Source organism: Ranitomeya imitator, chromosome 8 (genome assembly GCF_032444005.1).
Source record: "Ranitomeya imitator isolate aRanImi1 chromosome 8, aRanImi1.pri, whole genome shotgun sequence".
Classification (NCBI taxonomy): Eukaryota; Metazoa; Chordata; class Amphibia; order Anura; family Dendrobatidae; genus Ranitomeya; species Ranitomeya imitator.
This window is the reverse complement of record NC_091289.1, coordinates 80,329,128-80,473,306: the sequence shown is the minus strand read 5'-3', so window position 1 is coordinate 80,473,306 and position 144,179 is coordinate 80,329,128.

Sequence of the window (144,179 nt, the reverse complement as noted above, 5' to 3'; positions counted from 1 at the left end):
TATCATGTGCATGGAGGTTGTGGAGACAGATGAATAGTAAGGTGCAGATTCAGAATAATATTTGGAAGGAGGAAACAGGGTAAAGTTAGTTTACTGAGTAGTTGATGTTGTAGGCTTGTTTGAAGAGATGGGTTTTTAAAGCGCGATTGAATAGGTCGGGGCTAGGTATCAGTCTGATCGTCTGGGGAAGTGCATTCCAGAGAGCTGGCGCAGCACGAGTGAAGTCTTGGAGACGGAAATGCGAAGTTCGGATTACAGGGGATGTTAGTCTTAGGTCATTTGTAGAACGGAGGGCACACGTAGGGCGATAGACAGAGATGAGAGAGGAGATATAAGGCGGTGCAGTACTGTGGAGAGCTTTGTGGGTGAGAGAGATGAGTTTATACTAGACCCTGTAGCGAATGGGTAGCCAGTGTAATGACTGGCACAAGATGGAGGCATCAGTGAAGCGGCTGGACAGAAATATGACCCTGGCTGCCGCATTCAAGATGGATTGGAGAGGAGAAAGTTTGGTAAGAGGGGGACCGATCAGAAGAGAGTTGCAGTAGTCCAGACGAGAATGAATAAGAGCGACAGTAAGAGTCTTAGCAGTTTCAAAGGTGAGAAAAGGTCAGATTCTGGAGATGTTTTTAAGATGCAGGTGACAGGAGCGAGTGAGTGATCGGATATAGGGAGTAAAGGAAAGTTCGGTGTCGGATATGACCCCAAGACAGCGGGCATGCTGCTTGGGAGTTATGGTTGAACCCTCCAGGGTAATTTCGATGTTGGGCAGAGTGAGGTTAGCAGAAGGGAGAAACACAAGTAGTTCAGTTTTGGAGAGATTTAGTTTCAGATAGAGGGAGAACATGATGTTAGAGACAGCAGACAGACAATTCTTGGTATTTTGAATTAGGGTAGGGGTGATGTCAGGGGAAGAAGTGTATAATTGGGTGTCATCAGCAAAGAGATGATACTGGAACCCAAATCTGCTGATTGTTTGTCCAATATGGGCAGTCTATAGAGAGAAAAGGAGGGGGCCTAAGACTGAGCCCTGCAGAACCCCGATAGTAAGGGGACGAAAAGAGGAAGAAGAGCCAGCAAAAGATACAGTGAAGGAGCAGTCAGAGAGGTAGGAGGAGAACCAGGAGAGGGCTGTGTCCTTGAGGCCTATGGAGCGGAGCATAGTGAGAAGGAGCTGGTGATCCACAGTGTCAAATGCGGCAGATAGATCCAGGAGAATCAGCAGAGAGCAATGACCTTTGGATTTAGCTGTTATTAGATCATTAGAGACTTTAGTGAAGGCAGTTTCAGTGGAGTGTAAAGAGGGGAAACCAGATTGTAAGGGGTCGAGAAGAGAGTTATCCAAGAGATAGCGGATTAGACGGGAGTGGACCAAGCGTTCCAGGAGTTTAGAGATGAACGAAAGGTTAGAGACAGGTCTGTAGTTAGCAGTGCAGTTCTGGTCCAGGGATTGCTTTTGAAGTAAAGGGGTTACGATGGCATGTTTAAATGAGGAGGGAAAGATACCTGAAGAAAGAGAGAGGTTAAATATTTTAGTCAGGTGAGTGGTGGTGACCACTGGTGACAGAGACTGCAGGAGAAGTGAAGGAATGGGGTCACTGTTGCAGGTTGTAGGCCGAGCAGAAGTGAGGAGCTTGGAAACTTCTTCTGAAACAGGCTCAAAGATGTCTAGTGAGCTTGAGGTGCGGCAAGAAAGGGGATCCAGGCACTGAGGATATTGGGCTGAGATATCCTGATGGATGTGGTTGATTTTTTCTAGGAAATAAGTGGCCAGATCCTCATCACTGAGATTGGTGATGGGGGCCTGTACTTTAGGTTTCAGGGGGGAGTTTAAGGTTTCAAAAAGTCACTTTGGGTTGTTGGATAGTGAGGTGATGAGGGTGGTGAAGTAGGATTGTTTGGCCAGAGAAAAGGCAGAGTTATAGGTTTTGAGCATGAACTTATAGTGGATGAAGTCTTCTGCTAAGAGAGATTTTCTCCACTGCCGCTCTGCACACCTTGAGCAACGCTGAAGAAAGCGTGTTTGCATAGTGTGCCAGGGCTGCCGTTGTCTGTGTCAGGTCTTTCTGCATGTAGAAGGTGCTGCTTCATCTAGGGCATTCTTCAGTGTAATATTGAAGTGTGACAATGCTAAATCTGGACAGGAGAGGGAGGAGATGGGGGCTAAAGATGTATGGAGGTTGTCCATAAGCTGCTGGGTATTAATGGTACTTGTATTCCGATAAGTGTGGTAAGTGGGGGTGTCCTGGGTGAGGAGACAATTCTTGACAGAGGAGAAAAGAAGGTTGTGGTCCGAGAGCGGGAGAGGGGAGTTAGTAAATTCGTGCAGCGATCCGGGACGGGAGAAAACCAGGTCCAGAGTATTCCCGTCCTCATGCGTAGGAGAATTAGTGAACTGTGAGAGGCCAAATAAAGAAGTTAGAGAAAGAAGATGAGAGGCAGATTGGGAGAGGGGATCATTGATGGGGATGTTAAAATCTCCCATGATGAGGGTGGGGATGTCACAGGATAGAAAGTGAATAAGCCAGGTGGCAAAGTGGTCTAGAAACAGGCGGGAGGAGCCTGGAGGGCGATAAACAACCGCCACCCGCAAGGAGAAGGACTTAAAGAGTTTGACGGCGTGGATTTGAAAGGAAGGAAATGTAAGTGAGGGAACCGGGGGGATGACCTGGAAAGCACATTGTGAGGAAAGGAGCAAACCAACATCTCCACCATGTCTGTTCTCAGGTCTGGTGGTATGTGAAAATTTCAGCCCACCAAACGAGAGCGGCAGCGGCAGTGGTGTCTGCGTGCTGGATCCAGGTTTCTGTAATAGCCAGAAGGTAAAGCATATTAGAGTACCCCCATAGGTAGACTATATAGTATATTACATTCCATTTCCATAGGTAGACTCTATCTAGTATAATGCACCCCTTAGGGAGACTCTATATAGTATAAGGCACCCCATAGGCAATCTCTATATAGTATGATGCACCCCCATAGGGAGACTCTAAATATTATAATGCACCCCCTAGGCAGACTCTATATAATATAATGCACTCCCATAGGTAGACTCTATATAATATAAAGCACCCCCCATAGGCAGACTCTATTGTATAATGCACCTTACATAGGCAGACTCTATATAATACAAAGCACCCCCATAAAAAATAAATAAATCCAATTCTCACTGCTCCTCCTGGTTCCTCCTCTGCTCCTAGCTCCCGCACATCTCTGGACAGCGGGTGCCTAGTAGTGACATCATCATGACCCCTGTCAGTGTCTGCATCAGGGTCATGAGATGCTGAGAGGGGGATGATGGGAGAGGGTGTGTGACGCTCCCACTTTCATCAATGAGGTTAGCTTTATCAGCTTCCAGCCAGTAGAAATGAACTTACGACGGGTGGGGGCCCACTGCTGGCATCGGCCCCCTGCCTGCTCAGGGGCCCTATAGTGGCCGGGTGGCAGAGCAGAGAGATCGAGTGTTATGAGGCAGAAATGGGAAAACAGGAGATGAGGAATCTGGGCCCCTGAACTGCCCCTCAGGCTAGGGGAAGACCTGTCTTTCCTTAACTTGGGTGTACCCTTGAAGGTAGGGAGGCCCAAGTCACCGACATGTCCCTGTCTCCTGTTAAACCCTGAACTAAACCCCCAACCCCCACCCCAGGAGGTGAACAGTGTAAACAGCACCACAAAGCAAATAAACAGGAATAAACAATATGAGAGTGAGGGGAACACGATACCAAAAGGTGAATGCACAAACTACAAAGGGACAAAGAAACAATAACAACACGCTTAGCTTTTCTCTGCTGCAATGCACCGCACAGCAGAGTAAGGCACGAGGAATAAGTATTAAGCTGTAGAACAACAGCACTCAGCAAGCTCCTATTCCAGCAAGGTTGGTATCCAAAAGACCTGTATAACCAACAGTCAGCTGAAGCACCAGGTGACCTTATAAAGGATGGTGGGAGTGGTCACAAACATCAACTGACCCAGCCGCAATGCAATGCAATAACACCAGCGGCCACCGGGGGGAAAAAACTGCATTAACCCCCAATGACCAGAAAGGAAAAAAGGTTTAAATCTGAGGGAAACCAGATCTGCCACAGATCCAAACATGGATCGTGACATCGAGTCTATCTGCTTTGCTGCAGAACGTAACTGTATAGGTGTGCTGTGCATACCGATACATTTACAGTAGCGCAGCTCCAAGGTGAGCCTCCTCAGAGCGCGGGGCCTGGGACGACCACCCCCTCTGCCCCCCCAGTAGCTACTCTACTGACTGGTGGTATTGGTCCTGGGAGGTCATGGCTGTTGAATTTAAGTAAAGTGTAAATAATGTGGCATCAAAATGTAGGGAGGTATTGAAAGGCAAACAAGAAATATAGATGATTGTGACAGTTGTAGGTAATATACCATAGGCTGTAAAAATGTAGGTGGTAATGATGACACTGGCTAGTTCGTTCTTTCAACAAGATCTGACATCTAAGTAAAACTGGTGAAGCATACCGTCATGGCCAAACTGGAATTTTGGACCACTCTTCTTTTGCAAACTGCTCCAGGTCTCTCATGTTTGAAAGTACCTTCTCCCAACAGCAATTTTAACCCTGCTGTGGAACCATGAAAAAAATCTCTGCTTTGGTACCATGGGGTCTATATGACCCCAGGCTCAAAATCGTCATATTTCATTAAAATGAACATGCTGGCCGTTCAGAATAATCAAGTTTTATACTGTCATCATTTCAGAACACAGTTATGAAATCAAACATAACTTTGAAGTGATTTTCATCAAATACAAACTGAAATTTATACCAAAATGCTTTACTAATACCCAAAAGTATTACAATTCAATAAAAAAATGCACAATAACTGCAACTGTGACTGCCATGTTCTTCACAAATGAACTTCTTGCAGTCATTGCAAACAAATCTCGTCTTTTTGTCCTTCGATCGAGGACAAACATAGCACCATTTGAGCTCTCATGTAACTCTGCTGGTGTCACTTGGAACATCAGATGATGCCTGCAAAATTCTACAGCTGTGGATGATTTGCTTGACATCCTTTGGCCAGTGTCAGACAGTATAGCACTTTGTTCGCTGTCTGAATCCGATGTGGCATCGAGGTCTGCGTCACTTTCTACCCAGCTCAAATTATCTTCCAAATTACCTTCATTATCAGTATCGACATCACTAGAAGCATCCAAACCTGCCAATATTTCATCAGGAGTCATCAAAGTTTGTCTTGCCATTGTAGATAAGAACAGAAAATGCGGCAGCACTCACCCATCTGTGGTCCAATTCTTTATTCAAAACATGAAAAAATACAGCCTTGCGGTCCGAGGGAGTGCAGATGGACGGGAGGTGAGCAGGTGAACGACGACGGCCGTTTCGCGCTGATCCAAGCGCTTCTACGGGTGCAGCTCACTTTTTTCTTTTTTTTTCTTTCGTCTTGCCATTGTTTACAATTACATTACAAAACCTGTGAATAAACAGAAAATATATATATATAAAAAAATATCAGACAATAAAGGTACTATGGGGTCAGGAGAGTCCCAAACGCAGAAAATTGAAAATAACTTTGAAACAAAATTGAAAAACAAATTATAATCAATATAATCAGAAATATGTTACTTGAAAATACATAGAAAGGTCAATGTCTGATCCATATGTAAGAAACGGCCGTCGTCCCTGTTCTCCCCTGCTCACACGAGCTTCGGCTCCGTCGTTCCTGGCCATGAATTTTACCTGGATTTGTTGCCAATAAAAGTTTGAATTTCTTGAAGACCGGTGAGTGCCCTCATCTTTTCTTACATATGGATTGTACAGCTGGTCACCCTCTTGTTTTCTGAGGAGTACCCGAGGTCGGAAATGCTATGGCTGTTTAAACCGCTGCTGAGCAACTAGTTATGAGGTACCAGTCTGGATATAACCTCTGTGTAAGAGACTGTGCCGCCCTGCTTGCATTTTCTTTTTGGTGGACTTTAGGTCAATGTCTGAGATTGACCAGTTTTAAAAATATTTCAATTTATTCAGCGCTGGGGTCTATATGACCCCATGGTTCCACAGCAGGGTTAATATCACTCCAGAGGTGTTCGGTGGGATTTAGATCCAGACTCATTGCTGGCCACTTCAAAACTCTCCAGTACTTTGTTTCCATCCATTTCTGGGTGCTTCTTGAAGTATGTTTGGGGTCATTGTCCTGCTGGAAGACCCATGACCTAGGTCGCAAATCCAGCTATCTGACAGTGAGAGAACTACATTGCAGCCCAAAATCCTTTGGTAATCTTCAGATTTCATGATTTCTTGCACAAAGTCAAGGCACCAAGTGCCAGAGACAGCAAATCAACTCCAAAACATCTTTGAACCTTCACCATATTTGACTGTTGGTAATGTATTCCTTTTTGTAGGCCTCATTGCATTTTCTGTAAACAGTAGAATGATGTGCTTTGCTACAAAGCTCTATCTTGATTAAGTAACAACCACAAGTACACCAATCACTAAATGCCAATGAATAATAATATCAAAATACAAAATAAAATGTATATATTGATGTCAGTGGCTAGTGTCCTATGGGAAAAGAAGTGTAAGAAAACACCAACGTACCAGACGAGAACAACCATAACTGATATGGAATAATCCAAGAAAAGTCACCAGACAGGGATAAGATACAAGAATGTCTTTATTATATCTGATTGGCAACAATAATCATAAAAATCAAAAAATAGTGCGTGCAAAGGGACAATATCTTTGAACCTTCACCATATTTGACTGTTGGTAATGTATTCCTTTTTGTAGGCCTCATTGCATTTTCTGTAAACAGTAGAATGATGTGCTTTGCTACAAAGCTCTATCTTGGTCTCATCTGTCCTCAAGATGCTTGCCAAGAATTATTTTGGCCTACTCACGTATGTTTTGGCAAACTAGTCTAACTTTTTTTAGTCTAACTTTTTTTACGCCTCTGTCAGCAATGATGTCCTCCTGGGTCTCCTGCCATAGCGTTTCATTTAACTCACATGTCGACAGATAGTACCCTGGACAGAATTTCGGTGGAACTTGATTGGGGCTGCTTATCGACCATCCGGACTATCCTGCGTTGCAACCTTTCATCAATTTTTCTTGGCAGTCCACGTTCAGGGAGATTAGTTGCAGTGCCATGGGTTGTAAACTACTTGATTATGTTGTGCACCGTGGATAAATTAACATCAAGATATGTGGGATGGACTTGTAAGCTTGAGATTGTTGATATTGTTCAATAGTTTTGGTTTTCAAGTCCTCAGACATTTCTTTTTTACTCTTTCTGTTCTCCATGCTTAGTGTGGCACACACAGACACACTATGCAAAGACTGAGTGAACTTTTCCCCTTTTTTTCTGGTTTCAGGCGTGATTTTCATATGGCCCACACCTGTTACTTGCCACAGGTAAGTTTGAACGAGCATCGCATGCTTGAAACAAATTTGTTTACCCACAATCCTGGAAAGATGCCAAACATTTTGGCTAGCCGATTTTTGGGGCTCTGAGTGAAATAATGTCCAATTTGTTTTTTTTTCTCTGTTTTTTTTTGTGTTGTTCCAATGTACACTAAGGAAATAAACGTGTATAACAAAATATGTGTAATTGCAATAATTTTGTTGGAGAAACACTTCATTTTCTGGAACAATTTAAAGGGTGCCAACACAGGCGTAGCTAGAGCTTTTGCCGCCCGGGGCTGTTCCCGAGTTTGGCGCCCCCCCCCCCCCCCGGCTCAATACACACAAAGGTTACCAAAAACGGTTTTCCTGTTTTGTAGAACTTAAACTGGGCCTAATGTTGTCACCCCCACATGCCACACCTGTGACTTAATACCACCACACCATGACCAGGCCACATAGTGACCGAATAATACTACATACAAGGGACAAATACCACAACACCATTTCCAGACCACATATTACCACCACATAGTGACTGAATACTACAATACTGATCAGTAATAAAAAAAAACCCACAATACTATCACCATAAGTGCCAGTATTCACAGGAGATCCGTAATTAGTATGCAGTGTTTGTGTAGAGGTAATACAGAGATCACTGGTGACATTATACACAGGACCTCTATATAGTATACAGTGTATAGTGTCAGTGTATAGGTAACACTGACTCACCAGTGACGTCTCTAGGTGAAGTCCTTCATCTTTCATCCAGCACAGACCGCCATCAGTCCTTCCAGCCAGGACTCGTTTCTGCAGGAAATAACACAGTTATCTCGAGCTCCGCTTGCAGAACACATTACTTAATTTTTCACAACTTCTACATTACATCACATGAAGAAAAAAAGGTGATATAGTGTCACTCTGCACAGTAACAGGACCGCCCCCCCATTTAAAACAGTATACTCAAAAAATAAAATAAATACATCACTGCAGTAATAATATCCCTTAATTAGCCCCTATGGTAATAATATTCCCCACCCTGGCCCCGTTTCTCATTCCTGGCTCCAGCCATATGTTCTCGCATCCTGCCCTCATGAGTATCCATTCTACCCCATATGATCTCCCCATCCTGCCCCACCAGCCTCCATCGTATCCGTCCTGCCCCATGATCCAATCCTGCCCCGTGTCTCCAATCATGCCCCGTATCTACATTCTGCCCATGCCTCAAGTCCTGCCCCCAGTGTGTCCAGCATATTACCCCCATGTTGTCCAGCAATCTGCCCCAGTGTGTTCAGCATATTACCCCCATGTTGTCCAGCAATCTGCCCCAGTGTGTCCAGCATATTACCCCCAGTGTGTCCAGCAATCTGCCCCAGTATGTCCAGCACTGCCCCCAGTGTGTCCAGCAATCTGCCCCAGTGTCCAGCCTTTCCCCAGTGTGTCCAGCAGTCTGCCCCAGTGTGTCCAGCATATTACCCCTAGTGTGTCCAGCAATCTGCCCCAGTGTCCAGCATTGTCCCAGTGTGTCCAGAAGTCTGCCCCAGGGTCTCCAGCATTGCCTCAATGTGTCCAGAAATCTGCCCCAGGGTCTCCAGTATTGCCCCAGTGTGTCCAGCAATCTGCCCCATGGTCTCCTGTATTGCCCCAGTGTGTCCAGCATTCTGCCCCATGGTCTCCAGTATTGCCCCGGTGTGTCCAGCAATCTGCCCCATGGTCTCCTGTATTGCCCCAGTATGTCCAGAAGTCTGCCCAGGGTCTCCAGCATTGCCTCAATGTGTCCTGAAATCTGCCCCATGGTCTCCAGTATTCAGTGTGTCCAGCAATCTGCCCCATAGTCTCCAGTATTTCCCCAGTGTGTCCAGCATTCTGCCCCATGGTCTCCAGTATTGCCCCAGTGTGTCCAGCAATCTGCCCCATGGTCTCCTGTATTGCCCCAGTGTGTCCAGCATTCTGCCCCATGGTCTCCTGTATTGCCCCAGTGTGTCCAGCATTCTGCCCCATGGTCTCCAGTATTGCCCCAGTGTGTCCAGCAATCTGCCCCATGGTCTCCTGTATTGCCCCAGTGTGTCCAGCAATCTGCCCCATGGTCTCCTGTATTGCCCCAGTGTGTCCAGCATTCTGCCACATGGTCTCCTGTATTGTCCCAGTGTGTCCAGCAATCTGCCCCATGGTCTCCTGTATTGCCCCAGTGTGTCCAGCATTCTGCCACATGATCTCCTGTATTGCCCCAGTGTGTCCAGCATTCTGCCCCATGGTCTCCTGTATTGCCCCAGTGTGTCCAGCAATCTGCCCCATGGTCTCCTGTATTGCCCCAGTGTGTCCAGCAATCTGCCCCATGGTCTCCTGTATTGCCCCAGTGTGTCCAGCATTCTGCCACATGGTCTCCTGTATTGCCCCAGTGTGTCCAGCAATCTGCCCCATGGTCTCCAGTATTGCCCCAGTGTGTCCAGCAATCTGCCCCATAGTCTCCTGTATTGCCCCAGTGTGTCCAGCAATCTGCCCCATGGTCTCATGTATTGCCCCAGTGTGTCCAGCAATCTGCCCCATGGTCTCATGTATTGCCCCAGTGTGTCCAGCATTCTGCCCCATGGTCTCCAGTATTGCCCCGGTGTGTCCAGCAATCTGCCCCATGGTCTCCAGTATTGCCCCAGTGTGTCCAGCAATCTGCCCCATGGTCTCCAGTATTGCCCCAGTGTGTCCAGCATTGCCCCAGCCCCAGACAGTCAGACATAAAGAAAAAAAGTAAAATCCTCACCTCTCCCGTTCCTAGCGCAGGTCCGGTGCAGTCAGCGCCTCTCCGGCTCTGCGACGCTCAGGACAGAGAGGCAGAGCGGCGCGCACAGTAGTGACGTCATCGCGCCCTCTGCTCTGAGACGTCGCAGAGTCAGAGGACGCTGCAGCTGCCGGCGCCGCAGGAACCAGGAGAGGTGAGTATAGAGCGGGGGGCGGGGTCCGATGGTGGGGGGAGTTGGCCCTGGTCGTGGCGGCGGACGGCGCCGCCCGAAGATTTAAAGGGGCGTCTTTTTTTTTTTTTTTTCTTCTCCTGCAGCGCCGGCCGCCCCCCGCATTGTGCCGCCCAGGGCGGGCCGCCCCCCACGCACCCCCCGCACCCCCCTTCCTACGCCACTGGGTGCCAACACTTTTGACTATAAGACGAAAACACCTATCAGAATGTATAAGAATATATGACGTACACCAGCATGTGCAGTGATCTCCAGCACCTGCTTACTGCCAGAAGTTTCCTTCTTTTTATCCATTTTACAGCTGCTTACTTCTCCAGCTGCCCCTGCTGCCGCCTCCCACTGTCTGGTTCTCCGTGCCACAATTTTGCATTTTCTTGCCTTTTTGCTGTATTTTTTAAAATAAATTAATTAATTCTTGAATTTTTTAAGGACTTTTAGTCCTCTGTTTGTGGCTTTGCTACTAAGTTTAGTGTTAAGACTTGCAAGTGTGAGGACTAGTGATAAGCGAATATACTCGTTAGTCGAGATTTCCCGAGGACGCTTGGGTGTCCTCCGAGTATTTTTTAGTGCTTTAGCAACAAGGCAACCCCCCATATGTACATATGCTGGCTAACAAAGGTAAATCATTCAGCTGCGGCAAAAAAAACTACATTTCCGAGCACTAAAAAATAATCGGATGACACCCGATCGTGCTCGGGAAATCTCGAGTAACGAGTATATTCGCTCATCACTAGTGAGGACCCTTGACGCTGGTTGCGACCTTGCATATCTTGGACAAAATATTGACCAATACCTCACATATTTATATGTATTTTTTGCACTTTATTTTTCAGGGTGCAGCCTGGCCCAGCACATTAGGTCTTGTATACTGGGGTGTCCACATGGGATACATTTAGATGCTGGGGAGGCCGCCTGATCGAATAGTATGGGCGTGACCAGTAGGCTGTAAACCAGACACTGTGCATCACTACCTATATGTGAACAGCACCATATGCAGGCCTCTATTGTGCAATCATATACTGAGCAATCACCCCTCCATGGATTGGTAGGTTGTGAGTGGTTGTCTTATCAGTATTTTGCACCTGTGTTGCCACCATCTTTAGTACATGGGTTTACTGCATCCTGATAGTAACTAAACAAAAACACGACTGAAGTCAGCATAGTAAAAATTCCCTACGGACGATTAAAGGGATGGAAAGAATTATAACTTTGCTGATAGAAGTAGGGACTAAATATATGAACTGGTCGCTAATACACATTTAAGAAAGAGGAGTGGGTCAGAAGACCCAGAAAGACGACCCAAAATTCAAAAATAACAATATATAAATAATCTTTATTAATAGAATAGTAACAAACAGGTAGGGGCAAAGTGCCGCATTGCGTACAAGAACACCGCACAGTCGTGTATTAACCCCTTTACCCCCAAGGGTGGTTTGCACGTTAATGACCGGGCCAATTTTTACAATTCTGACCACTGTCCCTTTATGAGGTTATAACTCTGGAACGCTTCAACGGATCCCAGTGATTCTGACATTGTTTTCTCGGGACGTATTGCACTTCATGATAGTGGTTAAAATTCTTTGATAGTACCTGCGTTTGTGAAAAAAATGGAAATTTGGCAAAAATTATGAAAATTTCGCAATTTTCCAACTTTGAATTTTTATGCAATTAAATCACAGAGATATGTCACACAAAATAACAAATGGTACAAATGTTACAAATAAGTAACATTTCCCACATGTTTACTTTACATCAGCACAATTTTGGAACCAAAATTTTTTTTGGTTAGGGAGTTATAAGGGTTAAAAGTTGACCAGCAATTTCTCATTTTTACAACACCATTTTTTTTTAGGGACCACATCTCATTTGAAGTCATTTTGAGGGGTCTATATGATAGAAAATACCCAAGTGTGACACCATTCTAAAAAGTGCACCCCTCAAGGTGCTCAAAACCATATTAAAGAAGTTTATTAACTCTTCTGGTGCTTCACAGGAATTTTTGGAATGTTTAAATAAAAATGAACATTTAACTTTTTTTCACAAAAAATTTACTTCAGCTCCAATTTGTTTTATTTTACCAAGGTTAGCAGGAGAAAATGGACACCAAAATTTGTTGTACAATTTTTCCTGAGTACACCGATACCCCATATGTGGGGGTAAACCACTGTTTGGGCGCATGACAGAGCTCGGAAGCGAAGGAGCGCCGTTTGACTTTTCAATGCAAAATTGACAGGAATTGAGATGGGACACCATGTTGCGTTTGGAGAGCCACTGATGTGCCTAAACATTGAAACCCTCCACAAGTGACACCATTTTGGAAAGTAGACCCCCTAAGGAACTTATCTAGAGGTGTGGTGAGCACTTTGTCCCACCAAGTGCTTCACAGAAGTTTATAACGTAGAACCGTAAAAATAAAAAATCATATTTTTTCACAAAAATTATATTTTCGCCCCCAATTTTTTATTTTCCCAAGGATAAGAGAAGAAATTGGACCCCAAAAGTTGTTGTACAATTTGTCCTGAGTACGCTGATACCCCATATGTGGGGGTAAACCACTGTTTGGGCGAATGGGAGAGCTCGGAAGGGAAGGCGCGCTGTTTGACTTTTCAATGCAAAATTGACAGGAATTGAGATGGGACACCATGTTGCGTTTGGAGAGCCACTGATGTGCCTAAACATTGAAACCCCCCACAAGTGACACCATTTTGGAAAGTAGACCCCCTAAGGAACTTATCTAGAGGTGTGGTGAGCACTTTGACCCACCAAGTGCTTCACAGAAGTTTATAATGCAGAACCGTAAAAATAAAAAATCATATTTTTTCACAAAAATTATATTTTCGCCCCCAATTTTTTATTTTCCCAAGGGTAAGAGAAGAAATTGGACCCCAAAAGTTGTTGTACAATTTGTCCTGAGTACGCTGATACCCGATATGTGGGGGTAAACCACTGTTTTGGCGCATGGGAGAGCTCGGAAGGGAAGGAGCGCCGTTTGACTTTTCAATGCAAAATTGACAGGAATTTATCTAGATGTGTTTTGAGCGCTTTGACTCACCAAGGGCTTCACAGACGTTTATAATGCAGAGCCGTAAAAATAAAACAAAAATTTTTTCCCACAAAAATTATTTTTTAGCCCCCAGTTTTGTATTTTCCCGAGGGTAACAGGAGAAATTGGACCCCAAAATTTGTTGTACAATTTGTCCTGAGTGCGCTGATACCCCATATGTGGGGGGAACCACTGTTCAGCCGCATGGGAGGGCTCGGAAGGGAAGGCGCGCCATTTGGAATGCAGACTTAGATGGAATGGTCTGCAGGTGTCACATTACGTTTGCAGAGCCCCTAATGTACCTAAACAGTAGAAACCCCCCACAAGTGACCCCATATTGGACACTAGACCCCCCAGGGAACTCATCTAGATGTGTTGTGAGAACTTTGAACCCCTAAGCGTTTCACTACAGTTTATAACGCAGAGCCATGAAAATAAAAAATCTTTTTTTTCCCACAAAAATTATTTTTTAGCCACCAGTTTTGTATTGTCCTGAGTACGCTGATACCCCATATGTTGGGGTAAACCCCTGTTTGGGCACACGAGAGAGTTCGGAAGGGAAGGAGCACTGTTTTACTTTTTCAACGCAGAATTGGCTGGAATTGAGATCGTGTTTGGAGAGCCCCTGATGTGCCTAAACAGTGGAAACCCCTCAATTATAACTGAAACCCTAATCCAAACACACCCCTAACCCTAATCCCAACAGTAACCCTAACCACATCTTTAACCCTGACACACCCCTAACCCTAATCCCAACCCTATTCCCAACTGTAAATGTAATCTAAACCCTAACCGTAACTTTAGCCCCAACCCTAACCCTAACTTTAGCCCCAACCCTAACCCTAACCCTAGCCCTAACCCTAACCCTAGCCCTAACCCTAGCCCTAGCCCTAACCCCAACCCTAGCCCTAACCCTAGCCCTAACCCTAGCCCTAGCCCTAACCCTAGCCCTAACCCTAACCCTAGCCCTAATGGGAAAATGGAAATAAATACATTTTTTTTATTTTTCCCTAACTAAGGGGGTGATGAAGGGGGGGTTTGATTTACTTTTATAGCGGGTTTTTTAGCGGATTTTTATTTTATAGTCACTCCTTTCCCGTTTATAATCTGGGTTCTGATACAGATTCTTGTCAGAGCTGGCATTTGCTGTATGGCTAATGGAATTAGAGGAGTTCATATGAGGAGAGTTGGAGGAGTTATCAGTGACTGTTGCTTGGTTTGTATGTGTGGTAATTCCCTATCCTTCTCTGTTTTGGTTTATTCCCCTACCTCTACACCCCGGTGCATTCCTCTGTTATATGTGAGTGAATATTTTGTATGCTTGGAGTTTTCTGTTAACCCTTGTTTATGTTGCCTTGTTTGTCGGGTTGGTGTACTACGGTGCACAGTAGCGCCCTTCTTCCCTGGGTGGGAGGGAAGAGAACAGACGGAGGGCTAACTCAGGAGATAGAAAGTGCGGAGGCCCCATCATCTTCACCTTCAGAAGTATCCCGGGGAGTAGAGTGAGATAGGGTGCCCACTGGTGTTAGGGACAGGGAAGGAACCCCTGGCTCCAGGTTAGGCTACGTTCACATTTGCGTTGTGCGGGGCTGCGTCGGCGACGCACTGCACAACGCAAACAAAAACGCAACAAAACGCACGCTGAAACGCTGCGTTTTGCGACGCATGCATCCTTTTTTGCCGAAAAATGGACGCAAAAAAAATGCAACTTGCTGCGTCCTCTGCGCCCTACGCTTGCGGCCAAAAAAACGCATGCGTCGCAAAATGCAGCACAACGCATGTCCATGCGCCCCCCATGTTAATATAGGGGCGTATGACGCATGCGTCGCCACGGGTGCGCCCGACGCAACCGCGCAAAACACTAATGTGAACGTAGCCTTACCCGACAGCTGTGTCGTGACACAGCTCCTGGGACACATTGGAGAAATGGTCGTACCTCTGGTTCCACGATTGATCTATTCTATACTGCAAGTGAAACACATCAAACTGTATCCACACAAACCATCGGAAGGCATTTGCATGACATCAGACTAAATAGTATTGATTAAAAATATTCTAACGTTAAGTGAATAAGACCTCATAATCATTTTATTTTGAGATCCTATAAATTTAGGGACCTCGCAGATCCTTAAAAATTATTTATGCTACAGCTATTACATAACTGTTATAGGAATGGTTCCCTTTAGTAGCAGAGATAATGTTACTAATAAGGATGCTAACCGTGATCTCTATTTTCCAACTGCTGCACTGTGAAAATGTAGACATATTTCTGCATTACTTGTATGTGATGTTACACCGATGCCTCTACCCTGTGCCAGTCATTACACTGGCTACCCATCCACTCCAGAATCCAGTACAAAACTACTACCCTTATCCACAAAGCACTCCATGGCTCAGCACCACCCTACATCTCCTCCCTGGTATCAGTCTACCACCCTACCCGTGCCCTCCGCTCCGCTAATGACCTCAGATTAGCATCCTCAATAATCAGAACCTCCCACTCCCGTCTCCAAGACTTTACACGTGCTGCGCCGATTCTTTGGAATTCACTACCTAGGTTAATACGATTAATCCCCAATCCCCACAGTTTTAAGCGTACCCTAAAAACTCATTTGTTCAGACTGGCCTACCGCCTCAATGCATTAACCTAACGATCCCTGTGTGGCCTATTTAAAAAAAAAAAAAAAAAGGTTCCTCGCATCATGTTCTCATACACTTTATGCAGTATTAGCCCTCTGTGTCTGTACTGCTACATACTTAGGCAGTTAACTGGTTCATGCAGCTTTACATGAACACCTGAGCCTTACACTATGGCCGGTCTGAATAATTATAGCAATTGTTACCATCCACCTCTCGTGTCTTCCCTTTTCCCCATAGTTTGTAAGCTTGCGAGCAGGGCCCTCACTCCTCCTGGTATCTGTATTGAACTATATTTCTGTTATGCTGTAATGTCTATTGTCTGTACAATTCCCGTCTATAATTTGTAAAGCGCTGCGGAATATGTTGGCGCTATATAAATAAAAATTATTATTATTATTATATTATTATTATGTGATGCAAGGAACATATTCTTGATATTGAAGGAATAAATGATCATCAGGCAGACAGAAGAGTAGTGTGGCTAGTTTTTACTGATTGATCAAGTATATGACATGCAGTACTTGAGATAAAGAACATGTACTTTAGCTGACGGAATATTGGGAATGTCTCAGCAGGCAGTACATGGTACATGTAAGTTACGCAGAATCCAGGAAGCTTCTCAGAACATAGTGTATTCCCATAGCTACGCTCTTCTACCTCTGTAAACAGGCACAGAACAGAAGGCCTTCCGGCCAATGACATGCCGAGCTCATTGTGGCCATATAAGGACAGAGTCTTTTCTTTCGTCAGCAGTGACCTGCCCACTGCCAACGTCAGCAAAATCTGTCTCCATCTTCTCTCCAAAACATGTGATGTACACAGCCGGGGTGGGGGCTCGCAGGATGTTAGCCAAACAGCTGCCTGAGTGCGTGCTGTTGACCTTGTGGTGCTCAGTGCTGTGTCTTCTACTTCTCGTAAATATGCTAATTGTCTCTTCAGAGAAGAAGAGGGCTAGAACTCTAGCGCCATCTATTGGAAGCAGCGAGCTAAAAGTTACTAGCGATCCCTTAAAGGGACTCTGTCACATGAATTTGGAGGGAACAATCTTCAGTCATATGGGCGGGGTTTTCAGGTGTTTGATTCACCCTTTCCTTACCCACTGGCTGCATGCTGGCTGCAATATTGGATTAAAGTTCATTCTCTTTCCTCCATAGGCAATCTTGCCTTGTGCAGGCATGTACTACGGAGAACCAGGGCCGCCATCAGGGCACTACAGCCGTGACTGGCGTATGGGGCAAGGTGAGCAGAGGGGGCCCGCATCGGGCCCCTCTTACCTGCTCACCGGGCCCCTACCGGCAGCCGCAGGCTGAATCGGGCCCTTAGCGGCGGCCGGCGCTAAAGCTGTACGCGCCCGCACGTCAATAGTTAACAGCCGCCAGCCGCAGCGTGCAGGTCGCCGGCGTCTGACGTCATTGTCAGTCGCCGGCGAGTGCACGGTGCAGCTGCGTGGAGAGAGGAGCGCGGCAGGTAAGTAGAGCTTTTTTGTTTTTTTGAGAGCGGCGATGCGGGGGGGGGGGGGGGGGGCAGGGCAGTAAAGCTGGACACAGGGTGGGGGCCCAGGGCAGTAAAGCTGGACACAGGGTGGGGGCCGGGGGGCAGTAAAGCTGGACACGGGGGGGGCAGAGTGCTGGGCAGAGTGCTGGACAGAGATGGGGCAGAGTGCTGGACAGAGATGGGGCAGAGTGCTGAACAGAGATGGGGCAGAGTGCTGAACAGAGATGGGGCAGAGTGCTGGACAGAGATGGGGCAGAGTGCTGGACAGAGATGGGGCAGAGTGCTGGACAGAGATGGGGCAGAGTGCTGGACAGAGATGGGGCAGAGTGCTGGACAGAGATGGGGCAGAGTGCTGAACAGAGATGGGGCAGAGTGCTGAACAGAGATGGGGCAGAGTGCTGGACAGAGATGGGGCAGAGTGCTGGACACTGATGGGGCAGAGTGCTGGACACTGATGGGGCAGAGTGCTGGACACTGATGGGGCAGAGTGCTGGACAGAGATGGGGCAGAGCAGGGCCGCCATCAGGGCACTACAGCCGTGACTGGCGTATGGGGCCCGGTGAGCAGAGGGGGCCCGCATCGGGCCCCCTCTTACCTGCTCACCAGGCCCCTACCGGCAGCCGCAGGCTGAACCGGGCCCTTAGCGGCGGCCGGCGCTACAGCTGTACGCTATTGACGTGCGGGCCCGCGCCCGCACGTCAATAGTTAACAGCCGCAGCGTGCAGGTCGCCGGCGTCTGACGTCATTGTCAGTCGCCGGCGAGTGCACGGTGCAGCTGCGTGGAGAGAGGAGCGCGGCAGGTAAGTAGAACTTTTTTGTTTTTTTGAGAGCGGCGATGCGGGGGGGGGGGGGGGGGAGGGGGGGGCCCAGGGCAGTAAAGCTGGACACAGGGTGGGGGCCCAGGGCAGTAAAGCTGGACACAGGGTGGGGGCCCAGGGCAGTAAAGCTGGACACAGGGTGGGGGCCCAGGGCAGTAAAGCTGGACACAGGGTGGGGGCCCAGGGCAGTAAAGCTGGACACAGGGTGGGGGCCGGGGGGCAGTAAAGCTGGACACAGGGTGGGGGCCGGGGGGCAGTAAAGATGGACACAGGGTGGGGGCCGGGGGGCAGTAAAGCTGGACACGGGGGGGCAGAGTGCTGGGCAGAGTGCTGGACAGAGATGGGGCAGAGTGCTGGACAGAGATGGGGCAGAGTGCTGAACAGAGATGGGGCAGAGTGCTGAACAGAGATGGGGCAGAGTGCTGAACAGAGATGGGGCAGAGTGCTGGACAGAGATGGGGCAGAGTGCTGGACAGAGATGGGGCAGAGTGCTGGACAGAGATGGGGCAGAGTGCTGGACAGAGATGGGGCAGAGTGCTGAACAGAGATGGGGCAGAGTGCTGAACAGAGATGGGGCAGAGTGCTGAACAGAGATGGGGCAGAGTGCTGGACAGAGATGGGGCAGAGTGCTGGAGAGAGATGGGGCAGAGTGCTGGACAGAGATGGGGCAGAGTGCTGGACACTGATGGGGCAGAGTGCTGGACACTGATGGGGCAGAGTGCTGGACACTGATGGGGCAGAGTGCTGGACACTGATGGGGCAGAGTGCTGGACAGAGATGGGGCAGAGTGCTGGACAGAGATGGGGCAGAGTGCTGGACAGAGATGGGGCAGAGTGCTGGACAGAGATGGGGCAGAGTGCTGGACAGAGATGGGGCAGAGTGCTGGACAGAGATGGGGCAGAGTGCTGGACAGAGATGGGGCAGAGTGCTGGACAGAGATGGGGCAGAGTGCTGAACAGAGATGGGGCAGAGTGCTGGACAGAGATGGGGCAGAGTGCTGGACAGAGATGGGGCAGAGTGCTGGACAGAGATGGGGCAGAGTGCTGGACACTGATGGGGCAGAGTGCTGGACACTGATGGGGCAGAGTGCTGGACACTGATGGGGCAGAGTGCTGGACAGAGATGGGGCAGAGTGCTGGACAGAGATGGGGCAGAGTGCTGGACAGAGATGGGGCAGAGTGCTGGACAGAGATGGGGCAGAGTGCTGGACAGAGATGGGGCAGAGTGCTGGACAGAGATGTGGCAGAGTGCTGGACAGAGATGGGGCAGAGTGCTGGACAGAGATGGGGCAGAGTGCTGGACAGAGATGGGGCAGAGTGCTGGACGGAGATGGGGCAGAGTGCTGGACGGAGATGGGGCAGAGTGCAGGACAGAGATGGGGCAGAGTGCAGGACAGAGATGGGGCAGAGTGCAGGACAGAGATGGGGCAGAGTGCAGGATAGAGATGGGGCAGAGTGCTGGACAGAGATGGGGCAGAGTGCTGGACAGAGATGGGGCAGAGTGCTGGACAGAGATGGGGAAGAGTGCTGGACAGAGATGGGGCAGAGTGCTGGACAGAGATGGGGCAGAGTGCTGGACAGAGATGGGGCAGAGTGCTGGACAGAGATGGGGCAGAGTGCTGGACAGAGATGAGGCAGGATTGGAAACAGATGGGGCAGAGTGCTGGACACAGATGGGGCAGGATTGCACACAGACTGGGCAGAGTGCTGGACACAGATGGGGCAGGATTGGACACAGATGGGGCAAGATTGGACACAGATGGGGCAGGATTGGAAACAGATGGGGCAGAATGGAGACAGATGGGGCAAGATTGGAGACAGATGGGGCAGGATGGATACGATGGAGACAGATGGGGCAGGATGGGGAGATCATATGGGGCAGAATGGATACCCATGAGGGCAGGATGGGAGAACATATGGCTGGAGCCTGGAATGAGACACACGGGGGCTAGGATGGCGAATATTACCATAGGGGCTAATTAAGGGATATTATTATTGCAGTGATGTATTTATTTTATTTTTTGAGTATACTGTTTTAAATGGGGGGGAGGTCCTGTTACTGTGTAGAGTGATACTATGTTGCCTTCTTCATGTGGTGTAATGTAGAAGTTGGGAAAATGAAGTAATGTGTTCTACAAGCGGAACTCGAGATAACTGTTTTATTTCCTGCAGAGACGAGTCCTGGCTGGATGAAGTGATGGCGGTCTGTGCTGGATGAAAGATGAAGGACTTCACCTAGAGACGTCACTGGTGAGTCAGTGTTACCTATACACTGACACTATACACTGTATACTATATACAGAGGTCCTGTGTACAATGTCACCAGTGATCACTGTATTACCTATACATTATATACAGAGCTCCTGTGTATAATGTCACTGGTGATCACTGTATTTACCTGTACACAGACACTGCTTACTAATTACAGATCTCCTGTGTATAATGGCACTGATGGTGATAGTATTGTGGGTTTTTTTTTATTACTGATCAGTATTGTAGTATTCAGTCATTTGTGGTTATATGCGGTCTGGTCATGGTGTAGCGGTATTTGTTCCTTGTATTTTATATTATTTGATCACTGTGGTGGTAATATGTCATCTGGTCATAGTGCGGTGGTATTTGTTCCTTGTATGTAGTATTATAGGTCATTTTAAAAAATAAATAAAAATATACCTAAATTGTATTGCATATTTTAACAAATATTTAGTAGGTTACAGTAGAGTAGGGCCCGGCCAAAAGTGTCTACCGTGTTATGGTGGCGGCTTAAAAAATCTTTTGGCCAAAACAAAAGCTGCCGGCTATATGTGTGATCTGGTGATGGGAACTGTCAATGTGTGATAGGTGAGAAGTGGAGATTTTCCAAGAGAGAGCGGTGGGACTGTGGACAGTTCGTGGGGTGGAGCCTGGAGGCGGGGCTGGGGTGGAGCCTGGGCGGAGTTTCAAGGGGGCCCCGAAAATTTTGCCAGTATGGGGCCCCGAAATTTCTAGTGGCAGCCCGGCGGAGGACAGAGAATGAACTTCAATCCTATATTGCAGCCAGCATGCAGCCAGCGGGTAAGGAAAGGGTGAATCAAACACCAGAAAACCCCGCCCCTATGGCTGAAAATTGTTCCCTCCAAATTCAGGTGACAGTGTCTCTTTAATGAGTCTTGCCATATGACTTAGGATAAAAGCCAAACCAGAATCTCAATTTGCAGACACGGTGTTTTGGGGTGTTGCCCCTCGTCAGTGCAAAGATCTGATTTGGCTGTATGAGAGGCTCTGGACTTTGTGACATTGTGCTAAAGGTTTATTTAACCTACCGACTGCAGCCATTAATCAACCAACAATCCTCTACTTACAGGGTGATTGGTGGTCATTTAATGGCGAGTTTAGACATGCCAACCAGAATTCTGTGTGCACAGAATGATTATTTTTACAATCATTCTACATGGCTAAATTATAATATATCATTATTGGCAGAACATATCCTGTTTATATAGCATGATTTGCTGCTGATAATGATTATAATGCTGGCATGAATGAACAAATCACCCAACAAATGAGCATTTTATTCTTTTATGGTGATAGCCGTCATATTTACACAGGCCAACTGTCGTCGGACCTAATCAGCTGTGTCTTTACACTCTCTCCCTGCAAAATAACTTAGCCTTGCATGGAAATAACTGTGTCAGCTGCAAGACCGCACTGCTTGAAAACAGGATAACAGCTTCATGTGAACAGTGCCCTAGTCAGGTTCTGGACATTGATATATAGAGGGTCACCTGACAGCTAACTATCACTGTTCCTTAATTTAAAGGTGCAATTACACTGTCTGACTATTAGAATGAGTGTTCCTAGTAATGCTCATTTCAATCTATATATAAGAGGCATCGTGATTACTCGCTAATCCCGCCCCCTGCACAGAAGCTCCACCTCCCACCACATCACCACACACAATCCCGCCCCCACCACATCACCGCACATAATCCCGCCCCCCACCACATCACCACACACAATCCCGCCCCCCACCACATCACCACACATAATCCCGCCCCCACCCCATTACCACACACAATCCCGCCCCCCACAGCATCACCACACGCAATCCCCCACCCCATTACCACACACAATCCGGCCCCCATAACATCACCACACATAATCCCGCCCACAACACATCACCACACATAATCCCGCCCCCACCCAAATACCACACATAATCCCGCCCCCACCACATCAACACACATAATCCCGCCCCTCACCCCATTACCACACATAATCCCACCCCATTACCACACACAATCCCGCCGCCCACCCCATCACCACCCATAATATCACCACCCATAATCTCGCCCCCTCACCCCATCACCACCCATAATCCCGCCCCCTCACCCCATCACCACCCATAATCCCACCCCCTCACCCCATCACCACCCATAATCCCACCCTGTCGCTACCCATAATCCCACCCCCCACCCCATCACTACCCATAATCACACCCCCCACCTCATCACTACCCATAATCCCGCCCCCACCCCATCACCACCCATAAAAATCACCACCCATAATCCCGCCCTCCCACCCCATCACCACCCATAATCCTGCCCTTCCACCCCATCACCACCCATAATACCGCCCTCCCACCCCATCACCACCCATAATCCCGCCCCCCACCCCATCACCACCCATAATCCCACCCTCCTACCCCATCATCACCCATAATCCCGCCCTCCTACCCCATCACCACCCATAATCGCGCCCTTCCACCCCATCACCACCCATAATCATGCCCCCCACCCCATTACCACACATAATCCCAACCCCCACCCCATCACCACCCATAACCCCACCCCCACCGCATCACCACCCATAATCCTGCCTCCCCACCCCATCACCACCCATAATCCTGCACTCTACCCCATCATCACCCATAATCCCGCCCCCAACCCCATTACCACCCATAATCCAGCCCCCACCACATCACCTCCCATAAATAATCTCGCCCTCCCACCACATCACCATGCATAATCCTGCCCCCACCACATTACCAAAGATAATTCCGCCCCCCCACCTCATTACCACACAATCCCGCCCCCTACCACATTATCACACATAATCCCACCCCCCCACCACATTACCACAGATAATCCCGCCCCCCACCATATTACCACACATAATCCCGCCCCCCACCATATTACCACACATAATCCCGACCCCCCCACCTCATTATCACAGATAATCCCACCCCCCACCACATTACCACACAATCCCACCCCCCCACACCTTAACAAAGATAATCCCTCCCCCGACAAAACATTACATACACATAATCCTGCCCCCCCACATCACCACACATAATCCCGCCCCCCACATCACACTCGCTAATCCCACCCCCTGCACAGTATCTCTGCCCCCACCACATCACCATATAATCCCGCGCCCAACACATCACCATAATTCCGCCCCCCACCCCATCATCACACACAATCCCACCCCAACCGATCACCACACATAATCCTGCCCCCCACCCCATTATCACGCATAAACCCACCCTCCACCACATCACCACACATAATCCCACCCCCCATCACATTACCGCATATAGTCCCGCCCCCCACATCACCACACATAATCACACACACTTTACCACACATAATCCCACCACCACTACATTACCACACATAATCCTGTCACCACCACATCACCACCCATAATCCCGCCCCCCACCCCATCACCACCCATAATCCTGCCCCCCCGCCCCATTACCACACATAATCCCGCCCCCTGGCCCCATTACCACACATAATCCTGCCCCCTGGCCCCATTACCACATAATCCCGCCCCCACCACATTACCACACATAATCCCGGCCCCCCACCCCATCACCTCCCATTATCCCCGCCACCCCATCACCACCCATTATAACGCCCCCCCACCCCATCACCTCCCATTATCCCCCCACCCCATCACCACCCATATTCCCACCCCTGCCACATTACCACACATATTCCCCCCACCCCACCACATTACCACCCATAATCCCGCCCCTCCACCCCATCACAACCCATAATCCCGCCCCCCCACCCCCATCACCATTCATAATCCCTCCCCCGACCTTATTACTCACATAATCCCGCCCCCACCACATTACTACACATAATCCTGCCCCCACCCCATCACCACACACAATCCCACCCCGCACCCCATCACCACGCACCCCCAACACATCACCATGCATAATCCCGCCCCCCACCACATCAACACAAATAATCTCGCCCCCCCACAACATCACCATGCATAATCCTGCCCCCACCACATTACCAAAAATAATTCCGCCCCCCCACCTCATTACCACACAATCCCGCCCCCTACCACATTACCACACATAATCCCACCCCCCACCACATTACCACAGATAATCCCGCCCCCACCATATTACCACACATAATCCTGCCCCCCCACCATATTACCACACATAATCCCAACCCCCCCACCCCATTATCACAGATAATCCCACCCCCCACCACATTACCACACAATCCCACCCCCCCACACCTTAACACAGATAATCCCTCCCCCCACACCACATTACACACACATAATCCCGCCCCCCCACATCACCACACATAATCCCGCCCCCCACATCACACTCGCTAATCCCACCCCCTGCACAGTGTTAAATAAACAGGGCAGCACACTGCAGCGCCAAAACATGCAAACCTGAAAACACGAAATTTAAACTGCATTACTGCACTAGAAATATGAAAAATGAGAGCTTTTAGCGCATAAAAATGGCCAATTTTATGTGTACCTCGTAGCCACTTTACGGCATCTCTCTTATACGAGGTCCTACTCTAAACCTACCTCGCTGAGAATAAACGTCTCCATCTGAATGGGTACATGTAAAACCTCTCCTTGGACTCAAATTCTCTCTCACTGTGGAGGGGTATTGGACCTACTATAATTAAAACACCTGAAGCTAGGAGGCGGGGAGTGCACGATCAGAAGGCTAGAGAATACATTTCAAAAAACCTGATCTGCACATCCAAACATAGACTGAGTGTGAACAGGTGCTGAACCCAGAGTCGCCAACTCGCACATAGTTAAATAAACAGGGCAGCACACTGCAGCGCCAAAACATGCAAACCTGAAAACACGAAATTTAAACTGCATTACTGCACTAGAAATATGAAAAATGAGAGCTTTTAGCGCATAAAAATGGCCAATTTTATGTGTACCTCGTAGCCACTTTACGGCATCTCTCTTATACGAGGTCCTACTCTAAACCTACCTCGCTGAGAATAAACGTCTCCATCTGAATGGGTACATGTAAAACCTCTCCTTGGACTCAAATTCTCTCTCACTGTGGAGGGGTATTGGACCTACTGTAATTAAAACACCTGAAGCTAGGAGGCGGGGAGTGCACGATCAGAAGGCTAGAGAATACATTTCAAAAAACCTGATCTGCACATCCAAACATAGACTGAGTGTGAACAGGTGCTGAACCCAGAGTCGCCAACTCGCACATAGTTAAATAAACAGGGCAGCACACAGTGAGAGAGAATTTGAGTCCAAGGAGAGGTTTTACATGTACCCATTCAGATGGAGACGTTTATTCTCAGCGAGGTAGGTTTAGAGTAGGACCTCGTATAAGAGAGATGCCGTAAAGTGGCTACGAGGTACACATAAAATTGGCCATTTTTATGCGCTAAAAGCTCTCATTTTTCATATTTCTAGTGCAGTAATGCAGTTTAAATTTCGTGTTTTCAGGTTTGCATGTTTTGGCGCTGCAGTGTGCTGCCCTGTTTATTTAACTATGTGCGAGTTGGCGACTCTGGGTTCAGCACCTGTTCACACTCAGTCTATGTTTGGATGTGCAGATCAGGTTTTTTGAAATGTATTCTCTAGCCTTCTGATCGTGCACTCCCCGCCTCCTAGCTTCAGGTGTTTTAATTATAGTAGGTCCAATACCCCTCCACAGTGAGAGAGAATTTGAGTCCAAGGAGAGGTTTTACATGTACCCATTCAGATGGAGACGTTTATTCTCAGCGAGGTAGGTTTAGAGTAGGACCTCGTATAAGAGAGATGCCGTAAAGTGGCTACGAGGTACACATAAAATTGGCCATTTTTATGCGCTAAAAGCTCTCATTTTTCATATTTCTAGTGCAGTAATGCAGTTTAAATTTCGTGTTTTCAGGTTTGCATGTTTTGGCGCTGCAGTGTGCTGCCCTGTTTATTTAACTATGTGCGAGTTGGCGACTCTGGGTTCAGCACCTGTTCACACTCAGTCTATGTTTGGATGTGCAGATCAGGTTTTTTGAAATGTATTCTCTAGCCTTCTGATCGTGCACTCCCCGCCTCCTAGCTTCAGGTGTTTTAATTATAGTAGGTCCAATACCCCTCCACAGTGAGAGAGAATTTGAGTCCAAGGAGAGGTTTTACATGTACCCATTCAGATGGAGACGTTTATTCTCAGCGAGGTAGGTTTAGAGTAGGACCTCGTATAAGAGAGATGCCGTAAAGTGGCTACGAGGTACACATAAAATTGGCCATTTTTATGCGCTAAAAGCTCTCATTTTTCATATTTCTAGTGCAGTAATGCAGTTTAAATTTCGTGTTTTCAGGTTTGCATGTTTTGGCGCTGCAGTGTGCTGCCCTGTTTATTTAACTATGTGCGAGTTGGCGACTCTGGGTTCAGCACCTGTTCACACTCAGTCTATGTTTGGATGTGCAGATCAGGTTTTTTGAAATGTATTCTCTAGCCTTCTGATCGTGCACTCCCCGCCTCCTAGCTTCAGGTGTTTTAATTATAGTAGGTCCAATACCCCTCCACAGTGAGAGAGAATTTGAGTCCAAGGAGAGGTTTTACATGTACCCATTCAGATGGAGACGTTTATTCTCAGCGAGGTAGGTTTAGAGTAGGACCTCGTATAAGAGAGATGCCGTAAAGTGGCTACGAGGTACACATAAAATTGGCCATTTTTATGCGCTAAAAGCTCTCATTTTTCATATTTCTAGTGCAGTAATGCAGTTTAAATTTCGTGTTTTCAGGTTTGCATGTTTTGGCGCTGCAGTGTGCTGCCCTGTTTATTTAACTATGTGCGAGTTGGCGACTCTGGGTTCAGCACCTGTTCACACTCAGTCTATGTTTGGATGTGCAGATCAGGTTTTTTGAAATGTATTCTCTAGCCTTCTGATCGTGCACTCCCCGCCTCCTAGCTTCAGGTGTTTTAATTATAGTAGGTCCAATACCCCTCCACAGTGAGAGAGAATTTGAGTCCAAGGAGAGGTTTTACATGTACCCATTCACATGGAGACGTTTATTCTCAGCGAGGTAGGTTTAGAGTAGGACCTCGTATAAGAGAGATGCCGTAAAGTGGCTACGAGGTACACATAAAATTGGCCATTTTTATGCGCTAAAAGCTCTCATTTTTCATATTTCTAGTGCAGTAATGCAGTTTAAATTTCGTGTTTTCAGGTTTGCATGTTTTGGCGCTGCAGTGTGCTGCCCTGTTTATTTAACTATGTGCGAGTTGGCGACTCTGGGTTCAGCACCTGTTCACACTCAGTCTATGTTTGGATGTGCAGATCAGGTTTTTTGAAATGTATTCTCTAGCCTTCTGATCGTGCACTCCCCTCCTCCTAGCTTCAGGTGTTTTAATTATAGTAGGTCCAATACCCCTCCACAGTGAGAGAGAATTTGAGTCCAAGGAGAGGTTTTACATGTACCCATTCAGATGGAGACGTTTATTCTCAGCGAGGTAGGTTTAGAGTAGGACCTCGTATAAGAGAGATGCCGTAAAGTGGCTACGAGGTACACATAAAATTGGCCATTTTTATGCGCTAAAAGCTCTCATTTTTCATATTTCTAGTGCAGTAATGCAGTTTAAATTTCGTGTTTTCAGGTTTGCATGTTTTGGCGCTGCAGTGTGCTGCCCTGTTTATTTAACTATGTGCGAGTTGGCGACTCTGGGTTCAGCACCTGTTCACACTCAGTCTATGTTTGGATGTGCAGATCAGGTTTTTTGAAATGTATTCTCTAGCCTTCTGATCGTGCACTCCCCGCCTCCTAGCTTCAGGTGTTTTAATTATAGTAGGTCCAATACCCCTCCACAGTGAGAGAGAATTTGAGTCCAAGGAGAGGTTTTACATGTACCCATTCAGATGGAGACGTTTATTCTCAGCGAGGTAGGTTTAGAGTAGGACCTCGTATAGGAGAGATGCCGTAAAGTGGCTACGAGGTACACATAAAATTGGCCATTTTTATGCGCTAAAAGCTCTCATTTTTCATATTTCTAGTGCAGTAATGCAGTTTAAATTTCGTGTTTTCAGGTTTGCATGTTTTGGCGCTGCAGTGTGCTGCCCTGTTTATTTAACTATGTGCGAGTTGGCGACTCTGGGTTCAGCACCTGTTCACACTCAGTCTATGTTTGGATGTGCAGATCAGGTTTTTTGAAATGTATTCTCTAGCCTTCTGATCGTGCACTCCCCGCCTCCTAGCTTCAGGTGTTTTAATTATAGTAGGTCCAATACCCCTCCACAGTGAGAGAGAATTTGAGTCCAAGGAGAGGTTTTACATGTACCCATTCAGATGGAGACGTTTATTCTCAGCGAGGTAGGTTTAGAGTAGGACCTCGTATAAGAGAGATGCCGTAAAGTGGCTACGAGGTACACATAAAATTGGCCATTTTTATGCGCTAAAAGCTCTCATTTTTCATATTTCTAGTGCAGTAATGCAGTTTAAATTTCGTGTTTTCAGGTTTGCATGTTTTGGCGCTGCAGTGTGCTGCCCTGTTTATTTAACTATGTGCGAGTTGGCGACTCTGGGTTCAGCACCTGTTCACACTCAGTCTATGTTTGGATGTGCAGATCAGGTTTTTTGAAATGTATTCTCTAGCCTTCTGATCGTGCACTCCCCGCCTCCTAGCTTCAGGTGTTTTAATTATAGTAGGTCCAATACCCCTCCACAGTGAGAGAGAATTTGAGTCCAAGGAGAGGTTTTACATGTACCCATTCAGATGGAGACGTTTATTCTCAGCGAGGTAGGTTTAGAGTAGGACCTCGTATAAGAGAGATGCCGTAAAGTGGCTACGAGGTACACATAAAATTGGCCATTTTTATGCGCTAAAAGCTCTCATTTTTCATATTTCTAGTGCAGTAATGCAGTTTAAATTTCGTGTTTTCAGGTTTGCATGTTTTGGCGCTGCAGTGTGCTTCCCTGTTTATTTAACTATGTGCGAGTTGGCGACTCTGGGTTCAGCACCTGTTCACACTCAGTCTATGTTTGGATGTGCAGATCAGGTTTTTTGAAATGTATTCTCTAGCCTTCTGATCGTGCACTCCCCGCCTCCTAGCTTCAGGTGTTTTAATTATAGTAGGTCCAATACCCCTCCACAGTGAGAGAGAATTTGAGTCCAAGGAGAGGTTTTACATGTACCCATTCAGATGGAGACGTTTATTCTCAGCGAGGTAGGTTTAGAGTAGGACCTCGTATAGGAGAGATGCCGTAAAGTGGCTACGAGGTACACATAAAATTGGCCATTTTTATGCGCTAAAAGCTCTCATTTTTCATATTTCTAGTGCAGTAATGCAGTTTAAATTTCGTGTTTTCAGGTTTGCATGTTTTGGCGCTGCAGTGTGCTGCCCTGTTTATTTAACTATGTGCGAGTTGGCGACTCTGGGTTCAGCACCTGTTCACACTCAGTCTATGTTTGGATGTGCAGATCAGGTTTTTTGAAATGTATTATCTAGCCTTCTGATCGTGCACTCCCCGCCTCCTAGCTTCAGGTGTTTTAATTATAGTAGGTCCAATACCCCTCCACAGTGAGAGAGAATTTGAGTCCAAGGAGAGGTTTTACATGTACCCATTCAGATGGAGACGTTTATTCTCAGCGAGGTAGGTTTAGAGTAGGACCTCGTATAAGAGAGATGCCGTAAAGTGGCTACGAGGTACACATAAAATTGGCCATTTTTATGCGCTAAAAGCTCTCATTTTTCATATTTCTAGTGCAGTAATGCAGTTTAAATTTCGTGTTTTCAGGTTTGCATGTTTTGGCGCTGCAGTGTGCTGCCCTGTTTATTTAACTATGTGCGAGTTGGCGACTCTGGGTTCAGCACCTGTTCACACTCAGTCTATGTTTGGATGTGCAGATCAGGTTTTTTGAAATGTATTCTCTAGCCTTCTGATCGTGCACTCCCCGCCTCCTAGCTTCAGGTGTTTTAATTATAGTAGGTCCAATACCCCTCCACAGTGAGAGAGAATTTGAGTCCAAGGAGAGGTTTTACATGTACCCATTCAGATGGAGACGTTTATTCTCAGCGAGGTAGGTTTAGAGTAGGACCTCGTATAAGAGAGATGCCGTAAAGTGGCTACGAGGTACACATAAAATTGGCCATTTTTATGCGCTAAAAGCTCTCATTTTTCATATTTCTAGTGCAGTAATGCAGTTTAAATTTCGTGTTTTCAGGTTTGCATGTTTTGGCGCTGCAGTGTGCTGCCCTGTTTATTTAACTATGTGCGAGTTGGCGACTCTGGGTTCAGGACCTGTTCACACTCAGTCTATGTTTGGATGTGCAGATCAGGTTTTTTGAAATGTACCCCCTGCACAGTATCTCTGCCCCCACCACATCACCACATAATCCCGCGCCCAACACATCACCATAATTCCGCCCCCCACCCCATCATCACACACAATCCCACCCCAACCGATCACCACACATAATCCTGCCCCCCACCCCATTACCACAGATAATCCCGCCCCCTCACACCATTACCACACATAATCCCGCCCCCACCACAACATCATGCATAATCCCGCCCTCCACCACATCACCACGCATAATCCCGCCCCCCATCACATTACCGCATATAGTCCCGCCCCCACATCACCACACATAATCACACACACTTTACCACACATAATCCCACTCCCCACTACATTACCACACATAATCCTGTCCCCCACCACATCACCACACATAATCCCGTCCCCCACCACATTACCACACATAATCCCGCCCCCCCACCACATTACCACACATAATCCCGCCTCCCACCACATTACTACACATAATCCTACCCCACCACATTACCACACATAATCCCACCCCCCTACCACATTACCACACATAATCCCACCCCCCACCACCATACCACACATAATCCTGCCCCCCACCACATTACCACACACAATTTTGTCCCCACACATTAAATTGTACCTGGTAGAAGTCAAGGAAAGATCTTTGAAAATGACGAAAATTACTATACATTTAATTGTGTTTACAGAGAAATTTTAACTTAATTTATTTTTCATTATGAAATTTGTTTAGATGCTGGAATGAATAAAAAATGCACATCTTACTGAATCCAGTTTGTTTTTGATTTTACACTGTGAATAAAATGTATTATTAGTATTGTTCAGATTTGTAATGATTATTATTGTTATTATTAACTTAATTTTAAGGTAATTTACCACCTGCGTAAGCGCTATTGAATGTTGTCATTATTTACTTTAGTTTAATCACCAGCAGCGTTAATTAGATAGCAATGAGCGTGCCAAGCGTTAGCTGGCTGGAAACAGCTAGTATAATCATACAGCATAAACAGAATAAATTAGCAAATTGCTTGTTTGTCAGGAGAAATTCATTTTTTAAGCGTGTATAAAAATAATTTTTCTCTATGGCAAATCATTTTGTGTAAACAGGACCTTTGTTGCCAAATACAAAGGCAACATATGCAAACTGTCTATCTTTCTGTGCGCATCATTTGGCCCTCTACACAGGCTATTAAACAACCTCAGATCATCAAGCATATAGTCCATGGGGGTCATTTTTGACTGTAGATAATGTAGTCTAAATATACTGTTAGTATTCAATGTTGTTAACACTTAACGAATATTCTGCGGTCATCAAGGGGTTAACATGAGCTTTTTACACAGCAATTTTCTAAAGTCATTTATACATTGTTTTCAATATTCTTCAAAACACAAACTTACATAGATATATATATAGATAAATAGATGATAGATAGATAGATAAACAGATAGATAGATAGATAGATAGATAGATAGATAGATAGATAGATAGATAGATACAATAAAAGCCAGCAATTCATGTGCGGCGTAAAGTAAAATCAGTGTCACAGATTAGAATAGAATAGATATACAGTACAGACCAAAAGTTTGGACACACCTTCTCATTTAAAGATTTTTCTGTATTTTCATGACTATGAAAATTGTACATTCACACTGAAGGCATCAAAACTATGAATTAACACATGTGGAATTATATACGTAACAAAAAAGTGTGAAACAACTGAAATTATCTACTATATAATTGTCTAAGGGACACTTCCGTCTGTCTGTCTGTCTTTCTGTCTGTCTGTCACGGATATTCATTGGTCGCGGCCTCTCTCTGTCATGGAAATCCAAGTCGCTGATTGGTCATGGCAAAACAGCCACGACCAATCAGCAATGGGCACAGTCCAGTGGCAAAATGGCCGCACCTTCCTCCCCGCAGTCAGTGCCTGCTCCATAATCCCCTCCAGTCAGCGCTCACACAGGGTTAATGGCAGCATTGACCGCGGTGTAAAGCACTTGGTTAACGCTGCTATTAACCCTGTGTGACCAACTTTTTACTATTCATGCTGCCTATGCAGCATCAATAGTAAAAAGATCTAATGTTAAAAAAAAAAAAATAGTTATATACTCATCGTCCGTCAGCCCCCGGATCAGGAACAGGCCTTTCCCGCTCCTCGTGATGCCCCGGTGACTGCTCCGTGCATTGCGGTCTCAAGAGATGATGATGTAGTGGTTTCGCGAGGAGCGTCCGTAACCGCTTCGATCCGGGGGCCAACGGAGGCTGAGTAACTATTTTTTATTGTAATTCTTTTTTTAACAGGGATATGGTGCCCACATATCTATAGACTGCGTGGGCTGGGCAATATACTACGTGGGCTGTGCAATACACTGCGGGGGCTGTGCTATATACTACGTGGGCTGTGCTATATACTACATGGGCTGTGCAATGTACTGCGCGGGCTGTGCAATGTACTGCGCGGGCTGTGCAATGTACTCCGCGAGCTATGCAATATACTGCGCGGGCTGTGCAATATAGTACACGGGCTATGCAATATAGTACGCGGGCTGTGCAATGTATTATGCGGGCTGTGCAATGTACTATGCAGGCTGTGCAATATACTACGTGTGCTGTGCTATACACTACGTGGCCTGTGTTATACACTACGTGGCCTGTGTTATACACTATGTGGCTTGTGTTATATACTGCGTGCTTGGTACTGCGTGGACTGTGCAATATATACGCGGGCTGTGCAATATACTACGCGGGCTGTGCGATATACTACGTGGGCTGTGCAATATACTACGTGGGCTGTGCAACATACTACGTGGGCTGTGCAATATACTGCGTGGGCTGTGCTATGTACTCCGTGGGCTGTGCTATATAATCCGTGGGCTGTGCTATATACCACGTGGCTCTGCTATATACTACATTGCTGTGCTATATACTACGTGGCTGTGCAATATACTATGGCTGTGCTATTTACTACATGGGCTGTTATATACTATGTGGCTGTGTCATATACTACATGACCGGCTGAGAAAAATCAGCGACAGGCGCAGTCCGGCCGCGAATTGGCGCGGGATTTGAACCACGCTTCGCTAATTGGTCGCGGCTGGCCGAATCCTGTGTATTCAATGTATTATTCTTAAATCTTCATAAATAAACTACATACATAATCTAGAATACCGAATGTGTTAGAATCGGGCTACCATCTAGTGTCTTATATTCTATGTTCTTCAAAGCACACTCTTGGCATTCTCTTGATGAGCTTCAAGAGGTAGTCACCAGAATGGTTTTCAATTCACAGGTGTGCCCTCTCATGTTTAATAAGTGGGATTTCTTGCCTTATAAATGGGGTTGGGACCATCAGTTGTGTTGTGCAGAAGTCTGGTGGATACACAGCTGATAGTCCTACTGAATAGACTGTTAGAATTTGTATTATGGCAAGAAAGAAACAGCTAAGTAAAGAAAACGAGAAACGAGTGGCCATCATTACTTTAAGAAATAAAGGTTAGTCAGTCTGAAAAATTGGGAAAACTTTGAAAGTGTCCCCAAGTGCAGAAACAAAAACCATCAAGCGCTACAAAGAAACTGGCTCACATGAGGACCGCCCCAGGAAAGGAAGACCAAGAATCACCTCTGCTTCTGAGGATAAGTTTATCCGAGTCACCAGCCTCAGAAATCGCATGTTAACAGCAACTCAGATTAGAGACCATGTCAATGCCACATAGAGTTCTAGCAGCAGACACATCTTTACAACAACTGTTAAGAGGAGACTTTGTGCAGCAGGCCTTCATGGTAAAATAGATGCTAGGAAACCACTGCTAAGGACAGGCAACAAGCAGAAGAGACTTAATTGGACTAAAGAACACAAGGAATGGACATTAGACCAGTGGAAATCTGTGCTTTGGTCTGATGAGTCCAAATTTGAGATCTTTGGTTCCAACCACCATGTCTTTGTGCGATGCAGAAAAGGTGAACGGATAGACTCTACATGCCTGGTTTCCACCGTGAAGTATGGAGGAGGAGGTGTGATGGTGTGGGGGTGCTTTGCTGGTGACACTGATGGGGATTTATTCAAAATTAAGGGCATACTGAACCAGCATGGCTACCAGAGTGTAACAACTCTGCTGGCATCACGGCATGGCCTCTCATCTCTCACACTATCTTACCCACTGCTTCAGGTCATGTTGTGGTTTCTGTTTCTTGCCAGCTCCATATTCTGTGCCTCTGCTCTCTGCATGCTTCCTGGCTGTGTGTATAGGGGGCGGCGCATGAACTCTCTGGTTCTTATAGGAATCAGGTGCACCTGTCTAATCTGTTCCTGACCAATTACCAAGAGGCCTCTAGTATTTAGTGCAGCTCCACCCAGTGGACTGGGCCTGTGTAATGTGTTAACTCAGTTTGTGTTTTGCTTCGGAGCTGCCAGGCCTTGCTTTGTGTCTTGCCTTCTCTGAAGGCTGTTCTTGCTTTGCCTTGTATATAGTTTGTCTGCCCTCCAGGAGGCAGAATATCCTGGTCCCTGTGTCTTTGTTCTTGTACCTTGTCTTGTTCTATTACCTTGTCTGAAATTTGTCCTATCTCTGTCTCCTTGTCTGTAGTTTCTTTCCCTGCAGTGCCTCTCTGCTCTGCTCTTGGCTCTGCACTCTGTGACCTTGCTTTGCTCTTGTCTCTGCACTCTGTGCCTTTGCTTTGCACTTGGCTCTTGGTTCTGCACTCTGTGCCTTCACTCTGCTTTTGGCTCTGTACTCTGTGTTTTTCCTCTGCTCTTGGCTCTGCACTCTGTGCCTTCACTCTGCTCTTGGCTCTGCACTTTCTGGTTCTACCCTTGTCTCTCTTGCAGCTTTACCTCTGCTCCGCACTCCTGCGGTTCTGCTCCTTTCTACTCTGCTCCGCATCTGTTGCTGCAGTAATCTCTTTCTGCAGCTCCTTTCCACATTCCTTGTGGTTCCGCTCTGCTTAGCTTCAGTTGCTGCTTTAACTCTTGCTGCTCTACCGCTCCTATCCGCAGCCTTGTGGTTCTCTTCCTGTATGAACAGGTCCCAACCTGTTCCTTCATACTCTTTTCCTTCCTGCTTGTTTCCTTACCTTCACCTCCTGTGTGAACAGGTCCCTACCTGTTCCTTCATACACCACACCAACCTGCCCTGTGTCTCTGCCGTACCTGCCAGCCCTGTGTCTCTGCCGTACCTGCCAGCCCTGTGTCTCTGCTGTACCTGCCAGCCCTGTGTCTCTGCAGTGCCTGCCAGCCCTGTGTCTCTACCTTACCTGCGAGCCCTGTGTCTCTGCCATGCCTGCCAGCCCTGTGTCTCAGCCGTTCCTGCCAGTCCTATTTCTCTGCCAGCTCTGTGTTTCAGCCGTGCCAGCCTACTCATTTGAGTTTCATCCGTGCTCATCTGCTAGTCCTGCCTGATGTGCGCACCAATCCTTGTGTTCCTATTTCCCAAGTGGGATCAGCAGCCACAGCCAGACACCACCCTGGAGTAGCATCTGGCAGCTGCCTGCCGCACAAGCCTGACCTCACCATCAGAGGCTCCAGTGAAGACCAAGGCACTGTCATAGTCACGCCCCTTCCAGGGTAGTCTGGTTCGTGGCACAGTGGGGCCACAAACCCCCCGAGCTCACGCCCACCAGTCAGGGCGTGAGCGTGACACACAGCATCTTGCAGCGGCATGCCATTCCTTCCGGTTTGCGTTTAGTTGTACCGTCATTTATTTTTCAACAATGACAAGGACAATGACCCCAAACACACCTTCAGGCTGTGTAAGGGCTATTTGACCAAGAAGGAGAGTGATGGGGTGCTACGCCAGATGACCTGGCCTCCACTGTCACCAGACCTGAACCCAATCGAGATGGTTTGGGGTGAGCTGGACCGCAGAGTGAAGACAAAAGTGTCAAGTGTTAAGCATCTCTGGGAACTCCTTCAAGATTGTTGGAAGACCATTCCCGGTGACTACCTCTTGAAGCTCATCAAGAGAATGCCAAGAGGTGGCTACTTTGAAGAACCTAGAATATAAGACATGTTTTCAGTTGTTTCACACTTTTTTGTTAAGTATATAATTCTACATGTGTTAATTCATAGTTTTGATGCCTTCGGTGTGAATGTACAATTTTCAAAGTCATGAAAATACGGAAAAATCTTCAAATGAGGTGTGTTCAAACCTTTGGTCTGTACTGTATGCACATAGAATACATAGATTTATAGATGTCAGTGACACACATATGTATATGTATATACAGTGGGTATAGAAAGTATTCAGTGTTAGTCATCGAGATTAAGCTCAGAGCATCTCATTAGTTTCTGTGTGCGAGTGACACAGCTCAGTTGCAGAGCGTCTTTCATTTCTGTGTGCAAGTGACACAGCTCAGTAGCAGAACATCTCTTTCGTTTCTGTGTGTGAGTGACACAGCTCAGTTGCAGAGCATCTTTTTCATTTTTGTGTTCAAGTGACATCTCAGTTGCAGAGCATCTCTTTTGTTTCTGTGTGCGAGTGATACAGCTCTGTTATGAAGCAGCTTTTTTGTTTATGTGTGCAAGTGACACAGCTCAGTTGCTGAGCAGCTTTTTCATTTCTGTGTGTTCAAGTAATCGCTCGCTGTGTGTTCCGTCATTGCTCAATAGCAGCAGTTCAACATCTCTGCACAGTGGACTCCAGGTTGCGTTTACACTTTATTATTTATTTTATTTAGTGCATTCCACCTACTCTAACATTCAGACCCCTTTACATTTTTCACTCTTTGTTTCATTGCAGCCATTTGTTAAATTCAAAAAAGTTCATTTTTTTCACATGAATGTTCACTCTGTACCCCATCTTGACTGAAAAAACAGAAATGTAGAAATTTTTGAGAATTTAATAAAAAAGAAAAACTGAAATATCACATGGTCATAAGTATTCAGACCCTTTGCTCAGACACTTATATTTAAGTCCATTTGCTGTCCATTTCCTTGTGATTCTCCTTGAAATGGTTCTACTCCTTCATTGGAGTCCAGCTGTGTTTAATTAAACTAATAGGACATGATTGGGAAAGGCACACACCTGTCTATATAAGACCTCACAGCTCACAGTGCATGTCAGACCAAATGAGAATTGTGAGGTCAAAGGAACTGGCCAAGGAGCTCAGAAACAGAATTCTGGCAAGACAAAAATCTGCTCCAGTTTATAACAGAATTTCTGCAGTACTAAAGGTTTAAAAGTGCACAGTGGCTTCCTTAAGCTCTAAATGGAATAAGTCTGAGACCACCAGACGTCTTCCTAGACCTGGACATCCAGCCAAACCGAGCAATCGTGGGAGAAGAGCCTTGGTGAAAGAGGTAAAGAAGAACCCCAAGATCTCTGTGGCTGAGCTCCAGAGATGCAGTAGGGAGATGGGAGAAAGTTCCACAAAGTTAACTGTCACTGCAGCCCTCCACCAGTCGGGTCTTTATGGTAGAGTGGCCCGACGGAAGTCTCTCCACAGTGCAAGACATATGAAAGCCAGCATAGAGTTTGCTAAAAAAAGGATGAAGGACTCCCAGACTATAATATTCTCTGGTCCGATGAGACAAAGGTAGACCTTTTTGGTGATAATTCTAAGTGGTATGTGTGGCGAAAACCAGGCACTGCTCATCACCTGCCCAATACAATCCCAACAGTGGTGGTGGTGCATCATGCTATGGGGGTGTTTTTCAGCTGCAGGGACAGGACTACTGGTTGTCATTGAAGGAAACAAGTACAGATATATCCTGGATGAAAACCTCTTCCAGAGTGCTCTAGGCCTCAGATTCTGTTCACATCTAGGGAGGTTAGCCACAGTGCCATGGGCTTTAAACTTCTTGATGACACTGCGCACGGTAGACACAGGAAAATTCAGGTCTTTGGAGATGGACTTGTAGCCTTGAGATTGCTTATGCTTCCTCAGAATTTGGTTTCTCAAGTCCTCAGACAGTTCCTTGGTCTTCTTTCTTTTCTCCATGCTCAATGTGGTACACACAAGGAAACAGGACAGAGGTTGAGTCAATTTTAATCCATGTCAACTGGCTGCAAGTGTGATTTAGTTATTGCCAACACCTGTTAGGTGCCACAGGTAAGTTACAAGTGCTGTTAATTACACAAACTAGAGAAGCATCACATGATTTTTCGAACAGTGCCAATACTTTTGTCCACCCCCTTTTTATGTTTGGTGTGGAATTATATCCAATTTGGCTTTAGTACAATTCTTTTAGTGTTTTTTCATTTAAGACAAAATAAATGAAGATAATAATAACCAAAAATTTGTGTTTGCAATCATTTTCAGGAAGAAACTGAGTATTATCTGACAGAATTGCAGGGGTGTCAATACCTTTGGCCACAACTGTACATATATACATGTGTGTGTTACTGACATCTTTATATCTATCCATTCTATGTGTATACTGTATATCTATTCTATCTATTCTATTGTAACCTATTCTATCTATTCTATTGCTTTTCAATGGACACCGCTGCATAAAAATCGGTCAGCACTCACATGGTCTGATCGCTGTGCGTTTTCTTTTCCTCGTACCCATAGGCTTGCATTAGCAAGTCCGAGATATGAGGACAATCACAGCATGCTGCAATTTTTTTTCTCAGTCCGATATTAGCTGAGAAATCGCAGGACAAGATGTAACCAATTGAATAACATTGATCAGAGTGCAATCCCATATTTTTATCGGATTGCACTTGTCCGTTTTTCTCACAAAAGAATATGAGTCCTTAGTTTGTTGACACATAATTTTTTTATGTATCGCGACACTTTTTTCCTTCAGGTACAAGGTACCGCTATGGGGGCGTCCTGTGCGCCCTCTTATGCGAACCTTTTTTTAGGTCTTTGGGAGCGCGAGATTTTTCAGACCTGTCCACACCAGTTGAGCACTCGAGTTGTCTCCTGGTGGAGGTATATTGATGATGTGCTTATGATCTGGCAAGGTACTCGGGAGGAGCTTGACTCATTTTTTGTGGTTCTTAATGACAACTCTAAGAACATTAAACTAACATACAAATGCAGTACTAGCTCTATTGAGTTTTTGGACATTTCCATCTTTGCAGACGAGAGGGGTTTTTTACAGACCGACCTTTACCGTAAGAGTACGTCAGTCAATTCTTTATTACATGCCTCCTCACAGCATCCTCAACATCTTATTCATAATATTCCAACAGGACAATATTTACGTGCCAGAAGGATTTGCTCAAATAATTCCCTTTTTGAGAATCAGGCATTGGATCTCTCCAAGCGGTTCAAAGAAAGAGGGTATGGAAAAAGGACCATCTGTCGTTCATATCAACGTGCCTTTCGGAGTCAGAGGACTGAATTACTACAACCCAAGAGGCCCATGGAACAACAGGACCAGCTACGCTGTATTTTGGATTATAATTCCAGGAGTGGAGACATTAAGGACATCATTGCCAAACATTGGCATATTCTCCAATTGGATGATGTTATTTCTAAATTCATCACCAATACTCCAGCAGTTACATTTAGGAGATCTCAAAACCTTAAAGATCAACTGGTTCACAGTTACCACAGTGGCCCACGGCGTAAATATATTTTTGGTTCTAAAGGCCCAAAGTGGGGTTGCACTCGCTGCGGCAAATGCGTAGCTTGTAAAAATATTTGTGAATCCACTGAATTCTCCAATTCCACTCATGACAAAACCTTTGTTATTACCCACACTATTACGTGTACCACGAAAGCGGTCGTTTATCATGCCACGTGCCCTTGTGGCCTTATTTATGTGGGCATGACCACACGGGAATTCCGCCGTAGAGTGCGGGAACATGTCTTGGACATTGAAAACGCAGCCACCGAAGACGATCCTCGTAAATTAAAGCCAATACCTCGACATTTTAAGTCTCTACACCACTGTGATCCTACAGGTCTGTCAGTAGTGGGCATTGATCATGTTTTCATTGGCCCCCGTGGTGGTAATTGGAAGAGACTTTTAGCTCAAAGGGAGACGAGGTGGATACATCGTCTGAATACAATTGTACCATATGGCCTCAATGACCACAATAGCTTTGTTCCCTTTTTACCTACCTAATTATTGTGCTCGATTGTTATTGATTTTTTATTACAGGCTGTTTTCTGTAGGTTGTTTTTATCTGGCTTCTTTTATTATTTTACATGTTGTGTGTGTTTGATTTTTTATGTCATTGTATTGATAGGGGTTATTATATTACCATTTGGCCATTCTTCATCTATTCTCCATATCCGGACGTTTTGCTTGGATTCGTTTTCTACTTTGGGATCGTCTATTCAGTGAATCTTGGTGCAGCTATGTGGACATATCTGGAAACTCGTCAATCAAGTTGTTTGTGTGTTTTTTGTCACTACACACCTATTTGTCACTTGTTGTTTTGTATTTGCGGTAGGCTGCGTCTTACCTATTCACTTGATATCTACATATTATGTTCATTCTAACACTATTACTTTTACACATAGTTTTTATTAGTAGTATTATTCACATAATATTCTCAGGTGGTTATTATTATCATGGCCTGTACACCACTGCCATCTTTTGCCTAGTGTCCTTAGTGGCCACGTCGCTATGTATTTATTATTTCACACTGTTTTGATTTATGTCTCACGTTTCATTTTTAGGTTTATTCATTTTTTATTTTTATTTATTTTTTTATTTATTATTGTTTTTATTTATTTATTTATTTTATTTATTTTTTTTATTATTTTATTTTTTATTTCATTATTACTTTATTTTTATTCATCAATTGTCTAGCTATTGAGGATACGGATGTTTCCGGCCACTATTATGGTTATCTTTGCTGTTCCGGTACCTGTTAGTTCCTTGGATCCCTTATGTTTAAGTTTATTTATTTTTTGTATTTTTATTTCATGCATTCCACCTGCTGTATTTTCTAGTCCTGTCATTTTGTTATATGTTTTATTTATTTCTATTTCATGTCTTTTTGATTTATGGTCGCTTGTATATGTCTCCTTAATTGTTCCGCTTTATCTGCGGTGTTCTGCACTTTATTGGTTACCGGTATTCTTTCTCTCTATATGCGGTATTGGTATATCACCCGTAGTGTGATGCACATTTCACTTCGGGTGCCTTTTGTCCTGTTGCCAGTCTGTGGTTTAGTTGTCAGTAACCACGGTTAGCGTGTCGGTATGCTTGCGCATTCGCGGGCATGTTTGTCGATCTTGTGCCCCTGCGTTGCCACAGTTTGCTCATCAGCTGCGTATATTCCTGGCAGTGTTAAGTCGTAATCTGCGCATGCGCCCTGTAGTATTTCTTCCAGCTACGGTCCATTTTTTGCCACTATTGGCTCCTGGTGTTGTTGTGGCAACAGTTGCCAGCTACCTACGTTGCGCTGACCTGATGCGGTCACTTCCGGTTCTGGGTATTTACTTTCGTTTCGGTGTTCTGATAGTGTATCGTACGTTACTTCGTTACTTTTGTTACGCAGCATCAGGACGCCCTCCTATCGGTATCCAGCTTACACAGGTGTTAGTAATTTTAACATTATCTTCATCTTTGTTTCTATTGGTCATGACCGTATTATAACCCCTATCTGGCCAGTACCCAACCACCCCTGGACGAAGCATTTCATTGCGAAACGCGTGTCGGGTGTGGTGAGTCCCCGGGGTCTTCCTCATGGTAACTATACCTTTATTAGTACTATGCTCATATATATGGTTTCCTAGCTGGCTATTTTTAGTATATATATTTATTTCTATACGTGTATAGTGTGGTTCACTTGGACTACTTATTATTAATATATTGATCACTCTGTTTATTGTTATTGATCTTATATCATATTGTATGTATCACATATATCCTTTTATTGGATGCAAAGCTAGGCACCTGAGTAACTGTTACTGTTTTACTTGCTATGTACGTTTATGAGGTAGTCCCTGTGGGAGTCCCACCTTCGCTGCTGCACTGGTGGCTACTGCCCTGTTTTTATCCTGTATGTGTATTTGTTTAATAAAATATATTTTCTACATATCCTTGGTTTATTTTCTTTGGGTCTGCCATGTGAAGGTTTGTTGTTGGTATTGTAGAATTGCAGGGGTGTCAATACCTTTGGCCACAACTGTACATATATACATGTGTGTGTTACTGACATCTTTATATCTATCTATTCTATGTGTATACTATATATCTATTCTATCTATTCTATTGTAACCTATTCTATCTATTCTATTGCTTTTCAATGGACGCCGCTGCATAAAAATCGGTCAGCACTCACATGGTCTGATCGCTGTGCGTTTTCTTTTCCTCGTACCCATAGGCTTGCATTAGCAAGTCCGAGATATGAGGACAATCACAGCATGCTGCAATTTTTTTTCTCAGTCCGATATTAGCTGAGAAATCGCAGGACAAGATGTAACCAATTGAATAACATTGATCAGAGTGCAATCCCATATTTTTATCGGATTGCACTTGTCCGTTTTTCTCACAAAAGAATATGAGTCCTTAGTTTGTGTATCCTACAACAAATGGAAATTCTATCTTAACATATATCTTATTTATCTTTAGAAGAATTACAAAGCTGTAAGAGTTTACAGTATTATATGTATACATATCATACCCATTTCGTGAAGGTATTTTTTCCACGTATTTCATTCTCAACAAATTTTTGAGTTGGAGTTTTTGCAACAAAATTTTTTACGACTTAAATTGTCATTTTATTTTACCTATCACTGCCAGCTCCAACAAAATTTGTGGAGCATGGTTAGTGTGGTAAGTGGTTGACCTAAAAATATACTTCAGTCGCTGACTGCAGAAGCATTGCTGGCGATGACGCACACCAATTGTAAGATGTGCTTAATTCATTAGTTAAATTAATGCATGGGTCTCTTAATAAATTATGCACATTTCACACCACTGATCCATTAACCCCTTTACCCGAAGGTGGTTTGCAAGTTAATGACCAGGGCAATTTTAACAATTCTGACCACTTTCACTTTATGAGGTCATAACCCTGGAACACTTCATTGGATCCCACTGATTCTGAGAATGTTTTTTGTGACATATTTTACTTCATGAGAGTGGTAAAATTTCTTCGGTATGGCTTGCGTTTATTTGTGAAAAATAAATAAATTTGGCAAAAATTTTGAAAATTTCGCAATTTTCAAATTTGTAATTTTTGTGCCCTTAAATCACAGACAGATGTCACACAAAATAGTTAATAAGTAACATTTCCCACATGACTACTTTACATCAACACAATTTTGGAACCAACATTTTTTTTTGTTAGGAAGTTATAAGGGTTAAAAATTGACCAGCGATTTTTTTATTTTTCCAACAAAATTTGCAAAACCATTTTTTTAGGGACCACATCACATTTGAAGTCACTTTGAGGGGTCTATATGATAGAAGATGCTCAAAAGTGACACCATTCTAAAAACTTCTCCCCCGCAAGGTGCTCAAAACCACATTCAAGAAGTTTATTAAAGCTTCAGGTGCTTCACAGGAATTTTTGGAATATGGAAAAAAATCAACATTTAACTTTTTTTCACAAAAAGTCTTCAGATCCAAATTTTTTCACATTTTTTTTATTTTGACAAGTGTAACAGGAAAAAATGGCCTCCAAAATTTGGAATGCAAAATTTGCTGGAACAATTGGCAGACAACATGTCACGTTTGGAGAGTCTCTGATGTGTCCAAACAGTGAATATCCCCCACAAGTGACACCTTTTTGGAAACTAGACCCTCCAGGCAACTGGTCTAGATGTGTGGTGAGCATATGTCAAGGGTGTGTCAGAGGCTGCATACATTCGCACTGCATCTAGCTGCAGAAGGTCTCAGCGGTTTGCTTTGCAGACTCCTTCCTATTCCTTTTAACTTTAGGACCCAGTGGCAACCTCCCACAGCTCTAGTTGACACACCTGGACTGGGGTGTTATGATCCGGTGACCTTGGAGCAGCATGAAAACTTTCACTGGAGTAGGTGGTAACTATACTGACTGCAAATCCTGATCTTAACACCGCAACTAGAAGTAGCCGTGGGGTGTACCTAACAAAACCTAGACACCTCGTCACAGCCGGAGGACTAAATACCCCTATAGATGGAAATAGGAATACTATCTTGCCACGCTAGCTAAAATAGGAAAGAATAGGACAGAGTTCTGTGCGGCCAGTATTAAAACCCTTCCAAAAATATCCACAGCAGATTATACAAAAAATTCCTCCATCTAACTAAAGACGTGGAACGTACATCTGCAACTTCAGAGACTCCTACACTCAGAGCAGGAATACAATCAAAAAACAAGCACACAGCTTGTGTGCCATAGAAAAAGAAACAGACACTTATCTTTGCTGAATTGGCAGCTAAGCAGGAGAAGCCAGACAGAGATCTAACACATCCCAAGAAACATTGACAACTGGCAAGGACTAAAGAGTCCTGCAAACCTAAATACCCCAGTCAGAATTGCAATTAGCAGATACACCTGTCCAGGACTGCAGCCCAGGGACAACTGCATTACCACCTACAACCACCGGAGGGAGCCCAAAAGCAGAATTCACAACAGTACCCCCCCCCCTTGAGGAGGGGTCACCGAACCCTCACCAGAGCCCCCAGGCCGATCAGGATGAGCCAGATGAAAGGCACAAACCAAATCAGCAGCATGGACATCAGAGGCAAAAACCCAAGAATTATCCTCCTGGCCATAACCCTTCTATTTGACAAGGTACTGAAGCTTCCGCCTCGAAAAACGGGAATCCAAAATCTTCTCAACAACATATTCCAACTCCCCATCAACCAACACAGGGGCTGGAGGATCAACAGAGGGAACAACGGGCTCAACATATTTCCGCAATAAAGATCTATGGAAGACATTATGGATAGCAAAAGAGGCCGGAAGCGCCAGTCGAAAAGACACCGGATTAATAATCTCAGAAATTCTATAAGGACCAATAAACCGAGGCTTAAACTTAGGAGAAGAAACCTTCATGAGAACATGACGGGAAGACAACCAGACCAGATCCCCAACCCGAAGCCGGGAACCAACACACCGACGACGGTTAGCAAAACGTTGAGCCTCCTCCTGAGACAACACCAAATTGTCCACCACATGAGCCCAAATCTGCTGCAACCTGTCAACCACAGAATCCACACCAGGACAGTCAGAAGGCTCAACCTGCCCAGAAGAAAAACGAGGATGAAAACCAAAATTACAAAATAAAAGTGAAACCAAAGTAGCCGAACTAGCCCGATTATTAAGGGCAAACTCGGCCAATGGCAAGAAAGCCACCCAATCATCCTGATTAGCAGACACAAAGCATCTCAAATAAGTCTCCAAAGTCTGATTAGTTTGCTCGGTCTGACCATTTGTCTGAGGATGAAACGCAGAAGAAAAAGACAAATCAATGCCCAGCCTAGCACAAAAGGTCCGCCAAAACCTAGAAACAAACTGGGAACCTCTGTCGGACACAATATTCTCCGGAATACCATGCAAACGGACCACATGCTGAAAAAACAACGGAACCAATCCGAAGAGGAAGGCAATTTAGGCAAAGGCACCAAATGATCCATCTTAGAGAACCGGTCACAAACAACCCAGATAACCGACATCCTCTGGGAAACCGGAAGATCGGAAATAAAATCCATAGAAATATGCGTCCAGGGCCTCTCAGGGACTGGCAATGGCAAAAGCAACCCACTAGCACGGGAACAACAAGGCTTGGCCCGCGCACAAGTCCCACAGGACTGCACAAAAGAATGCACATCACGCGACAAAGAAGGCCTCCAAAAGGACCTACCAACCAAGTCTCTGGTACCAAAAATGCCAGGATGACCAGCCAACACGGAACAGTGAACCTCAGAAATCACTCTACTAGTCCATCTGTCAGGAACAAACAGTTTCCCCACAGGACAGTGGTCAGGTTTGTCAGCCTGAAATTCCTGAAGAACCCGTCGTAAATCAGGGGAAATGGCAGAAAGGACCACCCCTTCTTTCAGAATACCGACTGGTTCTAAGACCTCAGGAGAATCAGGCAAAAAACTCCTAGAGAGGGCATCAGCCTTAATGTTCTCAGAACCCGAAAGGTACGAGACCACGAAATCAAAACGGGAAAAAAACAAGGACCATCGAGCCTGTCTAGGATTCAGCCGTTTGGCAGACTCAAGGTAAATCAAATTCTTATGATCAGTCAAGACCACAATACGGTGCTTAGCTCCCTCAAGCCAATGTCGCCACTCCTCAAACGCCCACTTCATAGCCAACAACTCCCGATTGCCGACATCATAATTGCGTTCAGCAGGTGAAAAGTTACGGGAAAAGAAGGCACACGATTTCATTAAGGAACCAACAGGATCCCTCTGAGACAAAACGGCCCCTGCCCCAATCTCAGAAGCGTCAACCTCAACCTGAAATGGAAGAGAAACATCCGGTTGGCGCAACACCGGAGCAGAAGTAAATCGACGTTTAAGCTCCTGAAAGGCAGAGACAGCCGCAGAGGACCAATTCGCCACATCAGCGCCTTTCTTCGTCAAATCGGTCAAGGGTTTAACCACGCTGGAAAAATTAGCAATGAAACGGCGATAAAAATTTGCAAAACCCAAAAATTTCTGAAGGCTCTTCACAGATGTGGGCTGAATCCAATCATGAATGGCCTGAACCTTAACCGGATCCATCTCTATAGACGAGGGAGAAAACATGAAGCCCAAAAAAGAGACCTTCTGCACCCCAAAGAGACACTTAGACCCTTTCACAAACAGGGCATTGTCACGAAGGATCTGAAATACCATCCTGACCTGTTCCACATGAGACTCCCAATCATCGGAAAAAATCTAAATATCATCCAAATATATAATCAAGAACTTATCAATATAAGTCCGGAAAATTTCATGCATGAAGGACTGAAAAACAGATGGAGCATTAGTGAGCCCGAATGGCATCACAAGGTATTCAAAATGGCCTTCGGGCGTGTTAAAAGCAGTTTTCCATTCATCACCCTGATTAATACGAACAAGATTATATGCCCCCCGAAGGTCAATCTTCGTAAGCCAACTAGCTCCCTTAATCCTAGCAAACAAATCGGTAAGCAAAGGTAAAGGGTATTGAAACTTGACCGTGATTTTATTCAAGAGGCGATAATCAATACAGGGTCACAAGGAACCATCTTTTTTAGCAACAAAAAGGAACCCCGCTCCCAACGGTGAAGAAGATGGCTGAATATGCCCTTTCTCCAAAGACTCCTTAATATAGCTCCGCATGGCTGTATGTTCAGGCACAGACAGGTTGAAAAGTCGACCCTTAGGAAACTTACAGCCTGGAATCAAGTCAATAGCACAATCGCAGTCCCTGTGCGGTGGAAGGGAACTGGACTTGGGCTCATCGAATACATCCTGAAAATCAGACAAAAACTCTGGAATTTCAGAAGAGGAAGAAGAGGAGATTGACATCAAAGGAACATCATTATGAACCCCCTGACAACCCCAACTAGTCACAGACATGGACTTCCAATCCAACACAGGATTATGTACCTGCAACCACGGAAAACCCAGCACGATAGCATCATGCAAATTATGCAACACCAGAAATCGACAATCTTCCTGATGGGCTGGCGCCATGCGCATGGTCACCTGTGTCCAAAACTGGGGCTTATTTTTAGCCAAGGTGTAGCATCAATGCCCCTTAAAGGAATAGGGTTCTGCAAAGGCTGCAAGGGAAAACCAAAATGCCTGGCAAACTCAAAGTCCATTAAGTTCAAGGCGGCGCCTGAATCCACAAACGCCATGACAGAAAATGATGACAATGAGCAGATCAAGGACACAGATAACAGAAATTTAGGTTGTACAGTACTGATGGTAAATGAACTAGCGATCCTCTTTGTCCGCATAGGGCAGACTGAAATGACATGAGAAGCGTTGCCACAATAATAACACAACTTATTCTGACGTCTGAATCCTTGTTGTTCCGATCTAGACAGAATCCTATCACAATGCATTGGTTCAGGAATCTGCTCTGAGGACAACGCCACAGCGCGCACAGTTCTGCGCTCCCGCAAGCGCCGGTCAATCTGAATGGCCAGAGACATAGAATCACTCAGACCGGAAGGCGTGGGAAACACCACCATAACATCTTTAACGGATTCAGAAAGACCCTTTCTGAAAATTGCCGCCAAAGCATCATTATTCCATTTAGTGAACACAGACCATTTTCTGAATTTCTGACAATACAATTCTGCCGCCTCTTGACCCTGAGACAGGGCCAACAAGGTCTTCTCAGCTTGATCCACAGAATTAGGTTCATCATATAATAATCCTAAAGCCTGTAAAAAGGAGTCTACATTAGGCAAAGCTGGATTCCCAGATTCCAGGGAAAACGCCCAATCCTGCGGGTCGCCACGCAGCAGGGAGATGACGATTTTTACCTGCTGAATGGAATCACCGGAGTATCGAGGTCTCAAAGCAAAAAACAGTTTACAGTTGTTTTTAAAACTCAAAAATGTGGACCTGTCACCAAAAAACAAATCAGGAGTAGGAATCTTCGGTTCTAAAGCAGGAGTCTGAACAATATAATCCGAAATACCCTGTACCCTAGCAGCAAGCTGGTCTACACGAGAAGCTATTTCCTGAACATTCATGCTAGCACAATGCTCCTCAGCCACCCAGAGATAAAGAGGGAAGAGAATATTAAGCAGACTAAAGAAAAAAAATGGCTCAACACCTTTCTTCCCTTCTTCTGAGATGCATTTAACTCATTAGTGGCCAGTTGTACTGTTATGATCCGGTGACCTTGGAGCAGCATGAAAACTTTCACTGGAGTAGGTGGTAACTATACTGACCGCAAATCCTGATCTTAACACCGCAACTAGAAGTAGCCGTGGGGTGTACCTAACAAAACCTAGACACCTCGTCACAGCCGGAGGACTAAATACCCCTATAGATGTAAATAGGAATACTATCTTGCCTCAGAGCAGAGTAGGAGAAGAAAGACACACACAGGCAGAAAAGAGGCCACACTAGCTAAAATAGGAAAGGATAGGACAGAGTTCTGTGCGGTAAGTATTAAAACCCTTCCAAAAATATCCACAGCAGATTATACAAAAAATTCCTCCATCTAACTAAAGACGTGGAACGTATATCTGCAACTCCAGAGACTCCTACGCTCAGAGCAGGAATACAATCAAAAAACAAGCACACAGCTTGTGTGCCATAGAAAAAGAAACAGACACTTATCTTTGCTGAATTGGCAGCTAAGCAGGAGAAGCCAGACAGAGATCCAACACATCCCAAGAAACATTGACAACTGGCAAGGACTAAACAGTCCTGCAAACCTAAATACCCCAGTCAGAATTGCAATTAGCAGTTACACCTGTCCAGGACTGCAGCCCAGGGACAACTGCATTACCACCTACAACCACCGGAGGGAGCCCAAAAGCAGAATTCACAACACTGGGGTGTTTATAACTCCCAGCAGCAAGCTGCCAGTGATATTTCCCTGTTGAGGCTTGGAGCAATAGCAGTCGGCTATCTTCCTCTTTGGTGTTTGGAGGATGTCTGTGTTTATCTCTGAGTCTACACAAGCTAAGTGTTCCAGTTCTTTGTGTATTAAGTCTGTCTATAGTGGAAGTGGTGGTTGACTAGTGCGTATCCTGTCCTTCCCTAAGCAGTGCTTATCACCAGGGTCAGGCAGGAGTTAGTTATCCTGCCCAGCAATAGGTGCGGAACCTATATAGGGATGCTTAGGGCAGACATTAGATGTGCCTAGTGGTCTCCACTAATAAAAACAAATTTCTTATCAAAAATGTTGTTTCAGCCCCAAATTTGGCATTTTCATGAGGGTAACAGGAGAAATTGCACCATACAATTTGCTGTGCAATTTCTCCTGGGTACGCCATATTTTGGGGAATACTACTTGTGAGGCACAATGCAAAGCTCAGAAGGGAAGAGGCACCATATTGAAGTTCTGATTTTGCTGGAATGGTTTGAGGGTGCCATGTCACAACAGAAACCCCCTATATATGAACTCATTTTAAAAACTACACTGTGTTAGGGACTGGCGGAACGCACCAAGTATAGATGATATGAAACTAGGTGCATTCACAGTCCGAGGTCCACCGTGCAGGTATAAACCCTGCTGCTAGTAAGACGGACTATATGGCGGTACTATAAGTATACACGCACGGGTTAACTTCACCCTGTGTGAAGGAAGCAATCCTGTTGCATCACAGGACCGCGGTACCGCACATAGAGCGCGAGCAAGAAGTCAGCGAACACAACCCCAACTCAGGATTGAAGTCCGATTAGACCACTTGCTGGCACAATACCGCAACTGGGTGTGTAAGGAAACTATTAAATAGTGTATAGAGGCACGAGAGTGCATGCGGTGCCGCACTGACGGACGCCACTAACCACCCAGGCTTGGGTAAGGAAAGCGCAGAGGAAGCGCACGGCGCCGTACTGGCAGACACAGCAACTGGACGCTGTGATGTGTGTTACGTGCAGATGGCTAGTCGGGCGCTAGATAGCTACCATCATCCGCGAGCAGTCAACAACACTAGAGAGGGATACTTAGGAGCTTTCATCCATCGACATACATCCATCTACACACACACATTATAACAAGACAATACTAGGCATGCTCAGTGTGTGCAAATAAGGACTTAGTCCCAGAGAAGCCCGCTCACCGCAGATCAGTGCAGGGTACAACTGGAGAGCCAGAAAAGGCAGCAGTAACCCCCTGCACAGAATCAGTCCCAGCAAGACGCTGGGAGCGACGCCTCCGCTGATCAGAGCCCACTGCAGCCGAAGCAGAATGGGAGACCGCAGCAGACACGGATCGAGATTCCCCTTGTGCAGCAGAGGAAACTCGACTCCTAACACACTGCTCAATGAATTTATCTAAGGGTGCACTAATCATATTAACACCACATGTCACGGAATTTTATACCATTAAGCGGTGAAAAAATAATAAAATACATTTTTTCCACTAAAATTTTTTATCCCCAAGTTTTTAATCTTTCTAAGGGATAATAGGACATTTCATTTACAACAAACTGAGGTCCATTTTTTCCTCAGTGCGCCAATACCCTACATGTAATCGGGAAATATTTTTCAGGCAAATGTCAAAGCTCAGAAGCCAAGGAGCGCCAGATTATACTGTTATGGTTTGCAAGTGCCATGACCCATTGGGAGAGCCCATGAGGTGCCAGAACAGCAAAGCCCTCCATATGTGACCCCAATTTAGAAATTACACATCTCAATGAATTCATCTAGGGGTACAGTGATCATATTGACACCACGGGTGTGTCACAGAATTTTATACCATTGGGCAGTGAAGAAAAAAATAACTACATTTTTACACCAATTTTTTTAAATCCCAGATTTTGCATTTTCACATGAAGTGGGTAAAATGTCACCATACTTTGTCCTACAATTTCTACTGAATGTGGTAATACCACATATGTGACTTTACAGTACTACTTAGCCATACGGAGAAACTCGGGAGGAACGGAGCGCTATTTGCCTTCTGGAGTGAATATTTTCCAAAAAGAGTTTGAGGACTCCATATACAAAGCCCCTAATTGCTAGAAGAGCAGAATCCCCCCTCCAGTTATTCCATTTTGGAAATTATACCCTTTTGGGAATTTATCTACAGGTGTAGTGACGATTTTGACTCCATGGGTATTTTCCAGAAACAAGCAGCAATAAATATTGCCAAGTGAAAATTGTAAACTGCCGTTTTTACCAGTATGCTGCAGTCACCGGTACATTATGCCCAGCCCGTGCTTCTGGAGGCATGCACTCGTAAGTTAGACGGGCTCTCATCGCTTCAGAAATGCCAAACGTGAATGCTATATGTAGTTTAGGTACAATGGGGCTCAGATGGGAGGCGGGCATTTGGATTTGGGAGCACAGAATTTGCTGAATTTCTTTTGAGAGTTATGGAGCCATTTTGCTTTTCTAGAGCCTTTATGCTATTAGTATCGTGAAAACCAACTATATTTCCATTGTTGACAGACCTAAGTGGGGACATGCTTTTTTTGTGGATTGAGCTTAAGCTTTTCTTGTGAACATTTTACATAATGTTTGGGATCACATTTATCCAGCGCTCTTCACTGACCAGTTACTTTGGGGTTTCCATCTAAATCTCTGAGTGACGTGGTTCCTGAGCGATCTATTCACTATTATGAGGCAGCAGAGTTACTATGGACTCCATCTGGCATCTGTTCAGCGGTGTCCTTTTTTTTTAGAAGTGCACAAAACTGTGGCTGACTACACTGACCAGTTACTTTGGGGTTTCCATCTAAATCTCTGAGTGACATGATTCAAATGAAACCCCTGAGCGATCTATTCACTATAATGAGGCAGCAGAGTTACTATGGACTCCATCTGGCATCTGTTCAGCGGGGTCCTTTTTTTGAGAAGTGCACAAAACTGTGACCGACAGCACTTTTATGCAATCCTAAAAAGACGGACACCGCCAGATCACAGGTCACACGGCGTCCACAGTGCCTCCATCTGTCTCATTATAGGGAATCTTCCATCAGAAGTTCAGTCTGAATCACATATTTCAGACATTTACATAGAAGCCCTGGTGCCAGCGCTTAATGCAGAGCGCAGGATAAATGTGCACCGAGCCTTACTGCGATCTTTGGGAGGAAGAATGAAAAAATCAACAGCAGGTGAAGAATTGGTTTTATTTAATTTTTACGCCGTTCAAACACTAAAAAATACTATTTATTGCAAAAAATAGTTTTTGCATGACCTTATTTTGAGAGCTATCATTTTTCCATTTTTTGGCCCACAGAGTTTCTGTATGTGAGGGCTTATTTTTTGCAGGACAAGTTGATGTTTTTATTGGTACAATTTTCCAACACAAGACATTGTTTGATCCCTTTCTGTTCTGATTTTTGTGAGGCAGAATGAACAAAAAACAGCAATTCAGGATTTTTTTTGGGGGGGGGATTTATGAAATTTGGTGTCTGGTAAAATTTGATGAGGAAGTTTTATTGTTTGGTTCAGTACGATTACAGCAATACCTCATTTATATATTTTTTATGTTTTGGCGCTTTTGCACAATAAAAACTATTTTATAGAAAAAATAATTAGTTTTGCATCGCTTTATTCTGAGAAGTATACCTTTTTTTTATACTGATGTAGCTGTATTGCAGCTTATTTTTTGCAGGACAAAATTACATCTTCAGTTGTACCATGATTATTTATATCTGTCTCCTTGATTGCATTTTATTCTACTTTTTGTTGGGCGGCATGATGAAAAAGCATTGTTTTTTGCTTTGTTTTTTTTTATTTACTTTTTCTTGGTGTTCACTAAATGGGTTAACTAGTGGGACAGTTAACAGCATTTGATCGCAGCATTCAAGGGGTTAAAGTGCTGGGAGTAGTACGTGACCACTCCTGGCACTTAAATGGACACTGTCACCTGAATTTGGAGGGAACAATCTTCAGCCATGGAGGAGGCGGGGTTTTCGGTTGTTTGATTCACCCTTTCCTTACCTGCTGGCTGCATGCTGGCTGCAATATTGGATTGAAGTTCATTCTCTGTCCTCCGTAGTACATGCCTGCACAAGGTGCAATCTTGCCTTGCGCAGGCGTGTACTATGGAGGACAGAGAATGAACTTCAATCCAATATTGCAGCCAGCATGCAGCCAGCGGGTAAGGAAAGGGTGAATCAAACACCCGAAAACCCCGCCTCCATGGCTGAAGATTGTTCCCTCCAAATTCAGGTGACAGTGTCCCTTTAATGCTGGGTATCAGCTGTCAGAATCAGCTGAAACCCTGCTGCAATTGTGCGTGGGCGATCGTGATGACATAATAATCCGTCCCTGGTCAAATAGGCCCAGAGCACAGGGATGTATTATTACATCAGATGTCAGAAAGGGGTTAAGGCTGACATGCATAACACCAGTTTTACTCATTCTCGACCTTGGGATTTTTCATTTTCATTTTTTGAGCACCTTCTTCCCAAAGCCATGACCTTTTTTTTATTTTTCTGTTAATATAGTCGTATGAAGGCTCGCTTTTTGCAGGATGAGTTGTAGTTGTGAAAGCCACTAGGGATGATCAAATAGCTTTGGATAACTCCATATCCGAATAGCTACTGTTAGCATTTACAGAATAGCTGCAACGGGAACCTGGATACCTGGAGCGCTCCAGATAATCAGCTGTTCTACACAGCAGCTGCATGTGTCGCAGCTGTGTAACAGTCACAACAAGTGTTGAGCGATACCTTCCGATATCCAGAAGTATTGGTATCAGATTGGATTGGCCGATATTCAAAAAATATCGGATATCGCCGATACCGATACCCGATACCAATGCCAGTCAATGGGACAAAAATATCGGAATTAAAATAAACCCTTTCTTTCCTTGTAGGTTCAACATTCAACATGAAGGAAAACAACTAAGAATAATGTAGGATGTATTGGGGGAGGTGGAGGAGACATTAAAGGCATAGAGGTTTAGGCCAATCAAATGGAATAGCAGGAATTACATTTTTTTTAAGACGTTCGGAGTTACAAAGATATTGACTATGTTAAGATTTTTTATATTTTGTCAGATATTTATGTTTCATTACTTCCATGCTCTTCACCTTCTTTTTTACTTCTCCCACACTTTCTTCTTCATCATCCTCAGCAGCAGCATCTTTTTCATCAACTTCTCCTTCACCTTATTCATCTTCTTCTTCACCTTCTTCCTATTATTGCATTCTTCATATTTTTTTTATTCAACTATTATTCTTCTTCATATTCAACTTCTTCATCTTCTTCATATTCTTCTTCTTCATCATATTCTTATTTGTGACAGACCTTCCTGTAGTTGTTATCTATAAAAGTTTTAAGATTACACCTTCGGTTTTGTCTATCACAAAAGATTTACAACATGATTTGTCGGTGTTCAGTTTGGCCTGCAGCAGCAGGTTTTTTCCAGGGGCACCACGAGGAGGAACGGACTCACCCCCATACACTGCTTAGTCTTCTTCTGCTTTTAATTTAGATAATATCTTTTGCTCTGATTTTTAGTCTTATTCTTAATGTTCTTCTGCTTTTTGTTCTGCAACTTCTTGTTCTTCTACTTCTCGGTCTTCAGGGTCGTCGTTTCTAGGGTCGTTGTCTCCAGGGCCATCGTCTTCTTCGGGGTCGTCTTCAGGGTCGTCGTCTCTAGGGTTGTTATCTCTGGGGTCGTCATCTTCGGGGTCGTCATCGTCTTCGGGGTGGTCTTCAGGGTCATCGTCTTTAGGGTCTTGAACTTGGAAATGTAGCAGAAGGTACAAGAAGGCTGAGGAACTGCCGAGAACCAGCTGACGGTACTGGAATCCAGATGGATAGCCAAAGATATAAGAGCCAATGGAACTACCGAGGACCAGCTGACGGTACTGGAACCCGGTTACTAAGCAGGAGGTACCCATGCCAGAAAGCACTACCAAGGACCACCAGATGTTGGTGGAACTTGGATACCCAGAAGAAGGCACCTAAGCCAAAGGCTCTGCCTGGAACCAGCTGACGGTACTGGAACCAAGATGGGGAGCAGAAGGTACAAGAAGGTACAAGAGCAAAAGACACTGCCGAGAACCAGCTGACGGTACTGGAACCTGGATGGATACCCGAAGGTACAAGAGCCAATGGAACTACCGGGGACCAGCTGACGATATTGGAACCCGGTTACTAAGCAGGAGGTACCCGTGCCAGAAAGCACTACCAAAGACCAGCAGATGTTGGTGGAACTCGGATACCCAGAAGAAGGCACCTAAGCCAAAGGCTCTGCCTGGAACCAGTTGACGGTACTGAAACCAGGATGGGGAGCAGAAGGTGCAAGAGCCAATGGAACTACCGAGGACCAGCAGACGGTACTGGAACCCGGTTACCAAGCAGGAGGTACCCGTTCCAGAAAGCACTACCAAGGACCACCAGTGGGACCTATTCAAGATTGTCTTCCTAAGAACCAGCTAATGGTGCTGGAACTCAGATAGACAGCAGAAGGTCCACAGGAAAAAAAAATTGCTAGGCCGCAAGCCAGTCGTAATTACTGAAAACCCACAGTCCTACAGGGGGAGCTTGTCCTATTGGCACTATGGAACCAGCCTTGATTGCCAGTTCCCGCAGCCCGCATAGGAAGCACCTAAACTGCAGGCACCATAGAGTCGGCTAACCCGACCGCAACACGACAGGACAACGTATTGGAGGCAAAGTGACCTTGACACTACCTGGAAACAGCTGGCGTGCTGGAACCAGGCTGGGCAGGAGGGAGTACCCGTGCTAAAGACACTACTGAGAACCAGCTGATGGTACTGGAACCCGGATGCGTAGCCGAAGGTACAAGAGCCAATGGAACTACCGAGGACCAGCTGACGGTACTGGAACCCGGTTACTAAGTAGGAAGTACCTGTACCAAGGACCTCGGATACCCAGAAGGATGCACCTATGCCAAAGGCTCTGCCTGGAACCAGCTGACGGTACTGGAACCAGGGGGACCTATTCAAGCTTCTCTTCCTAAGAACCAGTTAATGGTGCTGGAACTCAGATAGGCAGCAGAAGGTCCACAGGAAAAAAAATTGCTAGGCCGCGAGCCGGCCATAGTTACCAAAAACCTACAGTCCTACAGGGGTAGCTTGTCCTATTGGCACTACGGAACCAGCCTTGATTGCCAGTTCCCGCAGCCCACATAGGCTTCACCTAAACTGCAAGCACCATAGAGTCGGCTAACCCGACCGCAACACGACAGGACAACGTATTGGAGGCAAAGTGACCTTGATACTACCCGGAAACAGCTGGCGTGCTGGAACTGGGCTGGGCAGGAGGGAGTACCCATGCCAATGACTTATTCTGAGCAGCAACTGGCGGTGTTTGAGCCCAGGGATTACATGACAAACAGAGTGTAGGCTGAGGCCTAATTGGAGCAAGTTGAAAGGGAACCTTTAACCCCCCCAGGCATTTGCAACTAAAAGGGCCACCTTGTGCAGCACTAATGCTGCACAAGGAAAAGGTGGCTTTTTTAATTATGCTCCTTGCACACGCTGAAGTTAACACTTATAAAAAGTGGCCCCTCATACCGTGAAACCGACCCGGAGGTGGGACTTTCCTTCTTAAGGAGACGCAGCACAGCTGTCATTCACACCCCCTTGGCGCCGGGCGCCACCTTCTCAGCATTGTCTGAATCTGTCAGGGAGCATGCGCTGGTATGTTATCTCTTGGCCATGCGCAGTTAGCGCTGCTCGTCTTCTGACATCATTTGTTGTCAGGCTGGCTGCGCCTGTGCTGCTGCCCTGCCCGAGATCCCGCCCCGCAGTGTCTTATGATTTATTCACACTGCGGGGCTGGGATTCATGGGCATGCGCAGTGCATATCTTCGCCTCTCACTCATCTCCTTCCGCCTTCTTCAGACTGTGTGGCGTCAGCTGATCCTTAATCTCATGCCACAGCCGTGACGCGGCACAGTCTGAAGAAGGCGGAAGGAGATGAGTGAGAGGCGAAGATATGCACTGCACATGCCCATGAATCCCAGCCTTGCAGTGTCTTCTGATTTATTCACACTGTGGGGCTGGGATTCATGGGCATGCGCAGTGCATATCACCGCGTCTCACTCATCTTCTTCCACCTTCAGACTGTGCAGTGTCAGCTGATCCCTAATCGCATGCCACGACCGTGACGTGGCACAGTCTGAGGAAGGCGGAAGGAGATGAGTGAGAGGTGAATAAATCAGACACTGCGGGGTGGGATCTCGGGCAGCGCGACCACACAGGCGCAGTCAGGGTGACATCAAATGATGTCAGAAGATGGGCAGCGCTAAACTGCGCATGGCCAAGGGATAACATAACAGCGCAGGCTCCGGGACAGATTTAAACAACGCTCAGGAGGCGGCGCATGGCGCCAAGGGGGTATGAATGATGGCTGTGCTGCGTCTTATTAGGAAGGAAAGTCCCGCCTCAGGGACTTTCATGGTATGAGAGGGCACATTTTATAAGTGTTTAGTTCAGCGTGTGCAAGGAGAATAACTAAAAGAGCCACCTTGTCCAAATGCAGCATTAGTGCTGCACAAGTTGGCTCTTTCAGTTACAAACGCCTGGGGGGGGACAGGTTCCCTTTAATTTCTGTAGTAGTGTGAGTGTGGAGGGAGCAGGAGAAATTGCCGGATACACAGCTGGGGATCAGCTGACGTTACTGAACCCCAATAACACGGCAGCAAGTGTTGACTGTGCAGACAGCACTTCCGGGCAGCAACTGGCGGTGTTGGAGCCCAGGGTCAATGCTAGAAACTAAGTGGAGAACTTGCCGCACACACGCAGGGGAGCAGCTGGCCTTACTGAACCCCAATAACAGAGGAGCAACTGTTGACTGTGCAGACAGCACTTCCAGGCAGCAACTGGTGGTGTTGGAGCCCAGGGTCAATGCTAGAAACTGAGTGTAGGCCAAGGCGTAATTGAAGCTAGTTTAATATCGGTTGTAGTCTTAGTGTGGAGGGAGCAGGAGACATTGCCGCACACACAGCAGGGGAGCAGCTGGCGTTACTGAACCTCAATAACACTGGAGCAGGTGTTGACTGTGCAGACAGCACTTCCGGGCAGCAACTAGCGGTGTTGGAGCCAAGGGATTACAGGAGAAACAGAATGTAGGCTGAGGCCTAATTGGAGCAAGTTGAAAGGGAACATTTAACACCCCCAGGTGTTTGTAACTGAAAGAGCCACCTTGTGAAGCACTAATGCTGCACAAGGAAAAGGTGGCTCTTTTAGTTATGCTCCTTGCACATGCTGAACTAAACACCTATAAAATATGTCCACTCATACAGTGAAACCGTCTCGGAGGTGGGACTTTCCTTTGTAATGAGATGCAGCACAGTCGTCATTCATACCCCCTTGGCGCCGGGCTTCACCTCCTCAGCATTGTTTGAATCTGTCCTGGAGCCTGCGCTGTTATGTTAAACCTTGGGCATGCACTGTTAGCGCTGCCCATCTTCTGACATCATTTGTTGTCAGGCTGACTGCGCTTGTGCTGCCGCGCTGCCCGAGATCACACCTCGCAGTGTCTTCTGATTTATACACACTGCGGGGCTGGGATTCATGGGCATGCGCAGTGCATGTATCCAGCTTAGAGACCCAAAACTTGAAGGGGGAAGAGCCATGTGGGAGTACACTGAGAGGGCAAGACATGTAGTCTGTCACCATCTGACGGAAACATTGTCTCCTGCTTACTGGAGCCGTCTGTGATGGTGTAGACATTTGTGTCGGGCACACAAAAGTTTGCCACAGTTGGGCCATACTGGTCTTGCCTTGTGCTGAGGCACTGCTTCTGCTCCCTCTTTGTGCTGAGCTTCCTCCACTGCCTCGATGCACAGAGCTGCTTTGTAAAGCACTAGCAGCACTTCTATCAGTTGGACTGGAGAAGATGATGGAATGCACCAGTGTGTCTTGGCACTCCCGCATTTTACGCTCCCGGTTCAACGGTGTTATGAGGATTTGTACGTTGTTCCGGTAGCGCGGATCTAGGAGGGTGTACACCCAATAATCAGCCGTGTTGAGAATGTGGGCGATGAGGTGGTCGTTGCTCAGGCACTGCAGCATGAAATCAACCATGTGCTGCAGAATGCCAACTGGCCAAGAAACGCTGTCCCATGCTTGAGGCATGATCTCTGCCTGCTCTGCATCACCCCACCCTGGCTCTACATACTGACTACTGGAGCATTGTGTAACTCCCTCCTCTTGACAGATGTCTTCCTCCTCCATTGACTCCTCCTCATCCTCCTCACAAAGTGTCCCCTGCCTAGGCCTTTGTGAGGAACCACGTTGCGCAGACTGTCCAGAAGCCAATGGCATTTGTGACTCCTCATCCTCCACCTCTTCCACAATCTCATCCCGTAGTGCTTACAGTGTTCTTTCAAGCAGGCAGATAAGGGGGACAGTCATGCTGACTAGTGCATCATCTGCACTCGCCATCCGAGTGGAATCATCGAAGGCCCGCAAAACCTGGCAGATGTCCTTCATAGTGGCCCACTCAGTGGTTGTGAAGTCTGAACGGCACACAGTGCGACTTCTTTGCGCCTGATGCAGCTGGTTCTCCATTACTGATGGCTGCTGCTCACACAACTGCTCCAACATATGTAATGTTGAATTCCACCTGGAGGGTAGGTCACATATGATGCGATGTTACGGAAGGCGGAATTGGCACTGCAGAGCTGCAATGCGCGATCATGCCATGCTGGAACGCCGCAAGTGAGCACAGTCTAGGCGGACCTTGTGCTGCAGTGCATTAAGATCCGGATAGTCCTTCAAAAAACTATGCATGACCAAGTTGAGCACATGGGATGTCACATCCCACACATGATGCCAGACATGGGATGTGAGTGAGGTTGCCTAGGCCCAGAGCTGCCACCAGATATCGGCCATTGTCACACACTACCATGCCTGGCTGGAGATTCACTGGCACAAACCACGCATTGCTCTCTTGCTTGATGGCATTCCAGAGCTCCTGCGCTGTGTGGCTTCGATTTCCCAAAGAAATTAATTTCAATACGGCCTGTTGATGTTTGGCCGCGGCTGTGCTCATATCGGTTATAACAGGTAAGCGTTCACGGGTCAAGGAGGAAGTAGACTGTGATGGCTCCTGCAGCGATGATTCAGAGGAACTGGAGTATGAGGAGGAGTCAATGTGTACAGACTGGATACCTGCAATCCTTGGAGTTGGCAGAACACGTACAGCGCCACTTGCAAGATCTGTACCTGACTCCACAACATTGACCCAATGGACAGTGGGGGAAAGGTATCATCCCTGTCCATGGTGATTGGTCCATGCATCGGTGGTGAGGTGGACCTTGCTACTGACGGCGTTTAGTAGCGCATGTTTAATGTTTCCCTCCACATGCTTTTGCAGGGCAGGGACAGCTTGCCTGCTAAAATAAAAGCGGCTGGGCACGTTGTATTGTGGGACTGCCAATGCCATCAAGTTACGGAAGGTGTCAGTCTCCACCAGCCTGAATGACAGCATTTCAAGGGACAGTAGTTTTGCAATGCCAGCATTCAAAGCCTGTGCTCGGGGGTGGTTTGCCGAGAATGGCTGCCTTTTCTCCAATGCCTGTGCTACCGATCGCTGTAGAGTGGGCTGGGAGTGTGAGGATGACAGGGAACATGGTTCTGTGGGTGGAATTACACTGGGTATCTGTGCAACAGTGCCAGAGGTTCTTCCATGGCAATCCTGTGAGGAAGCCGAACCAGCTGTGTGTGAGCTGGAGGAAGAGGCTACAACACGAGCTGAAGAGGTGGTAGGTGCCACTGTTGGTTGGCCTAGGTCTTCAGTGTGTTTTTGTAACACCACCGCCTGCTTGGTCCGCACATATTTCCACATATTTGTGGTATTGAGGTTGCTGACACTTTTCCCTCTTCTGACTTTTCTGACTTTCTGATGACACAGCTTGCATTTGACAAAGCAAATGTCATCTGCAACTGTGTCAAAAAAGGACCAGGCACTGCAATTCTTGGGACCGCCCATTTTGCCTTTTGGAAGAGGCATTCTCCTAATGGGTGCCGAATTGGAGGCTACAGGCAACGCAGTCTTCCCCCTCCCTCTCCCTCTTTGGGCCGTTCGGGGAATCTCTTCCTCAGAGCTGCTCCCACCACATTCCTGTACCTCACGCCATGATGGGTCAAGGACCTTATCATCTACACTACCCTCTTCCAACAACTGCTGCTCCTGGGTAGTCTCGGCAGCATAGTATGCACAAGAAAGTGGCACCTGAGTCTCATCATCAGATGCGTACTGAGGTGTGCTGACTGGAGGCACTGGCCCACCCGCCTCTTCAGTTTCAGAGAGACAAAGCTGTTGGGCATCACTGCATACTGCCTCTTCTTCCATTTCTCGATTGCTGCTTGGCTGGCCCCCTCTTTCCAAGCCAAGAGATTCAGAGAACAGAACTAGAGATGGCTCCTCTCCTGGGCTCTCTGACTGCCTGAGCAATTTGGCAGGCGGTGAAGAGACAGATGGGTGCTCTTCAGTGCTCTGTGCCTGAGAGGATGTGGCACTAATTGAAGTCAATGCGTTAGCTGCCATCCATCCGACCACGGCTTGCAGCAGCGGGGTACGGCGAGCTCCTACAAAGCTGCACATGAAGGACTGTTCCCTGCTAAAACTGGGGGATGATGAGTCACCGATGCCCGCAGCAGGCACAGAAACCCCACATCCTCTCCCTGCTCCACCTCCACGACCATGTGCCATACTCCCTGCCTTCTTCATCTTGGTAGACTGATAAAGATAGGCAGAAAAGTACTAAGGGCTTAGTGTGCTTATTCCTGAACAGCTGCTACCAGGTATAAGAAACACTAATTTTATAAAGTGTGGACTAGACTTTAATATGAGCTAATGTGGCCTACACAACTGTAAAGTGGAGTGTTTGGTGAATTTTATTAACTTTTTGTTTTTTTCACAGAACATACTACAGAGTGAGCTGCACTCACACAGAGACCATGCAGACAGCCGTGAACGGCGCTGCAAGGCCAAAAAAAGCTCCTCTATGTACTCCTATATAGTGTTTTTCCACAATCTAGCAGGATACGGATGGAAACCCACTAATAGGATAAATTTGAAAAAATGTGCAGCAGGCAGCACTAATTGAAAAAAGGACAATGGAACAGTATGAGGCAGTAACGCACCCTGAGCTGACTACAACCAGCTGTGGCGGCAGAACAGACTACAGAGTGACCTGCACTCACACAGAGACTGTGCAGACAGCCGTGAACGGCGCTACAAGGCCAAAAAAAGCTCCTCTATGTAATCCTATATTGTGTTTTTCCACAATCTAGCAGGATACGGATGGAAACCCACTAATTGGATAAATTTGAGAAAATGTGCAGCAGGCTGTACTAATTGAAAAAAGGACAATGGAACAGTATAAGGCAGTGACGCACCCTTAGCTGACTACAACCAGCTTTGGCTGCAGACCAGACTGCAGAGTGAGCTGCACTCACACAGACACCTTGCAGAAAGCCATGAACAGCGCTGCAAGGCAAAAACAAGGTTCTCACACAGCGGTTGCTAAATTAGCCTGAGTAAAGCACAATGAAGCAAATCGCTATCTCAAAACTGGCCCTCAGTCAGAACACAGCGTCCTGTCCTTAACTGAATTCACAGCAGAGTGAACCCAAAATGGCGGCAGCGACTTTTATAGTGCATCATGACATCATTTCAGCAGCCAATCACAGCCATGCCAATAGTTACATGCCTAACATGCAGAATAGGATGTGCCCACACTTCTAATGATTCCTCATTGGCTGAATTAAATGAAACTGGCTCTTTGCATCTATCCGATATTTAAAAAGTATCGGAACTCGGTATCGGAATTCCGATACCGCAAATATCGGCCGATACCCGATATTTGCAGTATCGGAATGCTCAACACTAGTCACAACTAGGGTTGAGCGACCTTGACCTTTTTAGAATCGAGTCGGGTTTCACGAAAACCGACTATCTCAAAAGTCAAGTCGAGTGGAATCGGCCGATTATCGCGAAAAGTCGGGGGTCGACCGAAACACGAAACCCAATGCAAGTCAATGGGGGAGCATAGTCGGCAGTGAGTGGAGGCCAGGAAAACATGTACAGAGCCCATTTTAATGGCAAAAACATTCATTCTTGTTACTAAAGCTTGTCAATCTTAATTTAGGTTATAATAATTGTAAGGCATTTGAAATTGGGGGTCATTTGGCTAAGGTTGTGGGGGGTAGGGCTGGTTCAAGTAATTAGTGGGCCCAGTAAATCTGGACCACGTCACGGCAGTGGAGCAGGGAGAGGTAAGTATTTCAACTTTGCAAGTCCTGTGATCCTAAGCAAGCAGGGGGGGCCCACTCGTTGGCATTGGCACTGGCACAGGGCCCCTCAAAGTACAGCGGTATGTTTGCACGGCGGGGGCGCCACCCATCGGCAGCAACACTTTTGCGTACTATGAGGGGCCCTGTGCCAGTGACGTCGCCAACGAGTATTCCTCCCCCCACCTGATGAAGGAACCTGCACCTTCATTTGCACCTTCCTCTTTCTCCCCGTGTAAGGTGGTATGGTATGCGGGAAGGGGGACCTGACTTTCAGCAGGGTCACAATCTTGCAGTGTAGCGTGCACGGGGAATGTTGTGTTATGGGTCAATGTACCAGCAGACCCATCTATCACTGGCTGGGCAATGGGCAGGATGAGGGGGAAACAGATATGGGCCCAAAGAATAAAGTGGGCTAAATGCAGTTCAAAATTGGTAACAGGACTAATCAGGGGGCATTGTTTTGTTCAGTGGAGGACAACTGGAATGAGAGGCTGACACAGAGAGTAGGCCCAAATCAGTAAGTAGTATAAATGCAGTTCAAAATTGGCAACAGTAGTAAACCGGCGGCACAGCTTTGTTCACTGTAGGAGAACAGCAAGGAGCGGCAGACACAGATAGAAGGCCCCAACCCAACTAGTAGGCCCACTGCAGTTTTAAAATTCCGATAGGCTGAAAACCAGATAATTGTAGGTCATTTTTTGTAAAGAGGACAGCTGTATTGAGTGGCGCAGCCAGACACTACAAGTAGGCCTTAAACCACAAAGTTGGCTTTACGCTGGTTTAAAAAAGGTTACATGGGTACACGGTCTGCATTGTTGTGCTCAGTGGAGGACAATTGGAAGGAGGGACCGCAGAAAGACTTTGTAGGCGTAAAATTACAAAATAGGCTCTATGCAGCTTCGATTATGTGGCAACCTGGAGAACACCTTGGAGCGGCAGACACCGTCTCTACGACCCAGACCCAACTTGTAGGCCTAATGCAGTGTTGTTTTCAACAACTACTAAACGAGAGCCAGAAGATCGAAGCAATGGAGAGGAAACCTGGGGAACACCTTGAAGGGGAAGACACCGTCTCTACACCCCAGACCCAACTTGTAGGCCTAATGCAGTGTTGTTTTCAACAACTACTAAACGAGAGCCAGAAGATCGAAGCAATGGAGAGGAAACCTGGGGAACACCTTGGAGGGGAAGACACCGTCTCTACACCCCAGACCCAACTTGTAGGCCTAATGCAGTGTTGTTTTCAACAACTACTAAACGAGAGCCAGAAGATCAAAGCAATGGAGACGAAACCTGGGAACACCTTGGAGGGGAAGACACCGTCTCTACACCCCAGACCCAACTTGTAGGCCTAATGCAGTGTTGTTTTCAACAACTACTAAACGAGAGCCAGGAGATCGAAGCAATGGAGACGAAACCTGGGGAACACCTTGGAGGGGAAGACACCGTCTCTACACCCCAGACCCAACTTGTAGGCCCAATGCAGTGTTGTTTTCAACAACTACTAAACGAGAGCCAGAAGATCGAAGCAATGGAGACGAAACCTGGGGAACACCTTGGAGTGGAAGACACCGTCTCTACACCCCAGACCCAACTTGTAGGCCTAATGCAATGTTGTTTTCAACAACTACTAAACGAGAGCCAGAAGATCGAAGCAATGGAGAGGAAACCTGGGGAACACCTTGGAGTGGAAGACACTGTCTCTACACCCTATACCCAACTTGTAGGCCTAATGCAGTGTTGTTTTCAACAACTACTAAACGAGAGCCAGAAGATCGAGGCAATGGAGACGAAACCTGGGGAACACCTTGGAGGGGAAGACACCGTCTCTACACCCTATACCCAACTTGTAGGCCTAATGCAGTGTTGTTTTCAACAACTACTAAACGAGAGCCAGAAGATCGAAGCAATGGAGACGAAACCTGGGGAACACCTTGGAGGGGAAGACACCGTCTCTACACCCTATACCCAACTTGTAGGCCTAATGCAGTGTTGTTTTCAACAACTACTAAACGAGAGCCAGAAGATCGAAGCAATGGAGAGGAAACCTGGGGAACACCTTGGAGTGGAAGACACCGTCTCTACACCCTATACCCAACTTGTAGGCCTAATGCAGTGTTGTTTTCAACAACTACTAAACGAGAGCCAGAAGATCGAAGCAATGGAGACGAAACCTGGGGAAAACCTTGGAGGGGAAGACACCGTCTCTATACCCCAGACCCAACTTGTAGGCCTAATGCAGTGTTGTTTTCAACAACTACTAAACGAGAGCCAGAAGATCGAAGCAATGGAGACAAAACCTGGGAAACACCTTGGAGGGGAAGACACCGTCTCTACAGCCCAGACCCAACTTGTAGGCCTAATGCAATGTTGTTTTCAACAACTACTAAACGAGAGCCAGAAGATCGAAGCAATGGAGACGAAACCTGGGGAACACCTTGGAGGGGAAGACACCCTCTCTACACCCCAGACCCAACTTGTAGGCCTAATGCAGTGTTGTTTTCAACAACTACTAAACGAGAGCCAGAAGATCGAAGCAATGGAGACGAAACCTGGGGAACATCTTGGAGTGGAAGACACCGTCTCTATACCCTATACCCAACTTGTAGGCCTAATGCAGTGTTGTTTTCAACAACTACTAAACGAGAGCCAGAAGATTGAAGCAATGGAGAGGAAACCTGGGGAACACCTTGGAGGGGAAGACACCGTCTCTACACCCTATACCCAACTTGTAGGCCTAATGCAGTGTTGTTTTCAACAACAACTAAACGAGAGCCAGAAGATCGAAGATATGTAGAGGGACTCTGGGGAACACATTGGAGCAGAAGACACCGTTAGTAGGCCCTAGCGAAGTAGTAGCCCCAATGCAGTTGTCCAATTCCTATAGGCTGAAAACCAGACTATTGACGCTCAGCTTTTTTTAAAGGAAGACAGCTGTATTCAGTGGCGCAGACAGACACAGGTAGTAGGCCTTAAACAAAAAATTTGGCTCAATGCAGTTTAAAAAAGGTTCCAGGGGTACACGGGCAGCAGTGGTCTGGTCAGTGGAGGACTAGTGGAAGGAGGGACCGCAGACAGGCGTAGTAGGCCTAACATTACAAAATTTGGCTGTAGGCACTTTAAAATTGTTTCCAGGGGTACATGGGCAGCAGTGGTCTGGTCAGTGGAGGACTAGTGGAAGGAGGGACCACAGACAGGCGTAGTAGACCTAACATAACAAAATTTGGCTGTAGGCACTTTAAAATTGGTTCCAGGGGTACACGGGCAGCAGTGGTCTGGTCAGTGGAGGATTAGTGGAAGGAGGGACAGCAGACAGGCGTAGTAGGCCTAACATTACAAAATTTGGCTGTAGGCACTTTAAAATTGTTTCCAGGGGTACATGGGCAGCAGTGGTCTGGTCAGTGGAGGACTAGTGGAAGGAGGGACCACAGACAGGCGTAGTAGACCTAACATAACAAAATTTGGCTGTAGGCACTTTAAAATTGGTTCCAGGGGTACACGGGCAGCAGTGGTCTGGTCAGTGGAGGACTAGTGGAAGGAGGGACCGCAGACAGGCGTAGTAGGCCTAACATAACAAAATTTGGCTGTAGGCACTTTAAAATTGTTTCCTGGGGTACATGGGCAGCAGTGGTCTGGTCAGTGGAGGACTAGTGGAAGGAGGGATCGCAGACAGGCATAATAGGCCTGACATAACAAAATTTGGCTGTAGGCACTTTAAAATTGGTTCCAGGGGTACATGGGCAGCAGTGGTCTGGTCAGTGGAGGACTAGTGGAAGGAGGGACCGCAGACAGGCGTAGTAGGCCTAACATAACAAAATTTGGCTGTAGGCACTTTAAAATTGGTTCCAGGGGTACACGGGCAGCAGTGGTCTGGTCAGTGGAGGACTAGTGGAAGGAGGGACCGCAGACAGGCGTAGTAGGCCTAACATAACAAAATCTGGCTGTAGGCACTTTAAAATTGTTTCCTGGGGTACATGGGCAGCAGTGGTCTGGTCAGTGGAGGACTAGTGGAAGGAGGGACCGCAGACAGGCGTAGTAGACCTAACATAACAAAATTTGGCTGTAGGCACTTTAAAATTGTTTCCAGGGGTACATGGGCAGCAGTGGTCTGGTCAGTGGAGGACTAGTGGAAGGAGGGACAGCAGACAGGCGTAGTAGGCCTAACATAACAAAATTTGGCTGTAGGCACTTTAAAATTGTTTCCTGGGGTACATGGGCAGCAGTGGTCTGGTCAGTGGAGGACTAGTGGAAGGAGGGACCGCAGACAGGCGTAGTAGACCTAACATAACAAAATTTGGCTGTAGGCACTTTAAAATTGTTTCCACTGGTACATGGGCAGCAGTGGTCTGGTCAGTGGAGGACTAGTGGAAGGAGGGACCACAGACAGGCGTAGTAGGCCTAACATAACAAAATTCGGGCTGTAGAGACTTGGAATTCTCTTGCAGGGGTACACAGGCAGCATTGGTGTTGTCAGCGGAGGTCGATTGTAATGAGTGTCTGCCAGTTAGTACTCCCAAAAAATAAAAAGATGTTAATGTCTCGCATTACAACAAAACCAAAACACAAAAGGGTGGAATACTTAGGTAGAGGGGTGGGCTCCTCTGCTGAGTTTCAGACCTAGTAATTTGGCGCAAAGTATTTACTGGTGTAAATATAGGACACTGCCCCTGACTATGTTAAGTACTATCATACATGTCAACACAATGGTATTGTTAGTGCCAGGCATTGAAGGATGTCAGCGCATAGACGAAACATTGGTGGAACTCTCTTGTGGCCGGAGGTACAGGCCCAGGGCCCCTCATGTTACAACAGTGTGTCTGATGTTGGGTGCGCACCACCACCGCCAGAGACACTTTATTGTACTATGAGGGACCCAGTGGCAGTGCCGTCGACCAAAAGTGGGCACACCCACCTCCTCAGACAAACGGCACTCTCACGGGTGCTTGCGCCAAGTGGCGAGACCACGGGCCCGTGGGGGGAGTTTTGCCATTTAGGGAGGTGTAAACATGTCGTATGCTGGACAAACAGCTGCTGCAAATTACGAGATTGAAAAAGTCAGTCAGAGTAGTCCACAAGCAAGACCTTTTCATAGGAAAGCTAGGTGTCAGCCGGGAAATGTGGGGCAAAAGAATTCGAAATCCAGTTTTGGTTCATTTTAATGAAGGTTAGATCATCCACATTTTGGGTAGCCAGACGAGTCCTTTTTTCGGTTAATATTGAACCTGCAGCACTGAATACTCTTTCTGATAGGACACTAGCTGCCGGGCAAGCAAGCTCCTGCAATGCATATTGTGCCAATTCTGGCCAGGTGTCTAATTTGGATGCCCAGTAATCAAATGGGAATGACGGTTGAGGGGGAACATCGATAAGGGATGAAAAATAGTTAGTAACCATACTGGACAAATGTTGTCTCCTGTCACTTTGAATTGATGCTGCAGTACCTGTCCTGTCTGCGGTCATAGCAAAATCACTCCACAACCTGGTCAGAAAACCCCTCTGTCCAACGCCACTTCTGATTTGTGCACCTCTAACACCTCTGGCCTGCTGCCCCCTGCAGCTCATGTGATAACGATCACCGGTGCTTTGTGCTGGGAATGCCTGAATCAAACGGTCAACAAGAGTTGATTGTTTGGTTGCTAATATTTGTTCCAGGTTCTCATGTGGCATAATATTTTGCAATTTGCCTTTATAGCGAGGATCAAGGAGGCAGGCCAACCAGTAATCGTCATCGGCCATCATTTTACAAATGCGTGTGTCCCTTTTGAGGATACGTAAGGCATAATCTGCCATGTGGGCCAAAGTTCCAGTTGTCAAATCTGCGGTTGTGCTGGGTTGAGGTGCAGTTTCAGGCACTTCTAAGTCACTTGTCTCCCTAAAAAAACCTGACCCCGTCCTTGCAACGCCACCAGTTGCTATTGGCCCTGGAGAAGCTTCCTCATAACAAAAATAATCATCCCCATCATCCTCCTCGTCCTCGTCCTCCTCCTGTTCGCCCCCTACCTCGTCCTGTACACTGCCCTGACCAGACAATGGCTGACTGTCATCAAGGCTTTCCTCTTCCTCTGCTGCAGACGCCTGCTCCTTTATGTGCGTCGAACTTTGCATCAGCAGACGCATTAGGGGGATGCTCATGCTTATTATGGCGTTGTCTGCACTAACCAGCCATGTGCATTCCTCAAAACACTGAAGGACTTGACACATGTCTTGTACCTTCGACCACTGCACACCTGACAACTCCATGTCTGCCATCCTTCTGCCTGCCCCTGTATGTGTATCCTCCCACAAATACATAACAGCACGCCTCTGTTTGCACAGTCTCTGAAGCATGTGCAGTGTTGAGTTCCACCTTGTTGCAAAGTCTATGATTAGGCGATGCTGGGGAAGGTTCAAAGACCGCTGATAGGTCTGCATACGGCTGGAGTGTACGGGCGAACGGCGGGTATGCGAGCAAAGTCCGCGCACTTTGAGGAGCAGGTCGGATAACCCCGGATAACTTTCAGGAAGCACTGCACCACCAGGTTTAAGGTGTGAGCCAGGCAAGGAATGTGTTTCAGTTGGGAAAGGGAGATGGCAGCCATGAAATTCCTTCCGTTATCACTCACTACCTTGCCTGGCTCAAGATCTACAGTGCCCAGCCACGACTGCGTTTCTTTCTGCAAGAACTCAGACAGAACTTCCGCAGTGTGTCTGTTGTCGCCCAAACACTTCATAGCCAAGACAGCCTGCTGACGCTTGCCAGTAGCTGCCCCATAATGGGACAACTGGTGTGCAACAGTGGCAGCTGCGGATGGAGTGGTTGGCCGACTGCGGTCTGTGGACGAGCTCTCGCTTCTGCAGGAGGACAAGGAGTAGGAGGAGGGGGTGCGAACGGCTACAGCCAACTGTTTCCTAGACCGTGGGCTAGGCAGAACTGTCCCAAAATTGCTGTCCCCTGTGGACCCTGCATCCACCACATTCACCCAGTGTGCCATGATGGACACGTACCGTCCCTGGCCATGCCTACTGGTCCATGCATCTGTTGTCAGGTGCACCTTTGTACTCACAGATTGCCTGAGTGCATGGACGATGTGCTCTTTAACATGCTGGTGGAGGGCTGGGATGGCTTTTCTCGAAAAGAAGTGTCGACTGGGTAGCTCGTAGCGTGGTACAGCATAGTCCATCAGGGCTTTGAAAGCTTTGCTTTCAACTAACCGGTAGGGCATCATCTCTAACGAGATTAGTCTAGCTATGTGGGCGTTAAAACCCTGTGTACGTGAATGCGAGGCTAAGTACTTCCTTTTTCTAACAAGAGTCTCATGTAGGGTGAGCTGGACTGGAGAGCTGGAGATAGTGGAACTAGCGGGGGTGCCGGTGGACATGGCAGACTGAGAGACGGTTGGAGACGGTATTGTTGCCGCCGGTGCCCTAGATGCAGTGTTTCCTACTACGAAACTGGTGATTCCATGACCCTGACTGCTTTGGCCTGGCAAAGAAACCTGCACAGATACTGCAGGTGGTGCGGAAAATGGTGGCCTTACAGTGACGGAAGGGATGTAGCGTTGCTGACTAGCTTCATTGGCCGAGGGTGCTACAACCTTAAGGGATGTTTGGTAGTTAGTCCAGGCTTGCAAATGCATGGTGGTTAAATGTCTATGCATGCAACTTGTATTTAGACTTTTCAGATTCTGACCTCTGCTTAAGGTAGTTGAACATTTTTGACAGATGACTTTGCGCTGATCAATTGGATGTTGTTTAAAAAATGCCAGACTGCACTCTTTCTAGCATCGGATCCCTTTTCAGGAATTGCAGACTGAGCTTTTACCGGATGGCCACACTGTCCTCCAACAGGTTTTGGCTTTGCCACGCGTTTTGGCCCAGATACGGGCCCGGCAGATGGAACCTGTTGCGATGTTGATGCCTGCTGCGGCCCCTCCTCCTCCGCTTCAGAACTACTGCCGCCTGCACCCTGTTCCCCCAATGGCTGCCAATCGGGGTCAACAACTGGGTCATCTATAACCTCCTCTTCTATCTCGTGTGCAACTTCGTCTGTGTCACCGTGTAAGTCGGTGGTATAGCGTTCGTGACGGGGCACCATAGTCTCATCAGGGTCTGATTCTGGATCAGTTCCCTGCGAGGGAAATTTTGTGGTCTGAGTCAAAGGAACAGCATAGTAATCTGGCTGTGGCTGTGCATCAGTGCACTCCATGTCAGATTCAACTTGTAATGGGCATGGTCTGTTAACTGTTTCACTTTCTAAGCCATGGACAGTATGTGTAAAAAGCTCCATGGAGTAACCCGTTGTGTCGCCTTCTGCATCCTTCTCTGTTGTTGTTTTTGCTGAAGAGGACAAGGAAGCGACTTGTCCCTGAACGTGAACATCCACTACCGACACGCTGCTTTTACATTTACCAGTTTCAGAAAAGGAGGCAAAAGAGCTAGAGGCTGAGTCAGCAAGGTAAGCCAAAACTTGCTCTTGCTGCTCCGGCTTTAAAAGCGGTTTTCCTACTCCCAGAAAAGGGAGCGTTCGAGGCCTTGTGTAGCCAGACGACGAACCTGGCTCCACAGCTCGAGACTTAGGTGCTATATTGTTTTTCCCACAACCACCTGATGCTCCACCACCACTACCATCATTACCAGCTGGCAATGAACGCCCACGGCCACGACCTCTTCCACCAGATTCCTCATTGTTTTAAAAACGTAGCCAAAGTAACGGTATTTGTTACTGTCAAACAACTTACAAGGTGTACTCTAACTTCTGTAAGATTTAGATATCCCTTTAGAGATGGGCGAGACCGCAAGGAAAATCAGGCACAATGTTACACACTCGGTTTTCTGTGGCACCAAATGAGAGAGATGACACACACGCAGGACTGTCACTCAAGCACAAATGGCAATATTAATCTCCCACTGTTTTTTTTTCAGGGAGAATTTAACCCCCCCAAAAAAAAAAAAAAAAAAAACAGACACTAGGATTTCTGTGGCCCACAATTTGAGAGAGATCGCACACACAGGACTGGCACACAAGCACAAAGGCCAATATTATTCTCCAACTGTTTTTTTTTTGGTCAGGGAGAATTTATAAACCAAATAAAAAAATTAAAAAAAAACTAGGCTTTCTATGGCCCACTATTTCAGAGAGATGGCACACACGACTGGCACAGAAGCACAAAGGCCAATATTAATCTCCCACTGTTTTTTTTTGTCAGGGAGAATTTATAAACCAAATTAAAAAAAAAACAAAACACTAGGCTTTTGTATGGCCCACTATTTGTGAGAGATGGCACACACAGGACTGGCACACAAGCACAAAGGCCAATATTAATCTCCCACTGTTTTTTTTTGGTCAGGGAGAATTTATACACCAAGTAAAAAAAACAAAAAACTAGGCTTTCTATGGCCCACTATTTCAGAGAGATGGCACACACGACTGGCACAGAAGCACAAAGGCCAATATTAATCTCCCACTTTTTTTTTTTCAGAGAGAATTTATAAACCAAATATAAAAAAAAAAAAACTAGACTTTCTATGGCCCACTATTTCAGAGAGATGGCACACACGACTGGCACAAAAGCACAAAGGCCAATATTAATCTCCCACTGTTTTTTTTTTTGTCAGGGAGAATTTATAAACCAAATTAAAAAAACAAAACAGTAGGCTTTCTATGGCCCACTATTTGAGAGAGATGGCACACACAGGACTGGCACACAAGCACAAAGGCCAATATTAATCTCCCACTGTTTTTTTTGGTCAGGGAGAATTTATAAACCAAATTAAAAAAAAAAAACTAGGCTTTCTATGGTCCACTATTTCAGAGAGATGGCACACACAGGACTGGCACAGAAGCACAAAGGCCAATATTAATCTCCCATTGTTTTTTTTTGTCAGGTAAAATTTATAGACCAAATTAAAAAAAAAACACTAGGCTTTCTATGGCCCACTATTTGAGAGAGATGGCACACACAGGACTGGCACACAAAGCACAAAGGCCAATATTAATCTCCCACTGTTTTTTTTTGTCAGGGAGAATTTATAAACCAAATGTAAAAAAAAAACACTAGGCTTTCTATGGCCCACTATTTGAGAGAGATGGCACACACAGGACTGGCACACAAGCACAAAGGCCAATATTAATCTCCCACTGTTTTTTTTGGTCAGGGAGAATTTATAAACCAAATTTAAAAAGGTCAGGGAGAATTTATAAACCAAATTTAAAAAAAAAACACTAGGCTTTCTATGGCCCACTATTTGAGAGAGATGGCACACACAGGACTGGCACACAATCACAAAGGCCAATATTAATCTCCCACTGTTTTTTTTGGTCAGGGAGAATTTATAAACCAAATTAAAAAAAAAACACTAGGCTTTCTATGGCCCACTATTTGAGAGAGATGGCACACACAGGACTGGCACACAAGCACAAAGGCCAATATTAATCTCCCACTGTTTTTTTTTGGTCAGGGAGAATTTATAAACCAAATAAAAAAATTAAAAAAAACTAGGCTTTCTATGGCCCACTATTTCAGAGAGATGGCACACACGACTGGCACAGAAGCACAAAAGCCAATATTAATCTCCCACTATTTTTTTTTGTCAGGGAGAATTTATAAACCAAATGTAAAAAAAAAACACTAGGCTTTCTATGGCCCACTGTTTGAGAGAGATGGCACACACAGGACTGCCACACAAGCACAAAGGCCAATATTAATCTCCCACTGTTTTTTTTTGGTCAGGGAGAATTTATAAATGAAAAAAAAAAACTAAAAAAAAAACTAGACTTTCTATGGCCCACTATTTCAGAGAGATGGCACACACAGGACTGGCACACAAGCACAAAGGCCAATATTAATCTCCCACTGTTTTTTTTTGTCAGGGGGAAATTATAAACCAAATTTAAAAAAAAAAAACACTAGGCTTTCTATGGCCCACTATTTGAGAGAGATGGCACACACAGGACTGGCACACAAGCACAAAGGCCAATATTAATCTCCCACTGTTTTTTTTTGGTCAGGGACAATTTATAAACCAAATAAAAAATAAAAAAAAACTAGGCTTTCTATGGCCCACTATTTCAGAGAGATGGCACACACAGGACTGGCACACAAGCTCAAAGGCCAATATTAATCTACCACTGTTTTTTTGGTCAGGGAGAATTTATAAACCAAATAAAAAAATAAAAAAAAACTAGGCTTTCTATGGCCCACTATTTCAGAGAGATGGCACACACGACTGGCACACAAGCACAAAGGCCAATATTAATCTCCCACTGTTTTTTTGGTCAGGGAGAATTTATAAACGAAATAAAAAAAAAATAGGCTTTCTATGGCCCACTATTTCAGAGAGATGGCACACACGACTGGCACAGAAGCACAAAGGCCAATATTAATCTCCCACTGTTTTTTTTTTTTTTGGTCAGGGAGAATTTATAAACAAAATTTAAAAAAAAAAAACTAGGCTTTCTATGGCCCACTATTTGAGAGAGATGGCACACACAGGACTGGCACAGAAGCACAAAGGCCAATATTATTCTCCCACTGTTTTTTTTTTGGTCAGGGAGAATTTATAAACCAAATAAAAAAAAACAAAAAACTAGGCTTTCTATGGCCCACTATTTGAGAGAGATGGCACACAGGACTGGCACACAAGCACAAAGGCCAATATTAATCTCCCACTGTTTTTTTTGGTCAGGGACAATTTATAAACCAAATAAAAAATAAAAAAAAACTAGGCTTTCTATGGCCCACTATTTCAGAGAGATGGCACACACAGGACTGGCACACAAGCTCAAAGGCCAATATTAATCTACCACTGTTTTTTTTGGTCAGGGAGAATTTATAAACCAAATAAAAAAATAAAAAAAAACTAGGCTTTCTATGGCCCACTATTTCAGAGAGATGGCACACACGACTGGCACACAAGCACAAAGGCCAATATTAATCTCCCACTGTTTTTTTGGTCAGGGAGAATTTATAAACGAAATAAAAAAAAAATAGGCTTTCTATGGCCCACTATTTCAGAGAGATGGCACACACGACTGGCACAGAAGCACAAAGGCCAATATTAATCTCCCACTGTTTTTTTTTTTTTGGTCAGGGAGAATTTATAAACAAAATTTTAAAAAAAAAAACTAGGCTTTCTATGGCCCACTATTTGAGAGAGATGGCACACACAGGACTGGCACAGAAGCACAAAGGCCAATATTATTCTCCCACTGTTTTTTTTTGGTCAGGGAGAATTTATAAACCAAATAAAAAAAAAACACTAGGCTTTCTATGGCCCACTGTTTGAGAGAGATGGCACACACAGGACTGCCACACAAGCACAAAGGCCAATATTAATCTCCCACTGTTTTTTTTTGGTCAGGGAGAATTTATAAATGAAAAAAAAAAACTAAAAAAAAAACTAGACTTTCTATGGCCCACTATTTCAGAGAGATGGCACACACAGGACTGGCACACAAGCACAAAGGCCAATATTAATCTCCCACTGTTTTTTTTTGTCAGGGGGAAATTATAAACCAAATTTAAAAAAAAAAAACACTAGGCTTTCTATGGCCCACTATTTGAGAGAGATGGCACACACAGGACTGGCACACAAGCACAAAGGCCAATATTAATCTCCCACTGTTTTTTTTTGGTCAGGGACAATTTATAAACCAAATAAAAAATAAAAAAAAACTAGGCTTTCTATGGCCCACTATTTCAGAGAGATGGCACACACAGGACTGGCACACAAGCTCAAAGGCCAATATTAATCTACCACTGTTTTTTTGGTCAGGGAGAATTTATAAACCAAATAAAAAAATTAAAAAAAACTAGGCTTTCTATGGCCCACTATTTCAGAGAGATGGCACACACGACTGGCACACAAGCACAAAGGCCAATATTAATCTCCCACTGTTTTTTTGGTCAGGGAGAATTTATAAACGAAATAAAAAAAAAATAGGCTTTCTATGGCCCACTATTTCAGAGAGATGGCACACACGACTGGCACAGAAGCACAAAGGCCAATATTAATCTCCCACTGTTTTTTTTTTTTTTGGTCAGGGAGAATTTATAAACAAAATTTAAAAAAAAAAAACTAGGCTTTCTATGGCCCACTATTTGAGAGAGATGGCACACACAGGACTGGCACAGAAGCACAAAGGCCAATATTATTCTCCCACTGTTTTTTTTTTGGTCAGGGAGAATTTATAAACCAAATAAAAAAAAACAAAAAACTAGGCTTTCTATGGCCCACTATTTGAGAGAGATGGCACACAGGACTGGCACACAAGCACAAAGGCCAATATTAATCTCCCACTGTTTTTTTTTGGTCAGGGACAATTTATAAACCAAATAAAAAACAAAAAAAAACTAGGCTTTCTATGGCCCACTATTTCAGAGAGATGGCACACACAGGACTGGCACACAAGCTCAAAGGCCAATATTAATCTACCACTGTTTTTTTTGGTCAGGGAGAATTTATAAACCAAATAAAAAAATAAAAAAAAACTAGGCTTTCTATGGCCCACTATTTCAGAGAGATGGCACACACGACTGGCACACAAGCACAAAGGCCAATATTAATCTCCCACTGTTTTTTTGGTCAGGGAGAATTTATAAACGAAATAAAAAAAAAATAGGCTTTCTATGGCCCACTATTTCAGAGAGATGGCACACACGACTGGCACAGAAGCACAAAGGCCAATATTAATCTCCCACTGTTTTTTTTTTTTTTGGTCAGGGAGAATTTATAAACAAAATTTAAAAAAAAAAAACTAGGCTTTCTATGGCCCACTATTTGAGAGAGATGGCACACACAGGACTGGCACAGAAGCACAAAGGCCAATATTATTCTCCCACTGTTTTTTTTTGGTCAGGGAGAATTTATAAACCAAATAAAAAAAAACAAAAAACTAGGCTTTCTATGGCCCACTATTTCAGAGAGATGGCACACACAACTGGCACAGAAGCACAAAGGCCAATATTATTCTCCCACTGTTTTTTTTTGTCAGGGAGAATTTATGAACCAAATGTAAAAAAAAAAAACACTAGGCTTTCTGTGGCCCACTATTTGAGAGAGATGGCACACACAGGACTGGCACACAAGCACAAAGGCCAATATTAATCTCCCACTGTTTTTTTTTTGGTCAGGGAGGATTTATAAACCAAATAAAAAAAAAAAAACTAGGCTTTCTATGGCCCACTATTTCAGAGAGAAGGCACACACGACTGGCACAGAAGCACAAAGGCCAATATTAATCTCGCACTGTTTTTTTTTTTGGTCAGGGAGAATTTATAAACCAAATAAAAAAAAAAACACTAGGCTTTCTATGGCCCACTATTTGAGAGAGATGGCACACACAGGACTTGCACACAAGCACAAAGGCCAATATTAATCTCCCACTGTTTTTTTTTTGGTCAGGGAGGATTTATAAACCAAAAAAAAAAAAAACTAGGCTTTCTATGGCCCACTATTTCAGAGAGATGGCACACACAACTGGCACAGAAGCACAAAGGCCAATATTAATCTCCCACTGTTTTTTTTTTTGGTCAGGGATAATTTATAAACCAAATTTAAAAAAAAAACTAGGCTTTCTATGGCCCACTATTTGAGAGAGATGGCACACACAGGACTGGCACACAAGCACAAAGGCCAATATTATTCTCCCACTGTTTTTTTTTGGTCAGGGAGAATTTATAAGCCAAATAAAAAAAAACAAAAAAAAACTAGGCTTTCTATGGCCCACTATTTCAGAGAGATGGCACACACGACTGGCACAGAAGCACAAAGGCCAATATTAATCTCGCACTGTTTTTTTTTTTTGTCAGGGAGAATTTATAAATCAAATGTAAAAAAAAACACTAGGCTTTCTATGGCCCACTATTTCAGAGAGATGGCACACACAGGACTGGCATACAAGCAGAAAGGCTAATATTAATCTCCCACTGTTTTTTGTTTTTTTGAGGGAGAATTTAATAACAAAAAACAGGCACTAGGCTTTCTGTGGCCCACTATTTCAGAGAGATGGCACACACATGACTGGCACTCTAGCAGAAATGCCAATCTTAATCTCCCACTGCTTTTTTTGGTTAGGGAGAATTGCCAAGAAATCAGGGCCATTATTACACACTAGGCTTTCTGTCCCCCAAAATTGGAGAGAGATGGCACACACAGGAATGGCACTCTAGCAGAAATGCCAATCTTAATCTCCCACAACTTTTTTTTTTTTAGGGAGAATTAAAAAAAAAAAAAAAAAGGGACTGTCCTACAATTACTATCTCCCTGCAGTAATCTCAGCCAGGTATGGCAGGCAGCAATAAGAAGGAGTGGACTGCTGGACAAATTACATCAAAAGTGTGGACAAACAAAAAAGATAGCTGTGCAAAAAGGAAGGAACAACAGGATTTGTGCTTTGAAAAAAAGCAGTTGGTTTGCACAGCGGTGTACACACAGCAATGCAGCTATCAGGGAGCCTTCTAGGGCAGCCCAATGAGCTACAGCGCTGAGGAAAAAAAATGTAGCCTCCACTGACCCTGCAAACAAAAGGTGGTGTTGGACAGTGGAAATCGCTACAGCACAGGCGGTTTGGGGGTTAATGGACCCTGCCTAACGCTATCCCTGCTTCTGACGAAGCGGCAGCAACCTCTCCCTATGCTCAGATCAGCAGCAGTAAGATGGCGGTCGGCGGGAACGCCTCTTTATAGCCCCTGTGACGCCGCAGACAGCAAGCCAATCACTGCAATGCCCTTCTCTAAGATGGTGGGGACCAGGACCTATGTCATCACGCTGCCCACACTCTGCGTCCACATTCATTGGCTGAGAAATGGCGCTTTTCGCGTCATTGAAACGCGACTTTGGCGCGAAAGTCACGTACCGCATGGCCGACCCCACACAGGGATCGGGTCGGGTTTCATGAAACCCGACTTTGTCAAAAGTCGGCGACTTTTGAAAATGAACGATCCGTTTCGCTCAACCCTAGTCACAACACATGCATGGAGAGCCTGTTTGTTGTGACTGTCACACAGCCGCGACACATGCAGCTGCTGCGCTTGACACCTGATTATCGGGAGCACTCCAGGTATCCGAGTTCCCGATGCAGCTATTCGGTAAGCGCCATAGCTATTCGGATAAGGAGTTATCCAAAGCTATTCGCTCATCCCTAAAAGTCACCATTGGTTTTACCATGTACAGTACTGGAAAATGTGAATAAAATTCCAAGGGCAGTGAAATTGCAAATAACTGCTATTCCACAATTTTTTTTTGTTTACCATGTTCACTAAATGCTAAAACGTACCTGCCATTATGATTCTCCAGGTCATTACAAGTTTCTTGATACCAAACATGTCTAGATTCTTTTTTATTTAAGTGGTGAATAAAAATCCAAAGTTTGTAAAAAAAAAAAATTAAATAAATATGGAGTCATTTTCCGAGACCTGTAGCATCTCCATTTTTCAGGATCTGGAGCTGGGTGAGGGCTTATTTTTTGTGGGCTTAGCTGATGTTTTTATTGATACCATTTTGGGCTTGATATGATGTTTTGATTACCTGTTATTGCATTTTATTGCAATGTTACGTCAACCAAAGAAAACATAATTCTTGCGTTTTGATTTTTTCTCATTACTTAATTTACCGATCATATTTATTTCGATTATATTTTGATAGATCTAGCGTTTATGAACTCAGCGATACCAAATAATGTGAATTTAAAAAAAAAAAATAATTTATGTTTTGAATTGGGCAAAGGGGGGTGATTTGAGCTTTTTTTTAAAAAAAAATTAACTTTTTTTTTACTTTTTTTTTGCTTCAATAGTCTCCTTAGGAGACTTGATTCTGCATTCATCTGATCCCTTGTGCTACATAGAAGGTAAGTACAAATTAAAAATATTTTTTTTACTTATATACTGGGACGTTTAACTTTATAAAACCATGTTAGCGATGCATGTTACAAGGCCTACGTGACAGGTTCCCTATAAAGACCTCATAAGAAAAGATTTATAAAACAAAATCTGTTGTTCAGCCCTCCATCTAGTGGCAAATGTCAGAACTGCAGACTCTAATGCAAATATCTGAAAAATGTTGAAATCTAATAAGAAATATCCAAAATATGATTAGGTACTTTGTAGAAGCTGAGCAACTTTCCATGATTTGTATGCCACAGTGCACAATGTAATTGTCTTTTGAAATAATGTCTTAATATTACTACCTAGCCTATAAGGGTATGTGCCCACGGTCAGTAATTGGCAGCACTTTGAATGCAGTACATTTCTGCTGTGTCTAAAGCACTTCCATGTTCATTGAACCATGCGGAATCACCGTGTCTAATACATTAATACATTGTAAGGGTTACATTTATCTCGCGAAGACTCGCGTCTCCGCAAGATAAATTGACATGCTGCGGTGTTGACATGCTGCAGTCTGGAAAGACGTGCCACATGTCTGTCTCCACAGGTAAGCAATGGGCATTTTAGCACACATAGTGGAGATGGGATTTCTTGAAATCCCATCCACTATGCTGTAACATACACAGCATCCAACCCGCAGCGTTATCGAAGCAGTCATTGAAATTAGAAAAAAATGCATAGTGATGTTTTTCAGCTAGACTTTTAAAACACTTAGTCAATTCATCTAGTGCATTTTCTTCATACTTTTATATATCTGTCTTCTATCAGTTTTTAGTCACACATTTTCAAGGCAACATTACCAGCCATCCAATACAACGAGTATTGATTGTTGTGCAATATACGGCCTAGAGAGACAATATACGTGCATGACCTCATGCAATAAAGAAAATGTAGCTAGTAAAATGAAAGCTCTATATCTATATTATCCATTGCTGATTTAGATAGAACACAACAATAAAGAAATGTGCTGTGTATATATTGTTCTATATACAGGTGCTTCTCACAAAATTAGAATATCATCAAAAAGTTAATTTCTTTCAGCTCTTCATTACCAAAAGTGAAACTAATATATTATATAGAGTCATTACAAACAGAGTGATCTATTTCACCTGTTTATTTGTTAATGTTAATGATAATTACGGCTTACAGCCAATGAAAACCTAAACATCATTATCTCAGTAAATTAGAATACTTTATAACACCAGCTTGAAAAATGATTTTAAAATCTGAAATGTTGGCCTACTGAAATGTATTTTCAGTAAATGCACTCAATTCTTGGTCGGGGCTCCTTTTGCATCACTAAGGCTAAGTTCTCATTAGCGTCTCTGTGCGCAGCGTATCATCTGCATCCGCAAACACATGCCAAAATGCATTCAAACGCTTGGTTACGCTGCATTTTTATCCGCATCAGCTTACGCATGATGCAAAAAACCTTTGCGTGTGCATACATTTGTATGCGTTTTTGCATGCGTTTGCGTTTTTTCTGCGCATGCGTTCGAATCTTCAATGAATTTTGTATGTGGCAAATGCTGTTCCAGGAGAATTTCCTTGACAAAAGCCACACCCAATGGACTTGTCTCATGGGGATTTTGTATATATTGACCCTACACAGATGAAATCCTCATCTGTTGCTGCTGTATCCAGCTGCACGATGGATCTTGGCATGGAGAGCTTCTGTCGTAATCTGGATTTTGCATTGAAATTGGCTTTTGCCTTTGCTGCGGCTTGTGAAGAAGAAAGAAGAAGAGCAAGATGGAGAAGATGTCGTTGTCACTACTGGCAACACCCCATCGTTGAAGTCCAAGAGAGCCGTGGAGCCTACCACTCGTTGTACAGCGAGCTGCGGGAAAAAACGTATACGTTTTTCAAATACATGAGGGTATCAGAACAGAGCTTCTATGAATTGCTGCAACGTGTCCGAGGATCCATCACCATTCAGGACAGACAACTACGTTGAGCAATTCCTGCTGAGGAACGTCTATTGGTGACCCTGAGGTACGTAATTTTAAAAAATAATCACATGTCGTTTGTATTATTGCTATAACAGCCATGTACAGATTTTTTTTCCATTTTCTGTTTGGCAGATTCCTGGCTACTGGAGAGACCTTAAGATCTCAACATTTTCAATTCCGGATTGGAGTGTCCACTAGGGTTGAGCGACTTTTAGTTTTTTAGGGTCGAGTCGGGTTTCGCGAAACCCGACTATCTCAAAAGTCGAGTCGGGTTAAATCGGCCGTTTATCGCGTAAAGTCGAGGTCGGGATCGACCGAAACACGAAACCCAATGCAAGTCAATAGGGAAGCATAGTTGGCAGTGAGTGGAGGCCAGGAAAACACCTACAGTGCCCATTTTAATGGCCAAAACATCCATTATTGGTACTGAAGCTTGTCAATCTTAATTTACCTTATAATAATAGTTAGGTATTGGACATTGGGGGTAATTTAGCAAAATTTGTGGGGGGTATGGCTGGGTCAAGCATTTAGTGGGCCCAGGAAACGTGGACCACGTCACGGCAGTGGAGCAGGGAGAGGTAAGTATTTCAACTTTGCAAGTGCTGTGATCCAGAGCAAGAATGGGGGGCCCACTCGTTCGCATTGCCACTGGCACAGGGCCCCTCAAAGTACGGCGGTGTGTTTGCACGGCGGGGGCGCCTCCCACCGGCAGTGACACTTTTGCGTACTATGAGGGGCCCTGTGCCAGTGGCAATGCGAACGAGTGCCCCCCCACCTGATTAAGGAACCTGCACTTTCATCTGCACCTTCCTATTTGTCTCCGTGTAAGGTGGTATAGTATGCGGGAAGGGGAACCTCACTTTCAGCAGGGTCAGAATCTGGCTGTGTAGCGTGCAAGGGGAATGTAGCGGTCTGGGTCAATGTACCAGCAGTGTCATCTAGCACTGGCTGGGCAATGGGCAGGATGAGGAGGAAACACAGATATAGGCCCAAATAATAAAGTGGGCTAAATGCATTTCAAAATTGGTAACAGGACTAACCAGGTGGCATTGCTTTGTTCAGTGGAGGACAACTGTAATGAGAGGCCGACACAGAGAGTGGGCCCAAATCAGTAAGTAGTCTAAATGCAGTTCAAAATTGGCAACAGTAGTAAACAGGCGGCTCAGCTTTGTTCAGTGGAGGAGAACAGCAAGGAGCGGCAGACACCGTTAGTAGGCCCCAACCCAATTAGTAGGCCAAATGCAGTGTAACATTAGCAACTACTTAACGAGAGCCTGAAAATGGAAGTTCAGGACAGGAAACCAGGAGAACAGCAAGGAGCGGCAGACACCGTTAGTAGGCCCCAACCCAACTAGTAGGCCAAATGCAGTTGTTCCATTTAACAACTATTTAACAAGAGCCTGAAGATAGAAGCTCAGGAAAAGCAACCAGGAGAACACCTTGGAGTGGCAGACACTGTTAGTAGGCCCCAACCAAACTAGTAGCCCCACTGCAGTTTTAAAATTACGATAGGCTGAAAACCTGATAATTGCAGGTCATTTTTTTTAAAGAGAACAGCTGTATTGAGTGGCGCAGCCAGACACTGCTAGTAGGCCTTACACCACAAAGTTGGCTCGACGCAGGTTTAAAAAAGGTTACATGGGTACACGGTCTGCATTGGTGTGCTCAGTGGAGGACAATTGGAAGGATGGACCGCAGACAGACTTAGTAGGCCTAAAATTAAAAAAAACAGGCTCAAAGCACCTTCGATTATGTGGCAGGGGTAGTGTTGAGCGATACCGTCCGATACTTGAAAGTATCGGTATCGGATAGTATCGGCCGATACCCGAAAAATATCGGATATCGCCGATACCGATATCCGATACCAACACAAGTCAATGGGACACCAAGTATCGGAAGGTATCCTGATGGTTCCCAGGGTCTGAAGGAGAGGAAACTCTCCTTCAGGCCCTGGGATCCATATTAATGTGTAAAATAAAGAATTAAAATAAAAAATATTGATATATTCACCTCTCCGGCGGCCCCTGGACATCACGCTGGTAACCGGCAGGCTTCTTTGTTTAAAATGCACGCGTTTAGGACCTGCGAATGACGTCGCGGCTTCTGATTGGTCGCGTGCCGCCCATGTGACCACCACGTGACCAATCAGAAGCCGTGACGTCATTCGCAGGTCCTAAATTCCTAGAATTAGGAGTTTAGTGAATGAGAATGACGTCGCGGCTTCTGATTGGTCGTGTGCTGCTCATGTCACCACCACGCGACCAATCAGAAGCTGCGACGTCATTCTCATTCACTAAACTCCTAATTTTAGGAATTTAGGACCTGCGAATGACGTCACGGCTTCTGATTGGTCGCGTGGCGGTCACATGGGCAGCACGCGACCAATCAGAAGCCGCTACGTCATTCGCAGGTCCTAAACGTGCGCGTTTTAAACAAAGAAGCCTGCCGGTTACCAGCGTGATGTACAGGGGCTGCCGGAGAGGTGAATATATCAATATTTTTTATTTTAATTCTTTATTTTACACATCCCTATGGATCCGATACCGATACCACAAAAGTATCGGATCTCGGTATCGGAATTCCGATACCGCAAGTATCGGCCGATACCCGATACTTGCGGTATCGGAATGCTCAACACTAGGCAGGGGTACACAGGCAGCATTGGTGTGGTCAGCGGAGGACAATTGGAAGGAGTGTCTGACACAGTTAGTACTCCCAAAAAAAAATAGATGTTAATGTCTCACAAAAACAACAGAACCCCAAAAAAGGGTGGCATACTTAGGTACAGGGGTGGGCTCCTCTGATGAGTTTCAGACATAGTAATTTGGCGCTAAGTATTTACTGGTGTCAATATAGGACACTGACCCTGACTATTTTAACTAGCATCATACATGTCAACAAATTGGTATTGTCAGTGCCAGGCATTGAAGGATGTCAGCGCATAGACTAAACATTGGTGGAGCTGTGAGAGATAATTTTGCAAGTGGTAGAGCACTGTTTGAGCTGGGGGGGAAACTCTCTTGTGGCCGGCGGTACAGGCCCAGGGCCCCTCATGTTACAACGGTGTGTCTGACGTTGGGTGCGCGCCACCACCGCCAGAGACACTTTATTGTACTATGAGGGACCCAGTTGCAGTGCCGTCGACCAAAAGCGGGCACAGCCACCTCTTCAGACAAACGGCACTCTCACGGGTGCTTGCACCAAGTGGCGAGCCTACGGCCCCATGGGGGGAGTTAGCCCATTTAGGGAGGTGTAAACCTGTTGTATGCTGGACAAACAGCTGCTGCAAATTAAGAGATTGGAACAGTCAGTAAGACCCGTCCACAAGCAAGACCTTTTTATAGGAAAGCTAGGTGTCAGCCGGGAAAGGTGGGGCAAAATAATTTGAAATCCATGAGTGGTTCATTTTAATGAAGGTTAGATTGTCAACATTTTGGGTAGCCAGATGAGTCCTTTTTTCGGTCAATATTGAACCAGCAGCACTGAATATTCTTTTTGATAGCACACTAGCTGCTGGGCAAGCAAGCTCCTGCAAAACATATTCTGCCAATTCAGGCCAGGTGTCTATTTTGGATGCCCAGTAATCAAATGGGAATGACGGTTGAGGGAGAACATCGATAAGGGATGAAAAATAGTTAGTAACCATACTGGACAAATGTTGTCTCCTGTCACTTTGCATTGATGCTGCAGTACCTGTCCTGTCTGCGGTCATTGCGAAATCACTCCACAACCTGGTCAGAAAACCCCTCTGTCCAACGCCACTTCTGATTTGTGCACCTCTAACACCTCTGCCCTGTTGCCCCCTGCAGCTCGTGTGAGAACCATCACCGGCGCTGTGTGCTGGGAATGCCTGAATCAAACGGTCTACAAGAGTTGCTTGTTTGGTTGCTAATATTTGTTCCAGGTTCTCATGTGGCATGATATTTTGCAATTTGCCTTTATTGCGAGGATCAAGGAGGCAGGCCAACCAGTAATCGTCATCGGTCATCATTTTAATAATGCGTGGGTCCCTTTTGAGGATCCGTAAGGCATAATCCGCCATGTGGACCAAAGTTCCAGTTGTCAATTGTGCACTGAGAGATAATTGTGCAAGTGGTAGAGCAATGTTTGAGCTGGGGGTGGGTGAACTCTCTTGTGGCCGGCGGTACATGCCCAGGGCCCCTCATGTTACGACAGTGTGTCTGACGTTGGGTGCGCACCACCACCACCATAGACACTTTATTGTACTATGAGGGACCCAGTGGCAGTGCCGTAGACCAAAAGCGGGCACACCCACCTCTTCAGACAAACAGCACTCTCACGGGTGCTTGCGCCAAGTGGCGATACCACGGCCCCGTGTGGGGAGTTTGGCCATTTAGGGAGGTGTAAACATGTCGTATGCTGGACAATCAGCTGCTGCAAATTACGAGATTGGTAAAGTCATTCAGAGTAGTCCACAGGCAATACCTTTTCATAGGAAAGCTAGGTGTCGGCCGGGCAAGGTGGGGCAAAAGAATTCGATATCCAGTTGTGGTTCATTTTAATGAAGGTTAGATCATCAACATTTTGGGTGGCCAGACGAGTCCTTTTTTCGGTTAATATTGAACCTGCAGCACTGAATACTCTTTCTGATAGGACACTAGCTGCCAGGCAAGCAAGCTCCTGCAATGCATATTCTGCCAATTCTGGCCAGGTGTCTAATTTGGATGCCCAGTAATCAAATGGGAATGACGGTTGAGGTAGAACATCGATAAGGGATGAAAAATAGTTAGTAACCATACTGGACAAATGTTGTCTCCTGTCACTTTGAATTGATGCAGCAGTACCTGTCCTGTCTGCGGTCATAGCAAAATCACTCCACAACCTGGTCAGAAAACCCCTCTGTCCAATGCCACTTCGGATTTCTGCACCTCTAACACTTCTGTTCTGGTGCCCCCTGCAGCTCGTGTGAGAACGATCACGGGCGCTGTGTGCTGGGAATGCCTGAAGCAAACGGTCAACAAGAGTTGATTGTTTGGTTGCTAATATTAGTTCCAAGTTGTCATGTGGCATAATATTTTGCAATTTGCCTTTATAGCGAGGATCAAGGAGGCAGGCCAACCAGTAATCGTCATCGTTCATAATTTTAGTAATGCGTGTGTCCCTTTTGAGGATCCGTAAAGCATAATCCGCCATGTGGGCCAAAGTTCCAGTTGTCAAATCTGCGGTTGTGCTTGGTTGAGGGGCAGTTTCTGGCAAATCTACGTCACTTGTCTCCCTCAAAAAGCCTGAACCCGGCCTTGCAACGCCACCAGTTTCTATAGGCCCCGGAGAAGCTTCCTCATTCAAAAAATACTTATCCCCATCATCCTCCTCGTCCTCCTCCTCTTCGCCCGCTACCTCGTCCTGTAGACTGCCCTGACCAGACAATGGCTGACTGTCATCAAGGCTTCCCGCTTCCTCGGCTGCAGACGCCTGCTCCTTTATGTGCGTCAAACTTTGCATCAGCAGACGCATTAGGGGGATGCTCATGCTTATTATGGCGTTGTCTGCACTAACCAGCCGTGTGCATTCCTCAAAACACTGAAGGACTTGAGACAGGTCTTGTACCTTCGACCACTGCACACCTGACAACTTCATGTCTGCTATCCAACTGCCTGCCCGTGTATGTGTATCCTCCCACAAATACATAACAGCACGCCTCTGTTCGCACAGTCTCTGAAGCATGTGCAGTGTGGAGTTTCACCTTGTTTCAACGTCGATGATTAGGCGATGCTGTCGAAGGTTCAAAGACCGCTGATGGTTCTGCATACGGCTGGAGTGCAGGGGCAAACGGCGGATATGCGAGCAAAGTCTGCACACTTTGAGGAGCAGGTCGGTTAACCCCTGATAACTTTTCAGGAAAACTGCACCACCAGGTTTAAGGTGTTAGCAAGGCAAGGAATGTGTTTCAGTTGTGAAAGGGCTATGGCAGCCACAAAATTCCTTCCGTTATCACTCACTACCTTGCCTGCCTCAAGATGTACAGTGCCCAGCCAGGACTGAGTTTCTTGCTGCAAGAACTCGGACAGAACTTCCGCCGTGTGTCTGTTGTCGCCCAAACACTTCATTGCCAATACAGCCTGCTGACGCTTGCCACTAGCTGTCCCATAATGGGACACCTCGTGTGCAACAGTGGCAGCTGCAGATGGAGTGCTCATGCGACTGCGGTCTGTGGATGAGCTCTCGCTTCTGCAGGAGGACGAGGAGGAGGGGGGGCAAACGCCTACAGCCAACTGTTTCCTAGACCGTGGGCTAGGCAGAACTTTCTCAATATTGCTGTCCCCTGTGGACCCTGCATCCACCACATTAACCCAGTGTTCCGTGATGGACACGTAACGTCCCTGGCCATGCCTACTGGTCCATGCATCTGTTGTCAGGTGCACCTTTGTACTCACAGATTGCCTGAGTGCATGGACGATGCGCTCTTTAACATGCTGGTGGAGGGCTGGGATGGCTTTTCTCGAAAAGAAGTGTCAACTGGGTAGCTCGTAGCGTGGTACAGCGTAGTCCATCAGGGCTTTGAAAGCTTTGCTTTCAACTAACCTGTAGGGCATCATCTCTAACGAGATTAGTCTAGCAATGTGGGCGTTCAAACCCTGTGTACGCGGATGCGAGGATGAGTACTTCCTTTTCCTAACGAGATTCTCATGTAGGGTGAGCTGGACTGGAGAGCTGCAGATCGTGGAACTAGCGGGGGTGCCGGTGGACATGGCAGACTGAGAGAGGGTTAGAGATGGTATTCTTGCTGGTTCCCTACATGCAGTGTTTCCTACCACGAACCTGGTGATTCCCTGACTGCTTTGGTCTGGCGATGAAACCTGCACATTTACTGCAGGTGGTGCGGGAAATGGTGGGCTTACAGTGAGGGAAGGGATGTAGCGTTGCTGGCTAGCTTCATTGGCCGAGGGTGCTACAACCTTAAGGGACGTTTGGTAGTTAGTCCAGGCTTGCAAATGCATGGTGCTTAAATGTCTACGCATGCAACTTGTATTTAGACTTTTAAGATTCTGACCTCTGCTTAAGGTAGTTGAACATTTTTGACAGGTGACTTTGCGCTGATCATTTGGATGTTGTTTAAAAAAATGCCAGACTGCACTCTTTCTACTATCGGATACCTTTTCAGGCATTGCAGACTGAGCTTCTTTAACCGGATGGCCACGCTGTCCTACAACTGGTTTTGGCTTCGCCACGCTTTTTTGGCCAGATACGGGCCTGGCAGATGGAACCTGTTGCGATGTTGATGCCTGCTGCAGCTCCTCCTCCTCCGCTTCAGAGCTACTGCCGCCTGCACCCTGTTCCCCCAATGGCTGCCAATCGGGGTCAACAACTGGGTCATCTATGACCTCCTCTTCTATCTCGTGTGCAACTTCATCAGTGTCACCGTGTAAGCCCGTGTTCGTGACGGGGCACCATAGTCTCATCAGGGTCAGATTCTGGATCAGTACACTGTGAGGGCAATGTTCTGGTCTGAGTCAAAGGAACAGCATAGTAATCTGGTTGTGGCTGTGAATCTGTGCACTCCATGTCCGATTCAACTTGTAATGGGCATGGCCTGTTAACTATTTCACTTTCTAACCCAGGAACGGTATGTGTAAAGAGCTTCATGGAGTAACTCGTTGTGTCGTTTGATGCATCCTCCTCTGTTGCTCTTGGTGAAGAAGACAAGGAAGCGACTTGTCCCTGACCGTGAACATCCACTAACGACGTGCTGCTTTTACATTTAGCAGTTTCAGAAGAGGAGGCCAGGAAAGCCAAAACTTGTTCTTGCTGCTCCGGCTTTAAAAGCAGTTTTCCTACTCCCAGAAAAGGGAGCGTTCGAGGCCTTGTGTAGCCAGACGATGACGGTGGCTGAACAACACGAGACTTAGGTGCTGTATTGCTTTTCCCACGACCACCTGATGCTCCACCACCACTACCATCATTACCAGCTGGCAATGACCGCCCACGGCCACGACCTCTTCCACCAGACTTCCTCATTGTTTGAAAAACGTAACCAAACTAACGGTATTGCTTACTCTAAAACCAGTTACAAGGTGAACTCTGACTTCTGTTGGATTTATATATCCCTTTATAGGTGGGTGAGACTGCAGGGAAAATCAGGCCCAATGTATAACAGTACACAGCTTCAGTGGCAGACAGATATGCCACTAACAGGACTGACGCAGATGCACACACTACCAATAAAAATCTCCCCCTTTTTATTTTTTCAGGGAGAATATTGAAGAAATGTGGCCCACTCTTATACAATAAAATGTTCTGTGGCACAAAATGAGAGAGATGGCACACACTGGACTGGCACTGAGGCAGAAATGCCAATCTTAATCTCCCACTATTTTTTTTTATTTATGGGAGAATTGACAAAAAAATCTGGCCCAGTGTTACACACTAGGTTTTATGTGGCACAAAATGAGAGAGATGGCACACACTGGACTGGCACTGAGGCAGAAATGCCAATCTTCATCTCCCACTATTTTTAAAAAATTTATGGGAGAATTGTCAAAAAATCTGGCCCAGTGTTACACACTAGGTTTTATGTGGCACAAAATGAGAGAGATGGCACACACTGGACTGGCACTGAGGCAGAAATGCCAATCTTAATCTCCCACTATTTTTTTTTTTATTTATGGGATAATTGTCAAAAAATCTGGCACCGTGTTACACACTAGGTTTTATGTGGCACAAAATGAGAGAGATGGCACACACTGGACTGGCACTGAGGCAGAAATGCCAATCTTAATCTCCCACTATTTTTTTTTTATTTATGGGAGAATTGTCAAAAAATCTGGCACCGTGTTACACACTAGGTTTTATGTGGCACAAAATGAGAGAGATGGCACACACTGGACTGGCACTGAGGCAAAAATGCCAATCTTAATCTCCCACTATTTTTTTTATTTATGGGAGAATTGTCAAAAAATCTGGCCCAGTGTTACACACTAGGTTTTATGTGGCACAAAATGAGAGAGATGGCACACACTGGACTGACACTGAGGCAGAAATGCCAATCTTAATCTCCCACTATTTTTTTTTTATTGATGGGAGAATTGTCAAAAAATATGGCCCAGTGTTACACACTAGGTTTTATGTGGCACAAAATGAGAGAGATGGCACACACTGGACTGGCACTGAGGCAGAAATTCCAATCTTAATCTCCCACAATTTTTTTTTTATTTATGGGAGAATTGTCAAAAAATCTGGCCCAGTGTTACACACTAGGTTTTATGTGGCACAAAATGAGAGAGATGGCACACACTGGACTGGCACTGAGGCAGAAATGCCAATCTTAATCTCCCACTATTTTTTTTATTTATGGGAGAATTGTCAAAAAATCAGGCCCACTGTTAGACTGTATGTTTTCTGTGCCAGAAAATGAGACACAGATGCCACACACAGGACTGCCCCTGATGCAGATTTGCCAATTTTAATCTGCACCCTTTTTTTTTTTTTCTTCAGGGAGACTACTGAATAAATCTGGGCCACTGTATTAGGCCGGGATCACACATACCCGAGATATGGCCGAGTCTCGCAGGTGAAAACCCTCCTCTGGCGCCGGCACTCCGGAGCGGAGCGTGCAGCTCCATGTATTGCTGTGCGGCTGCACGCTCCGCTCCGGAGTGCCGGCGCCAGAGCTGGGTTTTCACCTGCGAGACTCGGCCGTATCTCGCTGTGTGTGATCCCAGCCTTAGAGTATATTTTCTGTGGCAGAAAGTGGCTTGAAGAGATATAACAGAAAAAAAAGGGACTGTACTACAATTACTATCTGCCTGCAGTAATCTCAGCAAAGTATGGCAGGCAGCAATAACAAAGAGTGGACTGCTGCACAAAAAAGTCAAAAGTGTGGACAAACAAGATAGCTGTGCAGAAAGGAAGGAGCAACAGGATTTGTGCTTTGAAAAAAGCAGTTGGTTTGCACAGTGGCGTACAAACAGCAATGCAGCTATCAGGGAGCCTTCTAGGGCAGCCTAAAGAGCTACAGCGCTGAGGAAAAAAAAATGTAGCCTCCACTGTCCCTGCAAACAAAAGGTGGTGTTGGACAGTGGAAATCGCTACAGCACAAGCGGTTTGGGGGTTAACGTACCCTGCCTAACAATATCCCTGCTTCTGATGAAGCGGCAGCAACCTCTCCCTATGCTCAGATCAGCAGCAGTAAGATGGAGGTAGGCGGGAACGCCCCTTTATAGCCCCTGTGACGCCGCAGAAAGCAAGCCAATCACTGTAGTGCCCTTCTCTAAGATAGTGGGGACTGAGACCTATGTCATCACGCTGCCCACACTCTGCGTCCACCTTCATTGGCTGAGAAATGACGCTGAATGCGTCATAGAGACGCGACTTTGGCGTGAAGGTCGCGTACCGCATGGCCGACCCCACACAGGGATCGGGTCGGGTTTCATGAAACCCGACTTTGCCAAAAGTCGGCGACCTATGAAAATGACCGATACGTTTCGCTCAACCCTAGTGTCCACCCTTTCTGGGATTGTTGGAGACACCTGCCATTCTTTATGTGACGTTCTGTGTGCAGAATTCCTCCCTCAACCCACATCTGAACTCTGGCTGCAAAATGCTGCAAAATTCAATGCAATTTGTAATTTTCCAAATTGTGTGGCGGCTGTGGACGGCAAACACATTCGGATTCTCAAACCTGCTGGAAGGGGATCCGAGTACTTCAATTACAAAAAATACTTTTCGATTGTTCTCATGGCGATTGCAGATGCTGCTGAGTGTCAATTTGTCACCGTTGATGTTGGCTCATAAGGAAATGACTCACTGGCTTTCAAGAACTCTGACATGGGCCAACGTTTGGTAAAAATTTAAATTTTCCACTGCCACAGCCTCTTCCGAACACCGAAGGACCGCCAATGCTATTTGTTGTGGTTGGGGATGAGGCATTTCAAAAGTGTGCCAACCTCATCCATATTTTTTATTTTTATTCTTTATTTTTTACATTAATATGGATCCCAGGGCCTGAAGGAGCGTTTCCTCTCCTCCAGAACCTGGGAACCATACGCACCGCACACGCCGAAGATGACTGGGAACTTATAGGAACTTCCGAATCCGATTTCCGATATCACAAAAATATCAGAACTCGGTATCGGAATTCCGATACAGCAAATATCGGCCGATACCCGATGCTTGCAGTATCGTAATGCTCAACACTACTCTCCGGTCTCTGAAGGTCGGCTTCCAGGCAGTCAAGGAGTCTGTGGACATCCTGGAAAAGTGTGTTCACCTGAGTGAACCCACTGTCCGATCTATCTCCAATCACTTTCATCCCATCTTGGAAAATCGATTTTAAGTGAATAAACTTGGGCATGATTGACCTCTCCCAGGCCCTCTGCCGTTGACAAGACGTCCCAACTAAAGCAGTGGCAGAGGGCTTAGAGAGGGGAAAACCTGATGGGCCAGCTGCCTGTTCCCCAGCCTGCCTGGTTGCTCCATCGCTGGTGGACGATTGGGACAGTTCATTGGCTGTTTGATGAGGGGCCGCTCCAACAGAGGAAGATCTGTGTGGAAAATAAAAGACATTACTATATAAACTATAAAATATTTTTTAGTAAGACAACAGAAAATATACTCACGTTCGCTGAGCAACCGCAGGCCACAGAAAAGAAAGCATATGGTTGTATTTATATTTCGAGAGCTTTGGAGCAGCATCACTTTTAACCCAAATCTCCTGTCTGAAATCATTATTGAAGCGATCTTTCATTGAACGCCAATTAACTTTTACTCTCTTCACTGTAAAGGGGGGGGGGGGGGGGGAATTGAAAAATAGACACCAACATTTACAGCAAAACAGACGCGTAAGATCACATTGTAATACTTATGAAAATCCTTTCTAACTTGTGGTCTTGCATAGTCCCAATCATCCAACAGCGATCTGGCCACTTGTTCCCAGACTCATCGAATCAATACTGAGTCGGAATGAATACGATCGCGGGGATCCCACAATGCTGCACGCTCTTGAACCAGTGTAATGAGTAGGTCATTGTCAATGACATGTCGAACCTATAGATCAAATAAAATAAGAAAAAAATAATAATACATACAGTTTTAAAGATACAAAACTGAAAAAATACAATTACAATTCCTCAGGAATTTGAACCCGACGACCCTGGGAAGATTCATTTCTACTTGACTGCTTCTGCTCTTCCACACTGGTAGGTTCCTGTGAAGAAAATACATGATTTACCACATGTGTAGTATTGCCAGTCAATACATACCAATCAATATATCAAATGAGATTGCATAATTACTGTCATGTCCACCACGGGAAGCAGTCAGTTCTTCACTGGAGGACATGTTTGAAGAGCAGGCAGCAGTCAAGTGAAACATTACAGAAAAGAACAGATGAGAAATATTGAACTTGTTTAAAAGCCAAACACAATGTAGCCAAAGCAAACAAAAAAAAAAAATTGAAGGCCAATACTTACATTACAGGCAGTAGTCCAACAGCACAGCAGACAGCACAGAAGCATGACAGCAGCACAGCAGCACAGCACCGGAACAGCAGCACAGCACGAGGACAGCAGCACTGCACAGTCTACATGGAAAAAAAGGAAAACATAAGACACAAAGTGACAAAGGGTGTGAAGCTGGGCAGAGTGTGAGACTGGTCAGAGAAACATTGTAATTGAAAAGGGCCACAGGAGCAATCCACGACAGGTAATCCTGGACAGGAATGAGAAATCCAAGCAAGGAGTCCAGGAGAAGAAAACCGCACAGTTTAGAAGAAACAGAAAACAAAATGTAAGTACAGAGTGCAGAATGCAGTGAGAGACAGACAGACATTTTCAAAGCTTCTATACTTACATCCAGAGTCTTGTGCTCGCTTCTAGAGTCTTGAGAGTAATGGACTTCCTGTCTCTAGACCCCTTTTATACAGCAGGGATTTTGCAGTTGGTGAAATAATTACCTGGACATGATTTGTGTGAACAACGCAAGCTTATCGAACGCATGTGATCGCATGTCCTTCATACCAATGAGTTCTCATAGACAGTTACAGTATGTGTTGTTTTGACGCACTCATCCGCATGCGTATGTCTGCGCTAAATTGATGCTTCAAAAAATGCAACATGTTGCGTTCGCCACAAAACCACGAAACGACACATGCGTACGCATCCGCATGCGAACTGATGTGTACACATTGTTATCCTGTGTACACAATATTAAATATATGTACGCGAGACACATGCGGATCGGTACGCAGGTATACGCTGTGCACACATGCGTTAATGTGAACCCGGCCTTACTGCATCAGTGCGGTGTGGCATAGAGGCAATCAGCCTGTGCCACTGCTGAGCTGTTATGGAAGCCCAAATTGCTTGGATAGCAGCCTTCAGTTCATCTGCATTGTGGGGGTCTGGTGTCTCTCATCTTCCTTTTGACAATACCCCATTGATTCGCTGTGGTTGTTAAGGTCAGGCGAGTTTGCTGGCCAATCAAGCACAGTGATACTGTTGTTTTTAAACCAGGTATTGGTACTTTTAGCAGTGTGAACAGGTGCCACGTCCTGCTGCAGAATTAAATTTCCATCTCCAAAAACCTTGTTGGCAGAGGGAAACATAAAGTGCTGTAAAACTTCCTGGTAGACAAATGCGCTGACTTTGGTATTGATAAAACACAGTGGACATACACCAACAGATGATATGGCTCCCCAAACCATAACTGATTGTGGAAACTTGACACTATACCTCAAGCAGCTTGGATTGTGTGCCTCTCCACTCTTCTTCCAGACTCTGGGACCTTGATTCCAAATGAATTGCAAAATTTACTTTCATCTGAAAACAACTCCTTGGACCACTGAGCAACAGTCCAGTTCTTTTTCTCTTTTGCCCAGGTAAGACGCTTCTGGCATTGTATATTGGTCATGACTGGCTTGAAGGAATATGACTCTTGTAATAATAATAATAATTTTATTTATATAGCGCCAACATATTCCGCAGCGCTTTACAAATTATAGAGGGGACTTGTACAGACAATAAACATTACAGCATAACAGAAATACAGTTCAAAACAGATACCAGGAGGAGTGAGGGCCCTGCTCGCAAGCTTACAAACTATGGGGAAAAGGGGAGACACGAGAGGTGGATTCATAGATTCAAGATTCAAGAGTGGAGAGGTGGTTCATTGTGCTTGTAGCCCTTGTCCTGGATACATCTGTGTGTGGTGGCTCTTGAAGCAATGACTCCAGCAGCAGTCCACTCCTTGTGAATCTCCCCTTAATTTTTGAATGCCATTTTCTTAACAATCCCTTCAAGGCTGTAGTTATTCCAGTTGCTTGTGCACCTTTTTCTACCACACTTTTTCCTTCCACTCAACTTTCCATTAATATGCTTGGATAAAGCACTCTGTAAATAGCGAGCGTCTTTAGCAATGACCTTTGGTAGCTTACCCTCCTTGTGGAGTGTGTCAATAAATGCCTTCTGGACATCTGTCAAGTCAGCAGTCTTCCCCATGATTCTGGAGCTTACTGAAATAGAGTAAGGGACCCTTTTAAATGCTTGGGAAGGCTTTGCAAGTGTTTTCTGTTCATTACTCTAATTTGCTGAGATAATGACTTTTCATTGGTTGTAAGCCATAATCATCAACATTAACAGAAATAAACACTTGAAATAGATCACTCTGTTTTTAATGACTCTATATAATATATGAGTTTCACTTTTTGTATTGAAGAACTGAAATAAATTCACTTTTTGATGATATTCTAATTTTGTGAGAAGCACCTGTAGGTCCATTAAGTTCAACCTTTCTCCACCAATTATACATTTTTGTCACTGAATTATCTATAACCCAAAATGTTATGTGTACTGATTATATCATTCAGCCTTTTAAAAGCTGTTATAATATTTGAAATTACTATCTCTTATGGCAGAGCATTACACAGTCTGACTGCTCTAATTGTAAAGAGCCCTTTCCAATTTAGCTGCCGGAGTTGCCTTTATTTCCCCCCGTAATGAGTGCCCCGAGGTCCTTAGTATGGTCTTTGGAAGGAAAAAGTTGTGTGCCACTCCTTTCAATTGACCACACTTGTATTTATACACAAAAATGAGATCTTCTCTAAGATGTTTTTTCTCTAAGCTAAACAAGCTCAAATTTTTCAGCCTCTCATCATTAGCGAGGCCTCCATCCCATGTAATATCTAGTTGTCTGCCTTTGAATTGACTCTACCTTCTGAATATCCTTTTTAAAATGTGGAGCTGAAAACTTGATCCCGTTTTGTTGAGTGCCATTGACTGGCTTCTGGACATCTTGCAAGTCAGCAGTCTTCCCCATGATTGTGGAGCCTACTGAAACAGACTTAGGGACCTTTTTAAATGCTTAGGAAGCCTTTGCAGGTGTTTTTTGGTTAATTATTCTAATTTACTGAGATTTACTGAGATAACGACTTTTGGGTTTTCACTGGGCGTAAGCCATAATCATCAACATTAACAGAAATAAACACTTGAAATAGATCACTCTGTAATGACCGACCTGTAATGACCTGGTGTATTCTAGGAAGAGTGAAGCGACACCGCAGGTCTAAGGATCTTTGGGTGTAGCTGGATCAAGCTGCTTGGAAGAAATCATCAAATCTGGAATTGAAGCTGGAGGGAGATAATTTGCATATTCTATTCCACAGAAATTCATTCTGCTCAACATGGAGAAGGACATTACACATATGGTGAGCTGCAATGTGTGCTATATGTGTCCAGACTTGCCACATGAAAACACAAACTTTACGTGCCAAAAATGCAAGCTTGTGACTCTGTTAGGCTAGTTTCACATTTGCATTCGAATCCGCAGCATTTAATCTGCATCCGCAAGTGCAGGAAAAAACGCATAGAATCATAAACGCAGCATTTTTTAGACGCATGCGGGAACGCATGTGGTTAATAAAATGCCACGTTTTCACGCTTTTCCATGCGTTTTGTCAAGAATGGCCGTACTGGGCCCCTGGCCCTCGAGGGAAGCCAACATGACGGGGTAGCGTGGGAATACGAGGAGCCTTAGGTTAATGGGGGCAATATGGGTTAAATTTGGGTTAGCCACCTTTTGAAAAGAAGGGGAGGGTGTAGCTGGGGCCTGAGGATGGGAGGTGGGACACAACGATCGGATGTCGGAAAAGCCTGCCATTCTTTGGAGGTAACCGTTATAGTTACCTCATTCTTAGAAAGCGGACAAAGCTTTTTGCGGAGAAAAGGTGAGCAGGGAGGTAGAAGACCTGCTGCAAAGCTTGCGTGATGTGGCAGGCACGCAGGGCACTGCTTGGCTACAGCGGTCTGTAGGTAGCCTTCTAAGGGGAGCTGTGACGGGATCTGCCCAGGTTCCAGTGGAGGGCCGCCGGCCGTGGAGGTCCAGGCCTCCGGCGCGCCTGAGCCCCGAGGTCACCCCCCGAGCACGGCGCCATATTAGGAGTCCCTCCAGGGACCATCCGGCTGAAGGAGCAAGCAGCAGGCCAGCGCAGGCCCGCGGCAGATCAGGGAAGAATCCGGCAGCATGGAGGGGCCTGCAACAGGGGGAGGTGTCGGCCTCCCCTTATTCTGAGAGCGCGCTGAGGGTATCCGGAGCTGGAGCGGCGGGTAACACCAATTCAGGTGAGCCTGATTGGTGGGGATCGTTGAGTGGACTCAGGAGGTGGGGGCCTTACCACCAGGCCTCTCGGTGAGGAGCATATAGTGGGCGGCGTCCTGCAGGCCCAGTCAGCAGCGCTCTGCAGGTAGCAGAGCAGGGAGCAACAGGGCAGAGCTTGGCGCAGCTACGCAGGCCAGAGGTAGTTTTGGCATGGGGGTCTGGCGGCTCCAATTCACCCTCCGTTGCCAGCAGTGATTATCAGCACGGGCAGCACTACGCTGGCCTAGACACTGATACACAAGCAGTTCCAGCAGCAGGGGCTTCAACCCGCTTAGTGGGGGCATCGTAGGACAACTGTCGGCTGTCCGAATTATCAGAGGACCTGCGCAGAAAGAGTCTGGAAGACAACCAACAATGTCAGGCTTCAGGATCTGCGGCTGCCGGGGCCACAGCACTTGGGCAGCTAGGTGAGAGCGAACAAATTTTCTCTTATACTCTTATGTTAACTTCCTCTGTAAATAGTAGCGGGGGTTTGTTTACGGGGGGAGTTGGCGGGGGTTTGGGTTTAATCATGCACGGGCTTAGAGACTTGGCTTCACTATGGAGGTCCGGGATGGCTCAAACAGGGGCACCACCGTCTGCGGCGTGGATCGGGACTCCAGATGAGATCTCGGATTTTGGGGGTCCGCTAGGCAGTAGTGTGAGCTCCAGGGATGGGCCATCAGAGGGTTTGCGGAACGATAATGTAGCGTCGGGAGTCAGTTCGCCGTTAGTTAATGCGTCAGAGGGGGAGAAAGAAAAGGAGGTTTCAATACGCTTAGATGACGCGGCACTGGGTGAATTATATGTATGTTTCGAAGGCCCGTTGGGGGCGCATCTTAAAAATGAGACGAGGGAAAAAATATAGAAAGGGGAGTACGTTGAAATATTTTCGTTACTCCCCTTGGAGCGTTTTAATTTAGATAGATTACCGAAGGATGATTCTAAAAAGGAAGATGAAGAAAAGAGGAGATACCGATTGATACCCAGGTCTTTTTCAAACTGGCTCCAGGCGTTCGCCATCTTGGCTACCGGTATTGGCGAAAGGGCCCCTGAAAATTGTTCGTGCCTTTTTTTTTTGTTATATGGATGCCATAGGGAAAGCTTATTGAGGTTACGGGGGTCAGGGCTGGTTGAGATATGACAAACAATTTTGTCAACGAAAGGTGATCAGGCCTAACATTTGCTGGGACCACAAGGACATAACCTTGTGGATGAAGGTGATGGTCCCATCTCGATTGGGGTCTGGTATTCAGTCCTTTCAAGGGAATGCTGGGGGTTCAGGACAGTCGGGACACTCAGCGGCTATGCAGAAAGGGCTGTGTTTCGCATTTAATGAAGGGTCGTGCAGATTTGGTACAAAATGGAAGTTCAAACACGAGTGTACATCATGTGGAGAAATGCATGGATCAGCAAAATGTTTTAAGGGAAACAGACAAAGAGGGGGGATGGAGTTGAGAAAAGGAGTGACTCCAATTCGTCTAGAAGAGAGGGTATACTTTCTAAATAGGTACCCTGATGCAGAGGCGGCTGCTCTTTTGGAAAGGTGTTTTAGGTAGTTTAGGGAGACTCCCATTTGTCGAGTCTTCAGCATGTTTGTCCAAAAAGAATTTGAAATCGGCATTACAATTTCCTGAGATGAGTTAAAGAAAGAAGTTACCCTTGGTAGGATAGCGGGTCCGTTCCCGTTGGCTCCAATGCCTAATTTGAGGGTCTCCCCATTAGGGGTGGTCCCTAAGAAGGAACCTAATAAATTCAGACTCATAAATCACTTGTCCTTTCCAAAAGGGTCATCGGTGAATGACGCTATCGATCCTCAATTGTGATTTGTGATTTATGCATCATTCGATACGGCAATGGATTGGGTCCGCTTATGTGGTGAGGGTGCAAAATTGGCAAAAACAGACATTGAAGACGGGCACAAGGAGGCATTCTTTGCGTCTGGAGGAGAGAAGGTTTTTCCACCAACATAGAAGAGGATTCTTTACTGTTAGGGCAGTGAGAATCTGGAATTGCTTGCCTGAGGAGGTGGTGATGGCGAACTCAGTCGAGGGGTTCAAGAGAGGCCTTGATGTCTTCCTGGAGCAGAACAATATTGTATCATACAATTATTAGGTTCTGTAGAAGGACGTAGATCTGGGGATTTATTATGATGGAATATAGGCTGAACTGGATGGACAAATGTCTTTTTTCGGCCTTACTAACTATGTTACTATGTTACTATGTTACTATGAAGCGGGGTTTAGGCTTTTGCCTGTTCATCCTGATAGTATGCATCACTTGGGTTGTTACTGGGAGGGAGGATTTTTTGTTGACCGCTGTCTTCCTATGGTTTGTTCTTTGTCTTGCGCTTATTTTGAAACTTTCAGCACATTTTTGGAATGGGTGGTTTAGGATGTGGCGGCTTTGGAATTGTGTATTCCCTATCTGGATGACTTTCTGTTTATAGGTTCTGCGCAGTCTGCTGATTGTTCGTTGTTATTGCGTACGATGGAGATTGTGGCAAAAAATTTCAGGGTTCTGTTAGCTGCAGATAAGACTATGGGTCCAGTCATGGTTTAAGTTTTCTTGGTATCGATGCCATAGAAATGGTCTGTAGATTGCCCGACGACAAGGTTGTCGTGCTGCTTGAGGAAGTGTCGACTGCGCGCAGAGCAAAAAAGCTAAGGCTGCGAGAAGTACAATCCTTGCTAGGCAAGTTGAATTTTGCCTGCCGGATCATGCCGATGGCCCGGGCTTTCTGTCGAAGGTTATCGTCTGCGACGGTAGGCATCAGAGCACCTGTTCATTTTATCAGATTAAAGAAAGAATTGCGCGATGATCTGGCAGTTTGGGTGGAATTTTTGCAGAATTATAATGGAAAATCCATTTGGATCGATCCGGTAGTGGATGCTGAGACATTAGGTTTGTTCTTCACCGTGGTAGATGATCGAGGTTTTGGTTTGTTTTTCCAAGGGAGTTGGTTGTTGGCCAGTTTTTTGGAGAGAGTTGGGTTGGTTGGCAAATAGGCTGTTGCTTCATTTGTTTCCAATTTTCATTGCGCTGTCCGTGTGGGACACCAGTGTTCAAAATAAAAAGATACGTTTTCCATGTGTGGCCGAGGGGCAGCAGTTGCATTGAATTCACTGTCGGCAGTTTCTCCGGCTGTGGTCAAGGTGTTACAACGCTTGGTGTTCTTGGGGTTATCTTTCAACTTGTGGATCATGGCAGAAGTTAGGCTGATGGCACGTAACCCTGTCGTTGTTGCTCTTTCCCATCTCCAGGGGGATCGTTTTCGAGAACTGATACCTCAAGCAGATTCGGAAGGCCTAGAATATCCAGAGGAATTGTGGAATCTTCCTGGCGGAGCGTAGATCATTTGTTTGCAAATTCTTTGTCGGCCAGGTCGTGGAGGCAATACGAGCAAGCGTGGGGTATTTGGGAGGAATGGATCGTGTCTTTGGGCGAAGGTTTGCACGATGAGAGCAGATTGCTGTTGTTGATCGGTCATTACAAAGAAGCGGGTTGGTCTGATATGGAAATTTGGTTTGGATAAATTTATCCCTGTGTGTGCTGCAGCCATTCCCAATAAGACTGAGTATTTTGAGCGCTCATCAAGAATAGACTGTACACCATTGTGACAGAAAAGCATTCCATCAATACTGATCATTTATTGTACGTACATAGTTTTATAATCACATATAGAAAGGAGTGGTTAGGGGTGGTTAGTTAATTACCATATTGTCTAGCTCCTCTGTTATTGGTTATATAAATATATATGGAATATGGTGATTAATGCACATATAAATTCTGATTAAGCAACTAAAATGTAGCTCTCGGCATTTAGGACAAAGTTGAGACATCTGATCAGCACTTAATACATCTGGCACTGTTGATCCGCCATTTCAGCAAGATTCAGCGATATTCTAGACATTACGTCAGGTCATCTGATCTAAGTTCCTGTTTTTGCCTGGAAAACCCCATACAGTTTGTCTGGCTTATATCAGTTTATGTCAGCGCTGCAATTCTTTTGTGCTGCCGGCGAATTGATGCAAGCCTAGCGCCTACGCCCTACACCGTACAGACTTTTCGCAAATGGGTGGTCAGGAGATCTGTCCCTAACAGGGGTTCGTTGCAATCAGTCTCTTAGTCAACAGCATGTGTAGTGTATTCTTTATCAGTTATGTAATCTATTCGGTCAGGCAGGGCATCCACAAAATCATTCTGGCTTGGGAGTCATCCTCCGGTAGGGGAGCTTTCTTGCAGTGCGATGCGTGGATCCAAGTGGGTCTTCCCTCCAGCTTCACAGAGGTTAGTGTCATCAGCGCCACTTGGACAGGACCATCAGATCTGGGATCGAGTGGTGTTCTCCTTACAAACTTTTTTCACCAACACCCAGTCTCCTGGCTTCAAGGAGTGCATACCGGACACTGAATCTGGATCTGGCAATGAAGAAAAAACTCGAGAATGGATGTTAGCAAGTTTCTTGGTAAGTTCAGTTACATAAGCAGACAAAGTATCATATTACATAGTCAGCTGCTGAGTAGTGTTGAGCAATACCTTCCGATATCGGAAAGTATTGGTATCGGATTGGATCGGCCGATATTCAAAAAATATCGGATATCGCCGATACCGATACCCGATACCAATGCAAGTCAATGGGACGAAAATATCTGAATTAAAATAAACTCTTTCTTTCATTGTTGGTTCATTCTACATGAAGGAAAACAACTAAGAATAATGTAGGATGTATTGGGGGAGGTGGCGGAGACATTAAAGGCATAGAGGTTTAGCCCAATCAAATAGAATAGCAGGAATTTTATTTTTTTTAAGACGTTCGGAGTTACAAAGATATTGACTATGTTAAGATTTTTTTTATTTTGTCAGATATTGATGTTTCACTACTTCCACGCCCTTCACCTTTTTTTTACTTCTCCCACACTTTCTTCTTCATCATCATCAGCATCTTTGACATCAACTTCTTCACCTTATTCATCTTCTTCTTCATCTTCTACCTATTATTTTTTTGTTACATTCTTCATATTCCTTTTATTCAACTATTATTCTTCTTCATATTCTACTTCTTCATCATATTCTTATTTGTGACAGGTAGGGTTGAGCGCCTTTTGTTTTTATAGGATCGGGTCGGATTTCACGAAACCCGACTTTTTCAAAAGTCGGGTCGAGTGAAATCGGCTGAACCTATAGAAAAGTCAGGGTCGGGGTCGGCCGAAACACGAAACCCAATGCAGTGCATTGGGTTTCTAATGGTTCCCAGGGTCTGAAGGAGAGGAAACTCTCCTTCGGGCCCTGGGATCCATATTAATGTGTAAAATAAAGAATCAAAATAAAAAATATTGAAATACTTACCCTCAGAGCGCCCTGGTTGTAACCGGGAGCCTTCCTTCCTAAGAATGAGCGCCTGAAGGGCCTTCGATGACGTCGCGGCTTGTGATTGGTCGCGTGAGCGGTCACATGTGCGTCACGCGACCAATCACAAGCCGCGACGTCATCTAAGGTCCTTCAAGCACTGATTCTTAGGAAGGAAGGCTGCGGGTTAGAACCAGGGCGCGTCCGAGGGTGAATATATTCCTAATAGGTATAAACTCACCCTCGGACGCGCCCTGGTTCTAACCCGCAGCCTTCCTTCCTAAGAATCAGTGCTTGAAGGACCTTAGATGACGTCGCGGCTTGTGATTGGTCGCGTGACGCCCATGTGACCGCTCACGCGACCAATCACAAGCCGCGACGTCATCTAAGGTCCTTCAAGCGCTGATTCTTAGAAAGGAAGGCTCCCGGTTACAACCAGGGCGCGTCCGAGGGTGAGTATTTCAATATTTTTTATTTTGATTCATTATTTTACACATTAATATGAATTCCGATACCGATTCCCGATATCTTAAACATATCGGGAATCGGTATCGGAATTCCGATTCCAATTCAGAAGATCGCCGACCTCATGGCCGACCCCACACAGGGGTCGGGTCGGGTTTCATGAAACCCGACTTTGCCAAAAGTCGGCGACTTCTGAATCTGGCCGACCCGTTTCGCTCAACCCTAGTGACAGGCATTCCTGTAGTTGTTATCTATAAAAGTTTGAAGATTACACCTTCCATTCTGCCTGTCACAAAAGAGTTACATTTATCCGCGTTCAGTTTGGCCTGCAGCATCAGGCTTTATCCAGGGGCACCACGAGGAGGAACGGACTCACCCCCATACACTGCTTAGTCTTCTTCTGCTTATAATTTAGATAATATCTTTTGCTCTGATATTTAGTGTTATGCTTAATGTTCTTCTGCTCTTTGTTCTGCGGCCTCTTGTTCTTCTGCTTCTCGGTCTTCCATGTCGTCGTCTCCAGGGTCATCGTATCCAGGGTCGTCGTCATCGGGGTGGTCTTCAAGGTCATCGTCTCCAGGGTCGTCATCATCTCAGTGGTTGTCGTCTCTGGTGTCGTCGTCATCTTAGGGGTGGTCTTCCGGGTCGTCTTCTCTAGGGTCTTGAACTTGGAAATGTAGCAGAAGGTACAAGAAGGCTGAGAAAATGCCGAGAACCAGCTGATGGAACTGGAACTCGAATGGCTACCCGAAGGTCCAAGAGCCAATGGAACTATCGAGGACCAGCTGACGTTACTGGAACCCGGTTACTAAGCAGGAGGTACCCGTGCCAGAAAGCACTACCAAGGACCACCTGACGTTGGTGGAACTCGGATACCCAGAAGGAGGCACTTAAGCCAAAGTCTCTGCACGGAACCAGCTGACGGTACTGGAACCAGGATGGGGAGCAGAAGGTACAAGAGCAAAAGACACTGCCGAGAACCAGCAGACGGTACTGGAACCCGGATGGGTAGCCAAAGGTCCAAGAGCCAATGGAACTACCGAGGACCAGCTGACGTTACTGGAACCCGGTTACTAAGCAGGAGGTACCCGTGCCTGAAAGCACTACCAAGGACCACCTGACGTTGGTGGAACTCAGATACCCAGAAGGAGGCACCTAAGCCAAAGGCTCTGCCTGGAACCAGCTGACGGTACTGGAACCAGGATGGGGAGCAGAAGGTACAAGAGCAAAAGACACTGCCGAGAACCAGCTGACGGTAATGGAACCCGGATGGCTAGCCGAAGGTCCAAGAGCCAATGGAACTACCGAGGACCAGCTGACAATACTGGAACCCGGTTACTAAGCAGGAGGTACCCGTGCCTGAAAGCACTACCAAGGACCACCTGACATTGGTGGACCTCGGATACCCAGAAGGAGGCACCTAAGCCAAAGGCTCTACCTGGAACCAGCTGACGGTACTGGAACCAGGATGGGGACCTATTCAAGATTGTCTTCCTAGAGCCCCAACTAGCGGTGTTAAAGCAAAGGGTTAGCAGGGGGAGCAGAGTGTAGGCCGAAGCCTGCACTGAAGGCAGCTTTGTTACTACTTGGCGTTTGCAGGACACGTTGCCGGCTACACAGCAGGGGAACAGCTGGTGTTGCTGAACCCCACTGACACATTGGCGGGTGTTTTTCTCTGTGCAGCCAGCACTTCCAGGCACCAACTGGCGGTGTTAGAGCCCAGGGTCTGCAGGAGGAGCAGAGTGTAGGCCGAAGCCTAATTGAACCAATTTTAAAGGGAACTTTTAAACCCCCTCAGGTGTTACAAACTAGAAGAACCACCTTGTGCAGCAGTAATGCTGCACAAGTCAAAGGTTGCGCTTTTAATTTTGTTCCTTGCACACGCTGAATGAAACACGTATAATATTTAGCCCCTTATACAGTCAAACTGTCTTGGAGGCGGGAGTTTCCTTCTTAAACCAGGGAAAGTTTCCTTTCCTTCTCAAACCAGGGATTCAAGCTTGAGGAGGCTAATTTGCATATTCCAGGTGCCTTCTGGGAAAAGCGAAGTCTCCCTAAGCTAGAAGATCGTTGGGTACAGCCGGGACCAGCTGCTTGGAAAGCATCACCAAACCAGGGATTCAAGCTTGAGGAGCCTAATTTGCATATTCCAGGTGCCTTCTGGGAAAAGCGAAGTCTCCCTAAGCTAGAAGATCGTTGGGTACAGCCGGGACCAGCTGCTTGGAAAGCATCACCAAACCAGGGATTCAAGCTTGAGGAGGCTAATTTGCATATTCCAGGTGCCTTCTGGGAAAAGCGAAGTCTCCCTAAGCTAGAAGATCGTTGGGTACAGCCGGGACCAGCTGCTTGGAAAGCATCACCAAACCAGGGATTCAAGCTTGAGGAGGCTAATTTGCATATTCCAGGTGTCTTCTGGGAAAAGTGAAGTCTCCCTAAGCTAGAAGATCGTTGGGTACAGCCGGGACCAGCTGCTTGGAAAGCATCACCAAACCAGGGATTCAAGCTTGAGGAGGCTAATTTGCATATTCCAGGTGCCTTCTGGGAAAAGCGAAGTCTCCCTAAGCTAGAAGATCGTTGGGTACAGCCGGGACCAGCTGCTTGGAAAGCATCACCAAACCGCGCGCCTTACGGCCTGTAGGACATTATTGCATGAGAGCTTCGCTGAGTAGATTACACAAGAAGGAAAACACACAGCAAGTCAGCAGGATCTAGGAGCAACATGGCAAATGTGACAACCTACATGGTGAGCTGCAGCATGTGCTACATGTTCGCAGATCGACCAGAAGAAGAATCCAATTTCACCTGTCAGAAGTGTAGACTAGTGGCCCTTTTAGAAGAAAAGGTGCGGGGTCTGGAAGAAAGAATAGCAACTTTGAAACTCATCAAAGAGAATGAAGACTTTCTAGACAGAACAGAAGCAACTCTACTGGTCACAGAAGGTGAAAAAAGTGTCAGAGAACCTCCAAAAGCAGATGAGTGGAAGCATGTGACCAAAAGAAGCAAGAAGACCATGGAGAAATCACCAACCACACAACTGAAGAACCGATATCAAATCTTTGTAGAGGATGAAGATGGCACACCTAAGGATGAAGCAATACCAGCAAGCAAAAAAGAAAAGGGCACACAGCAACAAGTGACAGCAAAAAGTACAGCCAAGAAGCAACGAAGAGTGGTGGTGGTGGGAGACTCACTACTGAGAGGCACAGAAGCAGCCATCTGCAGACCGGACATAACTGCAAGAGAAGTATGCTGCCTTCCAGGTGCGATGATCAAGGATGTGACCGATAGGATACCAAAGCTCTTCAGCTCCAAGGACGTCCACCCATTTCTTCTGATACATGTTGGCACCAATGACACGGCAAGGAAGGACCTACCGACAATCTGCAAAGACTTTGAAGAGTTGGGGAAGAAAGTAAAGGAACTGGATGCACAGGTAGTTTTTTCTTCTATCCTTCCAGTAGACGGGCATGGCACCAGGAGATGGAACAGGATCCTTGATGCAAACAACTGGCTAAGACGATGGTGCAGACAACAAGGATTCGGATTCCTGGACCATGGTGTGAATTACTGGTACGATGGACTCCTCGCCAGAGATGGACTACACCTCAACAAACCTGGGAAACACACATTCGCCAGAAGACTCGCTACACTCATCAGGAGAGCGTTAAACTAGAAGAAGAGGGGATGGGAAGAAAAACATTAGACTCGACCAAAGAAGACCCAGGAAAACATACTCAGAAGGGAGGTAAGAACATTTCTAAAAAAATCCACAGCAAGGAGATTGGAACAAAACAAAATCCTCTAAACTGCATGCTCGCAAACGCCAGAAGCCTGACAAACAAGATGGAAGAACTAGAAGCAGAAATATCTACAGGTAACTTTGACATAGTGGGAATAACCGAGACATGGTTAGATGAAAGCTATGACTGGGCAGTTAACTTACAGGGTTACAGTCTGTTTAGAAAGGATCGTAAAAATCGGAGAGGAGGAGGGGTTTGTCTCTATGTAAAGTCTTGTCTAAAGTCCACTTTAAGGGAGGATATTAGCGAAGGAAATGAGGATGTCGAGTCCATATGGGTCGAAATTCATGGAGGGAAAAATGGTAACAAAATTCTCATTGGGGTCTGTTACAAACCCCCAAATATAACAGAAACCATGGAAAGTCTACTTCTAAAGCAGATAGATGAAGCTGCAACCCATAATGAGGTCCTGGTTATGGGGGACTTTAACTACCCGGATATTAACTGGGAAACAGAAACCTGTGAAACCCATAAAGGCAACAGGTTTCTGCTAATAACCAAGAAAAATTATCTTTCACAATTGGTGCAGAATCCAACCAGAGGAGCAGCACTTTTAGACCTAATACTATCTAATAGACCTGACAGAATAACAAATCTGCAGGTGGTCGGGCATCTAGGAAATAGCGACCACAATATTGTACAGTTTCACCTGTCTTTCACTAGGGGGACTTGTCAGGGAGTCACAAAAACACTGAACTTTAGGAAGGCAAAGTTTGACCAGCTTAGAGATGCCCTTAATCTGGTAGACTGGGACAATATCCTCAGAAATAAGAATACAGATAATAAATGGGAAATGTTTAAGAACATCCTAAATAGGCAGTGTAAGCGGTTTATACCTTGTGGGAATAAAAGGACTAGAAATAGGAAAAACCCAATGTGGCTAAACAAAGAAGTAAGACAGGCAATTAACAGTAAAAAGAAAGCATTTGCACTACTAAAGCAGGATGGCACCATTGAAGCTCTAAAAAACTATAGGGAGAAAAATACTTTATCTAAAAAACTAATTAAAGCTGCCAAAAAGGAAACAGAGAAGCACATTGCTAAGGAGAGTAAAACTAATCCCAAACTGTTCTTCAACTATATCAATAGTAAAAGAATAAAAACTGAAAATGTAGGCCCCTTAAAAAATAGTGAGGAAAGAATGGTTGTAGATGACAAGGAAAAAGCTAATATATTAAACACCTTCTTCTCCACGGTATTCACGGTGGAAAATGAAATGCTAGGTGAAATCCCAAGAAACAATGAAAACCCTATATTAAGGGTCACCGATCTAACCCAAGAAGAGGTGCGAAACCGGCTAAATAAGATCAAAATAGATAAATCTCTGGGTCCGGATGGCATACACCCACGAGTACTAAGAGAACTAAGTAATGTAATAGATAAACCAATATTTCTTATTTTTAGGGACTCTATAGCGACAGGGTCTGTTCCTCAGGACTGGCGCATAGCAAATGTGGTGCCAATATTCAAAAAGGGCTCTAAAAGTGAACCTGGAAATTATAGGCCAGTAAGTCTAACCTCTATTGTTGGTAAAATATTTGAAGGGTTTCTGAGGGATGTTATTCTGGATTATCTCAATGAGAATAACTGTTTAACTCCATATCAGCATGGGTTTATGAGAAATCGCTCCTGTCAAACCAATCTAATCAGTTTTTATGAAGAGGTAAGCTATAGGCTGGACCACGGTGAGTCATTGGACGTGGTATATCTCGATTTTTCCAAAGCGTTTGATACCGTGCCGCACAAGAGGTTGGTACACAAAATGAGAATGCTTGGTCTGGGGGAAAATGTGTGTAAATGGGTTAGTAACTGGCTTAGTGATAGAAAGCAGAGGGTGGTTATAAATGGTATAGTCTCTAACTGGGTCGCTGTGACCAGTGGGGTACCGCAGGGGTCAGTATTGGGACCTGTTCTCTTCAACATATTCATTAATGATCTGGTAGAAGGTTTACACAGTAAAATATCGATATTTGCAGATGATACAAAACTATGTAAAGCAGTTAATACAAGAGAAGATAGTATTCTGCTACAGATGGATCTGGATAAGTTGGAAACTTGGGCTGAAAGGTGGCAGATGAGGTTTAACAATGATAAATGTAAGGTTATACACATGGGAAGAAGGAATCAATATCACCATTACACACTGAATGGGAAACCACTGGGTAAATCTGACAGGGAGAAGGACTTGGGGATCCTAGTTAATGATAAACTTACCTGGAGCAGCCAGTGCCAGGCAGCAGCTGCCAAGGCAAACAGGATCATGGGGTGCATTAAAAGAGGTCTGGATACACATGATGAGAGCATTATACTGCCTCTGTACAAATCCCTAGTTAGACCGCACATGGAGTACTCTGTCCAGTTTTGGGCACCGGTGCTCAGGAAGGATATAATGGAACTAGAGAGAGTACAAAGGAGGGCAACAAAATTAATAAAGGGGATGGGAGAACTACAATACCCAGATAGATTAGCGAAATTAGGATTATTTAGTCTAGAAAAAAGACGACTGAGGGGCGATCTAATAACCATGTATAAGTATATAAGGGGACAATACAAATATCTCGCTGAGGATCTGTTTATACCAAGGAAGGTGACGGGCACAAGGGGGCATTCTTTGCGTCTGGAGGAGAGAAGGTTTTTCCACCAACATAGAAGAGGATTCTTTACTGTTAGGGCAGTGAGAATCTGGAATTGCTTGCCTGAGGAGGTGGTGATGGCGAACTCAGTCGAGGGGTTCAAGAGAGGCCTGGATGTCTTCCTGGAGCAGAACAATATTGTATCATACAATTATTAGGTTCTGTAGAAGGACGTAGATCTGGGGATTTATTATGATGGAATATAGGCTGAACTGGATGGACAAATGTCTTTTTTCGGCCTTACTAACTATGTTACTTAATGAGACGCAGCACAGCTGTCAAAAATACCACCTTGGTGCTGGGCGCGGCCTCCTGAACGTCGCTTTTTGCTGTACAGGAGTCTGCGCTGTTGTGTTATCCCTTGGCCATGCGCTGTTAGTGCTGCCCGTCTTCTGACATCATTTCATGTCGGCCGGTGCGGTTCGCGATGCACATGAATCCCAGCCCCGCAGTGTCTTTTCATTTATTCACACTGCGGGACAGGGATTCATGGCCTTGCGCGGTCAATATGTTCGCCTCTCACTCATGTCCTTACACATGCTTCAGACTGTGCGGCGTCAGCTGGTCCCTTATCGCATGCCACGGCCATGAAGCCGCACAGTCTGAAGAAGGCAGAAGGAGATGAGTGACAGTCAAAGATATGCACTGCTCATGCCCATCAATCACACCCTCGCAGTCAAAATAAATAAGACACCGAGGGGCGTTGTGTCGGGCAAGGCGGCCGCAGAGGCGCAGCCAGCCAACCAATGATGTCAGAAGATGGGCAGCGCTACCAAGGGGGTTGCTGCGTGTCATTACAAAGGAAAGTCACACCTCAGGGACGGTTTATGGTCTCAGGGGACACATTGTATACGTGTTGAGTTCGACGTGTGCAAGGAGAATAATTTAATGAGCCATCTTGTACAAATGCAGCATTACTGCTGTACAAGGTGGCTGTTATACATACAAACGCCTGGGGGGGGCAGGTTCCTTTTAATTTCAGTTGTTGACTCTGCGTGGCATTTGCAGGACACGATGCCAGCTACACAGCAGGGGAACAGCTGGCGTTGCTGAACCCCACTGACACATTGGCTGGTGGTTTTCTCTGTGCAGCTAGCACTTCCGGGCACCAAGTGGCAATGTTAGAGCCCAGGGTCAGCAGGAGGAGCAGAGGGAGCAGAGTGTAGGCCAAAGCCTGCACTGGAGGCAGTTTTAGGTCTGTTGTGTCTGCGTGGCATTTGCAGGACACGTTGCCGGCTACACAGCAGGGGAACAGCTGGCGTTGCTGAACCCCACTGACACATTGGCGGGTGTTTTTCTCTGTGCAGCCAGCACTTCCGGGCACCAACTGGCGGTGTTAGAGCCCAGGGTCAGCAGGAGGAGCAGAGGAGCAGAGTGTAGGCCGAAGCCTGCACTGGCGGCAGCTTTGTGTCTGCGTGGCGTTTGCAGGACACGTTGCCGGCTACACAGCAGGGGAACAGCTGGCAATGCTGAACCCCACTGACACATTGGCGCGTGTTTTTCTCTTTGCAGCCAGCACATCCGGGCACCAACTGGCGGTGTTAGAGCCCAGGGTCAGCAGGAGGAGCAGAGGAGCAGAGTGTAGGCCGAAGCCTGCACTGGCGGCAGCTTTGTGTCTGCGTGGCGTTTGCATGACACGTTGCTGGCTACACAGCAGGGGAACAGCTGGTGTTGCTGAACCCCACTGACACATTGGTGGATGTTTTTTCTCTGTGCAGCCAGCACTTCCGGGCACCAATTGGCGGTGTTAGAGCCCAGGGTCAGCAGGAGGAGCAGAGGAGCAGAGTGTAGGCCGAAGCCTGCACTGGAGGCAGTTTTAGGTCTGTTGTGTCTGCATGGCGTTTGCAGGACACGTTGCCGGCTACACAGCAGGGGAACAGCTGGCGTTGCTGAACCCCACTGACACATTGGCGAGTGTTTTTCTCTGTGCAACCAGCACTTCCAGGCACCAACTGGCAGTGTTAGAGCCCAGGGTCTGCAGGAGAAGCAGAGTGTAGGCCGAAGCCTAATTGAACCAATTTTAAAGGGAACCTTTAAACCCCCCTCAGGTGTTACAAACTAGAAGAGCCACCTTGTGCAGCAGTAATGCTGCACAAGTCAAAGGTTGCTCTTTTAATTTTGTTCCTTGCACACGCTGAATGAAACACGTATAAAATTTAGCCCCTTATACAGTCAAACTGTCTTGGAGGCGGGAGTTTACTTCTTAATGAGACACAGCACAGCTGTCAAAAATACCACCTTGGTGCTGGGCGCGGCCTCCTGAGCGTCGCTTTTTGCTGTACAGGAGTCTGCGCTGTTGTGTTATCCCTTGGCCATGCGCTGTGTGCTGCCCGTCTTCTGACATCATTTCATGTCGGCCGGTGCGGTTCGCGATGCCCATGAATCCCAGCCCCGCAGTGTCTTTTCATTTATTCACACTGCGGGGCTGGGATTCATGGCCTTGCGCAGTAAATATGTTCGCCTCTCACTCATGTCCTTACACCTGCTTCACACTGTGCAGCGTCAGCTGGTCCCTTATCGCATGCCACGGCCATGAAGCTGCACAGTCTGAAGAAGGCGGAAGGAGATGAGTGACAGTCAAAGATATGCACTGCTCATGCCCATTAATCACATCCTCGCAGTCAAAATAAATAAGACACCGAGGGGCGTTGTGTCGGGCAAGGCGGCCGCAGAGGCGCAGCCAGCCAACCAATGATGTCAGAAAATGGGCAGCGCTACCAAGGGGGTTGCTGCGTGTCATTACAAAGGAAAGTCAGACCTCAGGGACGGTTTAATGGTCTCAGGGGACACATTGTATACATGTTGAGTTCGACATGTGCAAGGAGAATAACTTACTGAGCCATCTTGTACAAATGCAGCATTAATGCTGTACAAGGTGGCTATTATACATACAAACGCCTGGGGGGGGACAGGTTCCTTTTAATTTCAGTTGTTGTGTCTGCGTGGCGTTTGCAGGACACGATGCCAGCTACACAGCAGGGGAACAGCTGGTGTTGCTGAACCCCACTGACACATTGGCTGGTGGTTTTCTCTGTGCAGCTAGCACTTCCGGGCACCAAGTGGCAATGTTAGAGCCCAGGGTCAGCAGGAGGAGCAGAGGGAGCGGAATGTAGGCCGAAGCCTGCACTGGCGGCAGCTTTGTGTCTGCGTGGCGTTTGCAGGACACGTTGCCGGCTACACAGCAGGGGAACAGCTGGCAATGCTGAACCCCACTGACACATTGGTGCGTGTTTTTCTCTGTGCAGCCAGCACTTCTGGGCACCAACTGGCGGTGTTAGAGCCCAGGGTCAGCAGGAGGAGCAGAGGAGCAGAGTGTAGGCCGAAGCCTGCACTGGCGGCAGCTTTGTGTCTGCATGGCGTTTGCATGACACGTTGACGGCTACACAGCAGGGGAACAGCTGGTGTTGCTGAACCCCACTGACACATTGGTGGGTGTTTTTTCTCTGTGCAGCCAGCACTTCCGGGCACCAATTGGCGGTGTTAGAGCCCAGGGTCAGCAGGAGGAGCAGAGGGAGCAGAGTGTAGGCCGAAGCCTGCAGTGGAGGCAGTTTTAGGTCTGTTGTGTCTGCGTGGCGTTTGCAGGACACGTTGCCGTCTACACAGCAGGGGAACAGCTGGCATTGCTGAACCCCACTGACACATTGGCGGGTGTTTTTCTCTGTGCAGCCAGCACTTCCGGGCACCAACTGGCTGTGTTAGAGCCCAGGGTCAGCAGGAGGAGCAGAGGAGCAGATTGTAGGCCGAAGCCTGCACTGGCGGCAGCTTTGTGTCTGCGTGGCATTTGCAGGACACGTTGCCAACTACACAGCTGGGGAACAGCTGGTGTTGCTGAACCCCACTGACACATTGGCGGGTGTTTTTCTCTGTGCAGCTAGCACTTCCAGGCACCAACTGGCGGTGTTAGAGCCCAGGGTCAGCAGGAGGAGCAGAGGAGCAGAGTGTAGGCCGAAACCTGCACTGGAGGCAGTTTTAGGTCTGTTGTGTCTGCGTGGCGTTTGCAGGACACGTTGCCGGCTACACAGCAGGGGAACAGCTGGCGTTGCTGAACCCCACTGACACATTGGCGGGTGTTTTTCTCTGTGCAGCCAGCACTTCCGGGCACCAACTGGCAGTGTTAGAGCCCAGGGTCTGCAGTAGGAGCAGAGTGTAGGTCGAAGCTTAATTGAAAGAATTTTAAAGGGAACCTTTAAACCCCCCTCAGGTGTTACAAACTAGAAGAGCCACCTTGTGCAGCAGTAATTCTGCACAAGTCAAAGGTTGCACTTTTAATTTTGTTCCTTGCACATGCTGAATAAAACACGTATAAAATTTAGCCCCTTATACAGTCAAACTGTCTTTGAGGCGGGAGTTTCCTTAATGAGACGCAGCACAGCTGTCAAAAATACCACCTTGGTGCTGGGCTTGGCCTCTTGAGCGTCACTTTTTGCTGTACAGGATTCTGCGCTGTTGTGTTATCCCTTGGCCATGCGCTGTTAGTGCTGCCCGTCTTCTGACATCATTTCATGTCAGCCGGTGCGGTTCGCGATGCCCATGAATCCCAGCCCCGCAGTGTCTTTTCATTTATTCACACTGCGGGGCTGGGATTCATGGCCTTGCGCAGTAAATATGTTCGCCAATCACTCATGTCCTTACACCTGCTTCAGACTGTGCGGCGTCAGCTGGTCCCTTATCGCATGCCACGGCCATGAAGCCGCACAGTCTGAAGAAGGCGGAAAGAGATGAGTGGCACTGCTCATGCCCATCAATCACACACTCGCAGTCAAAATAAATAAGACACCGAGGGGCGTTGTGTCGGGCAGGGCGGCCGCAGAGGCGCAGCCAGCCAACCAATGATGTAAAAAGAGGGGCAGCGCTACCAAGGGGATTGCTGCGTGTCATTACAAAGGAAAGTCACACCTCAGGGACGGTTTATTGGTCTCAGGGGACACATTGTATACGTGTTGAGTTCAACGTGTGCAAGGAGAATAACTTAGTGAGCCACCTTGTACAAATGCAGCATTACTGCTGTACAAGGTGGCTGTTATACATACAAACGCCTGGGGGGGGGCAGGTTCCTTTTAATTTCAGTTGTTGTGTCTGCATGGCGTTTGCAGGACACGATGCCGGCTACACAGCAGGGGAACAGCTGGCGTTGCTAAACCCCACTGACACATTGGCTGGTGTTTTTCTCTGTGCAGCTAGCACTTCCGGGCACCAACTGGCGGTGTTAGAGCCCAGGGTCAGCAGAAGGAGCAGAGGGAGCAGAGTGTAGGCCGAAGCCTGCACTGGAGGCAGTTTTAGGTCTGTTGTGTCTACGTGGCGTTTGCAGGACATGATGCCGGCTACACAGCAGAGTGTAGGCCGAAGCCTGCACTGGCGGCAGCTTTGTGTCTGCGTGGCGTTTGCAGGACACGTTGCTGGCTACACAGCAGGGGAACAGCTGGCGTTGCTGAACCCCACTGACACATTCGCGGGTGTTTTTCTCTGTGCAGCTAGCACTTCCGGGCACCAACTGGCGGTGTTAGAGCCCAGGGTCAGCAGGAGGAGCAGAGGAGCAGAGTGTAGGCCGAAGCCTGCACTGGATGCAGTTTTAGGTCTGTTGTGTCTGCGTGGCGTTTGCAGGACACGTTGCCGGCTACACAGCAGGGGAACAGCTGGTGTTGCTGAACCCCACTGACACATTGGCGGGTGTTTTTCTCTGTTCAGCCAGCACTTCCGGGCACCAACTGGTGGTGTTAGAGCCCAGGGTCTGCAGGAGAAGCAGAGTGTAGGCCGAAGCCTACTTTGAGCAAGTTGAAAGGGAACCTTTAACCTCCCTTTAGCAGGTGTTTGTTGCTGAAAGAACCAAATTGTGCATCACAAATGCTGCAAAAGGAAAAGGTGGCTCTTTTAATTATCCTCCTTGCAAATGCGGAACTAAACACTTATAAAATGTGTCCCTTGATACCGTGAAATTGTCCCGGAGGTGGGACTTTCCTTCGTGGTGGGGCGCAGCACCAACGTTATTCCTACCCCCCTTGGTGGCGTGCGCCGCATCGTCAGCGTTGTTGGAATCTGTCACCTTGCTGTGTCGTCTAATGTAATCCCACTGTGGGCCTGGGATCCATGGGCATGCGCAGTGCATATCCTCGCCTCACACTCCCCTCCTTCCGGCTTCTTCAGACTGTGCGGCGTCACGGCCATGGAATGCCATTAGGGATCAGCTGACGCCGCACAGTCTGAAAAAGCTGGAAGGAGGGGAGTGTGAGGCGAGGATATGCACTGCGCATGCCCATGGATCCCAGGCCCGCAGTGGGATTACATTACACGACACAGCAAGGTGGGATCACGGGCAGCGTGACCGCACAGGCCCAGTCCACCTGACACCAAATGATGTCAGAAGATGGGCAGCGCAAGCAGCGCATGGCCAAGGTTGAACATAACAGCCCCGGCTCGGTGACAGATTCCAACAACGCTGAGGAAGTGGCGCACGCCGCCAAAGGGGTAGGAATAACGTCTGTGCTGCGCCCTACCACGAAGGAAAGTCCCACCTCCGGGATGGTTTTACGGTATCAGTGGACACATTTTATAAGTGTTAAGTTCTGTGTGTGCAAGGAGCTAAACTAAAAGAGCTAACTTTTCCTTGTGTAGCATTACTGCTGCACAAGGTGGCTCTTTCAGTAACAAACGCCTAGGGGGGGGGGACAGGTTCCCTTTAAATTCAGTTGTTGTGTCAGCGTGGCGGTCGCAGGACACGTTGCCGGCTACACAGCTGGGGAGCAGCTGGCGTTACTGAACCCCAATAACATAGGAGGGACTGTTGACTGTGCAGACAGCACTTTCGGGCAGCAACTAGCGGTGTTTAAGCCCAGGGACAGCAGGAGAAGCAGGCTGGAGGTATTGCCGCAACACAGCAGGGGAGCAGCTGGCATTGCTGAACCCCAATAACTGAGGAGCGACTGTTGACTGTGCAGACAGCACTTCCGGGCAGCAACTAGCGGTGTTGAAGCCCAGGGACAGCAGGAGGAGCAGGCTGGAGGTATTGCCGCAACAGCAGGGGAGTAGCTGGCGTTGCTGAACCCCAATAACAGAGGAGCGACTGTTGACTGTGCAGACAGAATTTGCGGGCAGCAACTAGCGGTGTTGAAGCCCAGGGACAGCAGAAGGAGCAGAGGATTAGAGTGTAGGCCGAAGCTTGATTGGAGCAAGTTGAAAGAGAACCTTTAACCCCCCCCCCAAGGCGTTTGTAGCTGAAAGAGCCATCTTGTGCAGCACTGGATGCAAAAGGAAAAGGTGGCTCTTTTAATTATGCTCCTTGCAACCCCAGAACTAAACACTTATAAAATGTGTCCCCTGATACCGTGAGACCGTCCCGGAGGTGGGACTTTCCTTCGTTATGGGACGCAGCACAGCCGTCATTCCTACCCCCGTAGTGCCGTGTGCCGCCTCCTCACCGTTGTTTGAATCTGTCCCGTAGCCTGCGCTGTTATGTTATCCCTTGGCCATGCACACTTAGCGCTGCCCATTTTCTGACATCATTTAGGTGTCAGGCTGGCAGCGCCTGTGCGGCCACGCTGCCCGAGATCCCACCTCGCAGTGTCGTCTAATGTAATCCCACTGCGGGCCTGGGATCCATGGGCATGCGCAGTGCATATCCTCGCCTCTCACTCCCCTCCTTCCGGCTTCTTCAGACTGTGCGGCGTTACGGCCGTGGCATGCTATTAGGGTTCAGCTGACGGTGCACAGTCTGAAGAAGGCGGAGGGAGATGAGTGAGAGCCTGAGGTGAAGATATGCACTGCGCATGCCCATGGATCCCAGGCACGCAGTGTGATTAAATCAGAAGACACTGCGAGGCGGATTCTCGGCCAGCGCGGCCGCACAGGCGCAGCCAGCCTGACACCAAATGATGTCAGAAGACGGGCAGCGCTATGCGTGCATGGCCAAGGGATAACATAACAGCGCAGGCTCCGGGACAGATTCAAACAACGGTGAGGAGGCGGTGCACGGCAACAAGGGGGTAGGAATGACGGCTGTGCTGCGTCCCATTACGAAGGAAAGTCCCACCTATGGGACGGTTTTACGGTATCAGTGGACACATTTTATATGTGTTAAGTTCTGTGTGTGCAAGGAGCTAAACTAAAAGAGCTACCTTTTCCTTGTGCAGCATTACTACTGCACAAGGTGGCTCTTTCAGTAACAAACGCCTGGGGAGGACATGTTCCCTTAAATTTCAGTTGTTGTGTCAGCGTGGCGGTCACAGGACACATTGCCGGCTACACAGCTGGGGATCAGCTGACGTTACTGAAACCCAATAACACTGGGTCATATGTTTTGACTGTGCAGACGGGCACTTCTGAGCCTCAACTGGTGGTGTTGGAGCCCAGGAATTACAGTTCAGGTGGTAGAAAGATGAACACAACAGGAGACCTGGATACTGTAGACACCCAATTATTTAATCAGGAAGAGGAGTGTCAAATTCCTGCGAGATCCAGGCCTGGTTCATTTTCAGAAAAGTAAGCCGGTGAAAGTTATCGGAGGATAGTTGCATGCGACGGTCTGTTAGTACACCACCTGCGGCACTAAAGACGCGTTCCGATAATACACTAGCCGCAGGGCAAGCCAGCACCTCCAATGCATACTGGCTTAGCTCTGGCCATGTATCCAGCTCAGAGACCCAAAACTTGAAAGGGGAAGAGCTGTCTGGGAGTACAGTAAGAGGGCAAGACATGTAGTCTGTCACCATCTGACGGAACCGTTGCCTCCTGCTGACTGGAGCCGCCGGTGATGGTGTAGACATTTGGGGCGTGCACACAAAACTGTGCCACAGTAGGGCCATACTGGTCTTGCCTTGGGCAGAGGCACTGCTTCTGCTCCATCTTTGTGCAGAGCCTCCTCCACTGCCTCGACGCACTGAGCTGCTTTGTAAAGCGCTAGCAGCACTCCTCTCAGTTGGACTGGAGAAGATGATGGAATTCACTAGTGTGTCTTGGTACTCCCGCATTTTACACTCCCGGGTCAACGGTGTGATGAGGTTTTGTACGTTGTCCCGGTAGCGAGGATCGAGGAGGGTGTACACCCAATAATCAACCATGTTGAGAATGTGGGCGATGCGGCGGTCGTTTCTCAGGCACTGCAGCATGTAATCAACCATGTGCTGCAGACTGCCAACTGGCCAAGAAACGCTGTCTCCTGCTTGAGGCGTGATCTCTGCCCGCTCTTCATCACCCCACCTACACTGACTACTGGACAATTGTGTAACTCCCTCCTCTGGACGGATGTCTTCCTCCTCCATTGACTCCTCCTCAGCCTCCCCACAAAGTGTCCCCTACCTACGCCTTTGTGAGAAACCACGTGGCGCTGACTGTCCTGAAGCTGATGGAAATGGTGACTCCTCATCCTCCACCTCTTCCACAACATCATCCCTTAGCGCTTGCAGTGTTTGTTGAAGCAGTCAGATAAGGGGGACAGTCATGCTGACTAGTGCATCATCTGCACTCGCCATCCGCGTGGAATAATCGAAGGGATGCAAAACTTGGCAGACGTCCTTCATAGTGGCCCACTCTGTGCTTGTGAAGTCTGAACGGCACGGATTGCGACTTCTTTGCGCCTGATGCAGCTGGTACTCCATTACTGCTTCCTGCTGCTCACTCAACCGCTCCAACATATGTAACGTGGAATTCCACCTGGTAGGTAGGTCACATATGATGCGATGTTCCGGAAGGCGGAATCGGCGCTGCAGAGCTGCAATGCACACTCTAGGCGGACCTTGTGCAGCAGTGCATCAAGATCTGGATAGTCCCTCAGAAAACTCTGCACAACCAAATTGAGCACATGTGCCAGACATGGGATGTGAGTGAGGTTGCCAAGGGCCAAAGCTGCCACCATATTTCGGCCATTGTCACACACTACCATGCCTGGCTGGAGATTCGCTGGCACAAACCACACATCGCTCTCCTGCTTGATGGCATTCCAGAGTTCCTGTGCTGTGTGGCTTCGATTCCCCAAAGAAATTAATGTCAAGACTGCCTGTTGATGTTTGGTCATGGCTGTGCTCATGTCGGTCGTATCAGGTAAACGTTCACGGGTCCATGTGGAGGTGGACTGTGACGGCTCCTGCAGCGATGATTTTGAGGAACTTGTGTATGAGGAGGAGTCAATGCGTACAGACTGGATTCCTGCAATCCTTGGAGTGGGCAGGACACGTCCTGCGCCACTCGCACGATCTGTACCCGGCACAACAACATTTTACCAAATGGGCAGTGAGGGAAAGGTATCGCCCCTGTCCATGTTGACTGGTCCACGCATCGGTGGTGAAGTGGACCTTGCTACTGACGGCGTTCAGTAGTGCGTGCCTTATGTGTCCCTCCACATGCTTGTGCAGGGCAGGGACGGCTTTCCTGCTGAAATAAAAGCGGCTGGGCACATTGTACTGTGGGACTGCCAATGCCATCAAGTCACGGAAGCTGTCAGTCTCCACCAGCCTGAATGACAGCATTTCAAGGGACAGTAATTTTGCAATGCCAGCATTCAGAGCCTGTGCTCGAGGGTGGTTTGCCGAGAATGGCCGCCTTTTCTCCCATGCCTGTACTACCGATGGCTGTAGACTTAGCTGGGAGTGTGAGGATGACTGGGAACGTGGTGCTGTGGGTGGAATTACAGTGGGTCTCTGGACAACAGTGCCAGAGGTTCTTCCATGGCGATCCTGGGAGGAAGCCGAACCAGCTGTGTTTGAGCTGGAGGAAGAGGCAACACGAGCTGAAGAGGTGGTAGCTGCCGCTGTTGGTTGGCCTAGGTCTTCAGTGTGTTTTTGTTACTCCACCGCGTGCCTGTTCCGCACATGTTTCCACATATTTGTGGTATTGAGGTTGCTGACACTTTTACCTCTTTTGACTTTCTGATTACACAGCTTGCATTTGACATAGCAAATGTCATCTGCAACTGTGTCAAAAAAGGACCAGGCACTGCAAGTCTTGGGAGCGCCCTATTTGGCTTTTGGAAGAGACATGCTCCTAACGGGTGCTGAAGTGGAGGCTACAGGCTCCGCAGTCTTCCCCCTCCCTCTCCCTCTTTGGCCTGTTCGAGGAATCTCTTCCTCAGAGCTGCTCCCACCACCTTCCTGTACCTCACGCCACGATGGGTCAAGGACCTCATCATCTACACTACCCTCTGCCACAAACTGCTCCTCCTGGGTAGTCTCGGCAGCACAGTATTCACCATGAAGTGGCACGTGAGTCTCATCATCAGATGCGTACTGCGGTGTGGTGACCGGAGGCACTGGCCCACCCGCCTCTTCAGAGTCAGAGAGACAAAGCTGTTGGGCATCACTGCACGCTGCCACTTCTTCCATTTCTCCAATGCTGCTTGGCTGGCCCCCTGCTTCCAAGCCAAGAGATTCAGAGAACAGAAGTAGAGACTGCTCCTGTCCTGGGCTCTCTGACTGCCTGGGCAATTTGGCAGGTGGTGAAGAGACAGATGGGTGCTCTCCAGTGCTCTATGCCTGAGAGGATGTGGCACTAATTGAAGTCGATGCGTTAGCTGCCATCCATCCGACAACGGCTTCAATTTGATCTTCACGCAGCAGCGGTGTACGGTGCTCTCCTACAATGCTGCGCATGAAGGACTGTTCCCTGCTGAAAATGGGTGATGAATATGATTAGTCACCGGTGCCTGCAGCAGGCACAGAATCACCACGTCCTCTCCCTGCTCCGCGCCCACGCCCACGTGCCTTACTCCCTGCCCTCTTCATCTTGGTTGACTGATAAAGATAAGCAGAAAAGTACTAAGGGCTTAGTGTGCTTATTCCTGAACAGCTCCTAACAGGTATAAGAAACACTAATTTTTAAGTGTGGACTAGACTTTAATATGAGCTAATGTGGCCTACACAACTGTAAAGTGGTGTGTTTGGTGAACTTTATTATTTTTTTAGGGGGAGGCAGATCTGACTACAGAGCGAGTTGCACTCACACGGAGACCGTGCAGACAGCCGTAATCGGCGCTGCAAGGCCCCAAAAACCTTCTCTATGTTATCCTATGTAGTGTTTTTCCACAATTTAGCTGGATATGGGTGGAAAGCCACTAATAGGAAATATTTGAAAAAAATGTGCAGCAGGCTGCACTAATAGCAAAAAAGGACAATGTATTTTACGGTATGAGGCAGTAACGCACCCTGAGCTGAATACAACTGGCTGTGGCTGCACACAGACTACAGGGCGAGCTGCACTCACACGGAGATCGTGCAGACAGCCGTAAACGGCGCTGCAAGGCCCAAAAAACCTCCTCTATATTATCCTATGTAGTGTTTTTCAACTATTTAGCTGGATATGGGTGGAAAGCCACTAATAGGAAATATTTGAAAAAAATGTGCAGCAGGCTGCACTAATAGCAAAAAAGGACAATGGATATAACAGTATAAGGCAGTGTGAACCACCCTGAGCTGAATACAACCGGCTATGGCTGCACACAGGCTACAGAGTGAGCTGCACTCACACACACACACACACACACACACACAGACCTTGCAGACCGCTGTGAAAACAGCGCTGCAAGGCAAAAGCAAGGTTCTCACGCAGCGGTTGCTAAGTTAGCCAATGAAGCAAATCGCTATCTCAACTGGCCCTCAGTCAGAACACAGCGTCCTGTCCCTAACTAAATTCACAGCAGAGTGAGCCCAAAATGGCGGCAGCGTTTTTTATAGTGCATCATGACATCATTTCAGCAGCCAATCACAGCCTTGCCAGTAGTTACATGCCCACCATGCTGAACAGGATGTGCCCACACTTGTAGTCATTCCTCATTGGCTGAATTCATGCAGTTTGAATTCTGGGAACTTCCGATTCTGGTATCCGATAGGCGGTAAATATCGGAACTCGGTATCGGAATTCCAATACCGCAAATATCGGCCGATACCTGATACTTGCGGTATCGGAATGCTCAACACTACTGCTGAGGGAAAGAATACCACTAACCTGGGACTAGACCCAAACAAAATTTCATATGGTGACAGCTTTTCTGGGCCTCTGGGAGTGTGCCTAACACTAAGTAGTGTGATTGGGAGTGTCTCCTGCCATGGTTTGTTTGTCTCTTGGGCATTTTTCAACATCCTGTTCTTAAGTGTCCCATTCAGTCTTTCCACTTTCTCGCTACTCTGGGGATTGTAGGGATTGTGTAGGCCTAAGTCTGACCCTACTGCTGACCAGATCTCTCGTGTGAGACTTGCTGTTAATGCGGGTCCCCATATCTGCATATCTCATCTCTAAGAGTAGCTTCTTTGCAGTAGTCTTTGCTGACAGGTTCCTCACTAGGAAAGCTTCTGGCCATCCTGAGAACACGTCCACGACCACAGGAGCATATTCGAATCCTCCACTTGGCGGCATCTGGATGTGGTCTATCTGGACCCTCTGGAAGGGGTACAGTGGTCTGGCAAGATGATGTGTGCGAACTTTCTCCATTCTTCCTGGGTTGCATTTTCCGCAGGTCAGTCAGCTTCTAGTGAATTTGGCTGTTAGGGTGGAGATCCCTGGAGCAAACCAGTAAGCACCAATCAGATCATTCATCTGTGTCTTTAATCTGTGTGTGGGCCCATGTGCCCACTGGACCACCATAGGGTACATGCTTCGGGGTAAACAGGGTTTGTTGTCCATTGCGTATACCCTTCCTTCTTCATGTGTTGCTCCCTTCTGCATCCAGCTTTCCTTCTTGTCCTTTGGGGCTTGCTCCTGCAGCTTTTTAAACTGATCCCAGGACGTCATTTGGTCAGGTTTCTTGTCTTCAGTTGTCATGTAGTACCCGTCCGGCTCTACGACCTCTCCCACTTCTCCATATTGTCTTCCTTTGACTGCTTCTTTGGCTGCCATATCTGACATGTTGTGCCTCTACTGTGTTCAATTTTCCATATGCTTTGACTTTTAGTACTGCCACCATTTTTGGAAGTTGGAGTGCGTCCAGCAGGTCCTCGATGGCTCCATGATGCTTCACGGTTGTTCTGCTTGCTGTGATGAAGTCCCTTGCAGCCCAGATGGGTCCAAAGTCGTGTGCTATGCCATGCGAGTACCTTGAACTGGTATACATGTTCACAGTCTTGCCTTCTGCAATCTGGCAGGCCTTGGTCAGCGCTATCAGTTCTGCTTCCTGGGCTGACAGACTAGGCGGCAGACTTCTGGACCACAGGATATCTTGATTGCTGGTCACTGCACATCCCGTGTGGAATCTTCCTTCATCATCTGCAAATCTGGAGCCATCTACGTAGAGGATCAACTCTGGGTTGGTCAGTGGCTCTTCTGCCACCTTGGGTAGTCCTGCTGTTTCCTGTTGCATGATGCTGAAGTAATCATGGTCACCTGTCCGGAGCAAATCCAGATCCCTATGGAAGGTATCATGCAGATTTTGATCAGAATTTTGATCTGAGGGTCCATATCTGTATCCCCCCTTGGGAGTGGGAGTAGAGTGGACTGGTTGAGGACTGTGCATCTGGAGATGGTGACATTGTCGGGCAGGAGTAGAGAGCACTGGAAGCGAAGATGCCTGGCGGTGGAGAGATGTTTTGGCTGGGTTTGGTTGAGGATTGCTGAGATGTCATGCGGAGCCAGGATTTCCAATGGTTTTTCCAACGATGTCAGTAGTCCTGTCCAGGAGGGTGTGTGCTGCAACTGCTGCTCTCATGCGGGAGGAAGAGGCTTCCCTTGCAACTGGATCCAGGCGAGCTGAAAAGTAGTCTAAAGGTCTCTGCTTTCCCCCCTGAAGCTGCGTCAGGACTCCAGTAGCAAGGCCTTCTTTTTCCATCAGGTGGAGACGGAATGGCTTCTCGTAGCCAGGAAGGCCTAGCGCTGGCGCTGAGACTACAGAGCCTTTTAACTTCTTGAATGAGCTGAAGGCTTCATCTGTCAGGAAGAACGGGGTTACGTTGACGTAATCATACATAGATTGCATTAGGACTGAGGCATCAGGGATCCAGGCTCTGCAATACAAACTAGACCAAGGAAGACCTGTAGTGCCCTTGGAGTTCTTGGAGGGACCGTCTTCCCCACTGTGGTCTTCCGGTTATCTGTCAGGTGTTTCGCCTGGTGAGCAATACAGTGTCTCTGGAATGCAACTTGATTCAGACACCACTGGACTTTGTTCTTTGAGACCTTGCAGTGCTGCTCTGCCAGGTAGAATAGGAAAGACAAGAAATGGGCTTTACACGTGCACAAAGGAGTAGATTGTCCACGTATTGTAGCAGGGTTACTTCTGCATGTTCTGTGACCCAGTTGGCGAAGACTGTGGACATTACTTTGGTGAACCGTGAAGGGCTGTTCCGGGCCCGCTGTGGCATCACTGTCCATGTGTAGTGTCCCCCCTGGTGTGTTAAGGCAAACAGATACTGGTCATCCAGGTGAAGGAACACTGAAGAAAACATTAGCCAGGTTGGTTACTGTGAACACTTTTGCTGTGGCAGGCACATTTGAGAGCAGAGTGTGCGGATTCGGCATCATTGCAGTTTCAAACACTGTGGCCTCATTCACAGCTCTCAGGTCATGTACTATTCTGAACTTGGCTGGCTCTCATTTTACAGCCTTTTTCTTGACCGGGAAAAGTGGGGTATTGCAAGGCGATGTGCAAGGAACAATGATTCCTTTTTCCAGGTAGACCTTCAGTTGGTCAGAGGCAGCTTGACTCGAGGTCTGGCCTGGGCCTTACGAGGGTACGGGGTACCTGGCTTGAATGAAACCTATACTGGGGCAACTTGAGGTTTTCCCACGTCCTGGGGTCCCTTAGACCATAGACATTCTGGTACTACATCCAGTACCTCCTTGGGTAGGCCTCATCGGCTGTTTAATGTTCTTTTAGGGCTGCCAGCATGATTCTTCTTGGGTCAGGGATGAAGAAAGTGTCACGGTCCCATCTTCCTGGAACACTGTGGTTGCCTTCAGCTTCTGCAGCAGGTCCGCTCCCAGCAGGTTGAGTGGCAGGTTCTTGACACCATAAACTGGGACAAGATAGAGTGTCCTGGCTGAGTGCACACGCTCAGAGGCTTTGTAAGCTGAGAATGTCTGACTTGACCATCAATGCTGATGCGAGACACAGAGGATTCTGATAGGCAGGTCGGATCAGTGAGTTCCACAGGTCTCATCACACTTCTGGCTGCACCGGTGTGCAGAAGAAAAGATCTGACAACGCCATCCACTTTCAGGGCAATTTGAGGTATTGGTCCTGCAGACGGGGTTTTACATGTCAGGAGCGTAGTGTCTTGCTTACCCCTGTCCCATGGACGGGGTACTTCACTGCCTTCTGTACTTCTTCCTTGACCTGTTTCTCTGGACCAACTCTTGGGTTGCATGGGTTCTCTGCACTGGTTCCAGAAATGGCCAAACTTGCCATAGATGCAACACTTGACACTTCTTCTGTCTTTGTAGGGTGGTTGCGCTTCCAGGTCAGTGGTCACCATGAGAGGGGCTGTCTTCTGCACTCCTGGTCGGGACTCAATCCCTTTGGCTACAGTGGACAACGGCATGATGGACACTGTAGCGGCAGCGGGGTCCAGCCTGCTGATTGAAGCTGTGGTGGTAAGATGGGGCCTGCAGGTGCATCCGTGGCGAGGCCCGGGGGTGCAATGAGACCGGTGGCTGCATCCAACCCGAGGTCTTGGGGCATTACAGGGGCTGCGGCTGCATCTGCCATCACTTCTTCCCCCTGCTTTGACATAGCTTCTCCCCTTTGCTAACCTTATTGAGGTCGGTGTCTCCTCTCTGGAGTCTGTAGCGGTTCTCCCGGCATGTCGCTCGACACGTTGCAGCGTCTTCACCTCTGGCTCCCCTTCCGGCGTTCTCAGCAGCACCGGACCTGTTTCCTTCTTCGCGCTCTTTGTGGCGCTATAATGGCAGCAGTTTTGGTGACAATTGACAATAAACAGTCTCCTAGGCGCACATAACTCGTTTTGCTGGGTCAGTCCACTGCTATTGACCTGTTCTCAGGCCTAGTCACTATCAGTGGTTTCCTGATTGGCTGTCTTAGTCCATGCACAAAGGCCAGTGCCAACATTTGCCTGGGTATCTGGTCATGAATGGTGAAGCCCAAGTCTTGGAAAACTAGCATTACTCTGTCATGAAACTTCTTCACAGACTCTGTCTTGTCTTGGCTCATGTCATGTAAGCTGAGGGCTTGTCCTGCCAATCTGCCTTTGGCCCACTCTCTGAGCTGTTTAGTTAGCTGTGGTCCTGACTCCCAAGCGTGTACATCTAATTCTGCCAGAAGTCTGAATTGTTCTTTCATGATTGGCTAGAGTGCATCACCGGCTTTTATTTCCATTTATGGCCCAGAGATAATTCCAGGTGGCTATATATGTTTGCTGGTTCTGCTACATTCTTCAGTAAAATGGCATGGGATGCGTCCCTGGGTCTGAAAGTTTGTTGAGAATGCTGGTCACCTGACTTGGGGTGAAGTGCACATAGTATAATGGTGGTGCCTCTATCTGCCCCTGCATTCTTGGTGCCTGTGGGTTTCTTTTCCTAGTGCTGGGCAGCATGTATGATGTTCCCTCCTCATCTTCATCAGAGGAATAGTTGTGATAGCGTGTGCTGGGGTCATACACTGGCTGATTTTAGACTTAGAAGTTGACTTTATATGTGAGTATGTCACCCCCCCTTGCTGAAGCATAGGCTTATAGTTCTATGTTGCTGTGAATGTAGGCAGCTCTGACCGCTGCTGAAGTTGCACATTATCAACAGATGGGGAGTCCTCCCTCCTCTGCACCCAGGGCTGAGCTGTCTGCTGCCTGATGTGTCTGGGGGCTTCCCACTGCATTGTATGTAGGGGGATTTTCACCTTCTTTCCCCGATATCAGAACTGGCAATGGCTGGATTGTGCCAGGGTCATAGAAGAGGTGCCTTGTGCTTACAGCACATTGTTTGGATTGGGCGTTGGCCCAACCGGCAACACCGAAGAAGAGTCTGAAACAGGAGGAGATGTATGGGGCAGAGAAGAAGGAGGAGATGAAGAAGGAGGAGATGTAGAAGAAGAAGGAGGGGTTGATGAAAGGTGTATAGGAGGAAGAGGTGAGGGAAAAGGAACAGAGGGAGGAGAAGATGGGAGGTGTGGAGGAGAGAGAGGAGGAGGAGAAGAGAGGCGTGGAGATGGGTGTGGAGAAGGAAGAGCAGGAGGAGATAGGTGTGGTGGGGGAGTGAAGAAGGAGAGAAGGAGGGTGAGTGAAGGGGGAAAGAGGTGTGGAGGAGGAGGAGAGAAAGAGTGACAGAGAAAAAGGAGGATAGAGAGGAGAAAGATGGAGGAGAAAGACAAGAAGAAAATTCCTTCTTCTTTGATGCAGCCTGAGACTTGCATGGTCAGAGCCACAGTGCCATCTCCCTGTACAAGGGTTGGGCAGGGCGCACCACTTACTGTGCAAAACCTCCCTATACCATGCTGTATCCAATGTTACTAAAATCACGTATCTGAAAACACGTATGTCACATCAAAAATGATAGATACTATTTAGTTTCACTTCTTCAAAAATGGCTACACTTTAGCACTATTCAGAATGTAGAAAAAAAAGAGGTGACAGTGTGATTTACAATGTATATATCCAGGGCCATATTTAGAGTTTCTGCTGCCCTAGGCACTTTTAGTGCTGCCTCCCCCATTGGTGAGTTTGACACTATCGGCAGTGACTTTGGCAAAAATCGCTGATGTGAAAGTCGCCTTTTGCAGCAGATCCGACAGTTTTTCCGCATCTGCCGCGTAATGGATCACTTACGGCAACACTGCGTTCGGCCTCATTCATTCCCTATGGGACTTGCAGACATGTGCGGCACTTGCGGTTTTGCCGCCATCCGGCAAATGCGGTACTTGCAGCAATGGGAAAAAACACTGCTAGCAGTGTTTTATGTATCACCGTAAGTGCAAAACCGCAATTGCCGCACATGTTCGCAAGTAGCCATCACTACCTGTCCCTGCACCTTGCTAGCTCATCCCTATCCAACCCTCCCTGACCTATAACTACACTATAAAGCTTTAGAAAAGCAATTTATTAACTGACATATTCCTATGATAATGAGAGCTCTAGGCTACGGCGCAGACTGGGACGGGCAGTCTCCAGGTCTCCATTCTCTCTGTGCACACCCTCAGTCCCTACCTCACTGCCTGTGCACAGACCTCCCTCCACTGGACCCGGTAATCGTCGCTCGCAGTAGCATACTGGCAGAGGTGTATCTAGGGTTTCTGGCACCCGGGGAAAGAATTCATTTTGGTGCCCCCCCTCCGCCAAGGACATATGCGATTTGCACACTCAGTCATGTGCCCACAAGCTCCTCTCCCAAATGCTCTCAATGTTCAGTGAAAAACAGAGAGAAGCAGGAAGAGAATCTCGTTGTCGCAGGACCATAAGTCTGAAAATAGTATATGAGTGACATGTCCATGTGACGACTACTGGAACTTGCAGAGCTGAATCCTGACATCGCAGCTTCTGAATTCTCACAACGCATGCACTGCACACTTTTAGGATTCTCCCTTGCCGGTGGACAGTAATGTCAGCACAAGCATGTGATTTGTCTACTTCTGACCACATTCCGACTACACGTCCCCGGCCTCGCTCAGTTCATTTTCATTGAGTGAGGCCACATACTGTATGTCTAGTCAGCACGTGACCGCATTAATGTAAATCCCAACATGAGAGAATCCTGACAGCGTGCAGTGCGCACTGTGAGAATTCAGAAGTCTGCAGTCACAAAGAATGACTGCAGGCTCATCACAAGCCTGGACATCCCCTTTAAATCTCCTAACATAAATAAAAACATGAGAGTTAGCATCACAAATAACATTTACATCCAGGTACCTGATAGATGACGTCGCCTCTGGAGTCGTTCTCCTTTTCTTCATCTTGTCTAGATCCCATGATGAGTTTTCTCATCCACAGCCGTCTCTGCAGACTTCCATCTTCGCCGCTCTTTTGCAGAAAGTCTCCACATGATGCCCTTAAAGATACAAGTGTCATTATAATGCTCTCAAATAAAAAATTGCCCCTCACTATATTGTCTGCACAAAATATGACCCCCACACTGTCCCTCTTATGGTACATACTCTTCACACTGACCTCTCCTTTCTATACCGGTCCCCTCTTCACCCTGTCCTCTCACATTGTGCCCCCCCTATAGGGCCCAGTATTTATACTCCACATTTATACTCCATCCTCCCACACTGCGTTCATGGCTCCCCCATCCTCCCACCCTGCGTTCATGGCTCCCCCATCCTTCTCCCCTGCGTTCATGGCTCCCCCATTCTTCTCCCCTGCATTCATGGCTCCCCCATCCTTCTCCCCTGGGTTCATGGCTCCCCCATCCTTCTCCCCTGCGTGCATGGCTCCCCCATTCTTCTCCCCTGCATTCATGGCTCCCCCATCCTTCTCCCCTGCGTTCATGGCTCCCCATCCTTCTCCCCTGCGTGCATGGCTCCCCATCCTTCTCCCTTGTGTGCATGGCTCCCCATCCTTCTCCCCTGCGTGCATGGTTCCCCATCCTTCTCCCCGGCGTGCATGGCTCCCCATCCTTCTCCCCTGCATGCATGGCTCCCCATCCTTCTCCCCTGTGTGCATGGCTCCCCATCCTTCTCCCCTGCATGCATGGCTCCCCATCCTTCTCCCCTGCGTGCATGGCTCCCCATCCTTCTCCCCTGCGTGCATTGCTCCCCATCCTTCTCCCCTGCGTGCATGGCTCCCCATCCTTCTCCTCTGTGTGCATGGCTCCCCACCTTTTTTCCCTGTTATACTCACCTCTCATCGCGCAGCACAGAACTTCCTGGCATCTCTGCAGCGTCTTCCTTCCTGTCTTCAGCGGTCACATGGTAGCACTAATTAAGGTGAGATGAATATGCGCATATTCATCACCCTTAATGAGCGGTACCATGTGACCGCTGAAGACAGGACGCGCTGCCGGCGCTGAGACGCAGTTGCAGCCACCGCTGGAGGAAGGTGAGTATTACGTCTTCAGGGAGGGGGGCGGGAAGGAGGGAGGGAGGAGGGGGGGCGGTCACTTGACCCCGGAGTTTTATTAAAAAAATAAGGAAAAACCTAGCTCAAGTGCGCCCCCCCGCATCCCGCCGCCCTAGGCACGTTACCTCAAGTGCCTAGTGGCAAGTACGGCCCTGCATATATCTCTACTAACAACAAATATAGCCAACTGACATGGTAACAATAATAATCTCAGAAATCTGTACCATTACTCAGAAAAGGACCTAGAGACCTATCATCAAAATACATATTGGCAACGAAGAAATAGATGATACACGGTCAAACACAGTATCATATAAGAATACAAACTTTATTAATATATATTAAAAACAAGTGCATGAAGGTGATACAAAAATTGCGCCACAGCGAAAACGCCGCAACAAAACACCAGAGGCGCGTGCACAGGAATGCCAGTCCTCAATACATAATATAAATAATATTCAGAGGTATAATACAAAAAACAGAATAGAATATACAAAAAAACCCTAAGAAAATAAACAAAACAAACTAAATATAACAGTGTATGGCATTTTCACTATAGAGTGGGAACCGAACTGATGGCAGAAATGCACTAAGAGTTCTCAAAGACTTGACGCAGAGGCACACCTGATATATTATCAGTGTACCATATTAACCTCCATATTAAGTATAGAACCACTATCGCACAGAGTCTCAGTGAAATACGCCGCCATCGATCTCTAGTATACACACATAAATGCACTGCCACAGAAAAGTACCCACCGCAAGAGGACTGGAACTCCCGTGGACGCGCCTCCGCCCCAACGCGCGTTTCGGTAATAAACCTTCGTCAGGGGGCATGCATAATGAATGGAAGACGAACTTAATAAAGAGAAGACCCCGGAAGTAGAAACCGCCGCAACCCGGAAACAGTAATGCCGCGTCATGACAACCACAACGCCGGCACGCTCCGAAGGAAGCAGGAGGACGCCAAAGAGCACAGGGGCCCCATGTGATCAAAAGCGCCCAACCGCAACCACGGACGCGCGCAGGCGCAGGAGCGCCAGACACCTGTATGACAAGAAGGCATATAGTAGATAAATACAAGCGAACGGCCACTGCGAAAATCACGTAGCCAGATATAACCAACCAGGATAACCATATAGGAGTACCACTCACTAATGCCATATACAAACGATATACAGGAGATGAACCGGAAGTAGGCGCACGTCATCATGGGAACATAGTGTCCGGACCAATACAGGGCCCAGAGGGACACTAAGGCCAATATAATTCAAAACACAAATGTATAAGTACCGAACTACAAAAAATAATAATAATAATAATAACTACACACGTGCGCTAATTCAGAAGATGGACAAGCATCATAATTACACATGTATATTTGTATACTTAGAGACATCCTGTTATAAATAGTGGTACATAATAAATCCACTATATAAATAGCCTACCGGGTGGCCACTCCCCCCATACAAAACACAAATAGACAAACACCCACCACTACAAGATAACCGAATACAACATTAACAGCTGACATGACAATAGAACGTTAGCTTGATACAAGAAATGGCAGTCCTTTTAAGTCCTCCAAAGAGAAACATAACATGAGAACTTAATGAAGTAAATCTAGACGAATATGTCCATATCACAAAATCAGCGTATAATAGCAATTATAGTGCCGGGGCTTAATGAACAGGAGAGAAGTCCATATTAGTCTTTCGTATAATTATATCTCAGTCACATCAAGGAATAGATGGTAAGGAAGACTTGATCCGGGAGGAGCGAGAAAACTGTACCGTGGTATTCATATCACAGGGACGACTTCCACTAGAACAAACAAGATAAGTTAAAAAGTAACAAGAAATAAAAATTTAAAAAACAAAAGCCACGATTCCGATGCGGCACAAAACCACAGCAAAACCCAACGATCACAGAAAGGGGGCAAAGCTAATATTGTCATTAAGACCCATCGGCTGGACAGTATTGAGAGTCCAGATCCATCTGGACTCAATTTTTGCCAACCGCTGGAACGTATACCCTCCACGGATACCCACCTCCAACATCTCAATCCCCCTAGCCCTGAGAAGGCTGGCATCACAGTCATGGAACCTCTTAAAATGGCGTGGCAATGTTTTGAGGGTGGTGATGTCCTCCACAGCGGCCGCCGCGCCAATACCCAAGACATGCTCACGTATCCGTGTTTTCAGTTGGCGAGTGGTCATGCCAATATACATCTTTTCACACGGACATATTACCATATAAATTACATTCCTACTGGAACATGTAATCCTTTGCTTAATTTTAAATTCACGTGAGCCGTCAGAACTAAAAAAATTTGAGATTCTCTCAATATTCGGGCATGCAACGCAGCGGCCGCAGGGAGCACATCCCACACGAGTGGGCATAGAATCCAAAAAGGTACCCACCCTCTCTCCAGTGTAGTGACTATGAACCAAGATATCCCTGAGGTTTTTAGACCTTCTAACTGCGATGCCAGCCCTCTCAGGTACATATCGCGCAATGACAGGATCTGCTCTCAAAACGTGCCATGATTTCTGGAGGATACTTCTCATCTTTGGGAACTGGGAATGATATTTAGTCACATAGCGAACAATGTCCTGATTCCGTTTATCTTTTTTCTCATAAAGAAGCGATTCCCTCGAGGTGTATCTAGCTCTATTGAAAGCTCTTTTAATGCTTCGATTACTATGACCACGGGCTAGTAATCTATTTTTTAAATCATCAGCCTGACACAGAAAATCCGCTTCCGTGGAGCATAATCTGCGCAGGCGGAGGAACTGGCCTGTAGGAATAGCCCGGATGACATGGTGAGGATGCGAAGAAGAGGCGTGCAACAAGAGATTGGTCGAGGTAGGTTTTCTATAAATGACAGACTGCAGGCACCCACGAACATCACGTTTCAATGTGACATCCAAAAATTCAATGGTGTCTCCATCGAACTTATATGTCAAAAAAATGTTACATCCATTGTTGTTTAAGGATGTCATGAAGTCCCGCAGCCCCTCAGAAGGGCCCTGCCAGATCATCAAAATGTCATCAATGTACCGCGTCCAGGATAGGACGCGGCACATTGACTCCGGATGATCTGGCAGGGGGAGGTCCCTCTCCCACAGCCCCAGGAACAGGTTAGCATAAGCAGGGGCAAAAGGAGCCCCCATAGCTGTTCCCTGGAGCTGTAGGAAGAAGGACCCCTTAAAAACAAAAAAATTGTGGGTAAGAGAAAATTCTAACAATTTATAAATCAAATTTATAATCTCTACTGGGAGGTTAGATGTACCCAAGAAGAATTCTATTGCACGGAGACCATCCTGATGCCGAATGCTGGTGTAAAGCGATTCGACATCAGCCGTCACTAACAATTCACCATCATCAAGATGGATCCCATCCATGCGCCTCAGAAGTTCTCCCGTGTCCTTAATATATGAAGGTAAGCTCTCTACCAATGGCTGCAATTTAGAGTCGATCCACTGGTTAACCTTCTCGAGGTAGTTACCCCTACCAGAAATTATCGGACGGCCGGGAGGCGTCTTCATGTCCTTGTGAACCTTGGGGAGAAGGTAGAAAGTAGGTATAGTAGGTTCACGCACAACCAAGGCAGACGCAAGTTCGCCAGTGATAGTACCCATATCCCTGGCATTCTTGATAATATCAGTGAGTTGTTTCAAATAGGCCGACAAGGGGTTAAATGTGAGCTTTTTGTAACAAGTACGGTTATTAAGTTGCCGATAGGCCTCCTTCTCGTACATAGCATTAGGCCAGATGACCACATTTCCCTGCGTCAAGTCTTTGAGAACTCTTAGTGCATTTCTGCCATCAGTTCGGTTCCCACTCTATAGTGAAAATGCCATACACTGTTATATTTAGTTTGTTTTGTTTATTTTCTTAGGTTTTTTTTGTATATTCTATTCTGTTTTTTGTATTATACCTCTGAATATTATTTATATTATGTATTGAGGACTGGCATTCCTGTGCACGCGCCTCTGGTGTTTTGTTGCGGCGTTTTCGCTGTGGCGCAATTTTTGTATCACCTTCATGCACTTGTTTTTAATATATATTAATAAAGTTTGTATTCTTATATGATACTGTGTTTGACCGTGTATCATCTATTTCTTCGTTGCCAATATATCTCTACTAGCAGCGTGGAGAAGGAAAAAGAGGAAGAAGAAAGAAAAAAAACTTCTCTATACAATTGTATGCTCTTAAAGCAGCAATACTTAACCCGAGCCAAACAGATACAGACGTCCGGGAGATGCCCTTTTTATTATTTTGTGACACGTGCAGGTTGCGCTGGGAACAGACTACTGCCAATCGCACTGGGCACACCTGTCCCCGGGCCGCCTGAGTGAGAAACACAACAAGCGGGAAATCTACCTCCCCGGTCTGGTCATCCTGACTGGCTTGCCAGCACTACGGGAATCTGCAGTAGCCCTCTAAGTTATCACTACCAGTGCCTGGAGCCACCTGCCCCGGAACTACCTGTTCCTCCTATGCACGGGAATCCTGCAATAACTTATCGAACGATTTGACCTCCTGCGGTCTGTTACCCAGCAACCACAAGCAAAACAGTCACCGTTCCATCCAACTGTCTCCCGGATCTTACACAAACATGAAACACATACACGGCACACAGCAGACACCTTGATCCCCGGGTTTTAGATACAGGCTTTGACTTTTTACACTACCTGGGAATGCGGTGGTGACCACACCTGACCGGCAAGAGGTATAGACCCGGACTGGGCACAGGGGACTTTCAGGTAAGATGATAACATTTTCTTACCTTACTTGTGGAGCTGCGCAGTCTCCGTCCCGTGAACCAAGGCCGTGGCCAACACCTCCGTCTCTCCGGTCAGCGGGGTCGCCGTGTGTTTCGTCCATGCCTCGCTGTTGGGCGCCATTTGATATTGACATTTGGTTTGGATAAATTTATCCCTGTGTGTGCTGCGGCCGTTCCCAATAAGACTGAGTATTTTGAGCACTCATCAAGAATGGACTGTACACCATTGTGACGGAAAAGCATTCCATCAATACTGATCATTTATTGTACATACATAGTTTTATAATCGCATATAGAAAGAAATAGTTAGGGGTGGTTAGTAGTGTTGAGCGATACCTTTCGATATTTGAAAGTATCGGTATCGGATGGTATCGGCCGATACCGGCAAAATATCGGATCTCGCCGATACTGAGTTCCGATACCAATACAAGTCAATGGGACACAAATATCGGAAGGTATTCCTCGATGGTTCCCAGGGTCTGAAGGAGAGGAAACTCTCCTTCAGGCCCTGGGATTCATATTAATGTAAAAAATAAAGAATAAAAATAAAAAATATGGCTTACTCACACCTCCGGCGAACCCTGGCTGTTACCGCTGCAAGCGTCCGCCTCCGTCCTTAAGAATGCTGTGAGTGAAGGACCTTCGATAACGTCGCGGTCAGGTGACCGCTCACCTGACCGCGACGTCATCGAAGGTCCTTCACTCACTACATTCTCAGGAACGGAGGCGGACGCTCGCAGCGGTGACAGCCAGGGTTCTTCGAAGGGGTGAGTATAGCTATATTTTTTATTTTTATTCTTTATTTTTTACATTAATATGGATCCCAGGGCCTGAAGGAGAGTTTCCTCTCCTCCAGACCCTGGGAACCATACGCACCGCACACTCCGATACCGATTTCCGATATCACAAAAATATCGGATCTCGGTATCGGTATTCCGATACAGCAAGTATCGACCGATACCCGATACTTGCGGTATCGGAATGCTCAACACTAGTGGTTAGTTAATTACCATATTGGTTATTGGTTATCTAAATATATATGGAATATGGTGATTAATGCACATACAGTGGGGCAAAAAAGTATTTAGTCAGTCAGCAATAGTGCAAGTTCCACCACTTAAAAAGATGAGAGGCGTCTGTAATTTACATCATAGGTAGACCTCAACTATGGGAGACAAACTGAGAAAAAAAAATCCAGAAAATAACATTGTCTGTTTTTTTATCATTTTATTTGCATATTATGGTGGAAAATAAGTATTTGGTCAGAAAAAAAATTTAATCTCAATACTTTGTAATATATCCTTTGTTGGCAATGACAGAGGTCAAACGTTTTCTGTAAGTCTTCACAAGGTTGCCACACACTGTTGTTGGTATGTTGGCCCATTCCTCCATGCAGATCTCCTCTAGAGCAGTGATGTTTTTGGCTTTTCGCTTGGCAACACGGACTTTCAACTCCCTCCAAAGGTTTTCTATAGGGTTGAGATCTGGAGACTGGCTAGGCCACTCCAGGACCTTGAAATGCTTCTTACGAAGCCACTCCTTCGTTGCCCTGGCGGTGTGCTTTGGATCATTGTCACGTTGAAAGACCCAGCCACGTTTCATCTTCAATACCCTTGCTGATGGAAGGAGGTTTGCACTCAAAATCTCACGATACATGGCCCCATTCATTCTTTCATGTACCCGGATCAGTCGTCCCGGCCCCTTAGCGGAGAAACAGCCCCAAAGCATGATGTTTCCACCACCATGCTTTACAGTAGGTATGGTGTTTGAAGGATGCAACTCAGTATTCTTTTTCCTCCAAACACGACAAGTTGTGTTTCTACCAAACAGTTCCAGTTTGGTTTCATCAGACCATAGGACATTCTCCCAAAACTCCTCTGGATCATCCAAATGCTCTCTAGCAAACTTCAGATGGGCCCGGACATGTACTGGCTTAAGCAGTGGGACACGTCTGGCACAACAGGATCTGAGTCCATGGTGGCGTAGTGTGTTACTTATGGTAGGCCTTGTTACATTGGTCCCAGCTCTCTGCAGTTCATTCACTAGGTCCCCCCGCGTGGTTCTGGGATTTTTGCTCACCGTTCTTGTGATCATTCTGACCCCACGGGGTGGGATTTTGCGTGGAGCCCCAGATCGAGGGAGATTATCAGTGGTCTTGTATGTCTTCCATTTTCTAATTATTGCTCCCACTGTTGATTTCTTCACTCCAAGCTGGTTGGCTATTGCAGATTCAGTCTTCCCAGCCTGGTGCAGGGCTACAATTTTGTTTCTGGTGTCCTTTGACAGCTCTTTGGTCTTCACCATAGTGGAGTTTGGAGTCAGACTGTTTGAGGGTGTGCACAGGTATCTTTTTATACTGATAACAAGTTTAAACAGGTGCCATTACTACAGGTAATGAGTGGAGGAAAGAGGAGACTCTTAAAGAAGAAGTTACAGGTCTGTGAGAGCCAGAAATCTTGATTGTTTGTTTCTGACCAAATATTTATTTTCCACCATAATATGCAAAAAAAATGATAAAAAAACAGACAATGTGATTTTCTGGATTTTTTTTTCTCAGTTTGTCTCCCATAGTTGAGGTCTACCTATGATGTAAATTACAGACGCCTCTCATCTTTTTAAGTGGTGGAACTTGCACTATTGCTGACTGACTAAATACTTTTTTGCCCCACTGTATGAATTCTGATTAAGCAACTAAAATGTAGCTCTCGGCATTTAGGACAAAGTTGAGACATCTGATCAGCACTTAATACATCTGGCACTGTTGATCCGCCATTTCAGCAAGATTCAGCGATATTGTAGACATCGTGATGCCTGAGAGTAAGTTGTCCATTATTAGTCCCACTGCATGGAATTTGTATCACTCTAGTGCCGTTCTGTTTCCAATACTTACTGCTACTAGATATTCTAGACACTACTTCAGGACATCTGATCTAAGTTCCTGTTTTTGCCTGGATACAGTTTTTCTGGCTTATATCAGTTTATGTCAGCCATTTTAAGCCATTGATTATAATGTATATATTAGCTGTGGATATATGAGTATATATGATTATAGAGGAGTATACATGCAAGTGAGATCTACATGATATAAATATTTCCATCACAGGTCTGTATCAAAATTGAATAAGTTAATTGCAGGTTTTAACCCCTTTACCCCCAAGGGTGGTTTGCACGTTAATGACCGGGCCAATTTTTACAATTCTGACCACTGTCCATTTATGAGGTTATAACTCTGGAACGCTTCAACGGATCCCAGTGATTCTGACATTGTTTTCTCATGACATATTGTACTTCATGACAGTTGTAAAATTTCTTTGATATTACCTGCGTTTATTTGTGAAAAAAACGGAAATTTGGCGAAAATTTAGAAAATTTCGCAATTTTCCAACTTTGAATTTTTATGCAATTAAATCACAGAGATATGTCACACAAAATACTTAATAAGTAACATTTCCCACATGTCTACTTTACATTAGCACAATTTTGGAACCAACATTTTTTTTTTGTTAGGGAGTTATAAGGGTTAAAAGTTGACCAGCATTTTCTCATTTTTACAATGGAGAGCTTTTATTTCAACCTGGATTTAAGCATCAAGCGGTTTCTTGCCTGTGCTTTGCTTGGGAGCAACACAGAAATCGCAAAAGATGGAGAAGGACACGGCATAGGCGTTTTTGTCGACACCCCATTATCGAACTACGTGAGAGCCATGGAGCCTATCACACGCTGTATGGTGAGCTTTATGCTAACCCGGACAAATTCCCGGAATATACCAGGATGTCGCAAGACTCTTTCCGGGATTTGCTTGCTCGTGTCCAAGGAGCCATCCGGAGACAAAACGCCCAGCTCCGTAGAGTGATTCCACCAGAGGAACGTCTGCTGGTTACATTAAGGTTTGTAACAATTCTAAACAAATGCCAGTGCTAATTTTGGGTGTTCTGACATGTATTCTTTGTATTTTCCTTTACGTCTTTAGCAGAACAACACCATAAATAGACTTGATACCCCTACTCACCACGGACATGTGGATTGAAATAGCTGAAAAATTCTGGAGTGTGTGTGATTTCCCCAACTGTTTGGGAGCGATGGATGGAAAGCACATCCGCATTATCAAACCAGCCAGAACAGGATCGGAGTACTTCAACTATAAAAAATATTTTTCTGTTGTGCTCATGGCAATAGCAGATGCGGACTGTCGCTTCATCGCCGTGGACATTAGAGCTTTTGGCTATGGCAACGATTCCCAGACTTTCAAGAACTCAGATATGTGGCGCCGTGTGTATGGCAAAAACTTTAATTTTCCACGGCCACGACCTCTCCCCAACACTCAAGGTCCACCGATGCCATTTGTTATGGTTGGAGATGAGGGCTTTCAGATGTGTGAAAACCTACTAAAGCCATATTCCAGTTGGGACTTCAACCACACTAAAAGGATCTTTAACTACAGACTGACCAGGCCCGAAGAACAGTAGAGTGTACCTTTGGGATTCTAGTCTCAAAATGGCGCATTCTTGCAACAGCCATTAATCTAAAAATGGAGACAGTCGATGTGGTGGTCAAAGCCTGTGTGGTTCTCCACAATTACATAATGGCTAAGGAGCGACCCAATATTGAACTGGATGAACAAGCTGGAAACCCATTGCCAGATTACCAGCATCACCCGCTGCTGTCAACTGCTGAAGTTGGCCACATGCGGGACCAATTTGCTGCTTTTTTTATTCAGATATTGGACGTGTGTCATGGCAGGACAATGTTCTGTAAATGTCCTGTTGGGATTTGGTCTGTACCAGTTTTTTTTTTTTTTAAATGTTACTAATATTTGTTGTAATTATTCCCATAGTCCTGTATTTAGCAACGGCTAGAATCACTTCGACATACAGTGTGAACATATTTCCACATGGTGGGTACCAGGGGAAAAAAAGAAGTGAAGATGAGAGTACTATTAAAACCAATAAATTTATTTAGAACTTCTTCTAAAAAGTGTATAACACATCAAATAAAAGCAGACATAAAGGGGGAAACAGAAACCTCCAAATACCTGGGAGGCACACCACAACACTAGCATATGGACTGAGGATCCAAAGCAGCTAAATCAATCTCTCACATGTGTGTCAGATATTAATAAGTAAGGCTGAAGAGATCCCAGAAAAAGGATAATAGTACAGACCAGCGCACAGAAATATATGTACAGTAATAGTATACAGGGCTGGAGGAAAGGTGTATGATAACCGAAAAGAGGAAGGCAAAAAAAGCCCCTAGAATGTTAGCCTGCGAATACGCTATAGCAATAAATCTGGGGAGTGAGGATTTCACTATATATGCCAGGAGGTTATATCATGTTACACCTGATCAGAGTTCAAAGGCAGAGTGGTTACCTGTGGTCTCAGTGTCCAAAGTCTGTGCGTCCGGATAAGGTGAAAGTAAGGTGGTGTGGGTGCCGCCCGCGCCCAACAAGCGCCGTTTCGCTGTGTAGCTTCTTCAAAATGGGGCGTGGATCACACCCCATTTTGAAGAAGATACACAGCGAAACGGCGCTTGCAAACTAAAATGTGTCTATACAAATGCCCAGCGCATGGGAAACAAACAAGGAGAATTGGAAATGATAACACAGGAAGAGAAATATGATGTCATAGGCATCACTAAAATTGGTGTGGTGATACACATAGTTGGAATATAAACCTTGAAGGCTATAACCTATTTATTAGAGGGGAGGAGTTGTTGCATTGTATGTTAGGAAAACGTATATCTCCACAAAGATCCAAGCTTCAGAGACTAGTAGCTTTGTCGAAACTGGGGTAAAAATACAAGGAGAGAACAGGAAGGACACTTGTATTTGTTTATTATAGGCCATCTGGGCATACTAATGATATGGATGAACTCTTTTTTACATCAGATGTCTCTGTTCTCAAAAAAGTACAACATAGTGATTATGGGAAATTTTAACTATCCAAATATTTGTTGGGAATCTGTCACAAAGCAAAAGTAATGGGTCCAGAAAATTATTGTCTTCTTTTGCTGACAACTTTATCTTTCAAAAGGTAGAAGAGAGAACAAGAGGATCTGCAATATTGGACCTAATTCTTACCAACAGGGAAAAAATGGTTGAGAAAGTAAAGATGGCTGTTAATTTAGTCAGCAATCATGCCATCTTTGGATTACAAGAGGAGGAAGACCAGCAATGACTCAGACTTTAAGGTTGGACTTCAGAAA